This window comes from Phodopus roborovskii, unplaced genomic scaffold, assembly GCF_943737965.1.
Source record: "Phodopus roborovskii unplaced genomic scaffold, PHOROB, whole genome shotgun sequence".
Taxonomy (NCBI): Eukaryota; Metazoa; Chordata; class Mammalia; order Rodentia; family Cricetidae; genus Phodopus; species Phodopus roborovskii.
Genome location: NW_026126443.1, coordinates 4,449,472 through 4,593,650, shown reverse-complemented (window position 1 = coordinate 4,593,650; position 144,179 = coordinate 4,449,472).

Sequence of the window (144,179 nt, the reverse complement as noted above, 5' to 3'; positions counted from 1 at the left end):
GAGGAAACATAAATCTAGGTTTAATATATACTGGAATCACTACATAAATTAAAGAAATAAATAAGGTGTCTTGGTTGGGAGATTAAAAACATTTGAAAATAGAAACACTATAAAATATTGCCAATGTTTGTCATCCTTAACAGGTTGTTTTATAATTTTAAAGAAGTGTTAAGGTAAAAGGTTTTGATTAGAAGTTGATCAACCCGAGTTCACAAGGAACACATACTATTATATATCCAATTTTAGTCGAAGTGCTATTTTTTTGTTATAAATGTGTTATAGGTCAATTTTTTTTCTTACAGAAAGTAAAAGAAATATTACCATTATAATAAAGAAAATAAATCATTCTTTATTTAAATGAATGTTAAGGCTGAAATGTTCTCAGTTTTTTGGGCAGTATACATATGGGTATATTTTTAAAAAGTTTATATAATATGTAAATATGGTTTAGGTTTAATTAGTTTTATTTAACTATGTACTATAAATATTTTCCTATAATGTTCAATAATTCTCAAACACAAAGAGAAAGAGAGAGAGAGAGAGAGAGAGAGAGAGAGAGAGATTGTAATTTTTTTATGTGGCTTTATTTATTTATTTATTTATTTATTTATTTATTTATTTATTTGGCTTTTAAAGATAGGGTTTCTATGTGGCTTTTTGAAGGTTGTCCTGAAAGTGGCTTTTGTAGATCAGGCTGGCCTCAAATTCACAGAGATCCATCTACCTTTGCCTCCCGAGTACTGGGAGTAAAGGCGTGTGCCACCAACACCCAGTGACTACATTGGTTTATAAACATTTCTTGTTATAGGTTTAGTGCAAGTATCTAGTAAGACAGACTTTACAATATGGTGGGTGGTCCTGGTGCTGTTCTATACATGTCTTTATTAGCATTTATTATCTCACTTAGCCTTCACAGTAAACATGTGACATACATATTTATATCTTTTTTATTTAAGTAAATGAAGCAAGATATCAATAAGTTAAATATGCTAAGAGCTGTAAAAATATCTGAGTCACTTTATCTTCAAGTAGATATACTGGTGGTATACTTACTGGTAAATCCACTGGTGGCACTTGCTTTATTATAAAACTGACTTCAGTAGTGCATTCCTAATTTGTTTTACATAATTGCATATGTAAAACACAAATTTTATAGATCCCTAGACTGTGTCAGCTATGCTATGAAAATATCTATGTGAGAAATTGGTATATTTCATAACTAACCTAGCTATATACTACTTTTATAACAAAATGAGACTCAGAGAACAAAATTTGCCTCAAGTCTCTTTCTTGTAATCACTTGCATAATTGAATTTGTTATTTCTATATGAAATAAGATCTTAGATTCACTTGAGTCTGATTAGATATAACAATCTCATTTGTGTGTGGTAGTATCAGATTTGGTTTTAGACTTTTGATACTTAAGGTCTGTTGGGAGACAATCCTCCATGACTTGTATTTAATATACATTTTCTAAACTGATTCTTTTAGTAGTTTTGTATCAGATAATTTTCACAGGTTTTACAGCAGATGGTCTCACAGAATAGAGACTATGTAAAACCTCAAAACATTGGCCAAGAATATTGACTGTCTATCATGAATAGTTAAGTTCAAGATTCTCCCTTTTAGTTTAACTTTTCGAGTGCATATACCATGCCACTCTTTCATTCTTGAAATTATGGCTTGACAAGCTGTCACAAGAAATTAAACATAATGTGGCTATGAGTATTTCACATCTTATGCTAATCTTCACAGATATGCTATATCTTAATAGTTTAGCTTGCAAGCATGCTAAAAATCAGAATATAGCACAACTGTTGACAGAATCAAATTTACTGTATCACCAACTTCCCTCTCATCATACCAGTGATTACTGTAAAACTAGAGTCTATATGACCAACTTTGTTAACTCATGATTTAACAAAGATTATATCTTTGAATACATTCCTTTTTACAGTCACTAAAGAAGCATGGCCTAGTATTGTGATTTTCTACAAGGACACGTCTAATGTTTTTCTCTATTTCTCCAAGCCTAAGTTAGTGCTCAGTAGCTACTCAAATACCCAGTTCATTGACTGAAGTAGATGGGTAGCTTTGGAGTGTTAGTCGTTTTGGTTTTATCATATTGACACAAGCTAGAGTTTTCTAGGAAGAGGAAACTTCAGTTGAAACAATGTTTCCTTCACATGGTCCTATAGAACATTTCTTGAGTAATTATTGATGTAGAGGGACTCATCCCACTGTGGGTGATGCCACCCTTGGACAGGTGGTCCTGGGCTGAATAAAAAGAGAAAATTGAAGAAGCTATAGGAAGAAATTCAGTAAGTAGCCTTTCTCTAAGGCCTCTGCTTCAGTTCCTGCCTTTAGATCCCTGCTCTGCTTGAGTTCCTGCCCTGGCTTTCTTCAGTGATTGAGGGGAGAGTAATTGGTGACAGAACCTTTTCCTCTCAAGTTGGCTTTGGTCAATGTTTTATCCCAGCAATAAAAAACAAACTAATACGTGGTGCTTCAGCTTCCTTCTCTGGTTCTGATATTTCAGTATCTTGATGAATTCTTCCTTTGTGATGTGATTTTCTTGAGGACACCTTCAAAACTGTGATCTTTTGAAAGTCAATTTCCCTTACAAATTTGATTCTCTCTGCAGTACTTCCTCTTTGACTATCAGACAAACTATATCTCCATTTCTTACTGTACAGAAAGGAAACTGGATCATTTGCAATCCATTCTGATACTCCCAATAAAATAACCATGTTATCTAGCCATTTTCTCTAAATCCTAACAGGCATTAATCTTTAGCTGAACACTCTCATCTTCTCATCCAGCACTTGTCTCTTCTATTAGCTTTGTTGCCTTTTGTTTCTTCTGGACCAGTTTAGTTTCTTAGCCTTTACACGAACAAATACTTTTTACATCTGTCTTATTTATTTATTTATTTATTTATTTTTAGAGTATTAATAGTTCCAGTTTTGTTTTTTTTCTTTTTTACATTTCTTTTCTTTTTAAAATTTATTTGTTCTTTTTATTTTACTTATCGATCCTAGTTCCCTCTCCCTCCATCCCTCCCTCTCTCCCACCCTTCCATACCCCCCCAACCACCCTCCTATCCCACCCCCCCACTCCACAGGGAGGGTGATGCCTTCCAGGAAGGGTCAACAAAATCTGTCAAGTCATTTGGAGGAGGGACTAGGCCCTCCCTCCTGCCTCTAGGTTAAGGGAGTATCCCTCTATGGGGAATGTACTCCCAAAGTCCTTTTGTGCACCAGGGATATATCCTGGTTCAAAAACAGTCAATTTTTTTCATTGTACTGTGGTTGCAGTGACTCATTTGATATTCTCATTTGTATGCATCAGATTGTGTAGTCTTTAAAATCTCATAATATAAAAATAAGTACTGCAAATTCCTTAAAATTATACACATATGACTATATTTTAATATATATATATATACATATATATATATGTAATAAACAATGAATTCAGGGCAACAAATTAGCCACTATAAATTAAAAGTCTTAAAAAAATACATTATTTGAAATGTAGGGAAAAAACAAAGTATTTTGTTCATTTCACCATTACTTCTAAAAGTACAGTTCCCAGAGCTCTTTAAACACTAACATTAAGGGAAGTGAATAATTTAAAAGTAATGTTTAGAGAAATCTTAGTTAACATTGAAAACAAATATGTGAATATATTTAACAAAAAGGCATGTTTTGTAGAAGTTACTTTGAAATAATATCAATGGTTATATTAGGAACATAAAGCTATCTTGATTTTTAAAGACATCAATATATTTTTAAAGGAAATTTAGTTCTCTGTGTAATTGACATAGTAAAAGTTGTTTTCTGTTTTCCCTAAGACTTAGTCCTGCTAATAATGTCTAGCACTAATTAAAAAGGCTACATTGTACTTGGTAGAATAACAGTTCTTACTCCCATAAGCATCACTTCCAAAAATCCAGATAAATCAACTAGGGGCAATTTATTCTTGCCTTTCTTAGAAGTTGAGATTTAAGTGTAAGTCTGACTAATGGAGCCTGAGGAAATAACTCAGTCAAAAATGCATTCCTGAAGTAGATTGCTAGCACTCATGTTAAAAGTTGGGCATTGAAATGTTCCTCTGGGACCTGCTACTTTAGTATTGAGTCTCTTTTGTTCATATTTTAGTACTAGTAAATATAGAACATATAACAATAGAAATAAAACACCATTACTATAACCAAAGTGAACAGCAACATTGTGGTCAGAAAAGCTGGAACAAATCCCTCTCAGAATAGTTTCAAATTCACAGCAAAATTGAGCAGAGCGTGTGCAGTGCTAATCTGTGCCTCTCCTCATTCTCATCCACATTCACACACTGCTCTCTGATATCAGTATCACCAGGGCAGCAACTATTCCAGCAGATGAACTTGCAGGAACACATCACCATCACCCAGAGGGCATGGTTCATTTAGGAATCACTGTTTGTTTTGTACATTCTATGAATACAAGTACAGACAAATGGGCAATGTAATGTTTCTACTTATGGTATATGGATGGTTTTATGATTCTCCAAATCCTCTTTCTACTATGTAATCATCTTTCCCATTCCTGACCCTCAAAGTTATTGGTTTCCTGAAACCTTTATACAAATCTGAAACACCTAAATGGGAAACATGTATATAATAATTGCTTAAAAACTAAAACTAAAACAATAATAACAAACATACTGGTCATCTTACTATTTGGTTGGTTGGGTTGGTTGATTTCTTTTGTTTGTTTGTTGTTTTTTTTTTTTTTGTTTGCCACAAGGAACTTCAGTCCCTTAGAAATGTGTTATTAATTTATATTTATATGAACTGAGTACCAATGATTTTTTTTACTTATCTATGACGTTTTTGTTTGATGATTTTAGTTCTAATGAGCAACTATTACTTGCTATGGAAATGTTTTGAATTTACTTAATCATTTAATGGAAATTTTGGCTGTGGTAACAATGTTTACATGAAAAAGTCAACATTCCAAATATTTCCTAGTGATTATTCTGCATTTATCTATATGCAAACATCATAACTATTTGAGATCAGGTAATTAATGACTGATAGTTTAACACCATGCATGGAAATATATGCAGTTTTGAAAGTTTGAAAGTTGTATTATTTTAACAGTCATCTAAAATTTTCCTTGGTAATTGTGCTAAACTAATTGATCTGTTTATCAGAATTATTCATAATATTTCATACTTTAGTACATTCTCAACTGACTACAGTAAATTATCATTTTGGAACTATGAATTTAACATTATCATATGTTATGAAGTGGGCAGTAGCTGGTATTCACATTTTCTTAATCACGGGTGTTATGTTTTCATTGTTCCACTAAAGACCTGGCCTAAAGACATGGCTCTGAGAATAAAGATTGAGCTGACTGGCTCAGTAATGCAGGATAGATTTAGTATTTAAAGTTCAGGCAAATACCAAAAGGCCCAGAGGTTTTCTTCTACACTGAAATAGCAAATCTGATTACTTTGAAGACTGGAGGAGAAGGAAAACCTCATCAACTTTCTTACCCACCTAATTCCTTGAGGCATTCACCAACATCACCATGGACAGGACAATACCATCTCTCACACTGAGTTTACAGGGTACTTCAATCTACAGTCAACTCTTAACTATACTCAATAATATTGCATTGATAATGTCCTGCTGGTCAAAGCAGATTCATTTCTATTGATCTGAGGGTGATTTCTAAATGCATCTTTGTAAACAAACACTCATAAAATTTAGCGTGAACTACATCCTTCTGAAAGTATATGGATTTTATAATCAACTTAGTCAGGAAATACATTCATTGTCCAAAAATAAGTTGTGGGTTGTCTTGAGGGAACAGAAAACATTGTTATTCCAGAAAGTTTTCTTTGGTCTAACCAGGATTAATTTTCTTTTTCCATGTTTCTTGGAGACTGGTGGCAGAACTGACCTTAAATTTTATTTTCCTCATGTTTCCTAATACCTTCAGTACATATTTGTATGGATGAATAAACACTTGAAGCTACTGAATGTGGTTTTCCAGAAATTAGCTCTTTGCATGGATAATTAATAATTATGAATATAAAACCTTAGTAAGCTAAATTAACAACCTCACAGAATTCTCTGCCCCAATTAATATGTTTACATTCTTAACATATATGTGATTAACAGCAAGCATAGAATTAAAGGTTAAAATGTTGACTTAAGATTAAAATGAGTTTTTATTTAATTTCATGCATCAAATCACACAAATACACCTGTAATCATCAAGTACTGCAAGTTAGAAGCTGTAACTTGAATGATAAGTTCCTTACTTATTTATCCTTTGACTATATATAATTGGATAATAGGATATCAATTATTAAAATGCTAGATTAAAAACTAAAACATTCATTATGTATCTTCATATTAAGTTATATCTAAAACAATTTGTGGTTTTTTTAAAGTGCATTTTCCCTTTTCACATCACTATTGGCTCACTATGGTGCTTTAACCTCATGGAAGCACTGAATGGAATTTGTACTTAAAAATGTCATTCTCATTTATTATGTATCTCTCTGTCATTCTTCTTAACTACTTATTAAACTTAACTACTAATTGTAATTATTTTGTAATGTGGAATTTAGATTATCAAGTAAAGTCCCCCTTTTTGACTCTTTCTTGATATTAGTGAAGAGACCGTTTTGTTCAGGGATATGGTGAGTCAGAGCCAGTACAGTGCATTATGGATGGCAATGAAATAAAAGTCTCCATCCTCAGCATATCATGTGTGCCACATGACACATACCCCTGGTCATGAACTGTCAGTGTTCCTGCATTTTATAACACAGATGAGCTTTGCACTTTACGACAGTGAACACTTAGTGAACATGTACTCAATAGATAAGATGTGAGACTTGGAAATAAAAAGTCTTGAAGGTGAAGAAGTACTCAATGTACACAGTAGAACTTACAGGTATCTACAAAGTGATGAACATGATTTTGACTCTAGACAATTACATAACTTGAACTACTATTAATACGACATAGTATCAATTAGCTACAGACCTTTTCAGTGTTTTTTTTTTTGTTTGTTTGTTTTGTTTTTTGGAGGGGGATGAATCTTTTTTGGAAGAGAAGTTACACAAAAATTCTCTTATAAATATTCAAAGAAGACATATTGTATATTCTGATGAGAGCATTCTCAATAATTACTGATGAATACATGTTGTATTAGCAAATGTAGACTACTTTATAAAGTTCTTTCAATGTAGATCTATGTCTGTGTTTTAGATTATTTCAAAGCACCATGTCAGTACACACCTATACGGCCAGTACATGGGAGGTGGATGCAGAAAACTAAGGAATGAGTTTCACAGTGAGTTCTAGGCCAGCATGAACTACATAAGAACCTGTCTCAAACAAAATAAAACAGAAATTTAAGTAAAGGATGAACTGTTTTATAACTGTTGAGAACAGATGAGCAATCCATTCTGGCAAAGGTAGAAATAGAAGAAAAGACCTAATCTGAAGTTTAATAACAATAACATTTAATTCTATATTTTATTTGATTTGCAGAAATTCTCTCACAGTACCCTTTGTTTTCTGTATTTGTTCATAATCATGACTAAATGATGAAAACATAAATGCAAGATTAAATAAACCTAGGCACATTTAAAGGACAGCTCTTTGTATTGCACATGTCTAATAAAGAATAAAGGTAAAGAAACAGGTGCAATTAACCAGATACAGAATTTTCTAAGCATTTTGTTGTTTTTAAATAACTTTGACTTTAGTTCCAAGGAATATAATGTTAATGGTGATGAGTTATCTAGAGTACAAAGCTCTCAGTAATAAGTCTGTCAATTATAAGATAATACAAATAATAACAAAAATGTTAAAATGTCTAAAGCAAGGGTGTGTGTTTTTATAAATCTTGCATCCGAGGAGCAGTTTGGCCTGTAGGACAAGGCACTGAAGCAAATTGTTATCTCCCTTCATCCCTTAACAACACCAACATCCCCTAACAGTGTTAAAGATGGAGTATTTTGAGGTTCTGTAGCGTTAGGTTGTTAGGAATGATGTAGGCTACACCAGGATTGCAATATTTAGAAAAAAAAAAAAAAAAGAGGTGTCAAGGAAAAAGGAGCAAAGGATTTTCTGGTATTTGAAAGCAACTAGTTTCTTATCAATTATTAATTCACATAAGGAAAACAACTGTGTTGGCAAAGGCCAGATACTTATACATAGGCTATAAATATAGATGAATAATTCATTTTTCTATTAATTTTGAATTTGTAGGCTAACTGGTAAGACTCTACTTTTTTTTTCTTTTTAGGAGGTTATGCCTGGGACAAAATTCTGTGCTGCCAGTAGTGCGGGCAGAAAGTGCTGACTATGGAAGTAAAATTTACACATGCATATTTCTAATGTGTGAGTTATCTCTCATTTATAGATGTTATGTCACCGTTTATGAGGTTTTGAAGAAATCACTATTTTTTTTTTAATTTTAAATTGTTCAGTGCTTGTGATTCCAAGCATTAAACATGGAACATGAGGCTCACTAGTGAAACACTACCCACTCAGCTCCATCCACAGCTTTGGGTCACCCCTTTCCCTGGGGTAACCTAAATGTGAATGTTGTCTAAGAAGACTGCTAGTCATTTGAAAGATTCTCAAAGCCTAATTCTTGGTGCTAACAAACATTGTTTTCCTTTCTGTGTTATCAAGTTCTTAATTTAGTGGTTTTTCTCTGACATTCCTTCATTTGAATTCAAATGTATTTTGCTGTAACTCTCAACTTTCTACCCAAGTCAGGCAAAAAAACCTCATGATCAAAACTTGACATTCATTCAAGGGCATCCTTTAATGACTTTTCTGAGATAAATACCTAAACTGGGAGGAACTCATTCTGATGTAAAGGTTATTTATGTAATACAATTGTTGAAGAATTGCTTTAATTCAACAGGATGAAGAGGTCAGGCAATTTGAAGCTGACTCTTGTCCATGGGGTGTATACATGTGTAGATGATAGAAAAGAATCCATTATCCACACTCAGCCTGCCTGAGGCAGATCCAATCTCCTGTGAAAATCTACCTAAAAATAAAAAAAACAAAAAACACTTTCCTTGCTATGGCTTAGTGTGCAAGTATATCATTTTTGACATAGGATAGATGTGACAAAACTGATTTAGAAATGACAAGGTTTAGCCAGGACATATACCTAAAGCAAAATTCTTGACTCCATGTTCCTGTCATACAGAACAGAGAAAGAACATTCTTCCAGCCATGTAAGGTATATATGCTGAAAATTAGTAGAGTATTGTGTGGGGCTAATGAAGTTTTTTTCCCCTTGTTCCAAAGTGGAAAACAAGTGCTTCCTATAGTACTGAAGTCTTCTCTCTCCTGGAATGAATGCTCATTTGCTGGACAGATGACACTGTCAGAGGCTACAACACTAATTATGGGCATCTTTATTTACTGTGAGATAAATAGTAGAATATAAATAGAAATTAAAGCCTTTTGTGAAAGAATCACAAGGATAATGTTGAAATCAAGTTAATTGTTTTATGTGTACATATCATTCTAAGGGGAATTACACCTTTCAAAAACTACAAGAGCATTCTTTCCATTCACATGAAGTATGGGATATTCCCCTGCAGTTCAAAAATTAAGTGTAGTTGAGATATAATAAATGCTTCTTTTTCCCCTAGGTGGAAGTCTATGTTTGGTTCATTGAAAAAGATAAAGATGATAATTTTAAAGTGTTTAGTAAAGGCTAATTACATCTTAAGTTTTCTTTCTTATCACCTATGACTATTCAGGAAAATTCAATGCAGATATAGTAGAAAGAGTCAGCAAAAGCCCTTTCTCATTCAGATGAGATGAGTATTATTTCATCAAAAGAGTTCAGAGAAGCAAGATATCTATAAGAAAAGTAGAGATCCTAAATAGTTACAAAGTATCAGAGGTTCTTGAAACTCTTCTCTTGATTATGAAAACCTCCACAAACATTGATAAAGCTGGGTAGAGTTCACTTCTTTATATTGAAAATAGATTCTTCTCTCATACAATAATCTTGACCATAGTTTCTTTTCCTTCCACTCCCCCTATTTTTCCCACACCTCCCATCTCACTCAAAGCCTTTCCTCATCCATTTCCCTTCAAAAAGGAGCAGACCAGGCCTCCAAGAGACAGCAACAAAACACAATAAACAAGATACAGTAAGTCAAGGCAAAAGCCTTCATTTTAAGGCTTTATAAGGCAACTCAACAGGAGGAAAAGAGTCCCAAAAACAGTCAACAGATTAAGAGAAACACCTGCTTCTACCCATAGGAGTTCTATGAAAACACCAAGCAACCATAACATATAGGAGAGGACCTGGTGCAGAAACATGTATTCCCCGAGCTTGCCACTTCAGTCTCTATGAGAACATATGAGTCCTGCTTAGTTGACACAGTAGACTTTGTTCTCTTGGTGTCTCCCATCCCTTTTGACTCCTCTAATCTTTCCTCCCCCTCTTCTGTGGAGGAAAGGGCAGGGATCTGATGGAGACTTCCAATTTAGATTCTCTCTCTGAACAATGTCTGGTGTGGGTCTCCACACCCTATGCCATCTGCTGATGGAGGAAGCCACTCTGATGATGACAGGGCAAAGTACTGATCTATGATATAGCAGAATATCATTAGGAATAGTTTCTTGACATTTTTTTAAGACTTGTAACGTTTGATTCTACTTTATGTCTTTGTGCTGTCCAGTTGTCCAGTTTCTGGCCATCCAGGCAGTATAGGGTATGAACTACCTCTCTTTACGAGGGACTGAACTTATACCACACATTTGTTTTGTGCCACCATTACACCAGCACTTCTTGTAGGCAAGACAGAGTGTAGGCAGAATATATTGTGGCTCAGTCTGTGTCCAGGTTTCTCTTTCTGTAGCCTGGACAATAAGTATCTTCTTGCCCCAAAGAGACTAAAACATATATGTGAGGCTCTATGCAGGCACCAGCTACATTCAATGAGTTGTGTAGATGTAGTCCTCAACAATGAGGCCCCTCTGTCAGTTTTTGGAGAGTTAACCTCTGCCTAACATCAGCCTAAATTGTTTGGAGATCTCCATGGAACCCTCTTAACCAACAAATTGACTGAATGCAACCCTGGTCAACTACTGGAAGCTTTGCTTGATTATATGAGATGGACAGCTCATACTCTGTCTCCTCTATTACTAGGAATCCTCACTAGAGTCACTTTCATAGATTCCAGGTAGTTTCCACTGTAATATGTTTTAACACTCTCCCCACCTCAAGTTCCCCCAAAATTCCAGCCATCTCTTTCTGCACTCTCTTTCCATTCCCTCTCTCAAACCTGATCCCTCTTGCTCACATTCCTAACCACTCCCATCCCACTCATAAAATATATTCTATCTCCCCTTCTAGGGAGATCCATGAGTCCTACCTAGAGCCCTCTTTACCTAACCTCTCTGTGTCTGTGGACTGTAGTTTGATTATCATTTGCTTAATAGGTCATACCCACTTATAAGTAAATACATACTATATTTGTCTTTATTTGTCTTTCTATAGCTGGGTTACCTACTTAGGATGCTCTTTTTTTCTTTCTTTCTTTCTATTTCTACTCATTTGTCTGAAAATTTAAAAAGAAAAGAAAAACAAAAACAAACAAACAAAGAAACAAAAAACCAAAAACAAAACATTGCTTGTGTAATAATACTCCATTGTGTAAATGTACCAGATTTTTTTTATCCATTCCTTGACTAGGATGTTGCCAGTTTCTGAGGATTATAAATAAAGCCAAAATGAACACAGATGAGCAAATGTCCTTGTGGTATGATTGAGCATTCTTTGGGTATATGCCCAAGAGTGGTATAGCTGGGTCTTGAGGTAGATTGATTCCCAATTTCCAGAGGCACTGGCATATTGATTTCCACATTGGTTGTACAGGTTTGCACTCCTATCAGAAATGGAGGAGTGTTCTTGCTCTGCATCCTCTCCAGTATGAGCTGCCACTTATGTTATTGATCTTAGCCACTCTTAGAGGTTTAAGATGGAATCTTAAAGTAGTCTTGATTTGCATTTCCCTGATGGCAAAAGATATGGAACATTTCAAGTGTTTCTCAGCCATTTGCAATTCCTGTATTGAGAATTCTGTGTTTAGATCTGTACCCCATTTTTAATTTGGATTATTTGGTTTGTTGATGTCTAGTTTTTTAAGTTCTTTACATATTAGATGTTGGCCCTCTGTTAGATGTGGAGTTGGTGATCTTTTCCTGTTATAAAATATGCCATTTTGTCCTATTTACTGTGTCCTTTGCCTTATAGAAGATTTTCGGTTTCATGAGGCCACATTTATTAATTGTCAATCTTAATGCCTGTGCTATTGGTGTTCTATTCAGAAAGTTGTCTCCTGTACCAATGAGTTCAAGGCTTTCCCCCACTTTCTCTTCTATCAGATTCAGTGCATCTGGTTTTATGTTGAGGTCTTTGATCTATCTACCTGGATTTGAGTTTTATGCAGAGTGATAAATATGGATTTATTTGCATTCTTCTACATACCAACATCCAGTTAGACCAGCACTATTTGTTGAAGATGTTTTCTTTCTCCAGTGTAAATTTCTTGTTTCTTTATAAAAAGTCTGGTGTCCATCTGTGTGTGGACTTATGCCTGGGTCTTCAGTTTGATTCCACTGATCAACCCATATGTAACATGGTATAATCATGTTAGAAGTGTTTCAAATCTATTTTTTAATATTACAGAACATTTAAAAGTAACAGTAGGAAAGCAACATAATGAAACATAAGTGGGTAAAATGAACCTTGGACATACCCAATGCAGTAGTCTAAATATGTGGTACAATGTTTCTAGCAAATTGGTGTTTTGGTAAAATTCTATACTAATTGTGTGATACATCATGCTAATGGGCACAGTTATCCTTAGCCAGTGCTAAAATTGTGCCTTTACAGATAGAAGAGCTTCATATTCTAACATATAAATGCTACCTACTAAAGACACTCTGGTTGATAATGGGGTTACTTCTCCAGATGCTGTAGTAAAATGAAAATACCAAAAATTAAGAACACATTTAATATAGTTAACATATTGGACATCATATCTTAATGGCATCATAGATACTGATTGGAAATCTATCTTGAATCCAAGGATCATTAGAGAATAGTGTACCACATGTCATCCCCTGAGAAATAGCCAACATTCAAATTTAAATTAAGGTTTCTACTGAATACATGTTATTTCTGAACCACTGCAGAGCTGAGAAATTATAAGAAGAGGCATCAAAGTCTAAGACTCTGTATTTTATGTTGAGGATCTTAAAAGCTTAACCAAGTAATTTCACTTAAAATTTTTGTTTCTCTTGAGTGGATGGAGCATGATGTCCTTGGAATGGAATCTTCTGGTGATCCTTGCCTGTGGATACCATAGGTCTATCAGCTGTTCTCATACAAGAATACCTTTACAGAAACTAAGGAGGCTGAAGACAGTCCAAAAAACCTGATTTTATTATATATATCTTCCAACTCCGAGTAGCCAAGTATGGAAAAACATACTGCCTTCTTAGTGGAAAGAAGGAATTAAGTCCATACCTTGTACTGCAAATCCAATACCAGACCAAACACAATTCAACCCAGTGCTAAGAAAAGGCCTAAAGGCCCTGTTCCTATGAATCTCTGAGCCTTCCTTAGGCCAGGAGATTGGTGCACCCGCCACCCCTCCTCCAGTCTTTCACTTCAAAGCAGAAGAGCAAATATTCCCTCTAGGAAGAAGGGCATTAAATCTGTCTTGGATTTCAGTGCCAAATCTACTGCTACACTTAATAGTCTGAGGCAGGGGATCTTTCTTTGGGGGTAGGACAGGATAATAAACATACGACTTTGCCTTAGACTCCCAGTGCTAGTATGGTGAAACCTAATCCTTGCTAGATCCCAAGGGCTCCCTTCTTCAGGTTTGCCTGTGGGCACAGCCTGTAGAGTAGCTTCAGTGTCAGAGAGATATAGTTTCAACCTATGTGATTTCCATTCCAGTTAGCATCACCTTTGTGGCTGGTTGCACAGTCAGTCACAGGCTATAATCCACATCAGTGGCAGGATGTTCCATAGCAGTGTGGGTCTTGGTGTTTTGCAGGTTGTGAGCCCAGGGTTTGACCCATCTCAGAAGCACTAGTGTCTGTAGGTTTGTCGAATGGCCAGGGAGCTGGTTTATCTACAGTGAGAATTCACAGAGCTACAAAAAAACCAAACCAAAACAACAACAAACATATTGTTTTGACATGCATTTTCTTTTTCTTGTGGTTTCTCTTCAGCATTTCTTATTTTGCAACCATATCAAGTTGCTATTATTTCAAAACAACTTGTTATAATCAAAAAGACTATTTCAAGCTTCATAGTAATTAAAAAGTGAAATCTGTAACAGACATCCAGAATCTCAGCCAAAATATCACAAGATATTATGAGAATAAACCATTTAAACAAAAAGAGGAAGTGTAGCAAAGAAAGGAAATGCAATAAAAGTAGAAAGTAAGATATACACCAAATATAATAAGATCTTCATTATTAATAATTGGAGTATTAGTGAATAAATTCTTTATTTTAGCGATATGTAGATATTGAATAGATTTAAAATTTTTCCAATTACAAGTTGCTTCTAAAAATACTTTACCACTAAGGCACGTATAGGCTGAAATTGAAGGGATATAATGAAATATTCTAATGTAAATTGAATCCATAAGAAAGCAGGAATAGAACAGGGAATGTAAGCAGAGGAGAGAAAAGAATTAAGATATCCATATGTCCATACATATCTGTACACACACTTATACATACATGTGCATAATATGTCATCCTTTTGCATTCTCTACCTAATAATGTTTGCCTGTAGGATATTAAATATTCTAAATATCTCCCAGTTGCAGGATGCATTTGGGGACAATTATTTTTATACTAAGCTCATACTTGTACAGAGTTATTTCAAATGTCAAGGGAGAGCTATGTTTATTATTTGTTGTGATAATAAAAGTATATATATATATAATAAAAAAAGAAAGCAGGAATACTAAGCTTATATTAGGTAAAGCAGACTTTAAAGACAGCGAAAAGAGACAAAGAGCAGCTAGAGAAACAGTTCAGTCAGTAAAGTGATTGGCTTGTGAGAATAAGGACCTGGGTTCAATCTCCAGAACCCATAAGAAAGCAGGTCATGCCAGTGTGCTGTTTGTAGTTCCAGTTCTGGGAAGCAAAGGCTGGTGCATTTCTCAGCTTCTGGGCTGCCAGTTTATCCTACTTGGTAATTTGCAGAACAGTGAAAGAGCCTGTGTAAAAAAAAAAAAAAAAAAAAAAAAAAAAAAAAAAAAAAAGAAAGAAAGAAAGAAAGAAAGGGTAAGTGGTTTCTGAAAAACAACACTCAGGTTGACTTTCTGACCTATGTTCATACATTTACACAAGTACATGCAGACATACAGACACATGAACATAAATACACACAAAGAAACAAGGAAAATCCCTAGGTAATAGTGAAGAGATTGATTTAGTATGAGGATATAATAATCCTTAATCTTTGTATAGCCAGGAACAAAACACTCAATATCACAATGCTGAGTTTACAGCCATGCCTTATAAGGGAGTCTGGCTTATTAGATGAGGTATGAACTAGGTTAAGAGCTAGGTGAAATTGCTTATAAAGCTTCTTTACAATTGCTATTTGATTTTTTCCTCCACATTTCCCATAATTTCTATACTTAAAGTGAGCAAAGAATGGACTCCGTGTCTTAGAGGATAAGATTTTAGGAGGTTACAGAGTTGAACCTTGGGAAAGAAATGGACCAAATCAACCCAGACATTTATTTCCTTTTCTTACTAAGTGCCGGGAAGCTGGTCAGCATACAGTGGGTCTGTGCATATCTCTTCTGGCATAAAGGTCTTAGAGGAGATCTTCCAGGGCCTTTTTCTCATCTTTGCCATAGGAGCATCTCACATCTAGGAGGCCGGAGGGGTGGCTGAGTGGTTAAGAGCACTGCTACTCTTTCAGAGGACCTGGATTTGATTCTTACCAACCACATGGCTGCACACACAACCACTAGTACTACAGTTCCAGAGATTCAACACTCTCTTTTGGCCTCTGTCGGCCCCAGGTAATTATATGGTACACAGACATAAATGCAGTGAAAACACTCACTGAAAATTATTAATTAAAAGTGACATATTTAAACACACACACACACACACACACACACACACACACACACACACACACACAATTTGACTGGTCCTGTTACATGCCAGAGGGTTCATTTAGTCAGATACAACACTGGAACACCAGGTGAGGTTGGGAGTCTGAGTCTCATTGCATTTTAAATTTCTGAGGGAAGGACTTCTAAAGTGTAGGGATGGAAGGTTAGCTGCTGTTTTACGTTTCAAAACAAGAAATTCTTTATTTTGTGGGACCTTTGCTGAGGGTGGAAAGGGGGCAGCAATTTAGCAAAAAGAAAGTGTTTCTTGTTTCTTCACTGTCTTCTGTGCAGTTCAAGATTGTGTTGTTCTTGAAGGTTCCAAAACTTTTACCCTTTCTCTCTTTTTTTTCATTTTATTATTATTTTTTCTTATTTTACATATCGATCCTAGTTTTCTCTTCCTCCCATCCTCCCATGCCCCTGGTACTCCTCCTATCCCATTCCCCACCCACAAGTCTGTCTTTGAGTAAAATGCTACAGTATCAGGTTGGGCAATTAGCACTTACTTTGAGTGAGAAAATAAATCGCTATGATAATTTTTAAAGGCTGACAAATGATATAGCCACCACAAAATGAAAAGAACCCAGATATTTTTATTATATAACTGCCTTGCACTTTCATAACATTTTTCTGAACTTTGAAATAATTTTAAATTTTGACAATTTTAACATATTATTCTTTTTAAATAAAAGGAAACATAATATCTCCAACGATGTTTCAAATTTTTTTCTATTATAAGTTAAGTTTTGAAATGTTTCAGCTTCAAACACACTATTAGTTATGTAAAGATTTTAGAATTATTGGCACAGTCTGGAAAAGGTGTACTGAGTTTCAGATAATGGTTTGAAGCTCTCACTATTCCTTTATTACTGCAGAGAAATATTTATGAACATGGGAAGTCTAAATATTGAAATTCACCTGATTCCTATTGATGAATACAAAATCATAGAGTAGAATTATAATTGTACAAGACAAACTAGCCAAATTATTCATGGCAAATGAAGACTTGTGTTTGAGTTCAACTTTGATGTGAAATTGGTCCTCTGTTTTAATTCTGTGCAAATATTGTTTGGAGAAGGTTTTGTTTTGTAAAGTCTAACTCTATGTATTTCATTTTCCCTCTACTCATATATTTTTCTGTTAATGGATGTGACAGGATATATTCATATTGCAGTAGTCTCTGGTCCTGGATCTTCACAGTACAAGTTGGCTGATATAGCATGGTGGAAATTAGAAATAATTTAGCTCTTTACTATACCTTTCTGTGGCATTAATAGCTTAAGTATAAGTAGTTGTGGCTGTGGCTATATTACAATATTACAAACACACATACACGTCCATATTACCTCTCTCTCTCTCTCTCTCTCTCTCTCTATATATATATATATATATATATATATATATATTAATCTCCTTGTAGCCAGAATCCAATTTTGTTTGTAGAAAGTTTGTAGGAGAAATGACACTTAAAATAAAATGCTTCTCTATAGCTTGAATGCCTTAAATCTGTAAACTTTGTAGATCTCATATCACCTTGTGATCCTAGTATTAGATTCCCACCAGTGGCTTTGGCTTGGGCCCCTTAAATAGAGTGGAACTTAGGCTCAAGGATGGTGAGTTTTTGGCAAATAAATTCCTATGTCTTGAAATTACATTGCAGGTAATGGAAGGTCAAGAAATTCTGATGAAAAGTGTGGCAAGGACAAAGGCACATCTCCAGTCTTTAAATATGAATCTCACTCTGCTGTGAAGGGTGTAAAACACAAAAGAGGCATGTAATATGATGGCAGTAATAATGAAAACTGTTAATGAAATACTGAGAATGGAAATCTACAACTGTTCTCAAATATATAGCTTCATGAGATCATTAAACGTTTCTTAAATCAATTCAACTCATTTAGGACTTCATTCATTTTCATTGCAATGTCTTTTAAAAAACATAAAGACTTTCCAAAAATGATTTATACTGTTACTAAATAATAAAAGTATCAGCTTATATATTATATGGTCCTCTTTTGCCCTCCTAAAAGAGGAGATTTAATCAATTCTTCTTAATCCATTAGGAGAAAGTAACTGTTAAATGACTTCACTAATTGTTTAATCAGATTGACTTAAACTTTTCTCATGCATACCTTTCTTTGTAGTCTCACTGTATTGATGTGTAACTTGCTACTGAAAGTATTGCCAATCTCAAAGCTATTGTGTATTCACAGGATTCAAGTTTTTCTGGGATAGGCAAAAATAAAAAATAAAAAAAAAAATAAAAAAATCATCATATTAAAACATAGGCAGGATCTTACACAGTTCATTAATCATTCTATTCTGCCTTAAATCACATCTCACTTCCTTCAAAGAAAATCTACACTAATCACTGCCTGGAATGAGGGCTCCATCTTTTTCGTATTTCCTTTATTGCTCTTTATCAAGATCTTACTGTGTGCCAATTACTGTGGCAAGCAAACACAAACAGACCCCTGCTGGATTTGTAGGTCCCTGTGTGCAGCACTGTTTTATTCAGCACTATAGTCAGTGCATCTAGCTCAGGCCTGATAATCAAACACTAGTCACATGTGTTGTTGAGTCTCGAAGATGGTTTGTAATAGAAGTTGTTTTCAGAATTAACGATGTTTAGTAAAACACCATGCAGTGAAATCATGACAGAGAGCTAGAGCCAGGAAAGAGGCAAACGGGTTACATCTTATCAGTGCTTTGCATATAAGTGAACAAAAATCTGGATGATGTCTTAGTTAGGGTTTTTATTATAAAGAGGAAAAACACATTCAGAAAATGTGTCTTACATTTTCTGAAATTTAGTTCATTATCATTTCTGTGCAACATGGTGTTGTGCAGGCAGACATGGTGCTGGAGAAGTAGATGAGTGTCTTACACCTTGACTTTCAGGAAAAAGGAAGTGGTCTGAGACACTGGGCATGGCTCGCACATGTATGGGACCTCAAAATTTAGCTCCATAGTGACACACTTCATCCAACAAGACCACACCAACAAGGCCACACTTCCTAATAGTGCCACCCTCTTTGGGGCCATTTTCTTTCAAACCTCCTCAGATGGTATGCTCAAACTAGGGAGGAGAAATAAATGAATGAAGAGGGAACATTTAGTAACAAAGTAAGCAGATTGACTTAAATCAGAAAAGGGGATGAATAGAATGGCCATGGAAGTAGTGGGAATGTTCCACTATATTTTGAGGGATTGCCTATTTATTTATTTTTTGTATTTTTATTATTTTAAAATTAAGTGTATATGCATGTCTATGTGTGGTTATATAACTGAGTATAAGTACCCTCAGAAGCCATAGGCTTCATGTCCCTTAGAGCTGGAATGACAGGTGGTCGTCAGCCACCTGACATGGGTACTGGGAACTGAACTCAGAGCTATCTCACCATACCTCTGAAGAATTATTATATAAAGCACTTATGTGTTGATATTGTAAGTAAAGATATACAACATTCCCTATCCTCAATTGGCAGAGGCTATATAGCACTTGAAAGTGCATTTTGGATGACAAAGATATAAAAATATTTCTGTTAAGTTGTACTTGTTGAGTATGTACTATATAGAATGCTTTGAAATAGAGAAATTATGGATATAGGACTTTTTAGATTTTCAAATATTTGAATAGACATATAATGTATCTTGCAGTTGGGTCTTAAGCCTAAATACAAAATTCACTTAGATTCATATACTCTGTGTATATACATTTTGAGTGTGTGCACAGGTGTGTGTTTGTGTGTGTGTGTGTGTGTGTTTATGTGTGCATGTGTCTGTATTTGTGTGTATGTGCACATGTGTGTGGGTGCTGGAGGCTGATGTTTCATGCCCCCTTTTTATAGATTTCTGTCTTAATTTTTGAGACAGAACTTTCCATTGAATCCAGAAGTAACTCGCTGGCTATACTGGCCGCCCACTGAGTTTTGGGAATGCATCTGTCTTTGTTTTCACCACCAGCACTAGGCTTTTCGATGTGTGCTACAATGCCTGGCTTTTATGTGGGTGCTGATGGTCCTAACTCAGGTCTTCATGTATGCTCAGCAGGCATTTAACCAACTAAGCTATCCTCAGGCTTCATGTACCCTTTATCGTATTTTATTTTATTTAGATTTATTGTTTTTTATTTTATGCACATTTATGTTTTGTACAAATTATTGTAACTCATTAGTGGTACCTGTGGAGGTCAGAAGAGGGCAGTGGACCCCCTGGAACTGTAATTACAGACAGTTGTTAGTTGTGCTGTGGATGCTGGGAATCTAACTTGGGTCCTGTGGAAGAATAGTGCTTATAACTGTTGAGCTACCTCCCCACCATCTCCTTTCGTTAACAACAGAAGTGACACACATCTCAGTCTATATTTTCTCTTTCTAAAATATTTCTAAGACTTTCCTTTGGGGATAACATTCAGAAAACAAGATGTTAAATATGAAGAATAAATCTTTAGAGATATGACTGTAATTGTCAGCCCTCAGCATGAAGGGTGAAGTTCCTGTTATTTCTATTTGTTATTTTTGATTCCTTTCCTGAGAAGGCATTGGATGTACCTCTTGCAGTACATCTTTGTAATTTGACTCAATTTGCACATTTCTTTTCAGGGTTGGCCTGTTTTATATCAAAGATTCATTCACAAAAAGACACAATGACAGGTTATTTTCACTTGTCCATCCATCTACTCTGGAGCTACAGACAGATCTATATTTCACTTTCTGCTCCAGCAAATGAAATAAAGATATAGTGAAAATAGCATAAGTGGAGAATATTACAGGAAATCTATAATGTAGATAAAACCTCCAGGTTTAGCAGAAAAAAAGAAAAAAAAAAAAAAAACCCCAGCCAATTGCAAGTTTTTACTTTGTATTTTTTTCTCAGGCAAAACATCACTTATTATTGTAAAAATAGGGCAACATCTAGTAAAGTAAATGAAATAATGTAGAAAATTTTATTGGATTTTGTCCAAGTTTCTAGGTTTTAAGATATGTGTGATTCTGAGACATGGTACTGGATTGTACATGTTCTTAATCTTATTTAGGTTTTAAAAAAATCACAGATTTCTTTGTGTGTGTGTGTGTGTGTGTACAAAAAAATCAAGTTCATTCTTTATGGCTCATCTCCAAGAATATCCTCTGACAGCTCTATCCATTCTACTCCGTGCTTCTGGGTGGCCAAATTGGCAACCCATCTGTGAGGAACTACATAGAAATTTCAGGAATGTTTAAGGGAAAGGCAAAAGCCTTTGTAAGACACAACTAATTCTCAATAAGAGAGACTGAAGGCATGGTCTTTGAACTGTGTCACTGGGCCAGTGGGAGAAATTGGTAATGGAAATTGGATGGGAGAAATTGGTAATGATTCAGAATATAATACAACTTGTTTGGATTTACAACTGACAATTTTAGTGAAGAGAAGAAAGAATTCTCAATGATAACATTTTAAAAAGTTGATAGTTAGGAAGCAAGAGCCTAGTGTTTAGCAGTAATAACATTAGAGCTCCAATAATGCATAGAAAAGCCAGGAAATTTGAAAGGGCAGACTTTCCACGTTAGTGTGATCTATATGTCTGAATGAACCAGGGGCTTAGAGTCAATATACTACAAAAATTACCTTCAGACATCAGTACAAAGAGAGCCCTTCCTGCTGTCTTCGAATGAAAGTGGGAGCTACTCCATTCCAATTATTTTAAGCAAAAGTAGGAAGATTCCTACAGTACATTAGTGTAGAGTTCAGTAACTGATGAGGGGGCAGTAGTGAAGCTTGATATCAGATGCTAACTCTATAAAAGAAAGTTAATAAGATCAAGACTCTAGGTCTTTTCTGTCTTCATTTTTCTATGCCTTAGGTCAATTCTCTTGTTCACAAACTGGGAGTCCTCCTCATGATTCACAGCACTATTGGTAAAACATCAAGTCCTGATGGCTTATTTCTCTGGAAAAAAATATAACCTTGCCTAACCCAGAGTGACACTGAAGACCCATCAAAGGAAAACTGATCAACAAGAAAAATAATCCCTGGCCTAACAGTCCAGCTGGGCAAGGTCAGTGACATGGTTAAGGGATTTAGAGGAGGAGGAGGTGGAAGAGGAGAAGAGGAGCTTCTTAAAGCATGCTTAAGACATCAGTCTAAGGGACCTCAGATGGTGGAACCAGAATGTATTCCTGGTACACAAAAGGACCTTGTGAACACATCCCCCATGGAGGGATACTCCTTTAACCTAGAGACAGGAGATAAGTTCTAGTTCCTACTTCAAATGACTTGACAGATTTACATGACCCCACCTGGATGGCATTGCCGTACATGTGGAATTGGGGTGGGGGGGATAGAAAGGGATGGTGGTGGTCAGGGTGCAAGTGAGGGGGGAGAGAGAGTAAGAGGGATGGAGAGTGAGGGAACTGGGATCGACATGTAAAAAAAAAAAAAAAAAAAAAAAAAAAGACATTAGTGGGGTAATTAGTGAGCTCATGAACATCTCCTTCCCAGAACTCCCATCCCTGAGCAGTCTTACAGGAATGCAGACATGCAAATACCTCCTTTTCTTCTTCTGTCTCTTTTCTTATTGCTCCTCCCCCCTCCCACCCCAGTGGGTTTCCTTAGCACTTGAGACTGCCTTCTTTCTTTCTCCCTGCCATAGAACTTCCTGCTTTCATGTGTCTGTCCTCTATCCTAGCTCTATGTAAATAACATGGCCTTTTCCAATCTTCATTCTCCTCCTCAGGGTATCGGCTAAGATTTTTATCTTGCTTGCTTTCCTTCTTTTCCCCTCCAAAAAATTGCCCTCAAGAATTGCCCTGACCAGTGGGGCAACAACGAAAGCCGGAACCCCAAAAGGACCAGGAATGAAGGACAAGGGACACAAGAAACCGGCAGCAAGGTAGGCCTTGTGGTCAAGCTGCAAATTTTATTTTTCTGAAGCGTGTTATATAGTGGTCAGGGCAGGAAGCTAGGTAAGGCAGAGATTCAGATGGGGTAAGGCGGGCATTCAGATGAGGTAAGGGGAAGTCATTGCCTGGTAACCAGACTGCCTGGTGTTCTTAATCATGGGTCACTGAAGGGGAGCAGGATATTGGCTAAGAGGAAATGCGGGTAGAGATAAGCAGGTTGGTAGTAGGGAAAGAGGTCTGGAGAGTTGCTAAATACCCTAACTGCATAAGGAGGGGTTAGCAAGTAACTTAACTGCATTCCTGTAAACCCTAAATTCTACTTCTCAGTAAATCCAGGAGGGGGAAAAGGTAGATTGGGACGAAGGTAGCAATCTTCTTACTTAATAGGCTATTCTAAGAAAAAGGCTGGCAATCTCTAAGGCTTATGCCACTACCACTCCCAGCAAAGAATAAAAAGTAATTTACAGGTATCTAACAGTTTAGATTTCGTGTTTAGTGCTAGTGTAGATTTTCTTATTTTTTTATTTGTTCATCTATTTTTGTATGCTCAACACAGTGTTTCAAAGAAAAATGAAAGGCCCAGTAGGCATGCTTCTAAACTAAACACATAACCAACTGAGCTGCTGTTAGGGCCAGTGCAGATATTCTTAATCTTTTTAACTGGCTGTCTTACTATCTAGGAATTTTGATGACACGGGCATGAGTAGTCAAAAAAGTCATGTTTTTAAAATTATTGTTGATAGGCCAAAGCATTGAACTAAGCTTCAGTGGAAGAGAAGGGAGACAATACATGCCACTTTGTAAACTAGAATGAGCTAGTTCATTTTTGTCACATGACACAGACTTTATACCTGGGTAGAGGGACTCCCAATAGAGGAATTACTTCTATTAGCTTGGGTTGTGAGCATGTTTTGAGGCATTTTCTTTTTCCTTTTTTTTTTAAATTTAAATTTGAAACAAGCTTATTTTACATGTCAATTGCAGTTCCTGCATCCTCCTGTCCTCCCCTGTTCCCCCAGCAACTCCCATCACATCTCCTTTCTGCTCCCCAGGGAGCAGACCTAGAAGTCTTCAAAGTCTGTCATGTCAGGGTCTTTTCTCATTTGTCTAGGCTGAGAGAGTATCCCTCTATGTGGAATGGGCTCCCAAAGTCCATTCATATACTAGGGATAAATACTGATCCACTACCAGAGGCCCCATAGACTGCCAGTCCTCCTAACTAACAACACATTCAGGGGGTCTGGGTCAGTCCTATGCTGGTTTCCCAGCTGTCAGACTGGAGTCCATGAGCTCCCACTTGTTCAGGACAGCTGTTTCTGTGTGTTTCTCCAGTTGAGGTATTTTCTTAATTGCTAATTAATGTAGAAGTTAAGGGGTACATTTACCTTGAAAATAAATATTTTTGACTTATTCATTTTCTGCACACAACTTTTATTTGTATATTTATGATGAGCTTTGAGATTAGAGTTTAATTACAACATTTTCCCCTTCTCTTTCCTCCCTCCAAGTCCTCTCATATGCCCTTTCTACTCTCCTTCAAACTCATGGCCTCTTTTTATTGTATACACATAGGTATTTATATATATGAATATATTTCTAAATGTAAACTTTTGAATCCATATATATATGTATATATATACATATATATATATATATATGGCAGACCATTTGTCACTGGACAAGCAATTGGTGGGTTCTTCCCAGTAGAGGGTCACCTATCTCTTTTGGATTTACTCAGTTGCTTGTGTTATTTGTGTGGAGTTGAGGCCTTGGGGCTTTTTCATGTTAATTGATTCCTCTTTGCTCAATTCATATTTAGACAGTCATGCTGGTGAGACTTTATAGTTGTAGCTTCTGATGTTACTAAGAGACATAATCTCATACCAAAGTCCCTAATTCTATAATCTTTCTGCCCCCACTTTCTGCAAAGTTCCCTGAGCTTTAGGTTCAGCAATATTTTTTAAATGTATCCATTGGGAGTGGGCTGAAAAATTTGCATTTTGATTGGTTGTAGTTTTCTGAAGTATTATTTGTGTATTGGGAAGAGAATTACCCTTGATGAAGGCTGAAGACTACACTCATCTGTGGGTAGGAGAACAAATGTTTATAGGTTGAAGTTAGGGATTATACTGGTTATACTGGTTTAGTGAATCATTGGTTGTAAATTTTCCTTTAATAACCATGCTTTCAACAGAACCGAATAGTTTTCTAGGTTTCAAGTACCAGACATGGTATCCCTCTTATTGAGCATTTCTTACATCTATTTAGAGAGTTGTGGTCACCTCCAAGGTATATGTAACACTATTATAACTGCAGGGTTAGTGTGCCATGCTGGTCATTGTTGTGCATCATTTGTTCTCTTCCTCTTTTGGAAACTTGTATGGAACTTTCTGGTATCATGAAAGTTTTCCCTCAGAGAGAGAGGCTTTCAGGTCAGTTCCGCTTCAGGAGTCTGTGGGTACTATTTCTAAAGTGTATGCTATCTTCATTAGTATTTTCTTCTTCCTATTGTGGCCTGGTAACAAAAGCACAAGTAATAGACTCTATGGTTTGAGAGTCTCTTGGGCAGTCCCAGCCTACAGCTCAAAGGAGAGTTTTTCATGTCTAATATTGGGGTGGTAATTGGCTCTTATAGGGGGCACTATTAGCCCAGATGAGAAAAGTGTATAGATCAAGTGTATAGAACTCTATATATGTTCTACACACTTTTAGTACTCTCATTATTCATCTGTGAAGGATTTGAGTCCATCTAAAACATGCATGAAGAACAATATTGGAATAGGGAATTGAGGAATTGCTTATGTGATTCAGTGTGTTAAAAATATAAATTTCTATGTATAAGTTCAGTAAAACCTGTGACTGAATTTTAAGATGTTTATGTGCAAGACTCTAAGTCACCATGACTACTGAAAGATGGCCAAAGGTTTGGCCAGTACTTTTGAGTAGAATATGTCTGTGTAAGGCAGTCATCAAAGAAGAAGAAAAGCATGGGGTTATAACTCCCTGGGGGTCCATGGGCTAGACCTGTACAGAATTTTGCTTTGTACTGAGGAAAAATGAAGAGAGTTTTAGACTAGAAAACAATCAAGATATCAAAAGTAGGAAATTAATATAAATTGTTTTGTTAGTGGAGTTATCTCAGAGCAATGTGCTAAACGACAAATTTGGCTCACATGGTATATCCTGACTCTCCATGGGTGATATAGTAAGCTGCATACGACTTCAGAAAGGGTTGCAAAAACCGATCTATATTGTGGATCTATTGGGATTAACTCTGAAACTTCAGTGCAAGAGAGTCTCTAGGCAAGATGAATACTATATGAACGATCTATAACAGACTAACACAGATGCAGAGAAAAAAGAGACTGATAGCTAACCTTTTGAATTCAAAGGAATCTGACATTTGATGCTCTATTCTCCTTACAGTTTTCAGAGCTTAGTTGGAATGAATCAAAATGTTGCTCAGCATTCACTTGGTTTGATTAAATTTCAGAGCTGGGATAATATCAAGTTTTGCAGGGATATATGAGTATGATATTTGTAGAAAGGAGTTTTGATCAATGACTTTTACTCACTGGAGTTCTCAAAGATGAAACTTTATTTTCCCCTTGGAGTAACAGGCTGCTGGTTTGAGAACTGCAAGGCTGTCTTGAAGAATGTGACCACAGCACTGAGAAATATATAGGGCCCTTTGTGGCCATCTCCCATTGGTAGGATGCAAGCATTGTATTTAATCACACTGTCAAAACAATGACAGCTGGGAGAAAGGGCCCATAAAGCTATCCATCAAGCTCTGAAATAGCTAGTACTTTACTTGTCTGGAGTTATTTACTAGTGGTTGATGATGACACAGTTGAGTGAGGCAGGAGCTTATGAAATGTCTTGACTTTCTGTTTTGGTGAGAAGGTCACTTTGAAAGGCAATATGGTTAGTGTTAGGCATATGCAAATCTAGCCTTTTGCTAATACAGCAAAACAGGACTAAAATGTGAATTTTTGTGTGAAGGGGTCTGGCTATATTATGAAAATCAAATTTTGTATTGGTGTTAGAGCAGAAAAATGGAGTCATTGGAAAATATAAATAAATCATTTTTAGCACTGACAAGGACTCATGAAAACATGTACTGAAAAATTCTTCCTAATTAGATTTAAATCTTTGAGTAAAAAAATTAAAATTTTCATTCTCAGTCATCATCTGTAAATATGATAAGGTTTCAGTATTAATACATTTGTCATCTTTCTGACATCTGAAAATCAACCAATAAACAGAAAATGCTTATTTTGTTATACTTTTGAACTCTTCAGTCCTTGTCAATTAGACCCATTGTTTTTGGGCCTATGCTGAGGTAGTATATGATGGTGGGGGCATGTGATGGGAGAAAACTTCTCAGGGTGTCACGACCGGCTGATAGAACATAGGCGTCTGAGAGAACTCTCATCAGGCCCTTATCCCTAACACTTTAAATCCTCCCCAACAGCTCCTGCATGGGGTGATTTGGAGGATAACTAAGATTCAAAGATCTAGATGTTCTCAGTTGTCTGGATTGTTTGCATCAGTATAAGTCAGTCCTCAGATGGGAATTATTAGGGGCTTCATCTTAATATTAATGGGCTAGGGCAATGTAGAAGTTTGTTTTATAAAGTAAAGAAACGAAATGAAGACAGCATTGAACTACAGGACAAATGGACTCTCTGTCATAAATCTTGGTCAACTCCTTTTAATCTACAGGATACAGAATTCAACAAAGATTTGCTATATACTTAAAAAAGAGTTCCTTGATTAAAATCTTTGAAAGATTAACTGATAGATGATCCAGTTTTCAGATACTTGATCATGCCATCATCACATTGAACTTTAAAAATAATAATCAGATAAGATAATCCTCAAATACACTCTGTCTAATGAGTAGGTAGCTTGCAGAAACTTTCATATGATTTTCAAAGTCACAGAAACATTTAAATCCAAGGTAGTTTGCTTTTTCTTCCTCATAAGTGTCTTAAATGTATGGCCCAAGTGTCTGAGAGTTTAATTTACAAAAATCTATCATAGATTTCACATTTAGTTTCAGCTAGTAAGAATAAAATATTGTGTACTTCTTTTAGCTGATAGCCATCTGCTACAGAAACATTCAAATGTCAGCTCATCAGAATTTAGAAGGACTTCCTGAACAGAAGTTTACTGAAATTCAAGAAACTTTAATGGAACTTCTGTTGTAAAAATGATGCTGTCTTGGCTTTAGGCTAATCCTCAAAACACACCTACAAATCCATCTCCCAAAATGTCTGCTACAGAGAAGGAGCTGGGTTGGTTTTACAATTTTTATGGCAAAGGTTAAAATAAGTAATTTCCACAGCAGCTGTCGACATCCAGTATGTCTTTGGAGGCTGCATCCCCTAGAGGATTTTATTTCTTCAAATGTCATAATTAGAATTTCATCCTCAGTGACTACTCAAGGGAATCTGGCAGCATAAGACAGCATGGGTCACATTTTAATTACGGAAGCATCCTTTTTTTCTGAAGGGCCAGAAGCTGGTTGGTAGTCATGTCACAGGAAGCCTGATGCACTGTGAATAATTAAGTATCCTTTTCAGTGGAAAGCAGTTGTTTCCTTAAAATTCAGCAAGATTTATCAGAGCCTTAGCAGACTTCTCTGTCCCAGTGAAAACCGATGGGCTGAAAAGAAGCAGATTTCCAGGCAATTAGAACAGTGAGTTGTGCTCACATTCATGCATTATCCAAGACAAATGCACATCAACGGGAGGGCACTTTTGTGCATGCATTTATTTATTTTCTTTCTTTTGTTAAACAAACATTCATTGAATACATACTTTGATGCTGAGAGCTGAACTTACTCTTGGGGGAGCAAAGTTGAACAGCATTGTCTTTTTTCATAAGAGAGGCATACCTGGGTTTGGTCATGAATTATTATTAAGTGAATAATTTAGTGGAGTTATATACCTGGTGCTTTGGGGACACCAAGAAAGAAGTAACTGATTTTACTTGAAGAGACAGGAAAGATGTGACATGGAAAGTGGAGTATTAGCTGATCTGTAAAGGATAATATACAGGGGAGAATTTGATTGACAAGGATTGGCAAATAAAATTGTCTCTATAGAAACAAGGGTGGTTGGAGGCACCTGTCATTGTTGTACTGAGGATAGAACACACATTCTTTCAGGTAAATAGAGGGAACACATACATTCCAGAGCAGAGTTCTTTTAGTAGAGGCAGAAATGTAGATGTCATGGGCAAGAAATTTGTCTTTGCAAAAGGGCTAAAGTTGTGAAATGACATTGATTTTCTCTGACCTTAAAATAATCAAACAACACTTTTGAGAAGTTTTATCTTTTATTTCAATTTTCCTGAGAACATGAATTATTCTCCCCTTTTTCCCCACGAAGTGAAAAAGATTAGTTCATCCATACAATGAAATATTACTTAATAATAAAAAGAAATGGACTATTGAGACATGCAGGAAAAGGGATGAATCTCAAATGTATTTTGCTAAGGGAAAGTAGCCTGAGAGAAAAGACTGGTTGATGTATGTTTCCATTTATATGAAATTTCAGAAAATGCAAAGCTGTATTTATAAAAAAATAATTTGGTAGTTGTCAGGACCTGGGGGTTGGATTGATGATATTAGCTGAAGTGGAGCATGGATGAATTTTTGGGAGAGACAGAAATGTTTTAATATAACTGTGATATGATTACAAAACTATACTTCTCAGAACTCATCAAACTATGTGTTTAGAATTAGCAAATGTATTGGTTATAAATTATAGCTCAAATAAGGTTATGGCAATGTTGAGGGCAGAATGGGTTAACCACATTCTAAAGGAACAATAGAATTTGCATAAAAACATCTAGTGAGAAGCCATTGAACTGTCCTTCACCACTGGGAGCAAAGGAGTATTTGAGACTTTTAAAAATGTTAAAGTTAAAACATAAGCATAGTAGTGAGAAATAATAGAGTAACTCCACAATGTCATTGCAAGCTTTATGTATATTAATCATTAGTTTCCCACAGCAACAATATGTCTCATTGCTACTCTGGTTTATCAGATTAGATTACTGAGGGTTAGATAATTAAGTTTTCCCTGATTACAAACCTACACAGTTTAAGAGCTAAGGTTGAAATTAGGCAGTGTGGACTTGTTACATTTATATGAACCACATGCTATATTTATTATAGTATATAATATTCAATTTATATTTACATTGCATATGACCACAGACATATTGTATTTGACTCTTAGAAATTTAATAAAGGGAAGAGTATACAGCCATGGACATTTTGATATTTTTATGTTTTCTTGCTTGAGTTTATTACTGTTGTCATTTATATCATTGTAGAGCCCTGATGTAGCTAGATATAATCAGAGGGAATGAGTTTTCAATATATATTTAAAAATATAGTGTTATGTTAGAATTTATTAGCTAAGCACATTGCTTTTCATTCATTTTCATCCTTTTTGGCAGCAAAAGTCTATGTTGTTATGGTGTAAATGATATCCATAAAGGAAAGATCATTAACACTGGAGGAGTGAGCAAATAAAGATGTAAAGGAGACTGCCTACCACTGACAAAGAGCATGGCTACAATCATGTATGAGTACAAGTGAATCAGTGGGTGTTAGGGAGATCCACTAAAGTGGACCTCACATAGTCATGCATAGGGAAATCGCTTAAGGACCTCTTCCGGATAAGGTATTAGACTGCTGAGTAAACTGCAGATTTAATAAGACTTGTTTCTGAATTACACTAGGATAATCTATTAAAACACTCACAAGTGCCAGGAATCTGGACTCTGCATCTATTTTGTTTTTCTTTTGTACAAGTAAGAGAAAAGTTTTCAGCAGTTATCTGACATTTAACCCTTTTTTTTCTGGCAGAATTTCCCACACTCTAGACTGGAATGATGGCACCCGAGAGCACTGGTAAACTTCAGACATAACCATTAGATTCTGTCAGTAGTAAAGCTCTTATTTGATACACATGTCATCGGTTGGACTCTTCCTCTTGGATCAGAACTTTGATGGTATAGATGGACTCGAACAAAAACTGTAATGCTGATAACCTTATAAAACATTTGCATTAATATTGGCAGATTTGTATGTAACATTGGACATTGTATGTAATAAGGACAATCTGAGGATCAGTAGATGCCAAGAAAGAAAAAATGGAGTAAAACTAAAATCTTCCTTCCCCCAAATATGGCTCCATTGTAAAGTGTTAGCATTAAATATGACTGTAGTAACAATATGACCACAAAATTTGTCTTTCAACACATTTTCCACAATATTTTTAGTCTTGTTAAAAGCTAGTGCCAAAGACAACAAAGAACATACTTGTATTTTATTTTCATTAGCATACTGCAGTGAGAAAACGTGTATCCTCTGTGGAAAAGAACAAAATGATACAAAACAGGAATTTCCCCTTCTAGGGACTAAGTAACACTGAAAGATTTGCCTGTCTTTTCTTGGTTGCCTTGTCAGAAGCTGGCACCACAGTTAATTAAGTATACTAATTATATTTAAATTCAGACCATAGGACTAATAAAGCTGGGCTGTCAGTTGAAAGGATTAGCAACTCATTACACCTGAGAGAGAAATGTGATTGAACTGTGTCTGGTCTCTTTCTTTCTTTCTTTCTTTCTTTCTTTCTTCCTTTCTCTTCCTTCCTTTCTTTCTTTCTTTCTTTCTTTCTTTTCTTTCTTTCTTTTTTCTTTCTCTTTCTTTTTTCCTTCCTTCCTCCCTCCCTCCCTTTCTTTCTGTTTTCCTTCCTTCCTTCTTCTCCTTTCCTCCCTCCCTCCCTCCCTCCCTTTTTTCTTTCTTTCTTTCTGTCTTTCTTTCTTCTTTCATGAGTTTTGTCAATGTAGTTTACACTTTATAGAAAGATCAAGAGTGTTACATGTTCTCATCAAAAGGAATGTAGAACTGACAAAGTTTTGGGTTTGGGTCTAAAATATCTCAAACATGCTCAAGTATTTGTTCTCTTAGTCTTCAGATAGTGGAAGTGGAATTGCTTTGGGGGCATGTTGTGAGTAGAGAGGGCTTATTGGGACATTCTGCTGGAGTTCAGAAGACCCTTCTTAGTCAATGGAGAAGTGAAGAGTAGAGATTGACTTCACAAGCCTTAAGAGGGCAATGAGGAACATATTAGATTTGGACTAGAGGCCATTTGTGTAACATTCTGGTGAAGAATCTGACTATGTTTTGCCATAACCTGAAAAGTTACAGATTATTAAATGAAAAGTAATTAGCTAACTTCTTTTATGGAGAAAATTTCAGTATACTGTAGCATCTAGGTTATGGTAATGTTGGTTTATTCTGAGAGTCCAGTACAATATGCAGAGCAGAAAGCTATAAAACATGGGTAGTGTGGTGAAGAAAGGAGAATATATGCACTAAAAGTTGGAGACAAGCTGTTGACAAAGTGATTGTAATTGCTAATGCAATTAAAATCATGAAGGGAAGAACTTACACACAACAGAAAAGGTTAGACCCATGCCATAAAATGTTCCAGAGGGTAAACAAGAAAATTAGTTTAAAAACAAAATAAAACAAAACAAACCCGCCTTTAAAAAGAGTACCTCAATGTAAGAGAGCTGCCAAGTGCTGTGCCTTAAAGATGGCGCTGGCTTCCGCCTTCCACCTTCCCGATGGTGAGCACTCTCTGTCATAAACAAGTCCTTATTTGGCTAAGCCTGTTCAGCTTGCTTGCTTCCCTGTAAGATCAGCCTATCTGCAGGGTCCACGTGGCTCACTAGGGTTGGTCAGCTCAAGGGGATTTAAGCCTGTGCGGGCATTTCCCTGGAGTTAGAAGAAAAACCTTGTTCAAGGATCCTGATTAAATTGCTAGAAAAAGATCTCCCCTGAGTTGTATCTTCCTTGCTGGTTGAGGTTGGGCATGACACCTCGATGGATGGTCTTTGGTGTGCCTTGATTCAACATGACTTCTATGGAGCTGTCTTTTCAGCTAATATAGTAGAATGCTATGAAGTTCTGGAGATGAGGACATGGGAGGTTTTGATCCAAGTTCTCTCTCCCTCCCTCCCCCTTCTCTTTCCCTCTCTTCTACCCTCTCATGCAACCCCCTGACCACCCTCCCCTCCCACCCCCCCCACTCCACATGTAGGGTGATGCTTTCCAGGAGAGGTCATCTAAATCTGTCAAGTCATTTGTAGAAGGGACTAGGACTTCTCTCCTGTCTTTAGATTAAGGCAGTATCCCTCCATGGAGGATGTGTCCCCAAAGTCCTTCTGTGCATAAGGAATACATCTTGGTTCCACTGTCTGAGGTCCCTTAGACAGCTCAGGCCTTCTAACTGAGAACCATGTTCAGAGGGTCTGAGTCAGTCCCAGCTTTCAGTCTTGGGACCCATTAACTCCTCCTTGTTCAGGTTAGCTGTCTCTATGTGTTTCTGCAGCTTGGTCTTATCCTCTCTCTCTGCATCTGGATTCCAGTTTGGCTCAGTGTTTAGTTGTGGGTGTTTGCTTCTGTTTCCATTAGCTACTAGATAAGGACTCCATGATGGTGGATAAGTTAGTTGTCAATCTCATTATGAAGGAAGGGCATTTAGGGTGGCCTTTCCACTGTTGTTCAGATTGTTAGTTGGAGTTGGTCTTGTAGGTCTCTGGGCATTTCTCTAGGTTCAGTTTTCTCTTCGAACCTACAATGGCTCCCTCTTTTATGCTCTCTCTCTCTCTCTCTCTCTCTCTCTCTCTCTCTCGCTTTCTCTCTCTCTCTCTCTCTCTCTCTCTCTCTCTCTCTCTCTCTCTCTCTCTTCTCTGGTCTATTCCTCCCCTGACTCAATCTTCCTAGTCCCCCATGGTTTACAATCCTCCCCTTCTCTTTCTCCTAGTTCTCTCTCCACTTACTGCCTCCCCCCACTCCCCATGTGCTCTGGAGATCTTGTCCCTTTCCTCTTCTGTGAGGGACCTTATATGAATCTCTTAGAATCCTCCTTGTATCCTAGTTTCTCTGGCAGTGTGAATTATAGGCTGGTGATCCTTTCCTCTATGTCTAAAATCCATATATGAGTGAGTACATACCATGTTCCTCTTTTTGTGACTGGGTTACCTCATTCAGGATGGTTTCTTCAAGTTCCACCCACTTGCTTGTCAATGGCAAGATTCTCTTCTGTTTTTCTGAAGAATAGTATTCCATTGTGTAAATGTGCCACATCTTCTTTATCCATTCTTCAGTTGAGGGGCATCTAAGTTGCTTCCAGGTTCTTGATATTACAAATAATGCTGCTATGAACATAGTGGAGCACATGTCTTTGTTGCATGGATGTGGATCATTTGGGTATATGCCTAAGAGGGGGATTGCTTGGTCCTGTGGTAGACTGACTCCCATTTTCCTGAGGAACCGCCATATTGATCTCCAAAATGGTTGTACAAGTTTGTACTCCCACTAGCAGTGGAGGAGTGTTCCCCTTTCTCTACATCCTCTCCAGCATAAGTTTTCATTCGTGTTTCTAATTTTAGCCATTCTGGCATGAGTAAGATGGTATCTCAAAGTTGTTTTGATCTGCATTACAATGATAGATAAGGATGTTGAGCACTTTTTCTTAAGTGTCTTTCAGTCTTTTTGATTTCCTATATTGAGCGTCCTCTATTCAGTTCTGTATCCCATTTTTAATAGGGTTATTTGGTGTTTTGTTGACTAGTTTCTTGAGTTCTTTGTATATTTTGGAGACCAGCCCTCTGTCAGATGTAGGAGTTGTGAAGATCTTTTCTCAGCTTGTGGGATGGCGTTTGGTCTTGTCAAAAGCTTTTAAGTTTGAGGAGGCCCTATTTATTAATTGTCGATCTCAGTGTCTGTGCTACTAGAATTATGTTCAGGAAGCAGTCTCCTGTACCAATTTGTTCAAGTGTATCTCCCACTTTTCTTCTATAAGAGGTTCAGTGTGGCTGGATTGATGTTGAGATCTTTGATCCATTTGGACTTGAGTTTTGTGCATGGTGACAGACATGGGTCTATCTGCAGTCTTCTACACACCATCCTCGAGTTGTGCCAGCACCATTTGTTGAAGATGTTTTCCTCCTCCCATTGTATACTTTTAGCTGTTGTGTCAATAATCTGGTGTTCGTAGGTGTGTGGGTTAATGTCAGGATTTTCAATTCGATTCTATTGGTCTACCTGCCTATTTTTGTGACAATACCAGCCTGTTTTCAGGACTATAGCTCTGTAGTAGAGCTTAAAGTAGGGGATGGTGATGCCTCTTAAAGTTCATTTATTGTACAGTGTTGTTTTGGCTATCCTGGATCTTTTGTTTTTCCATTTAATGTTGATTATTATCCTTTCAATGTCAGTGAAGAATTGTGCTGGGATTTTAGTGGGGATTGCATTGAATCTGTAGATTGCTTTTGGCAAGATTGCCATTTTTACTATGTTTATCCTACCTTGGGAGATCTTTCCATTTTTTTGGTATCTTCTTTAATTTCTTTCTTTAAAGACACAAAGTTCTTACTATATAGGTCTTTTACTTGTTTGGTAAGCATTACACCAAGATACTTTATGTTGCTTGTGGCTATTGTAAAGGGTGATGTTTCTTTGATTTCTTTCTCTGTCTCTGTGTCGTTTGAAAAAAGTAGGGCTACTGATTTTTTTTTTTGAGTTTATCTTGTATCCTGCTAGTTTGCTGAAGGTGTTTATCAGCTGTAGGAGTTCCCTGGTAGAGTTTTTTTGGGTTGCTTATGTAAACTATCATATGATCTGCAAATAGAGAAAGTTTGACTTTTTTCTTTCCAATTTGGATTCCCTTTGATCTCCTTTTGTTGTCTTCTAGCTTTAGCTAGAACTTCAAGTACAATATTGAAGAGATATGGAGAGAGAGGGCAGACTTGTCTTGTTCCTGATTTTAGAGGAATTGGCTTAAGCTTCTCTCCATTCAGTTTGATGTTGGCTGTTGGTTTACTGTATATTGCTCTTATTATCTTTAGGTAGTATGTTCCTGTTATCCCTTATGTCTCCAAGATCTTTATCCTGAAAGGGTGTAGAATTTTGTCAAGACTTTTTCAGCATCTAGGGAGATGACCATGTGGTTTTTCTTTTTTAGTTTGTTTATATGGTGGATTATGATAGATTTTTGTATGTTAAACCATCCCAGCAACCTAGGGATGAGGCCTACTTGGTCATGGTGGATGATTTCTCTGATGTATTTTTGGATTCGGTTTGCCAGTATTTTATTGAATATTTTGCATCAATGTTCATCAGGGATAGTGGTATGTAATTTTCTTTCTTATTTATGTCTTTGTGTGGCTTGGGTACCAAGGTGATTGTGGCCTCGCAAAAAGAGTTTGGTAATGAACCTTCTGTTTCTAATGTGCAGAACAATTTGAGGAGTATTGGCATTAGTTCTTCCTAGAATTCTGGTAGAATTCTGCACTAAAGCCATCTGGCTCTGGGCTTTTTTTGGTTGGAAGGCTTTTGATGACTGGTCTATTTCAGTAGGGGTTATGGTCTATTTATGTTGTTTGTCTGTTCTATATTTAATTTTGGTAAGTGATAGTTATCCAGCAATTTGTCCATTTCCTTTGAATTTTCAAATTTTATGGAGTACAGGTTTCAAAGTATGACCTGAAAATTGTCTGAATTTCCTCTGTGTCTGTTGTTATGTCCCCCTTTTTGTTTCTGATTTTGTTATTTTGCATGTTCTCTCTGCTTTTTCATTAGTTTGGATAAAGATTTGTCTATCTTGTTAATTTTAGTTAAAAACCAACTCTTTGTTGCATTGATTTTTTGTATTGTTTTCCTGGTTTCCATTTTATTGATTACAGCTCTCAAATTGATTACTTCCTGACATCTACCCCTCTGGGGTGAGGTTGCTTCTTTTTGTTCTAAGGCTTTCAATTGTGCTGTTAATTCTCTTATGTGACTACCCTCTGTTTTCCTCATATGGGCATGTAGTGCAATGAAATTCCCATATAGCACTGCTTTCAAGGTGTCCCATAAGTTCAGCTATGTTATGTCCTCATTCTTGTTTTATTTTAGGAAGTCCTTAATTTCTTTTTTTATTTCTTCTTTGACCCAGGTGTGGTACAATTGCTCATTGTTCAGTTTCCATGAGTTTTTAGGGTTTCTGGGATTTGTGTTGTTGTTGAATTCCAACTTTAAAGCATGGTGGTCTGATAAGATATAGGAACCTATTCCCATTTTGTTGTATCTCTTGAGGTTTGTTATGTCACCTAGTATGTGGTGGATTTTAGAGAAGGTTCCATGTGGACCAGAGAAGAAGGTATATATTCTTTTGTGTTTGAATGGAATGTTCTATAGATGTCTGTTAAGCCTAATTGAGACATAACTTCTGTTAGTTCTTTTGTTTATTTGTTAAGTTTCTGACTGGTGGTCCTGTCTAGCGGTGAGAGTGGGGTGTTGAAGTCACCCAATGTAAGTGTGTGAGGTTTTATGTAGGCTTTGAGTTTTAATAGCATTTCTTTTATGAATGTGGGTGCCTTTGTATTTGGGACATAGATGTTCTGAATTGAGACTTTGTGCTGATGGATTTCTCCTGTGATAAATATGAAATGACCATCTTCATCTCTTTTGATTGATTTTGGTTTGAAGTCTAAATTGTTAGATATTAGAATAGCCACACCTGCTTGCTTCTTGGGTCCATTTGATTGGAAGATCTTTTCCCAGCCTTTACCTTGAGGTAATGTCTGTCTTTGAAGCTTAGATGTGTTTCTTGTATGCAGCAGAAGGATGGATTCTTTCTTCGTATCCATTCAGTTAGCCTGTGTTAAGGCTATTAATGTTGAGCAAAAGTTTGGACCATTGATTGTTAATGCTTGTTTGTTTTGGATTTGTTGTTGGCAGTGGTATTGTGAATATATTTGTCCTGCTTTACCCTTGGGTTCTGGTGAAGAGGGATTATCTCTTGCCTATGTCTTTGTGAGTGTAGTTAACTTCCTTGGGTTGGAGTTTTCCTTCCAGAACTTTCTGTAGGGCTGGATTTGTAGATCAGTATTGTAAAAATCTGACTTTGTTATTAAATATTTTGTTTTCTCCATCTACAGTGATTGAGAGTTTTGCTTGTTATAGTAGCCTGTGCTGGCATTTGTGGACTCTTAGTACTTGTAGAACATCTATCCAGGAATTTCTGGCCCTGAAATTTTCCATGGAGAAGTCAGGTGTAATTTTTGACAGGTCTGCCTTTATATGCTACATGGCCTTTTTCCTTCGCTGTTAGGTGTTTTGATTATTATGTATCCAGGGTCTTTTTTCTTTGTTCCAGTGTATTTGGTGTTTGGTATGCTATTTGTACTTTCATGGGCATGTTTTCTTCAATGATTTTGTTGAATATGTTTTCTCACCTTTGAGCTTGGAGTCTTCTCCTTTCTCTATGCCTTTTATTCTTAGGTTTGCCCTTTCCATGGTGTCCCACATATCCTGGATGTTTTGTGCTAAGGATTTGTTGGATTTATAATTTTCTTTGTTCACTGAATCTATTTCCTCTAGTTTATCTTCAGCACCTGAGATTCTCTCTTCCATCTCTTGCATTCTGTTGGTTATGCTTGCATCTGTAGTTCTTGATCGTTTGCCCAGTTTTTCTATTCCAGCATTCCTTCAGTTTGTGTTTTCTTTATTTTCTCTATTTCAGTTTTCAAGTTTTGAACCGTTTCCTTTACCTGTTTAATTGTTTTTTCTTTGCTTTCCATACTTTCTCTAAGACATTTGTTCATTTCTTCCAATTTTTTGTTTGTTTTTTTTTTATTTCTTGAAGGGATTTTTCTCACATCGTCTTTGAGAGCCTCTATCATTTTTATGAAGATTTTTTTTCTTAAATTGTTCTCTTCTGCTTCATCTCCTATAGGTGTTCAGGTATAGTTGGTGTAGAGTCCCTAGATTCTGGTAGTGTCATGCTAGTCTTTCTATTGTTAGGTGTTTTCTTGTATTGCTTTCCTCCCATGGCTTCTTACAGTAGGTGCAGGGGGGGGGTGTGGATCTCTCTCTCTATGGTACTCCCTCAGTGGGCTTATGTTTGTCAGAAGTTCGATGTCTGTAGCTCTGAGTGGTCCAAGCTCTCTAGGAGGTCTCTCCTCAGGCAGGGGCCAGGTGATGGGTATCAAAGGTCCAGCAGGCAGGGACTCAGGATAGTCCCAAGGGGATAGGCGGATCTCTGGGAGGGACCCCTGAACTCCAGTAGAGGACCATTGGTGGGTGTCAGAGATCAGGCTTGCAGGGATTCCGGGTGGTCCCTCATGGATAGACAGGTCCAATATGCTCAGAGCAGCTCCAGGAATTTCCCCGTAGGTGAAGATGGAAGTATTGTTGGAGCTGCACTCTATCCAGTGGTCAACCTGAATGGTGGGACAGTGGGCAGGGTAAGGCACAGAATATGGGGTGGGTGGGTGTGTATCAGAGCATCAGGAGTGCTCTACCTGGGGACAGGACAAAGGGGGGAGTATTCGGGGCCAATCCAGGGAGTTCCCGGGGAAGGGTTGGGGGGGGGGATTCAATCTGAATTAGTCCCAGACTCACCTCTAGCAGAGGCCCTGCAATGGGGGTCAAGGATCAGGCAGGCAGGGACTAAGGATGTCCCAGAGCAGATACATCAATCTAGCTGGGGCCTGGCACTCTCCACCTGAGGCCTCTAGCAGAGGCCAGGCGATGGGGGTCGACACTTTCTTTTATATCTGTATTCCATCTGAGTTTAATAGGTTAATTTTCTCAAGGGTCTGTTTGAGAAGGGCATTTAAGCCACACCTCCTTCATCTTTTTCAAGGTGTGCATTTCAGTAGCAGGAAACTATGTATTTTTGTACACTGATTTTTTTTCTTTTTAAAGAACTGTCATCATTTAAAAAGTGAATGTAAAGATTCTAAAGTATTTTAGAATTACTTAGACATAATCCAGTTATATTCAATTGGCCTTCTTAAATTAGTCACTCCATAGGAAGCCATTGACTTATGGAACCTACCATGATGTATGGAATTATTCTAAGTTTTACACACTCAGAAAACTTAGACTAAAAGAGAATAAAGAGAATTCAGGGAAATCCCTATTACAGAATTCAATCTTACTATGCCCTTCTGTAGAAACCAATACAGGAACTTGCAGTTCCAAAGAAGTGGTTAATTTTTGCATCAGATTGATTGGACTGTTGGGTGTCCAGATATTTGGTCAATGTTGACTTCTGTCTATAAGGATGCTCTGGAAAGAAACTAACATAGAGATTAGTTAATTGAGTAGAGATAATTTCTTTTTTAAAATATGTATGATTTTCTGTAATCTATTAAAGATCTAATAGAGTAGAAACTCTGAGTAGGAAGAAATTTCAGGTGCCCAACCAATGACCTGGAACATCATTCCTCCTCTGCTCTTGAAATGGAACTTACACCATTGGCTTTCTTAATGCCCAGGCTTCAATATATGGAGTGGAGTTCATACCTTCAACTCTTGTGTCTCTGCCTTTCTGCTGCAGATCTTAGGACTTTCCAGCCTTTCTAGTTATGTGAGCCAAATCTGCCAAATTCCAATTTATATTCTCTCTCTCTCTCTCTCTCTCTCTCTCTCTCTCTCTCTCTCTCTGTCTCTCCCTATTTTTTTTTTCTGATTTGAGAATCTTGTCATATGGGAAAGCATAAGATCTAAATTGTGAAAACAAGGTAAGTAGATTAAGTTACATGCAAGCAATATTTATTACAGTATAAATGAAGTAAACTCATCATGGGTGGCACTTGTCTTTCCTACATATAGAAAGGAGCCATACCTATGTTTCCCTTTATTCATGTAATATCTTCCTTCTGAGATGATGATACTAGCCTTTATCTATCACAACACATATTGAATATTCATGTGCCTGCAATATTTTAAATTTGATTTAATAGTTAAAAGAACACAAATATCTGTCTTACTGTAAATAATATGCTAAAAAATAAACATGGAAAAGCAAAAAATAAAGACTGATATTAAGATACAGTAACTAAAAGATTATTTCCCTTTTAGTTTTAAAGGTGTTAATTTGATACAGCACCAATTAGACACTGACACTGCTTTTTAGAAATGGCTATGGATATGGTTTTTTTTTTTTGGTTGAATCATAAAGTGAAATTACAAATATCACACTGGTAAGTGACCTTCACAAAAGTCTTTGAAGTTAAACTATGTATTTTTATTTGTTCAATTATTTATCTGATCTATGTATTTATATATTTATATTTGTTTAAATATATATGCTTAGGCATATAAACATGCTAAAATTCAGACAAAACAACCATTCTTTTGGTATTTGTTTCCCATATAGGGAGGTAGAGCTATCATTAGATGATAGACTACCTGATGAAGAGCCCTTATTCTATGATGCATTATCATTGCATAGTAAATGTGGCACCATACCAATGCATTTGAAGTCTTCTTTACTAAGAGGATAGGTAATATGTTTAGTTGGCCTGAGATGTTCAAGAAACTCAAGGGGTTCCTACAAAATGTGATTAGGAGAATAAAATTAGTCCTACCAATCACAGTTGTTTTTTGTTTGTTTGTTTTGTTTTTGTTTCAAACATTGTGAGAATTAAAGTCAAGATCTATTTCTTTATCTATCTTATATAGTGGTCTGTTTTTAATTTTAAGTAAGGCTTCCTTTTGCCCTATTGCAATACATTCCCCACTTCCCTAATTCTGGATCTTTGTGGACTTGACATTATAAATAAAGTAAATTATCAGTCAGGCTGAAAAATAATCAAAACTATGTTCATATTAAGATTGGTGAACTATGACTTACCTGGGTAGTTGTTTGAACAGCTGTTGTTATTTGCATATGAGGAATTTTCTACAGCTACCTCAAAATACCTTTGATTCTTTCAATTCTGAAATAAGTATGCAATAAGATCTCCAGTACCTGGATTCATTATGGTGACTGGTTTTACATGAGATTAGTTATTACAAATAACTGTCAGGACTGCATGATGGTATGCTAGCAGTGGTATTTTCATTTTAAATTTTAGTTTAACTATTTAAATAGAATAAGTTAATAATAACCTGTGAGAGTAATTGGAAAACATTATATGTGTGTGTGTGTGTGTGTGTGTGTGTGTGTGTATGTGTATGTAATTGTCAGAAGCACATTTAATTAATAAAATGTAATTACACACTATATTTTAAATACATAAAAACCAATTGATCATATATGTTATATAATTTTATATTATTTATCATTGAAAGTATGTATTATAATGCCAGGTTTATATTGTCTAGATATGTGCAACCTGTAACAAAGGGATAAAAGGTATATTTTATAAATTTCCATATATGTTTTAGAATGTAGTTGTCAAATTCTTCAAAAAGCTTGCTGAAGATTTGCTTGGCACAGATCCCTTTTCTTTTTTTCTTTTTTCTTTTTTTTTTATTAATTTAATTTATTTTATTTTATATAACAAAGTCCAATTAAATGAAAACAAACATTTATACACAATATTTGGGAATTTGGGCATTGTTCTTTGCAAACTACTTCCTGCTGGTAAGGGGAGCTGTCATGGGGGATTCGAAGAAGATTCAGAAATTCTGGCTGTAGTCTGTAAGGCTGCTTTGTCCAGCTGTTTTGAATGTAGGATCACCTCGTACTCTGTTTCAGGTGGTCTGGCGTGATCAAACCACATTAGTCTGGAAGGAATCCACATCTTTTCATGTTCTGTGGAATCAAAAATAGAAATCCTTTTCCCCAGTAACTTGTACTTCAACATAAATTTTGGAGTCAAAGCTTATTTTTTTTAATTTAATTTATTATTTTACATGTCGATCCCAGTTCCCTCTCCCTCCCTCTCTCTCTCTCTCCATCCCTCCCTCCCTCCTTCCCTCCCTTTTACCCTCTCTGCCCTCTCACATGCACTCTAAACACCCTCCCCTCCAATCCCCCCACTCCAATTCCATATGTAGGGGAATGCCATCCAGTTGGGTCATGTAGGTCTGACAGGTCATGTGAAGTAGGGACTAGGGCTTCTCTCTTGTCTCTAGATTAAGGCAGTTATCCCTCCATGGGGGATGGGTTTCCAAGGTCCTTTTGTGCACCAGGGTTACATCCTGGCTCCACTGTCTGAGGTCCCTTAGACTGCTCAGTCCTTCTGGCTGAGACCCATATTCAGGGGGGCCTGAGTCAGTCCCATGCTGGCTTCCCAGCTATCAGTCTGGTGGCCTGTTAGCTCCTCCTTGTTCAGGTAAGCTGTCTCTATATGTTTCTGCCGCCTGGTCTTGTCCTCTCCATCTGCATCTGGGCTCTAGTTCGACTCGTGTTTATGTATGGGTGTTTGATCCTGTTTCCAACAGTCATTAGTTGAGGGCTCCATGGAGAAGTTAGTTGTTGATCTCACTCTCTGGGAAGGTTATTTATGATAGCCTTTCCATAGAAGCTCAAATTGTTAGTTGGGAGCAGTCTTGTAGTTCTCTAGACCTTTCTTTGTGTTCAATTTTATCTTCAACCCAATATTGGCTCCCTCTTTTATGTTCTCTCTCTCTCTCCCCCTTTCCTGTCTTCTATTCCTAACCAGGCTCAATCTTCCTGGTCGCACATGTTTTCCTTTCCTCCCCCTTGCTTTCTCCTCCTTCTCTCTCCATTCGCTGCCCCCCCCCAACTTCCCCTGAGCTCTGGGGGACTTGTCTCTTACCAGTTCTATCAGGGACTTTATATGAATCTCTTAGAATACACCTTGTATCCTAGTTCCTCTGGTGGTGTGAATTATAGGCTGGTGATCCTATGATCTAGGTCTAAAATCCATATATGAGTGAGTACATACTGTGTTCCTCTTTTTGTGACTGGGTTACCTCATTCAGGATGGTTTCTTCAAGTGCCATCCACTTGCCTGCGAATTTCAAGATACCATTATTTTTTTCTGCAGAGTAGTATTCCATTGTGTAGATGTGCCACATCTTCATTAACCATTCTTCAATTGAGGGGCATCTAGGTTTCTTCCAGGTTCTTGCTATTACAATAGTGCTGCTATGAACATAGTTGAACAGATGTCTTTGTTGCATGGATTTGAATCCTTTGGGTATATGCCTAAGAGGGGGATTGCTGGGTCCTGTGGTAAAGTAATTCCCATTTTCCTGAGGAACCGCCATATTGATCTCCAAAATGGCTGTATGAGTTTTTACTCCCACCAGCAGTGGAGGAGTGTTCCACTTTCTCCACATCCTCTCCAACATAAGTCATCACTGTTGTTTCTAATTTTAGCCATTCTGGCAGGTGTAAGATGGTATCTCAAAGTTGTTTTGATTTACATTTCCCTGATAGCTAAGGATGTGGGGCATTTTCTCCAGTGTCTTTCAGCTTTTTTGATTTCCTCTATTGAGAATTCTTTCTTCAGTTCTGTACCCCATTTTTAATAGGGTTATTTGGTGTTTTGTCGACTAGTTTCTTGAGTTCTTTGTATATTTTGGAGATCAGCCCTTTGTGGTACATAGGATTGGTGAAAATCTTTTCCCAGTTTGTGGGCTGCCGTTTGGTCTTGTCCACTGTGTTCTTTGCCTCACAGAAGCTTCTAAGTTTGAAGAGGTCCCATTTATTATTTTTTTCTTTCAGTGTCTGTGCCCCTGGAGTTATGTTCAAGAAGCGGTCTCCTATACCAATTTGTTCAAGGGTACCTCCTACTTTCTCTTCTAAGAGGTTCAGTGTGGCTGGATTGATGTTGAGGTCTTTGATCCATTTGGACTTGAGTTTTGTGCATGGCGACAGACATGGGTCTATCTGCATTCTTCTACACACCCTCATCCAATTGTGCCAGCACCATTTGTTGAAGATGCTGTCCTCGCTCCATTGTATAATTTTAGCTGTTTTGTCAAAAATCAGGTGTCCATAGGTCCATGGGTTAATATCAGGATTTTCAATTCGATTCCATTGGTCTACCTGTCTATTTTTATGCCAATACCAGGCTGTTTTCAGAACTATAGCTCTGTAGTAGAGCTTAAAGTCAGGAATGGTGATGCCTCCTGAAGTTCTTTTATTGTATAGGGTTGTTTTGGCTATCCTGGGTCTTTTGTTTTTCCATATAAAGTTGATTATTATCCTTTCAAGGTCGGTGAAGAATTGTGGTGGGATTTTAATGGGGATTGCATTAAATCTGTAGATTGCTTTTGGCAAGATTGCCATACAACAAAAGGAGATCAAGGGGATCCAAATTGGAAAGGAAAAAGTCAAAGTTTCTCTATTTGCAGATCACATGATAGTTTACATAAGCAACCCAAAAAAACTCTACCAGGGAACTCCTACAGCTGATAAACACCTTCAGCAAACTAGCAGGATACAAGATAAACTCAAAAAAATCAGTAGCCCTACTTTTTTCAAATGACACAGAGACAGAGAAAGAAATCAGAGAAACATCACCCTTTACAATAGCCACAAGCAACATAAAGTATCTTGGTGTAATGCTTACCAAACAAGTAAAAGACCTATATAGTAAGAACTTTGTGTCTTTAAAGAAAGAAATTAAAGAAGATACCAAAAAATGGAAAGATCTCCCAAGGTAGGATAAACATAGTAAAAGTAAAAGACCTATATAATAAGAACTTTGTGACTCTAAAGAAAGAAATTAAAGAAGATACCAGAAAATGGAAAGATCTCCTATGCTCTTGGATAGGTAGGATAAACATAGTAAAAATCCCTTTTATTTTTTTTTATCCTGGAAGGATTTCTGAATTAACTGATGTCTCTAGCTTTGGTCTTCAAATATGGAAAATGCCTTGCTAGGATGGTCTCCTAACTCAGATTTATATTGCATTTTTTTGTGGTGTGGATTTTTAAAGCTCTAGTGTTTCAAATATAGAAATGCATTGAATTCTATATGTTACAATGCATCTCTGGGCCTTTTAAAGTTTATTTCTTTTGAAGACTCTTATTTTAGATTCTTCAAAAATTTCAGGGAAAAATACACAATCTGCTAAAACTGACAATTTCATGTCTTTTGAAAGTAACAATCTTAAGTTATATAACAAGTAATATTTAAACAATTTTTAAATTTTTTCCTTCATGATACAAGGTTTCAAAACTAAATTCTATTCAAATTAACTAAAGATATCTTAAGACTTATCTATGTGCCCCTACCAGAAGTGTTTCAGTGAGTTTTCTACCACATTGGGAAAGTAAAAGAATATGAAGGGTAGTAATAGATATGCAACCAGCCTAATCAAGCATAAAGTAGAAACTCAATTCAGGTCAAGTCTAAAAGGTTCTATTCTTAGGAAAGGAAAATAACATAAATTTGGTCACATTGTAATGAAAACTTGGAAGCAAATTAAACTTCTTTTGCATGCAACCGTTAAATTTGAAAGGCAGCTTTGGGACATGAATATTTTATAATGTCATATTTGAAATTTAATTTCCACTTTCAGAGAGAATAGAGCATCCTGGTGTGAAACATCCATCACCACATAGTGTCAGATGGGCCATCAGAATGAGAGAACTCTCAGCACAACAGGGTCCTTTATCCCCTCAACCCCCATGAAAAATACTTTGAGATCTGTGTTAGCTTTTGCTCTGGTGCTACAGAGGTTCATTATATAGCTAAGAAAACAAAGATATCCTTTCCCCTTCACACTGGAGCTGTTGTTTGTATATTAGCAGGAGAAAGGCCTCTGTCTGTGCTTTATGCTGATTTATTTGAACCTTCAGGGACATTGCATGACAAAGTGATTGCTGGAGGGGTTTATCTAGAGTGAGAAACAAGGCCTCTTCAACCCAAGCAGGAGGAAAAATGACAGATAACTGGAGTTACAGCTCTCTGACCAAGCACTTTGTCAATCTTAGGGCACCAAACACACCAGAGATGTTGGTTAATTAAATTATAACACCTCCTGGCCTGGAGAAAGTGCAGGAAGCTTGGCAGAGTGAAATAATTATGTAAAGCAGCCAAGAAGAAAACCCAGATCCTAAGGCTTATAGGATATATTCAAACTGTGTGGTTGAGTAGTTTCTTGTAGGTCATGCAGGCAAAATGTTACTACATACAAATTAAATTCTTTTTTTGTGATTTATTTTCTTTGACTCATAGATTTCGTAACTGTACCATGTCACTTTTTTGTTGTTTGTATTTTTATTGTTGCTCTTCCCTGCTTGAATTCTAGTTTGTTTTCAAAGGGTCAGAGAACATCTCTGATGTTATTTTAAAAATTATTTTGTATTTTAAATTATTTTGTATTTACCAAATTTATTTATGCCATATCATGTTCAATGCACATCTTAAAAAACTGCGCTGATGTGAAGATAAGAATAATGGTTGTCAATGGCTGACAGTGGAGGAAGTACCAATCAAAGAATGCACAACTTTCATGGTCATTTTGGGAGCTTAATCAACAACATGGGAATTATAGTTAATACTATACTGCTTACTTGATACTTGAGTAAAAAAGACAATGCCTGTAATTTCATAAATAGCCTTAGAATGAAAAGAAGTTAGCTACTTAGTTCTCTGGTTATACTCAGTTTAAACAATATTAATGATAAGTTATGAAAAAGAAAAAGGAAACATCAAATTTTACAAAATTAATGATCATCTTCTAGGTTGGGTGTGATGAGGACAAAAGAAAGGGACAGAATAGATGTAAATTACAGCTTAGGGTTATTACTTTTTAGGATTTTTGTTATTTATTATTATTATTGTGTGTGTGTGTGTTTGTGTGTCCGCGCATGTGTGTGTGTGTGTGTGTGTGCACACAGATGTGGGTAGGTACCTGTGAAGGACACAAGAAGGTGTAAGATCCCTTGAAGCTGGAGTTACATACAGCTATTTGTGAGCTACCAGATGCGAATACTAGAATTTGAACTCTGGTCCTCATGATGGAGTAATAAATAAATGCCCTTAACTCTGGAGCCATCTCTTCAGCTCCATGCTTGGAGTTGTTATGAAAGACAAAAAAAAAAAAAAAAAAAAAAAAAAAAAAAAGTGTTAATTAAGAGAAAGTAAAGTAAAAGAATGGAGAGGAAATCAGAGGAAGGGACACATAAAGTTGAAGTATCGGGGAAATCTATGTAACTGTACTTGGCCCTTCACCCATATAACCTGCTCTTTTTCATATTTTCCCTAAAATTTAGTTACTTATTATTTCCCATTACAACTTGGATTTTTGCCTGGCCCATTACTCTTAGATCCGTAAGTGAAATCTATTGATTCTTTTAACCTGCCACAGTGGCTACATTTTACAAAATGGTGCTTCAAAAACCTCCCCTCCCAGGAGAGTCGGTGACATATGAAAATTGTCCCAAGGGATTTAGATTACTAGTTTATTTTACAGTGACATTTAGCCATTCTGACAAGTGCTTAATTATTCTATGTTCCTCCATAAAGGTTGTCTCTGACAATATGTGTAAATCAAATAAATGGAAGTACCATAAGCCATTTGTCTTTCATCCTAGTTGGCATCTGTGATACCCATTAATAATTTAGTACATTTGTTGACAATGATGAAGTCAACATCATTATTGCTGGAACTGTTTTCTCCCTAAGGATGGATTACACAGATGTTTATCACTAATAAAGTTAAGTCTAATGTCACAGGGCTGCACATTGTCCTATAATAAAATACCATAAATAGCTCCAGTTAGTTCACCCTCCCATCACACATGATATACCTTTCTGTGTTATGATGTAAAGGATGGATCATTATAGCCGTACAAGTTACATCTTCAAGGTTCCAGCTTTGTTAATGCTAGCCTCTTACACACTGTTGATTATTTGTCTTGTCTGGATCTCAATTTTCTCATTTATAAAGCAAATGCTTTAGTCTAGACAGCAAAGGTCTTTTTAGTACTAACATGAAGGTATTTTAAGCTTTCATCAAATCTTTACCCAAACTCAACCAATAGATAGAAACTGTTATTTCTCTTTTCGTTAGTACCAATACTCTAATAACTCTATCTGCTCTCCATACTGTACACCAGGTACAGAGAGGACTGAAATACGGGCATGAGACTATACAGAGGCTTCTTGAAATACATAGAGCACATCTGCCTGGGATTGACTCCTATGCTATTAACAATGAACAAAGTCCAAGTCTGTTACCTGAAGACGAATTTTTGTGACAAGGTTAAATACAATGTCGTAAAAAGGAAAAATGAGGACAATGATGTGTAGCAGGCTTTTTTGGACTGCCAGCCCCCAAATCATGACATAGAAACTTGTTATTAATTATGAATGCCTGACCTTAGCTTAGGCTAGTTTCTAGCTAGCTCCATTTTATTTTTTTTTCTTTGTAACTTAAATTAGCTCATTTCTATTAATCTATGTGCTGCCCTGAGGCTCATTTATCTCAGCTAAGTACTGCTTTCCTGCCTCCTCTATGTCTATCTGGCTGGCCACTGGCAGGCTTGCTGACTCCCTTTTCTTTTTACCCAACAGCCCCATCTACCTTTTGTCTGCCTAGGCTATTGACCATTTGTATGGAGTATGGGTTTTTCCTCCCGCTGCCTGGTCTGGTCCCGCCGCCGCGCCAGCCCCAAACAATACACTGAGACTCTGTATTTGATATAATGCTGTTAGCCAGGTACTAGTTTCTTATCGGCTAGTTCTGTCTTAATTATTAACCCATTTCTATGTATTTCCACGTGGTCTTACCGAGAGAGGGGGAATGGCAGTTCTGTTCTCTCCAGGCTTTCCATCCTGACTCTCCTTCATACTACTTCCTCTTCCCTCCTTGTCTCCTAGTCCCGTCTGTCTTGCTGTCTGTCTTGCTTTCCTATTGGCCAACAGTGCTTTATTCATTAACCAGTATGAGAAACATTTACAGAATGACATCTCCCATCAACCATTCAGCTTTTTATTAGACCAATCAGGTGCCTCAGGGAGGAGAGGTAAAAATCAATACATCTTTACATAGTTAAAAAAAAAATGCAGCATAAACAAAAGCAACACATCTTTACATAGTTAACACATATTCTTTTCCATAGCAGTGGTGATGGGAGAAAGTTAATGCTTACTTCATCTCATACCATTTACTGAATTAACTGCAATGTGCTAAGCACTCTGCTTGTTGCTATGCCAGTTCTTTCATTAATTATTGAAAGAAGAAAGTCTTTGTCCCCTGCACTTATGAAGCTATGTCCTAGGGTAGAAGCAGATAGTAAAACAAATGTTATACTTTGTGTTAGTGCTTAGAGTATTCTAGAGTTCCTTTGGTAAGACTTCCATTGGAAGGGTTAGTATCAAAACAGAATCATCATAAAGTGATCTTCCTTTCCCTTCCCTTCTCTTCCTTTCCCTTCCCTTCCCTTCCCTTTTTCCTTTCCTTCTCTCCCCTCCCCTCCCCTCCCCTCCCCTTCCCTTTCCTTTCCTTTTCTTATCACAGTAATGAAGAAACAAGTAGAAAGGGCAGGCTAGAAAGGAGTTTTTAAAACTGCCTCTCACCCTGGAGTCTGACGGCCTCTCAGGCTTTCCCTGCCTTTGTCAGCTTCGGTTTCACTGTTCTCTTCCATTTGTGTTTCACATTCACAGTCCAGAAAAAGAAGCACACTTGACGATTTTCACATCATCACCCTTTGAAAGGAGTTTTGTTTCGGGTCGTTCCTGCTTTCAGATTTTGTTCAAAGTGTAGATTGATGACTCCAGAGCCAGCCTCCTTGTGAAACTATATTTGTCAGGGAAAGACATGCTAGACAAACGCCTTCTTCCTCAAGGGTGAGCAATACCACAGAAGCTTGTTTGGAGACTTAGTTCTCAGGATAACGGTGGGTTTTGAATTATGGGCTACATAAACGTGGGTGGAAGGATAATAAAGAAAGGCGAAGTTGGTTCCCTTTCGGTCCTGCCAAGGTATGCCACTAAGCAAACATGCCACATTGTCATAGAGTCAGTGCAAGAGGTTTATTGGAAGATGGGAGAACGAAAGAGTGAAAGGCATTTGGAGTGGGTACACGACAGAGGCAAGCAGAAGACAGACACAGAGAGAACAGGGAAAGGGAAAGAGGCAAGAAAGGCAGGACAGGCAAGAGAGACAAGAGAGGTAACAGAGAAGCAACAGGCAGGAGATGGAGCTGTTCCTTCAGGTACTTTCAAGGTGTGCATATCGAACAGCTGATGGTGGAAAGGCGCCTGGCAACAGGTGATGCCACTACCGCTTCTGTAAGTAGAGGCAGGCAGCTACCATGGCAGAAATTTGCAATGGATACAGTTAGAAATTGATAGATCATATTAAGAACCAATTCAGCACAGTTTTAAATGGAAACATAACACTCAAATCAGGAAACACTTTATGGAATCTAAAAGAAGGTAAGTGCTGAGAAAATTATATGAAATAATTATTAGTCTAGAACTATTTGTGGTACAAAATGGATCTCTTATTTTTAGGTTGTGATGGACATGCATATCTTTTAGAGGCATTTATATATTCTGCATAGTTTTGGTTATATTCCTAGTATTTCTTCCATGCGAGACTGTGCTATTTGTGTGGGGATAATATAATTTTGTCATTTTAGAAATGTGAAAAAGAATAAGACAAGGGATGTATATATAGAACTTTTGGTCATAGCCTACCCAACACCTAGTCTCAGAGTGAAGAGTTTTAGGATCATGCCATGCTTCTGTTTCTCTTCATGTTTATGATTAAGGAATCATGAGAAATAATTGGTATGGGTTGACCTTCTGTTTGTTGTGAATGTATTGCTTTTATTGGTTGATGAATAAAGCTGATTTAGCCCATGTACAAACCTGGTATGTGGACTAGCTTACTGGAGCCCACTCACTATGGTGGGATGCCAAGCTCACTCAGCCTTAATGCACCGGTGAGGAGCTTGGCACTGCAGCAACCTATTTTGCCAGATCCAGATTTTGTTGACTCCTCATGGCAAACCTAACACATTAGGAGGAATGGACCTGGGGGGGGGGGAGGTTGGGGACAGTAGGAGGGGTGGGAAGGAGAATTGTTGTTGAAATGTAAAATAAAATTAAATTTAAAACAATAAATAAATTTCAATAAAATAAAAAGCTAAAAACTTAAAAATATATATATTTAAAAAGCTGCTTTCCGCTTGTGGCAGGGCAGAATATATGTAGGTGGGAAATCCAAGCAAAGATACAGGAGAAGGATAGAGTCAGGTATCACCAGCCAGCCACAGAGAAAACAAGATGAGAATGCTCTTCTATGAAAAGGTACCAAGCCACATGGCTAAACATAGATAAGAATTACAGGTTAATTGAAGTGTAAGAGCTAGTTAGTAATAAGCCCAAACTGTAGGCCAAGCAGTTAGCAATTAATATTAAGCCTCTGAATAATTACTTTATAAGGAGCTGTGAGATATGGTGGGAGACACACACACACACACACACACACACACACACACACACACACACACACAAAGCTTACAACTACAGACAATGTTTTGGGAAATAATTGTTTTCTTAAAGGAATTCTATAACTTCCATAGCAGGCAAGTATTCAATTTTTTGCAGTTATGCCATCAAGTTGAGGTACTTCAAAGATACAGGGTAAGTTTTTGTAGTAGGTATAGAGAAGTATTTTAGGCTAGAGAAACAAATATACAGAGTTTACATGTAAATTTATGAGAGATTATACACATGTATATATTGATTTTCTCCTTTTGGATCTAGTTCTATGCATCTATATTTTTATGTATTTATTTATTACTGTTGTAACCATGGGAGTTTTTTATTTTTTATGTTATTTATTTATATTATTATATAATTGTTTAATTTAAATTGGGAAACAGTCTTCTTTTACATATCAGTCCCAGTTCCCACACCCTCTAGTCCTCCCCTGTTTCCCCCACTAACCTCCATCCCATCCCCTTTCTACCCCCCAAGGAGAGTGAGGCCTTTGATAGGGAGTCTTCAAAGTCTGTCATATCATTTGGAGCAGGGTCCAGAACCTCCCCCATGTGTCTAGGCTGAGGAAGTATCCCTCTATGTGGAATGGGCTCCAAACGTCCATTTGTAAACTAGGGATAAATACTGATCCACTACCAGGGGCCCCATAGACTACCCAGTCCTCTCAACTAACACCACATTCAGGGAATCTGGATTGGTCCTATGTTTACAACTGAATTACAAGAGTTTAGCTGTGGGTGTCTGCTTCTGCTTCCATCAGCTACTAGATGTTAGTTCTAGGATGGCATATAAGGTAGTCATCAATCTCAGTATCGGGGAAGGGCATTTAAGGTAGCCTTTCCACTATTGCTTAGATTGTTAGTTGAGGTCATCCTTGTAGATCTCTGAAGATTTCCCTGGTGCCAGATTTCTCTTAAAACTTATAACGGCTCCCTCTATTATGTTATCTCTTTTCTTGATCTCCTCTATTATTTCCCTGACTCAATCTTCCTGCTTCATGCTCACCTCTGTTCTCCTCTTCTCCCTAACTCCCTCCCCTTGCATGCTCTCAATTTGCTTGGGAGATCTTGTCCCTTTCTCCTCCTCCAGGGTCCTCCTTGTTTCCTAGCTTTCCTGGCAGTGTGGATTGTTGGCTGGTAATCCTTTGCTCTATGTTTAAAAGTCATATATGAGTGAGTACATACTGTGTTTGTCTTTTTGTGACTGGGTTACCTCACTTAGGATGGTTTCATCTAGTTCCATCCATTTGCCAGTGAATTTGAATTTCAATATCCCATTATTTTTTGTTTGTTTGTTTTTTCATTTCTGTTTTTATTTGTTTTTTTTTTTCCCTCTCTGAGTAGTACTCCATTCTTCAGTTGAGTAGCATATAGGTTGCTTCTAAGTTCTGACTATTATAAACAATGCTGCTATGAACATAGTTGAACAGTCCTTATTGTATGAATGTGCATCTTTTGGATATATATCTAAGAGTGAAATTACTGGATCTTGAGGTAGACTAATTCCCATTTTTCCTGAGGAAGTGCCATACTGACTTCCAAAGTGGCTGTATGAGTTTGCACTCCCACCAACAGTGAAGGAGTGTTTCTCTCTCTCCGCATCCTCTTCAGAATAAACTGTCATTGGTGTTTTCGATTTTAGCCATTCTGACAGGAAGGAAGATGGTAACTCAGAGTTGTTTTGATTTGCATTTCCCTGATAGCTAAGGATGTTAAGCACTTTCTTAAATTTCTTTCAGCCATTTTAGACTCTTCTATTGAGACTTCTCTGTTTATTTCTGTACCCCACTTTTTAACTGGATTATTTGGTGTTTGGGTAAATAGCTTCTTGAGTTCTTTGTATATTTTGAAAATCAGCCCTCTGTCAGACATGGGGTTGGTGAATACCGTTTTCCATTATGTAGACTGCTGTGTTGTTTTGTTGACTGTGCCTTATAGAAGCTTGTTGATTTCAGGAGGTCGCATTTATTAATTGTTGATCTCATTGTCTGTGCTACTGGTATTTTGTTCAGGAAGCAGTCTCCTGTACCAATTCGTTCAAGGGTACTTCCCACTTACCCTTTTAAGAGGTTCATTGTGGCTGGATTTATGTTGAGGTCTTTGATTCATTTGTACTGAAGTTTTGTGCATGGCGATGACCTTTCTGCTTCTATTGTGTGAAACACTTTGAGGAGTATTGTTATTAGCTCTTCTTTGAATTTCTGGTAGAATTCTTCAATGAAACCATCTGGCCCTGCTGGTTTTTTTTGGGAGGGGCAGTCTTCTGATGATTGCTTCCATTTCTTTAGGGCTTATAAGTCTATTTAAATTACTTATTTGTTCTTTATTTAATTTAGGTAAGTGATATCTATCCAGAAAACTATCCATTTCCCTTGCATTTTAGAATTTTGTGACGTATAAGTTTTCAAAGTATGACCAGAAGATTTTCTGTATTTCCTCAGTGTCAGTTGTTATGTTCCCCTTTTCATTTCTGATTTTGTTAATTTGCATGTTCACTGTCTGTTTCTATGCTAGTTTGGATAGAGTTTTAGCTATTTTGTTGATTTTCTTGAAGAACCAACTCTCTGTTAGGTTCTTTGTATTGTTTTCCTAGTTTCTACTTTATTGATTTCAGCCCTCAAATTGATTATTTCCTGGTGTCTACTTCTCTGGGCTGAGTTTGTTTCTTTTTGTTCTAGAGCTTTTAGTTGTGCTGTTAATTCTCTAATGTGACTATCCTCCATTTTCTTCATGTGTGTACTTAGTGAAATGAACTTTCTTACTACTGCTTTCAAAGTATCCCATACCTTTAGGTATGCTGTGTTTTCATTCTCATTGAATTCTAGGAAGTCTTTAATTTCTTTCTCTGTATTTGTTCATTTGCCCAGGTATGGTGCAATAGCTCATTATTCAATTTCCTTGTGTTTCTAGGCTTTCTGCAGTTTGGTTTGTTGTTGAATTCAAACTTTATAGCATGTTGGTCTGACAAGATATAGGAGGTTATTCCATTTTTTTTTTGTACCAAATATGGTTTACTATATTGCCAAGTATGTGGTCAATTTTAGAGAAGGTTCGACGTGGAGCTAAGAAGAAGGTATATTCTTTTGTGTTTGGAAGGGATGTTCTATAATTGTCTGTTAAACCCAATTAACTCATAACTTCTGTTAGTTCCTTTGTTCTTTTGTTAAGTTTTTGTCTGGTGGACCTATCTGGTGGTGAGAGTAGGGTGTTGAAATCTCTCACTATAATTGTGTGAGATTTTATGTGTGATTTGAGGTTTTGTAGTGTTTCTTTTATGAATGTATGTGCTTTTGTATTTGGGATATAGATGTTCAGAATTGAGACTTCAACTTGATGGATTTCTCCTTTGATGAATAAGAAATGACCTTCTTCATATATTTTGATTGATTTTAGTTTAAAGTCTAATTTGTTAGATATTAGGATTGCTACATCTGCTCGTTTCTTGGGTCCATTTGATTGGAAAATCTTTTCCCAACCATTAACTCTCAGGAGTCATCTGTCTTTGAAGTTGAAGTGTATTTCTTTTAAGCAGGAGAAGGATGGATTCTGTCTTCACATCCATTCTGTTAGCCTGCGGCGTCTTTTTATAGGGAAGTCAAGACCATTAATATTAAAGGATTAATATTAAAGACCATTAATTGTTAATTATTGTTTGTTTTGGATTTGTTGTTGTTGTTGTTATATGTGGGTTTTTCCCCATCTTTCTTTTGGCTGTTGATAAAGTGGGATTATCTATTCCCTATATTTTTGTGGGTGCATTTGAATTCCTTGGGTTGAAGTTTTCCTTCCATAACTCACTGTAGTTCTGGATTAGTTGATATATATTGTTTAAATCTGGTTTTGTCATAGACTATTTTGGTTTTTCCATCTATAGTGATTGAAAGCTTGCTTGGTATAGTAGTCTGGGTGGCATCCATGGTCTCTTAGTGTTGGTAAGACATCTATCCAGGACCTTCTGGCCTTCTGGTTTCCATGGAGAAGTCACGTATAATTCTGATAGGTTTGCCATTATATGTCACTTGGCCTATTTCCCTTTGGTGCTTTTAATAATATTTCTTTATTCTTTATGTTTGGTGGTTTGATTATTATGTGGTGAGGGGACGTTTTTTTGTGGTCCACTCCATTTTGTGTTCTATAAGCTTCTTGTACTTTCATTGGCATATTTTTCATTAGGTTGGAAAAGTTTTCTTCTATGATTTTGTCGAATATATTTTCTGTACCTTTGAGTTGGGTTTCTTCACCTTCTTCTATACCTATTATTCTTAGGTTTGCACTTTTCATAGTGTCTCATATTTCCAGGATATGTTGTGTAAGGGATTTGTTAGACTTAAGGTTTTCTTGCTCAATGAATCTATTTCTCCTAGTATATTTTCAATGTCTAAGATTCTCTTTTCCATTTCTTGCATTCTGTTGGTTATGTTTGTATCTGTAGTTCCTGATCATTTATCCAGCTTTTCTATTTTCAGCATTCCCCCCAGTTTGTGTTTTCTTTATTGTCTCTCAGTTTTCAGGTCATGGACTGTTTGTTTGATTATTTTTTCCTTAGCTTTGCTTACGAGATTTGTTGATTTGTTTCTTGCATTTTTTTGATTTGTTTTTTCTTTCATTTCTTAAAATTTTTAATTTTCATTTCCTCTTTTAGAGTCTCTATCATCTTCATGAAGTTGTTTTTAGGATTGTTCTCTTCTGCTTCATCTGTGTTGGGATGTTCAAGTCTTGCTGCTATGGACTCCCTATAGACTCCATGGGTGTCATTTTGATCTTTCTGTTTTTGACTGCGTTCTTATACTGCTGTCTACACATTCCTTCTTCCAATGTGTACCAGTGGGGTCTCTGCATCTCCTGGTGAGTATGGGACCAAGGTTCTCTCCTGGTAGTGCAAGAAGGTCAAATACTCCGATGGCTCTCCTCATCCAGTGGGTGGAGGTGGTTCTTGGGTGCTGGCCAACTGAGGATGGGTTGGTCTGCTGGATGGGTTACCCTGTGCACAGACCCAGGTCCTCTGGAAGCACCAGAGAGGGCATGAGAATGTGGGCTCCTTCCCTTAGTAAAGGTAGAACCAGGACACTGGCTTCCTCTGGGCAGACCAGCCCTACTGGATGGTCTCTGCCATGTGCATGCAGGCTCCAGGCTTCAGGAGGCTCCAAGCAGGGCCCTGGATGGTAGGTCAGAACAGCTTCTATATTTTTAATAGCAAATGAATTAGTAGGTTTCTATTACTGTGACAAAATGTCAGAGTTAGTCAATTTCTAGGAAAAGAGAATTAAATTGACCCATGTTTTCAGATGTTCAGTACATGATGGGCCAGTGTCATTGATATAAGTCATTTGAGAAGACAGAAACATCATGGTGAGAGGGACAGATGGGTGAAGAACACTGGTCACTTTGTGGAAGCTGGAAAAGAAAGACAGGAAGAGAAGGAGGGAAAATATACAGAGAGAAAGAAGGAATATATGTATGTGTAGATATGTAGATGAATAGAAAGATGATAGAGAGACGTGCCATGAACAAGATATACTGTCTATATATCTTCAATGATGTTCTTCCTTTACTCCCACATATATTAGTAAGATAGTAACAATTAAAATGGTTGTATCTTCTCATTCCAAGGGGACCTTATCTCTGCAGATTTTTTTTTTGGTTCTCTGTCTCTTACAATCTTCCTGACTCCTCTTCCTCAATGCTCTCTGAGCCTTAGGTACAGGTGTAGGACTTGTGTTATAAATACCCTTGGGCTGGTTGCCCCCAAATCTGTTGATCTCCACATTGTCATTTTGTCTACTTCTGTTTTTTTGTAATGCTGTCACACTGAAGTTTCTTCAATGTGAGGTGATAGCTAGCCTATCTTTGGACATAAGAATAAATTTTAGAGTGCAATTAGGAATTATTCGGGTATTAAAATGGAGAAGTAGGTTTTCCTTTAAGATATGTGAACTTACTAGTCCTGGGTAGTTCGCTAGATTTACAGTACCAGGCATGATTCTCTTCTATTGAGCAGATCCTAGGCAATGCTAAAGTGATTCAGACAATTGAATTTACATATTTATGCAGATGTACTACCACCACAGCCACCACCACCACTACTACAAATAATAATGTGGTAATTTGATGGTGAACCAGAGACAGGTAGGAGAGAGGAAAGGGAAGGAGAGAAGTAAACTGTATTTTGTTGAGAAATATTTCTTTACATTGTGTGGAGATGTGTCACTTTGATAGGTTTAATAAAGAGCTAAATGGCCATTAAATAGGCAGGAAGAGGTTAGGTGGGACTTCTGAGGAGAAAGAGAGGACTTGGAGAAGAAGAAAGACAGAATCACCAGCCAGGCACGGAGGAAGCATGATGAGCAGTATAGAGTAAAGGTAACTGAGCCATGTAAGAGAACATAGATAAAAAACCATGGGTTAAGTTACAAGAATTATTTAGGAACAAGCCTAAGCTAAGGCCATGCTTTCATAATTAACAATAACAAGTCTCCATGTAATTATTTGTTTGCCTGTGGCCCAAAGGTGGAGTCTAACTGCCATATTTTATTTGAAACAATTATATTTTAATTAACATTTTAAAGAAATAAAGACAGCAGTAAAGGATTTGTTTTGAGTTGTATTTTGAAGAATTTTTATAGTTTTGTGTCAACTGAGATTAATTTTCAACCATATGCATCTTGGTGTTGTAGTCTTCTCCATCTCTTTGTCCCAATTTTCCAAGTAAGTTAGATATTGTCTCTCCAGTGAGGTCTCAGGGTTCTCATGGTCAATGGTCCCACTGGCAGGTAGCTCAAAATCTTAACAGTTTTTTTTCCTGGATTCTCATTCCCTAAATTTCAATTAGAAAAGAGAACAGTTTTTCAACTCTCCACTTGTCCACTATTATACCATTTGTATCATGTTTGCTTGCTTCTCAACACATAGGTAACATTTCTCTTACTTTCTGTGGGATATTTGGTTTACCATTTTTTTACAGATAAGAAAACACCTAATCTGATATTTACTATTCTGCGATACAATGCTCGTTTATGTATCTGTAAGGGTAAGTTTATTCTATTTCATTGTGTACTTAATTCTTATGTTTTATATCTATATGTATAACTTGAATGCTAAAAATTAAACTGAATTTTATTTAATAGAGTTTTAATATACTATATAATTACTATATAATTTTTATTTTGTTTGCTTTATATTCATTCAAAAATATTTATTTCATATCTTGACTATGTTGCTGTGGAGAAAAGTCAGTTTATTGTCTATTTGGGGATGCATTTATGATCACAAAGGAAACTATAATACATAACTGAAAGTGCCTTGAGAAAAGTATGGCCAAAATGCTTTAGGACATGAGCCAATGAATTTTTTGTTTGAGGAACTGATAAAATCCAATAGTTTACTGTGGAAGAAATCATATTAGCCTGACAATATTATTTTTCAAAGATATGTTTTTGTGAAGGAACCCTAAAAATCATGTCTTCAAAAAATAAGAAAGCTGACATCATTAGACATGGGACATGTCCTCCACCAATGTTACCATTAACAGTAATGGATAGCTCAAAATTCAATCCTTTTCACTTCAACTCATTACTATTAATGAGACAAAATGAAAGAAAATGCCAGATTGTCCTCCTGGAAAAATAGAAAAGGTGAAAATGAGAAATATGAGCAGAGGTTTTAATTTGTAATTCTGAATATAATAAGGAATCACACAACCTCTGTAATTTATCAAAAAGTTAGTTTTTAGCTTCCATATTGCTGTTTTGTTCTTGGTCTACTTAGGTTGTGCTTTCCACAGTTTTCAGTTAAAATCTTCCTACCAATAGATTCTAAATAGGAAATTTTAAGAACAAGTAATATGAGGCTACTAAAAAATAGTGTTCTATATTACTCTTTTCATTTGCTCTGTCAATTAGCTTTCTTTTAAAACCAACATGAGCATAAAATTAAAAAATAAAAGTTATGAATATTTATTCTAAAAAAGGGAATATATGATGCCATCAGAATGTGAATTATCTTCTGCCTGTACCAAGGTCTAGGCGACTATGTGTTTTTCTGTGTTGCTTTCTTCTTCTACTTGATTTCTCTATTACTAGGGTGAGTAGAAGGAAAGGGACAGCATAATATTGAATCACATATTACTGTGTTCATAACTTGGCTGTGCTCTTTTAATTGTTTGTGTTGGAGGAAATCTTTCATTTTCTAAAACAAATGGGGCTACATCACTATGCCCTTTTCTGCCAGAATGCCTAGAAAAATATTTTATGAAAAGCTCTTTAGCTATTCTCTTAAGTACTTCTATGCAAGCTTAATGGGACCCAATGGAGAAATATTAATTAAATGTCTATTGGGGCTGGGTATATCATTCTGTGTTTGAGCTCTTGCCAAGCATATGCAAGGCCCTAGGTTAGATATCCAGCTTAGCTACAATTCATTATTACTATAAATGTTGTGTTTTGTCCCTTTATATTTTTAAACCTTTGTCTCTGGATCAGTTACTTCTTTTCCCTTTCACCTTAAGCCCACAACAGATGTCTGCTACCTAGAAACCTTTTGCATTTCTCATTCAATCTCACTAGAGCACCATATTCAGCAGTCTAGTTTGTCCATGGATTCAATACTGCTGTCATCAAGAAGAAAAGCATATTACTTCAGTGATGGAGTGCACAAAAGCACATATTTAAGACAGGAGCACAAATTGTATTTTCTGTGGAAAGTCAAAATCCTAAGTTGTCAACATCAAAAAATAGTATCTATCTCAGGCATTAAAACTCCTGTTAGTCAATTTGAAATCATATTCATTAAACCGGCTTCAGACACAATTACCAACCTTTAATTTTTCCTTCAGTTTTTACATTAACTATCCAGTTATGTAGATCCCCAAGTACTCCTTGAAAAGAACCAGAAGTCCAACTAAAATTGATCAGTCTGTGAAGCAATACTTTTTCCAGATTAGTTTTGTCTCACAAAGCCAAAAGATAGAAATAGCACCCTAAGGAATTATTAGAAAGAATTCCTGTCTATTCTCTTAAAACAGTAGAGTTCTATTGTTTTCCTAGTACAATGGCATTTGCCTTATGTGCAAAACAAGAAAAGTGAGACAATTAGAATTTACCTTGCTTCTTGGCAGCACAGTTTAAAACTCTCATGTGAGCTAGCAAAACACTACCTAGAATATGATTACCCAACAATAAAATCTTCTGCTCATTCTCATTAAGGCTGAGTAAATGAATTATTGAGTGGAAAAATGAATCTTAATTATATATAATATGCTTGTTCAACATATAGTTGCTAACTTTATTGTGTGTGCCTCAGCTTTCTTTTAACTTTGCAATGCCTACTCGTTTAAGATAAATATTTTTTTCTGAGTAAATTAATAATACAAAATTTATATATAGCAAGTGTCTAGCTCTTTACCCTTTGTTTCATGTACCTCCACTGATTATACTTATACTTAAGCTTTTCTGAATTTTTATCTTCAATATATCATTATTGATATATTAAATCCTTTAATTAACTTAAATGTATGTAAACTAATGAACACATACAGGAATATATCAACATTTTTTTGTGATGGACTCCAGAGAATAATGCATGTGTGTGTGTGCTTGCATACACATACACACACAAACACCACATACACAGGCACACCACACAACCAACCACACACTTATACATGCATGCTCACATGCATGTATGCACGCACACACGCATGTGCACACACACAGACGCACCACATACACAGAGTGACACACTCACAAACACAGATACACCACACACATGCACATCTGCATGCACACACATTGATATAAACCTAGCAATAACTTTATGACAAAATTTACTCTTTCCCGGAAGTTTTTTTTTTTTTAGGTCATTAAATGTTTTGGTAAATCTAAGAAAAATGTGCTCATAAAAAATTATTCTACTTTGACAGACCCTTTTAGTGATTAAACTCTTATTTGTTACATTTTTCTCAGGATAAGCTAAATTTTAATAATTCACTTCCTAATTACATTGTGCACTTGAAATGATTGTGTTTCACAGAAAGTTGAGGCCATTTATTAGCCCCCTCTTCTCTATAAATTAATGTAGGTAATGATAAGGTAAAGCTGCAGGACCTTGATGGTAAGTGAATTTCCTATTTTTGTAAGCATTTAAGATGTTCCATAGACTATGACCCTCATAATGAATAAATCACACATAATAAGGTCCAAAAAAGGTGCCACCTACAATATTTGTGAAGAAATAAATTTTAATATTTCAGCCTTTGTCTAGAACTAGATGGACAATGGAAAATACAGAAAAAATCATATAAAATATTTTGAAATAAATGTTGTTTAAGCTAGTATACATAATGAAAAAAATACTAAAACAATTGATTCTATTTGTCCACATCTGTGAGGTATCGCTTAACTAAACTTCCCCCAAATTTATCCAGGATAGATAGAACTGTGTGATGAATTAAATGTATACTTTTAGTAGGAATAGATGGTTATATTATACTATTTGTTCCATAGGTTCATGTTACATATACATATAAAAAGAGAGAATACAAGTCATGTGTTCAAGCTCCATGTCCATCTCAAGAATCTGAGTTTCCTAATCAAAAGGGTTTATAAGTAGCTTAGAGTCTCAGAGGCTAGGATTATAACAGTTCTGTCCTTAGAATATGGATCTTTGTCATTTGCAGGGTGTGTAGATAGTTACCTGTGAAATCTTGGAATCAGTTCACCAGGTTGGAACAGTATCAGTTTTGTGGATCCCACACCAGGCATTTCTGCTAAGCTGAGGAGGCATTGAGAGGTAAACTTGACAGTAATCACCTTAAAGGAACTCTCTATAGTAGGAAAGCTGTAACAGCAAAGGGCAGAAGGAGATGCAACTTGGACATGATATGATGTGTAAAGGACTATATAGGCTAAAATCAGAAGGGATTATATTGGCGTATCAAGTAAACAACTATGAGATTTGAACCCCAGTAAGAGATGAGTTTTGATGAATGAATATAATTCAGACTGATGTATGTAAACATTAAAGAATAAACAGTATTTGAATGAAAAAATCAAAACAACAACAAAAAAGAATCTGAGTTTCCTTCAGTCATTCCACACAATCTATTCTTTATCTTTTTCCAGTGGGACCTGCCAAGCACTTAAGAGTTTAACTTACACCTTAATATATTAATGTGTCCACAAAATATATTTAATATTTGCTTCATGTTTATTTTATTTTATTTTTAAAACAATCTTATTTTATATACCAATCCCAGTTCCTTCTCCCTCCTAACCTCCACTCCCCGCACCGTCTCCCCATCCCCTATCCACTTCTTATAGAGGGTGAGGCCTCCCATGGGGAGTCATCAAAGTCTGTCATATCATTGGGGCAGGACCGAGACCCTCCCCACTCTATCTAGGTTGAGAAAATATCCCTCCATAGAGAATGGCTCCAAAAAGCTAGTTCATGCACTAGGGATAATTACTGGATCCACTGCTAGAGGTCTGAAAAACTGCCCAAGCCCCCTTACTGTCACCCATATTCAGGGGGTCTAGTTTGGTCTTATGCAGTGTCTCCAGCTGTCATTCTGGAGTCAGTGAGTTCCCACTTGCTCAGGTCAACTGTTTCTGTGCATTTCCGGACATGGACTTGACGTCTTTGCTCATATTATCACTCCTCCCTCTCTACAACTGGACTTCAGGAGTTCGGCTTTAGCTGTGAATTTCTGCTTCTGCTTCCATTAGTTATTGGATGAAGGCTCTATGGTGGCAATTAAGGTAGTCATCAATCTCATTATAGAGGATATAAGTTAACGTACCCTCTCCACCATTGCTTAGATTCTTGGTTGGGGTCAACCTTGTGGATTCCTGGGAACTGCCCTAGTCCTATGTTTCTTGTTGGCTCCATCTATCAAAGTGTCTCTTTCCTTGATCTTCCTCTCTGTCCTTCCCCCCCCCCCAAGTTGAACCTTCTTGATTCCTCATATTCTCCTATCTTCTCCTCTTCTTGCCTCCATGCTCAAAACCCATCAATACCACTATTGGGTGCATACCCAAAGGATGAATACTCACATTTATTTTTTTAAGCTCTTTAGTTTTTGTTAGAACCTACTGATGAGACAGAAAAAAAAATCACAGTTATTCTAGGTTCTGAGGCAGACTACACTGGCTTTTCCTGTGACAATGGCACAATGTCATTGACTTATATCTAGTCTTTTTGGGAAAAGTGTTTTTTTTTCTATCTCTCTCTAAGGCTAGAAATCACTCATGAAATAATCTAGAGGCTATATGTTTTGAGAAACTTTACTATGCTACCTCCTGGTCCCACCCAATGTTGTCACTTTCACCTGAAGTTAAGGAATTTATTTTGAAATTCTCCTCTATAACCATGAAAAAAATGTATTATGTTACTAATCAATTTTCTAACCCATTGATTTTTAGTGTTTAGGTTTCCATTCATGCATCCCCACAAAATGTGGTAGTCTGACTCCTGTAGCTAACTTTAGACATTTTTAGTTAAGCATAAAATTCCCAATAAACTGCAAACATTCTTATGTGTTGACTTATTAGAGCTTTTCACATTTACAGAATAAAACATGCAAGAACACATTTACTATAAACTTAGAGCTCAATCATTGCCCTTCCCGCAAACATGGTACTTTTAAAAGGACTATACTGTAGCAGTTGAAGTATATTATAGTTAATATATTATGGCATTAAACATCTGTTTCATTTTATATTTCTCTGGTAATTACTGTTGTTGACTCTTTTCACATGTTTGGGACTGTGGTAATGGGTAACTAGTTAAACACACATATTGCTCTTGTAGAAGATCTGAGTTCAGTTACTAATAGCTGTCAAATGCTGGTTAGTCACTGTAGCACTAGGGGATCCATAGCCTTGTACCAGCTTCCATGGGCACCTATATTCATGTCTGCATACTTCTCCTGCACAGATTCAAATGTATTCTCATAATTAAAACCAAGTCTTTGAAAATCTTTTCACATAGGATTATTGACATATAATAATCATACCTGAATCATTTTATTATTTTTTAAAATAATAGTGATATGTTTAGTTGATGGCATATATGTATATGTAGTATTTATTAATTAGTAATTATGCATGCAAATATTTTATTGTTTCTGAATGGCCAGTATATTTCTGTTTCCCACATATTAACTTTATTGTTACTTTATGTTGTTGCATTTGTAGACTTCCCTCAGGGATTGTTGCTCTTTGGCTTTAAATTGTGTTTTATATGTTTTATTTATGGTGTTTCTGCTTCCATACCTATTCATCCATGTTTCTTTTTGCCTTGGAAAATGTGGATTTTGCTTTTGTTTTAAAAGGATTTGTTACAATGTTGGCAGTTATTTTTCTCTAAGAACATTAAAGATTGCATTTCAGTGAGTTGTAGATTCTATAGACATTCTGGCTGCTTTTAACCTTCTCTTTTATTTCACAATGCTTCTTAAAATCATTGCTTTGTGCAGTTAATCAGTTCTGGAGAGTGCATGCTAATTAAAATCTTACATTTTGATCCTCTCTCATTTTCTCTCTTGGCCTTCAATTTCACAGTCTCATGAGAGTGATTTACTTTTTAAAGATTTCCTTCTGATATCTGTCTGAGTCCTGAAGTCCAACTTTTATCCACTTACCTGTGAAAACTCTTCTTCAGTATCTCACATTCTCTGCTGTTTTTGTGGGACTTTATACACACACAGTCACTACAGGTTAGTAGGCAGCTACTTCTTAGGGGAAAGTAGTCCCAGTGGAGGGATCCAAGTCTGAGGCTCTTTATACTTGGACATTTGTTTTTTCACTCTTTCATGATGTGTTAACTTCTCACCATTTTCAAGTGTTGTTTGATCTGATGTTGTTAACCTAACTTCTATGTAGTCTAAATGTTATTGTAACTTGCTTTGGCCATATGGAGACTGTGGAGATTACTCAATTAATTTCACATTTTTGATGATAGAGAGAATGTGGTGTTTGTGTGTACCTCATGTCTTATATGCTGTATTCAATACTTTTCTTTATCGTTTTCTACAAATCTATAAGAGACATTGATCCATATCTTTTTAGTGAAGCATACATTTCTAAGATAGAAGAAGAAGAAGAAGAAGAAAAAGAAGAAGAAGAAGAAAATCTCACTTTTATGAATCATTGACTTTTGCTTTGGCACCTTCGTTTAAACAATTCACCAGGTACAATTTAAATATTTAATAGTTTCACAAGTCTCTGGTGTATACACATATTATATTAAAATTATCCTGTAGACTATTTACTTTCTCCAATCATTCATTTAGGCTGCTACTTGCCAAATGTTAATGTGACATCTGGTATACCTAATTCCAGTAAACATCAAGAACTTTTATGCATTTGCAGTTTATCACACATATGCCATCAATTTGTTTTTAGACATGTCACTTGTGCAAATAGCCTACAGTTCTTATTTACTGAGATTTGCATCAAGTGAATCTAATCACTTTGATTCAGAGACTTAGATTTCCAATCCAGATGTTTGTAATCTCTCTTGCCATTTACTGACCTCCCCAATTTAAGGCTGTGAATTAATTAGCTACATTTACATAGTCATAGTAAAGAGAATGTATTATCAAAGTCTGATAATATACTATGTTCCTAAAACAAGGAAACAATTTCTATTGAACAGAGAGGAAGGAAAATGTAATTAAATATGATTTCTGACAGAAATGATAGTGTAAAATAAAGATTAACTAGTTTTTATGTTCCACACAATTACATTTTTATTTCTACAAACAAAAAGTCATGTTACACCTATAGAAAATTTGGTTGTAGAATTTTAAAGTTTCTTTCTTTTAGTTTTACTTTACAGAATCTTTTTTCTTGTGTTAAATCAGTTGTCTAATCACATGCCAGTTAATCCAGCTTTTTTTCAAACCTCTCATGCTCTATTTGCAGAAAATATTGGAATATGTTAAATCTAAATAAAGAATTTATGTACAAAAATGCTGTATATTGTCTGAACTTAATTACTGGTATTAACTCTTACTGTAATTATGGTATCAATACTTTAGAGATAAAATATTTTTTAGATTCAATAAAAGTTCCCATTGCAAATAACTATTCCTTTTATGAGTATAAACCACAGTACTATATGATCATAAACTACAAATTTGTTATGGACCTTGAAGCCTTTAGGAATTTCTCACAGTAACTGCTAGACTTGAAACATTCATAATGATAACATTTTTGTTCATTCATTTGTAACTGGGAGAAAGCTAAGAATTTCTCTTGCACAATAACTCTCCCAGTGCAGCTCTTACAATAATAAAATATACAAAACTAATTATAACCAACACCCCTCTTTTTATAAAGTGAAAAGAGAGCTAACCATTAGTGATTTTTCTGGAGCTCTGTGAGAAATTGCAAAAATGTATAATCTTTGCTTGTAACATATACGCTGAAATCTTTCTCTCATATAATTAGAGTTTTATTCTGGGAGGTAAAATTAGATCCATTTCCTCATATTTCTTCACTTGACTAATTTAGAATTGTGGGTGACAGGAAAGCTGAACACGAAGGTGATGAGGGTGTGAATATATAGGTAAGTGATGTATGTGGGTGTGAATGTTGAGGCAGGTGATGTGGGTGTGAATGTCCAAGTGCTGTGTTTGCTTTAAATCATTTTAGGTCATTTCTGTTTTCAGTGTATAAAACTCACCCTATAATCAGTCTACTACCTGGATGTGAACTTTGGAGATTTACACCACTAAAAGGTGGAATTTTTTTTTATGGACAACCTTATGCATTGTGCTTGTTCAAATTTCATATTTATTTTACTCTTTGGCACAGTGCCAAGAAGCAAATAAGTGGCCATCCCATTGACACACCTCACCTGTGATTTCTTTCTTTTCTTTGCCTTACTGAACAATGATAGAAATCATCACACCTAGCAAGAATAGGCTTGCAACTTTGTGTCTATCCAGGATCAGCACATTGAAACTATTACAACTATTACTTGCTTTTACTCCCCCCCCCCCCAGGGAACTTTGAGTGGAAGAACAGTTACATGCTAATCTAATTTCAGGAACAGTGCACTTTTGCTAATGAATACATTAAAATCTATGAGCACCTGCTGACCTATACCCCTTGCTCTTTGATGCTAACTCAATATTTTCAGGAAAAGTGGCACAAAATTCATATTTTAATAATAGGTACAGATAATTTATTTCAGAACCTGTTTTTATTTCTTTATTGTTTAGTTCTTTGAGGATGGTGTACAGTGTGTTTTGACCATAATTCACCACAATCTAAGTCCTCCCAGACCCACCCCTTTTCTACCTACCCTACTTGAGTCTTCTTATTTTTAATTTTTAAACACCTATCAAGTCCAGTTTGAGATGCCTGTATATTTTGGATGTGTAGCTTTCCACTGGAATGTGGTTGATTTACCAAGGAATACATTCTTAGAGAAAGTTGATTCTCCCTCTTCTACAGCTGTAACTTACTAAGAGCTTTTATACTAGGGATGGGATTATATGCCCACCTCCATTCTCCATGCAGGAATTATGTATGGATTGAGCTTGCACAAAATGTGTGCATGCTGTTATAATCACGTGATTTTATATAGTTGCCCTGCAAGTATCTTAAATACACTGTTTACTTGTAGTCACCTACCACTTATGGCTCTGATAGTCTTTCCCCTCTTTGTTTTGAATGATCCTTGAGTCTTTTGAGAAAGGGATGCAATATAGATGTCCCATTTAGGGCTGAGAATTCTGCGATTCATTATCACTGCACTTTGACCAGTTGTGAGTCTCTGTATAAATTACAATCTACTGCTTCTATGATAAATGTTGAGAAATGCATTAATCTATGGGGCTAACCATTAAGTCATTAGTATTCAGTTTAATATTATGTTAATTTAGTACAATAATAATAGTGGGTCCTTTCCCATGGTCGATCGTCTGCCTTATTTTTTACTGAAAATATACTTGTATTAAAAAAAATAGTAATTCATTCATAGAAAGTATATTGTTAGACAATTGCACAACTTGATGAGTTTGTAAACTTGGTGAATCTTTCACAACAAGCAAAGGCCAGCATGAAGAGTTCTCTTTTTTTCTTCCTTCTATACACCTACATACCTTAGTTTATCTTAGGTTATACATAGGAGTTTCTGAGAATGTGAACTGGTCAAAACAAATGAAACATATAATCACGGTAATGTGACAATATTTTAATAACTTACTGATTCCTATAGTTAATATCATAGATTTGCTTGGGGGTAAAGGGAACTGTATAGTATACTCTGACCTTCCTGTGTTGAAGGATAGAATGAATACTCCTCCTCAGACCCTACTCTTTGCTGGGTTGTTTACTCTATTTTATTTACTTACCCTGAATTAATTGCTATAACAGATTGATAGATTTGAACTTAAATCCACTGTAGTGCCCTATTATCTAACATAAATAGTTTGCCTCCTGGAGACCTGCAGAATATTTACACTCAACTGCGTTCTCATACTTTTTCTGTATGAGCAGTACTACTCTATTTGTGTGTGTGTGTGTGTGTGTGTGTGTATGTGTGTGTGTGTGTGTGTGTGTATGCATCATTTTTTCATACAATATATCATTATTATGGTTGTCTCTCTCCTCCCACCCAAATTCACCTTTCTTTCTCTTTCGCATTAGGAAAGAAACAGACATATAAAATTATATATACATACATACATATATATATATATGTAGATATAAAATACAAACAAACAAACATGGACAGGACAAGACAAACAAACAAACACCCAAAGAACTAGAGGAAAATCACAAGAAACACACAGAAATGCAGAGACACAAATTGGCCAACACAGAAATCCCATAAAAACACAAAATCAAAAACACATTGTATATAAACAAATGATCTGTAGGGTATGAAAAATAAGGGAAAAGTGTGCCCTGAAAAAAACATTATAAGATCAAAAACAGAAACACACAACCATCTAAAATACCATTGAATTTGTTTTATGTTGACCATCTGCTGCTGTGCATGTTCCTGACTTTAAGAGTAGTTTGTATACCCAGTGAAACTCAGTTGGAGAAAACTAGTTTTTCATTTTCTGATGGTTATGAATTAGAAATAGCTCCTAGTTAGGGATGGGGATATGTGTCTATTTCTCATTGTGGCATCATCAGAAAAGTTTCCCTTGAAGTAAATGGGAAAAATACAGAGGTCCATAGTAGCACAATGTGCAGATAGTAAGAGACCTAGGCATAGGTCTTCATAAATTCCCTCCATCTCTACCCTCACAGCTCAGGAAACCCTGAGGAAGTGAAAGCAATGATAGTGTAAGAACCAGGATGGATAGAGAATGCCAAGAAACTTGTGTTTTCTAAACACAATAGGACCAACAAACATATGAACTCACAAAGATAGTAACAGGGTGCACAGGGCCTGCACAGGACTGTACCATAGAGAGTCCTACTGCCACAATGAAAACTTTGGAGTCCAGCCAAATTACAAGTATAGTAACTTTATCCATCTCACAGATGTATCCCTAGAGGAATTCAATCTCCACATATGACTCATATATGTGTGAAGAAAAATATGGCTAAACAAACAGAGGCCATTTCTCTAAAAGGAATGGAAAAAACACAACACCCAGATTGACTTCAGGCTAAATATAATGGCATGCAACTATGAATCACTGTGAAAATGAAACATGTAATTATGTGTCATATTCCTCTGTAAGAACAACAATAATAGGAAAGAGAAACTGTAAGATTCTCACTCACTTGTGCAAGTTGACCAGAGTTGAAGTTGTCATTGAATCTAGAACTCACATGTAACAGCCTACACATACAGTACCAGCAGAGGGATTTCTCCATCATGACATTTAATAGAGCTGGTAAAAAAATTTAAGAATCCAAATATGTCTGAAAAGTAGGAAAACCCTGAAGAAAAAGTGAACCTTATTAGTTAGGATTCAAACAATGTTTTGTACTTCAAAAATGTGGTAGAGTGAAAACATAATCTACATGCTAATTTAACATAATTTTTATGAGAAATTATTTATTTTAGCATTAATATGTTAAAGAAGAGCTCTCAAATTATTAACATATTAATAAAGATCTATTAAATGAGTAAGAAATAGAAATCTCATGGTAATATAGGTCAGAGGTGTGGATTATTATTTTATAACAGATGACACTAAATGACTTATACTTACGTGAAAAGATGTTCCATATCTTACTTGTAGACCAGTTAGCTTCCTCCATAACTTCAGTTCTATGCATAGTATCTTTCCTTTGAGGATAATCAGAATTTTTGACTTTAACTGAGCAATAAAATTTTACAAAGGCGATGGGCTGCATAGTGTATGAGATCTGCATAAAACTTTATTACTAGTAAGGTTTCCCCTGGCTAATACTGATTTTAGCTATATGAAAATGTAAGCATATGACACAGTAGAGCCTGACTTCTTCTCTCTCTGTCTCTGTCTCTCTCTGTGAGGAGAAAGAGAGAGAGATAAAGAGAGAGAAACTAATATCTAGGTCATCAATGAAATATATATTGAAATTACAGTACTGTGGCACCACTTTACCATAACTCAATAACTAATCAAAGTTCTGGATAATAACAACATGGCAAAGGTAAAGAGAAATGAGAAGCCTCACACACTGCTCATTCAGATATTAGGATAATACTTTGGAATCGTTTTGGAAAACATTTTGGGAGTCTAAAAAGTAAAATCTAGCCTCTTATATAAAGTAATTATATTTATATAAGGGTTGCAATTAACACCATTACTTGTACTATGAAGAGAACTAATCCAAATTTTTCAGCATTTAAATGGATAATAAAATGGTTTATTTTATAATGAAGTTACTAAACCCTGAAAGAAGCAAATGACTGATGCAAGCTACAACATGGACTGACCTTAAAGAATTCTGTCCATACTATAGTTTACAAAATTGGTTTATTTAGAAAAAATCTAAGGGCTGTATTTTGAACATATTTACTTTTGGAACACGTTTTCTATACTCTTTTTAATAGTCATTTCAGAGTCGTAAGCCATCCACACTTTATTGGAGCATAACAATTCTCCTCTTTTCTTATTAGTCTTACTCCAGTGCTTTGAAGCAGTCTCACAGCTTATTTGTGTGTGTGAGAGTGTTGTTTCTCTCCACCAGGGTCTTGGGTTTCAATTCCCTTTTAAAAATCCAATTTCTAAATGTGCAAGCTTACTGAAATTAGTCACATATTCTTTTCTGACATGATAGATTTGTCTTCATTTAATAACATGATGTTTAATTGAGTACTGAGTTGATTGTGCATGACTGGCTTTAGTATTGTGAGTTTGACATTTTTATTTCTTTGTGACTTATTTTACACACTGACTACTTGTTGGTATCTAATTTATAAACTTTGAGGGCAGTCTCATGCCCAGCTCTGGAGTAGAATACACGCTGAACCCTCCCTTAACCCCTGCCCCCATCTCCAATGGATTATACAGATCTCCACATCCTAATTCTCTCACTTACCCATTGTTTTATCATAACCTCTAATTCCAACAGGCACTCCCTGGGAACCAAAGGTCATCCTGACCAGGGAAGCAAGTAGGGTTACTGCTCATCTTCCCCTCTCCCTATGTTCCTCTAAGTTAATACTCTAAAACTCATCCCCAGCTCTGTAGCAGGCCACATGCTTCCCTCTTGTCTCACTAAGCAGATCCTGGTGTAATAAATATCCTGTCCTCCTTTGTAACCTCTCAGCATGGCCTACCCATCCACATTCCTAAGCCACATTCTAATAGCCACAAACATATTTTACCTGGAACACCTATTTGTCACATCTATCAGGATTCCAGGAAAATTTCCTATCATGAAATGCATAGTCACTACACTCTCCTAAGAACCAAGGAGAGCAAAGGAAAAATACTTTCCCCATACAAAGAGAAGACCAGATATCAACACCTATAATTATAATCTTCCCCAAGACAGATGCCTAGACATCAGTGTAAAAATACTATCAATAACACCCAGGACAACATATCTTCACTAGAGCCCAGCAATCCTACCTCAGCAGGCTCTAAGAATTCCAACATAGCTAAAACACAGAAAAAAAAAAAAACTGTAAAATAACTGTAAGGAATATGGTAGTGTAAGACCCTCAGAATGAGAAGTCTCCCAGTTTCTGTTGGTACCCCCAAGAGCTCAATGTCCAGTCCAGTTGCTGCAACACCCAAGAGGCTTTAATGAACAGGAATCATTTGCTCAAACGGGTTCCCTCAGTGCACAGGCCAGAGAGAAGCCCCATTTCTCGTGTACAGGTGTTTTTAAAGGCAAAACCCACAAGCTTAGTATGACCTTCTGTCCATTGAGTATATGACCTTTTGAAGCCGGATGGTCTCGCTCTTAGCTCTTAGGGTCAACAGACCTTAGAGCCTCAGGGTTTGCTAATTAATCTTGTCTGGGCAAACCAAACCAGAAGTGCAGCTATCTCTTTGTTTCTTAAGGACCCTATTTACTACCTCCTGACTCAGGGAAAGGAGGGGCAGTGTAAATTCTTGGTATCCTGCTATCTCAGGGCCTTGTGAGGGGAAGTTAGCAAATTCCAGGGAACTGATACTGGTCTGGGTTAGCTTTCCAGGTCAGACTCTCCTTTATTTCAAGTGTGTGTGTGGGGTTTCCTTAACTTTACTTTTTTGTCTTTCAGTAGAGGTAATTAAAGAGGAAATGAACAAATCCATTAAAGGTATCTATAAAAACACAACAGAGTGGAAGAAAATGAATACAATAGTTCAAGATCTGAAATTGAAAATAGAATAAAGAAAATCAAATTGAGGAAAATCTGGAATTGGAAAATTTATGAAGTTACTCTGCAGATGACCAAAAGAGAAAAGGAAACAAAAAGCTGCTTATAAACCCTTTGATCTACAATGGTTTTCTGCTATAAGATATAGTAGTTGAATGGTGTCACAAAGCTTGTGGGAATAACCAGCCAATATCTAATTTGACTTAAGTCCCATTCTACTAGACGGATCCATACTGGACACTAGTTGTGTGACCAAGAATGTGAGCCTACCAAGAACTTAGGGACGTAGGATAAAACTAAATTCTACTTTTCTAAAAGAAAAAAAAAAAAAAAAAAAAAAAAAAACTAAATCATCAACAAAACAACAAAATCCCCAACCAAGCCAAAAAAAAAAAAAAGAAAAGTTACTCCTAATGATTTCTGCTCTACTCATCCATCAATGCCTTGTGCAGCCATCACCAGAGAAGCTTCCCCCTGCTGCTAGTTGGAACAAATACAGAGATACTCAGCCAGATGTTATACAGTGAGTGAGAGACCTGGGAACACTCAGCTTTCAATGGAGTGTCTTCATCAAATCCTTTTCCTCAGGGTTCAAGGAACACAACAAAAGTGGAGGCAGAAGAAGTTTAAGAGCCAGAGGGGATAGATATCACCAAGAAAGCAATGCCCTTCAAATCAACACAATCAAAGCTCATGCCAATCAAAAAGACTGAGGATGAATGTACAGGGCCTGCACAGACATACACCATGTTCTCAGTGAATATTGTGTGGCTTTCAGTTAAGTGCTTTTATGGTATTACTGAGTGTGTAAACAGTGGATCTCTGATTCTTGTGTCTTCTCTTGGGTGCTTTTCCTTCTGTCTTTTCCAATTCTGATGTATTAGATTTTGTTTTATCTTAATATATTTTATTTTATTATTTTCCCTTAGAAGCCTGTTTTCTAATAAAACAAGGAAATGAATGGGTTCTGACTGGAGAATGGGAAGGAATTAGAGGTAGTAGATGGAGGGAAAACCACAATCAGAATATAGTATATGAGGAAAAAAATTCTACTTTTAATAAAAGGAAAAAATTTCTTCAATCCAAAGAAAAAATAGAAGGATTCTCTAAGTTTTGTATGATTGGCTTTTATTTTAATTCTGTTTTTGTCAGAAAACATATTTCCTATGGTTCAAATTATTTTAAATTTCATGAGGTTGCTTTCTGGCCTGGGGTTTGGTACATTTTGGTGTGCTCTTATGGTTACATAAAGATGATAATACATGTCTTTTGCTCTGGAGAAAAAGCTATAAATATCAGTTTGGTCAAATCTGGTCTTGTTCATGTTGATGGTCTTTCACTTCTACTTGGTCTCTGGATGATGGGGAGGAGTGCTGCCATCTTTAATTTTAATTGTGCATTTTTACTTTTCAGTTGCATTACTTTAGTTTTGTGTTTATTGGTATTCTATTGTTATGAACATACACATTTATGATATTATGTTACCGTAAGATTTTAAAAAACATTCCTTAAACTTCGTGTAATTTTCCTTTATTCTTGTAATTCTTTTTACCCTAAAGGACTTTGATAGTCGGATAGCTACTCTATCTTAAGCATAGAGCTATGGAGATGGAATGATCAATTAGTCATGCTAAGAGACAGGTTAGGGACACAAAAGATATTTTCCAACACTACCACCATGCATTTTTTTTCAATTATGCAATGATATCCCTTTTAAAAGCCTGCTTCACTTTATTGTGCATAATTTACCTTTAAAATGATGATTCTGCGGAAGAACAGGTAATTGCTTCAATTCTACAAAATAATTCACTGCTCTCTTCCATATGAGCAAAAATCTCTCTACTCTGAATACATAATTTCAAAACTTGCTGAATTGACACAGGTATGATGGAAGTAGCCAACATGAATGCTTTTTAAAAATTGATGGGGAGAAAAGGAAAGTGAAGGCATGATTTGTCCAAAACAGAACCCAGGAGGGCTAATGAAAACCCTATGATCCCAGCAGGGTTACCAAAGCTCAGGTCAGTGTGTAATGAGTCTGTTTGGTCCTTTAGTGTAGTCTGAGTAACAAACATCTGAGGGTTCACACTTATCTATGCACAGCACCTCTATGCTGTCATAAGAAAAATGCCCAGTGTGACTTGCTGCCCTATCTTTGGGAGAAACTCTGGGAAATAATATTTTTTTTTTCCCAGTGGCTTCAGTCTCATTATGAGGTTCTGAGGAGGTAGAATCTCCATGCAGTGTTCTGGCCTGAGTCTTGTTTCCTGGAAATACTTGCTCACTGGAGTCCTACTGTGTCCTCCCCTCTCTTCTCACAGTTTCTCAGAAAGCCCTGGGATGCTGCACAGGTAGTGGGATTCAGTTTTTCTTTAAAATCTTATTCTTACACTTTGTCTTAGTTGGAATTACCATTGCCGTGGTGAAACACCGTAATCAAAGCAACTTGGGGAAAAGAGGGTTTATTCAGCATATAGTTCCCTATCTCTCTTCATCATTAAAGGACGTCAGGATAGAAACTCAAGCAGGTCTCGATCCTGGAGGCGGGGGCCACTGCAGAGGCCATGGAAATGTGCTGCTTATGCATAGCTTGCTCGGACTTGGGCCTACAGGAGTTTCCACTCACAATAGGCTGGGTACTCCCCCAACAATCCATAATTATGCAAATGGCCTATGGGCTTGTCTACAGTCTGATTTTGTGGAGGCTTTTCCCACATAATTGAAGCTGGCTCCTTACTGATGATTCTAGCCTGTATCAATTTGACCTAAAATTAGGCAGTACAACCTCTAATAAAAAGTGTTCTCATTATGTTGTCAAAAATTCATCCTTCAGTTATACTTTTGTTTTTTTCCCTTTCTAACTAATGCATTAAAAAACAATGTATTACATGTCTTTGTGAATTGCATATTGTACATATTTACCTGTGGTTGCTAAAGGACAACAAGAAATTTTAAGAATTAAAGAAATAGAAAATTCTTGTATTTGGAATTTTTAAATACCCACATATTTTGTCCTGTCCTCCAACTCATCCCAGATTCCCATCCCCCATACCCACCCAACTTCAAGTTCTTCTCCTTTCAAAAAAGAAAAGAAAAGAAGAGAAAAAAATTCACTAAAATAGGGAGTCCAATTTCTGTTGGCCAGGTGATACTGAGCATGAGGCCTGACCTGAAGTTTGGTTGGTATACTCAATGTCATCCCATTGGAGAAAAAAGTCACTTTTCCGCTCCTAATAACTATTATATGCCAAACTTTTCTTGGCTGTGGGTAGGACTTTGTGCCTACTTCCTCTTTGCAATGCTGGGATTTTGTGTGGCTTGAGTTTGCGCAGGTCTCATGCAAGCATCACATAGTCTCTGGAAGTTCCTGTGTACATCTGCCCCACTGTACCTGGAAAACAATTTTTCCTTGGAGATGTCCACCACATCTATTTTTACAATGTTTCCACTCTCTTCTGCATCGAATACTGAGCCTTGAGGGTGGAAGACATTCAATTCAGTGCTGAACATTTCAGAATCTCTCCCTTTTCCAATATTCTCCAGCTTGGGTCTCTGATTAGGATTGAGTGACACACTGATCTCTGTGTATAGTTATAAAATATCTATGTTATGTCTGATCTTAAAGGCTATAAAAGAGAGTTAAATTGGTTTTTCTGGAGGGCATGTAGTTATCCCTACAATTGCCCTTGTTTTAGAAATGATGGTCTTATGCCACTCTCAGAACTGGGGTAATTCTTCTGATGCTGTGTGTTATGTAATCACAAGGTCATTGTTCCACATGTGAAGCAAGTTAGAATACATGTGGCAAGAGGAAAGTCATATTCATAGTTTCACCTTATTAACAGGAAGTATTTACATTTGTTGCATGTTACTTCTCATGAAATTTAACAGAGAATATGATGTGAATAACTTACTACATTTTATTAATGACTTCACACTTTAGAGTATCTGAAATGGAAAGTTCAAGCTTTTTGACCTGAAGCAATACCATAGCACAAAGCTCAGCTAACTGCTTTTACTCAGGGATCAAAACCTAAGAGACATCTTTGATATTGGCTTATTCACTGAGGTATACAGAATATTGCTCATAGCAATTTTTATATCTCAGGATGTGTTATTGAGGTCCACACTTCAGATTGCCAAAATAATTTGCTAAATACCTTTGACCATTTTTATATAGTCACAATTTGAGAGAAATCATATCTTTCCATCATTTCTCCCAGCATGGATGAAGATCTTTCTACTCAACTTCATAAATGATTCTTGATTTTTCAAACTACTTTTTCTAACTATTAAGGAAACTTTCAATGCCCTTACTATTTAATGCCTTGGGGATTTCAGTTGTTGAAATGAGAAAACAAAGTTCTTCAGTTTGTCATGGAAGGCTTAAAAAACATATTTGTGAAAAGTCGGTTCTTACATTTATATACTAACCAGCTATTTTTGGACTTCACACAAAATATTAAATTTATCTTCTCTCAGTTATAAGTTCTAAAACTTCTTATGGTTTCGTGATTTTAGTGCTAATATAAGAATAATGAGAAGTAATAAATAGCCTAGATTTATTGAAATAAAGAGATATTTTTGAAACTTGTTTTCAGTAAGGGAGAAATAAAATTTATATTTTTGTTAGAAAGAGAATGTTTAAGATTATCAGTGTTCCTCCTAGGGTCCTCATTGTCTAGCCTCTCTGGAGCTGTGGATTGTAGTCTTGTTATCCTTTGCTTTACATCTAATATCCACTTATGAGTGAGTACATACAGTGTTTGTCTTTCTGGGTCTGGGTTACCCGCTCAGGATGTTTTTTTTGTTTTGTTTTGTAGTTCAATTAAATTTCATGATGTCATTGATTTTACAGGTGAGTAATATTCTGTTGTATAAATGTATCACAATGTCTTTATCCATTCTTCAGTTGAGATCCAAACATCTAGTTTGTTTCCAGGTTCTGGATATTAAGAATAATGCTGCTATGGATACTGTTGAGCAAGTGTCCTTGTGGTGTGATTGAGTATCCTTTGGGTATGTGTCCAAGAGAGGTATTACTAGGTCTTGAGGTAGAATGACTCCGTACTGCTGTCCTCAGTTTTTTGATCTTAGCCATTCTCACAGGTATAAGATGGTATCTGAGTAATTTTGATTTTCATTTTCCTGATGATTAAGGAAGTTGTCTTTTGACCTTTGAGAGTCTTCTGATGAGAATTCTCTGTTTAGGTCTGTACTCCATTTAAAATTTGATAATTTTTTATTTAGATGAGATCTTCTGGGTAAACTGGACATAAGGGGGTTGGTAAAGTAGAGGGCATGGGGGTTAAAAACAGGATGAAACATGGTAGTTGAGGGGGGAGGGGGGAGTGGGAGAGCAAGGAAAGAGACACCTTGATATAGAGAACCACTATTGAGCTAGGGAAATTACCAAGAATCTACAAGGAAGGCCATTACATTCACCCTCTCCACTATTGCTAGGAGTCTTAGCTGGTGTCCGGACCTAAACAGAGAATACCCCAACTATCATCATAGAACCTTCATGCAGTAATTGATGGAACCAGATGCAGAGATCCACAGCCATACACTAGGCCAAACTCTGGAAATCAAGTTGAAGAAAGGCAGGACAGAATACAGGAGCAAGGGATGTCAAGATCATGATGGAGAACTCTACAGAGAAAGCTGAACCAAGTTTATGAAAACTCATGACTTCTGGACTGACAGCTGTGGAGCCTCCATGCGACTGAACTAGGCCCTCTGCAAGTGGGAGGTAGTTATGAATCTTGGGTTATCTGAGGGGCTCCTGCAGTAGGACCAGAATCTATCACTGGTGCATGAGCTAGTTTGTTAGAGCCCATTCCCTATGAGAGGATGCCATGCTCAGCCTTAACGCCAGGGGAGGGGGGCAGGGGTTGGACCTGCCCTGACTTAATGTAGACTCCCCATGGGAGCCATTACCTGTTGGGAGGAGTAGATGGGGAGAGAGCTTGGGGAAAGGTGGGAAAGAGGTCAGGAGGAAGAGTGGGAGGGAGAACTTTAGTTGGAATGTAAAATGCAATTTCAAAAATAGATTATTTAGCATTAATTCATCTGCCTAGTAATGTCCTTGATCAATATCAGATACATAAATTATTGTAAAATAAAATTTTATTTAATAATACCTGCTAAATTAAAACAACTTACTCAAATAATAAACACTCTAATTTTTCTTTCTGAAATTATTCATATAGACAAACATCTGTCAACTTGTTGAGAGATAATGAAGTCTGAACAGAATTTGGAGGTAGTATCAATACTTAAAATTCACAATACTCTCTTGCTTTTAAATGCTGAGTTTTGAAGTGCTTATTGACAACTAAATGATTGGGCCCTAGATCCAGTTGGTTTGTTAATATAGGTAAATATCACTAGAATATAGATACATGGTGTTTTCTAAAATATATTTTGTTAGTTTTTTATTAAGCTTTTGTATAATGGATTTTAATTTTATTTACCTTCCCTCCCGCAACTCTTCCCAGATTCACTCCACTTCCCTTCCTACCTAGTATTTTTTCGTTTTTTCTCCCCCTGACCAAGGCCTATTTGTGCTGCTCAAATATTCTTGGATGTGTGGTTTTCCTCTGGAGTATGGTCAACTAATCACGGGCTATAATATTAGAGAAACATCCTTTCATCACCTAGCTGCTAACAATTGCCAATATCTCTTCAGGAGTGGAATTTAATGTCTACCTTCCCTTGGTATGCTGCAATTTATTCTGGTTTGGGATTGCACAGATCTTGGGCACATTGTCAATAAGCTGTGAGATTTATGTCCAGTTGTCCTAGTGTGTCCAGCTGGCACTGCTTCTTTTTCATAATCTACCACTTCTGGCTCTTTATGTCCCTCTTTTGCAGCAGTATGTGAGGTTTATATGTTCCATTTAGGGATGAAATTCTACTCTTTTATTCTCTGCACCTTAACCAGTTCTGTGTTGATCCCCATCTACTGCGAAGCAAAGCTTCTGTGGGGAAAGTTGAGAGATACCTTAATCTGTTTATGTGGTAGTAAGTCATTAGGAGTCAGTTTAATATTATATCCATTTATCAGATTAATTTCTGAAAGTGAAATTAGGGGATAATGTCCATAAAATAGATGAGATAACCTTGCTGAGGAGATGAAGCAGTACAGGCACTGCTCCTAATTTTGTTCTCAAGGACTTAAAAAATATAAAAACTTTATTAAGGGCCCTTTGCCTGCACACTCTAGAGCACATGACTTGAATGCCATCTTAATTAAATAAAAATTAGTAATAACAGGATGGAGGTCTACAACACATTCGTAAACAGTATTCAAAGACTAGAAAATAAATCACAGCAAGTTTGTGTGACTCTGCCTATATGAGACTTCCAACCCACATTTATCTTGGAACTCTCCTCAGGGAAGTTTGGTGAGTCCAATTAAAATTCCTTGATGCTACAGAGAATTGAAATCATCATCCAACTTATATGTCTTTCTCTGCTTCCATGCTAACAAGATGAATTCCTGTTTCAATTGTGAGTTGAGCTGGTTTGGCCTGTCTGATTCTAAGGGGAAACACGATGCTTATCTAGCATGTGGTTAAATTTACTTAAAAGTGATAAAAATATGAGACATGTTGATAAGATGGCAATGAAAAAAATCTATCAAAATATGTAACATAAAAAGCATATGCCTTGTAGAATTGTCTTTCTTAAAAAACACTACATTTTCTCATAACTATTTAAACACACATGCACACACACCCTCACAAGCAGACACACACACACACACACCACAAAGATAAAAAAGGACAATGAGAGAGATGAGAAAGCCTAAAAGCAATGCTAGCTATTTTTTTTTTAAAGAATATAAACAGTATGTAACTCTCCTACTGCTAAGTTCTTGTGAAATGAAGATTCAATATAAAACATTCATTGGAAAGGAAAGATGCAAGGGCGTCTCAAAGAAACTCCACAGCATAGTGTGTATCCCACTGTGTGTTTATTCTTCTGTGAGTTTATTTCACTCTGTGTTTATTCCACTGTGTGTTTACTCTACTGTGTGTTTGTTCCACTGTGGTTTGCTCCATGTCTTTTATAAACCAGGTGCAGGTCTAGTTTGGATGTGAAGACTGAAGAAAACTGGGAGAGTACTGGCTCTGAATTTCTTCACGGTTTCAGTAAGAACATCGGAAGAGATACAGTAACTTTATTTTTTTGTTGTTGTTTCTTTCTTTTTTTATTTAATTTATTATTTTACATGTTGATCCCAGTTCCCTCTCCCTCCCTCCATCTGGCCCTCCCTCCCTTCTTCTTTCCCTCCCTCCCTTTTACCCTCTCTGCCCTCTCACATGCACCCTAACCACCCTCCCCTCCCATCTTCCCACCCCAATTCCATATGTAGGGGAATGCCATCCAGTTGGGGTCATGTAGATCTGACAGGTCATGTGAAGTAGGGACTAGGGCTTCTTTCCTGTCTCTAGGTTAAGGCAATTATCCCTCCATGGGGCATATGTTAGCAAGGTCCTTTGTGCACCAGGGATACATCCTGGCACCACTGTCTGAGGTCCCTTAGACTTTATTTTTAAAGCTTATTTAAAATATATTCATTGAGAGAAACAAAGAAATGGAATATTTCTTGTTTTTACTCAATAATAATTCAATAATTGATTAGACTTTAGATTTATTAAATTAATCCTTTATGATTTCTGCTATAAACAGGGTGGTATTAGCCTGCAGTTTCAGTTTGTTCCAGCTTTTAAAATGTCAATATGTGATTGAATAATTGTGAATATATCTATTGGCCTGGAGTCCAAGGCAGAGGCTCAAGGGGCCTTTCATTCTCTTATGTAAGATAGCTTACAGGGAGGATCAGTCAACTCAGATCATTCTCCAAATGGAAAATTAATACAAGGCCAGCAAGCAAAGGTGGCAATTTCCGTTATAGCTGTAGGTATAAAACAGCCAGAACTGAGGGAAAAGGGAGATTTAGGGAAGCTGGTGGGCACCGTGTCATTCCAGTGTTCAGTCTTATACCTGCCAAGGACAGCCTTAAGTCTTCCATTGTTTTGGTAAGAGATTGTCATCTGTCATCCATTCAAACTCTGCCGCAGCAGAGGACATGGATACCTCACTGACAGTCTTCTTTACCCTTCCTAAATATGGTGATTTTAAGGAGAGAAACAAGTTAGTTGTAATACCTTATTTATGCTACGTTGTCAAATCAGACCCTGTGCAGGGGTTTCTTTAGTTTATTTTACCATTTATGCCGGTACTTTTATAACTAGAATGGGTATTCTCTGAGTCATTTCCAAGTAAAACCTCTAGCCATGTTGTATTCCTCATTGTGTCGCCTTGCCTATGTCTCATAGGAAACTGATATATAAAATCTGAGGCTCAACATTATTTTCTTCGTTGTTTGTTTTAAATTATATTATGTTTTTTCTGCTCTTTAATTTTGAAGATTATTTTATTATATGGCTGTTTTGCCTGCATGTATGTCTATGCACTACAGTTATATTTGATGTCTACTGAGACTGGTAGAGGGCATAACATCCTCTGGGACTAGAGTCATAGACAGTTTTGAGCCATCATGTGGGTGCTGGAAGTCAAACCTGGATCCTCTGGAAAAGCAGCTATTTTTCTTGATCTCTGATCCATTGTTTTAGGCTCTCTTTTATTTTATTTTTTAAAAGTTGTCACCCATCTATGTATTTCAAATCAATATATTGTTTAGTTTTGCTTCAATTTCTAACTTTATAAAAGGGTCTTAGGTGTGTGTAGTTTTCTGAACTTGAATTTTGAGATTCATCCTGAGACTGGACTGCAGTTTTGCATTGAGAACACAAGTGTATCCCACTCTGATGCCCACTTAAATTCTGTGGTTTCCTCAGCATCTGTGAAGCCATCACTGGCTGATACTTGTGGAGCTTCCTGCAGCTCTTGCATCAGTGCCTGCCCTTGATGGAGAAGACCCACTTGTTTCACATTTCCTGGGATTCCAGTATCTGCAACAATCCCTGAGACTGGATGACAAAAATGATAGCTGAAAATAGACCATCTGTCTCAGAGGTCACTGGGTCTTTGAAATCTCTCAAATATTAGCGAACAGTTGATCTTATTGTGGTCCTAGTCCCGTCTCTCTTGTAACATGAAGCTGATTCAGCTAGAATTTGCCTGAAAAATCTCTGGAAAGACAAAAGCAACTTCTTGATATTCAAATTGGGAGACCCAAATCTTACTTACCTGCAGGATTTCCCTGGGTTCTCTTAGTGACAGAGAAGGATGTTAATGTTTCTTAGTCTGTGGGAAAACTAGGTTCAGCTTCCTTTTTGCAAGAATTCCCTATATTTTTTATAGCTTTCTGTATTTTACTATTGACACAGGGAAGAAACTGTTTTCAACCCCTTTCCAAGTGGAGGGGAAACATGTCACAGCACTGTCTCAAAACTCATTCTTAAGAACTATTATACTCCCTTAACCTAGAGGCAGGAGGGAGGTCCTAGTCCCTACTCCAAATGACTTGACTGATTTTATTGATCCCTCCTGGAAGGCATCATCATCCCTGTGGAGTGGGGGGGGGAATGGGAGGGTGGTCTAGGGGCATGGGAGGGAGGGAAAAAGGGAGGGAGAGAGAACTGGGATTGATATGTAAATTAAAAAAATAATTATTTCTATAAGGTAAGCATCAAACCAAGCGGCTAATACAATTATGCAGTTTCATTTGTGTCTTCTATGTTTAGCTTAGGGACCTAAACAAATGTTTTAGAGGAAACTGGAAAAATGTCAAATGCTGGGGTAGGTATTGATTATCTTAGTAGTAGAGTTAAATGCAGGTAGGATGAGATCATTGTTTTCTATTTAGTGCAACTCAATTGCATCACTCTGATTATTATGTATTGCTTCCAGTAAGTTGAAAAGCTATTTTGGGAAAAATGAAAGTCAAATAGAATTACTGGGGGAATTTTTAACAGAGGGGTAGCTAACCTTCCAACAGACTGTTTTAAGGGTCTGTTTCCAGAGCATCTGTCTATCTATTGGCATCATTTTTATCTATGGAACCATTGGTATGCTTTCAAATTTTGATCAAAGAACTCAAAAGAAGAAAGCACTTTGCCTTTTATCAAGGTTTAAAAGGGTATTCTTCAACAATTACTGAATGAGCAAAAAATTTCATTATAATCAGAGATTCTAAAGTATTTTCAGAGAATTCAACACCAGTGCTGTATAAAGCTGAAAAGCTAAAAATATTCATTGTTGGTGTGTGCTTCACATCTGTCTATGTGGATTGAGTGATAAATTTTGAATATTATTTAACTAAATGTAAAGAAGATGAATTTTGACTTTAGAAATTCAAATGAAAATATTAAAGTGCATATGGCTCTACTGATTTAAACGTTTTATTATGTGTTTAGGGATTGAAATGGGATGATATTCTCCCTAAATTTAAACTTAGTTTTCTTCATCCTCACATACTATAAAAATAAAATCTATAGGACACTATTTAGCTTAAATATACTTAATTTTTGACATGCAACACTAAGAAAGATGGTATAGGAGAGGGTATTTTTTGTTAAGAAAGTCCAAAGCAATTTTCAAAGACATTCCTTTTGGAGATTTTAATAGGTAGCTGTAAAGTGATGAAGCAAAAGCCCCAGGAGATGATACTGACTGAGAAGTGAGCATTTTAAGTGAGGAAATCAGCAAAGCCACTTAAGTATCCATCCATCATTCAGGAGGTACTCACCAACAGGAAGTACAGAGGGCCAACATGAAAAGTGAAAACCCTGAGGGGTGGGAAGAGATGTAGAACTGCCAAATATGTAAGGTAGCTTAGCTTCTGGTAGGAAATTAAAATTAAAAATGAATGCTAAGACAACATAAAACTATGAGAACTCACTGTACAAGGCCATGTGTCACATCACAAAGCTTCTCTTGGTAGCCCAAGGCAACTATTACTCCATTTTCTTGTAATTATTGGCTCATGTCAGTTGCTTCCTACTATGGTGGCAATTTTTTATTCCATTCTATATCCCAAACTCCTGAGTTCTTAGAATAAGTACATACCTAATAAATATTTATCAACTTCAATGTATAAATTAAATATTATGTGCTAGTTTCAACCGAATAACCTAGAAAGGTTCATGACTCAATGTTTCTGTTTACTTTGCTGGGAGAAACTGATCATTCTGAATTCAACCTACCTCCATAGTAAGGTCTATTGCAACAGCTAATTGCATGGCAAAAGCATTCAATAGCCTGAATCCATGTGTTAGAATTTTTATGCAAAGCTGCCAAAAAAAAAAAAAAAAAAAAAAAAAAAAGAAGCTAAAACCTGACTTTCATCAAAACTAATTTTTTTGTTTGTTTGTTTGTTTTTCAAGACAGGGTTTCTCTGTACTGCTTTGGAGCCTGTCCTGGAACTAGCTCTGTAGACCAGGCTGGATTCGGAATCACAAAGATCTGCCTGCCTCTGCCTCCCAAGTGCTGGGATTAAAAGCATGCGCCACTAACACCTGGCTATTTTAATTGTTTATTTTGGAATGTTATGATCACACTCTCTCGTGATAAAACAGTACCAGATTCCCTTAAAAGATAAAGTAAATGTGAAGATTAAATATGCTTTTCTCTTTTAAAAAGTAATATCAACTCTTTGCTCTATTTCAGGACTTTCACAGCTTCCTTATTTCTTGAATGTTCATTATTTTCAAGTATGGGATGAGCTGTTTTCATTCAAGTAAGGGCTGCACTTCCTTCAAAGCTCTGGAATCAATCTTGCCTCACTCTGCGATTGGCTGCCTCAGCTGGCTATGATTATTAGTGATCATAGCTCCCTGCAAAAGTTCTAGCAGGTTGGACAAGTATTTACTGTTCCAGGTTGAGCCTACAACTTTATAACTATTTCATTAAGTACATTTCTCCAAGCTTTCATTTTTCTTTAGCAGGGAGGTGTCTCTTGCTCCTGTAGTTTTTCTGTGTGCAATGAGGAAGCTGTCACACTGACTCAGGTTGGGCAGCACATTCTACCACCTAATCAAGAGAACACTGGTAGCACAGGGCTTCCGATAAGCCACTGAAGAAGGCTGAGGAGGCCATTGCATTTTCAGCTCTCTGAAGTTGTCATCTGTGGCTTTCTATGGCATCTGTGAGCCCTAGCTGGCTGCTAGTGCAGATGTTAATGAGGAGGCAGCCTGTCTGTCTCTCTCTTCAGTAGGCCTCCTGCTTACGCACAGTTGTCCTGATAGGATATATAAATCTCAGGAATAAATGTTGTTCAGGAAGTGTTTCTGTGAAAGATCATGGAGTACTGAATGACAGCAAACAAATGTAAATATAACTGGAGTCATGAGAATCTTAAATAAAAAAAAATCTTTACTCATTCTAAAATTATGGAATAACACTAAAATTGTTTTGATGGCCAAGACAAACAGAAGGCATACCCCTGAAGATAAGGCCATTTTTCTTTCCTAAGCAATTTATGTTTCCTGAAACTAATGGAATATCTCTAAGCAAATTTGGGATATTTCCATCTTTGACCCTAATCCTTAATAATGATGCAAAAACAAGAGATTGTTCTAATAAGAGAAATTTCTCTGAGGAAGAAAAGAGACAAAGGCAAGGCTAGACCCCCCCAAAATTTGGGAAGCACTATACTCCATAAGGAGTCATTGTGAAAGTTGAGCACCAGCAGAAGTGATAATAGAACAGAGGCCAATGCATATAGAGTCACTAAATTCTTTTCCCTCTTAGTTTTAAAAAGTTATTATACTGGGCTCCATAAGGACATTTTGCACAAGTAGTTAATGAGCTTAGAGCAAATTCCCCTCCTACCCTTCAGCTCTTCTCTTTTATTCCCTTTATCCCTTGTGTCTCCTTTGTTTCAAGACTTCACTTTTACTTTAATGTCATCTATAAATACATGATTTTATGCATTTATAAAATGTCTAGGACCTAAAAATGAGAGAACACTTGCATATTTCTTTTTGAAATTTTAATTCTTTTAATCTGATTATCCCGAATGCAGCTATTTTTCTTTCTTTTTTTTTAATTGAAATTTTTTTTTTTTGCCAATATGGTATATTCTAGTGATAGTTTCTCCTCTGTCATCTCCTCCCATATTCTCTCCACTGCTCCACAATCCAATTCCATGCCTTTTTTTCCTGTCTTTAGAAACCAAATAGGCTAATGAAGAAACAACCTGAATAAAACAAACAGAAAAAAGCAAAACAAAATAAGATGAATCTTGAAAAACACCTATGTGCACACTTACAATAAAAATAAAAAATCAAATAATATTCAATAAACAAGAGATAAATAATGTAAAAAATGTCCAAACACAGCATTATTAGACAAAATATCTCCAAATATACCATTGAGTTTGTTCGTGTTGGCCATTTACTGCTGGGTACAGAGCCTTGCTTAAATGTGGTTTGTATGCCCAGTGAGAGTCCAGTGTCTGTCCTCTCACTTCCTCTTAGACTAATAGCATTTCTTTCTTTGATTGCTATTGATACATATAGATATATGTATATCTGTATAAATGATTGAGTCTATCTAGTGTTGTATGTATATAATCCAGAGACTATAACTTGTTATTGGATAACAAATTAGAGGACTCTTCTGTGGGGAAGAGTACTTTTTCCTCACTGAGCAGTCATTAGTTGCTTATAGTTCTTTGTGCAAAGGTAGGGCCCTGTGCAATTCACCCCTCCCACATTAGAATGTCTATTAGTGTGTTAATTCTTATTTTGTTTGGGCAGCCATATTGAAGTATCAAGGGTGTAGCTTCCCTAAGAAACACAATCTCAGAGTAGACTCCAATGTTCAATGGTTCTTACAATATTTCTGGCCAATTTTCTTGATGATCTTTGAGCCTTAAATTCATAGTTGTAAAATATATGTATCTCCTGGATTTGTTTTTCTCAGCATTTTGGCCAGTTGTGGATTTCTGTGATGGTCTGCATCTGCTGCAAAGAGAAGTTTCTTGATGAGTGGTTGAAAGTAAGTTTATCTGTGGGTATAAAATACTTAGAATGCTGTAAAAAAACAGCCCTATAGACTACAGCCAGGATATCTGAATCTTCTTTGAATCCCCCATGACAGCGCCCCTTACCAGCAGGAAGTAGTTTCGAAAGAACGACGCCCAAATTCCCAAATATTGTGTATAAATGTTTTGTTTTCATTTAATTGGACTTTGTTATATAAAATTAAATAAAATAATAATAAAAAATACTTAGAATGCAGTTAGGAAATATTCTGGTCTAATAAAGTGTTGGTAGTAGGTTCTCTTCTATGAAGAGTCTTGAACTTACTAACCCTAGGTCATTAGCCAGGTTTCCAGTAACAGCCATAATTTCCCTCCTTTTGAGGTTGCTTTTCTTCCTTGGTAGCCTGCAGAGAGCACTCTTCCTTCTCTTCTGTATTAATCTCCATCTATCATGCCCAATTGAAGTTCCCCTCACCCATTTCCCCCTTTATATCATTTCTATCCTGCTAGTCCTTTCTAGTGTTCCTTTTGCCTTCATCCTTTCATGGTTCCTTTTTACTTTTTTGTTTGCTTTCTGCTGCTATTCTAGGTTATGTATTCATGTTTGAAGATTTGGAGCTCAAGTGAAAAAAAAAATACACTGTTTGTCTTCCTGGGTCTCCATCACTTCATTCTATATAATATGTTCTAGTTCCATTCATTTATCTGCAGAGTTCATGAATTCATTTTTTTCATTATATAGTCTGTATGCACCACATTTTTATTATCCATTCATTGGTTGAAGGATATTTAAATTGTTTTCTAGCTATTGTGAGGAGGGCAGCCATCAATCTCTGAAGAGTAGAATGTTGAGTCCTTTGTGCATATGACAAGGAGTGGGACAGTTGAATCACATAGTAAATTTATTTATTTATTTATTTATTGCTCTTTTGAGTATTCTCTGCACTAATTTCAGAGTTGCTGTTTTGGTAGATAATGGTTCCTCATCCCCTTTGACAGTATTTGTCAGTCATTTTGTTGATATTTGTTAATTCTGACAGTGTTGAGATGAAATTTGAAATTTGTTTTAATTTACATTTTCCTAATTTGCATTGCTCTGGGTGTTATTAAAGTTGAGCATTGGTTTGTTTGTTTGATAATTTTTGACTATTTGTGTTTATCTTTGGAGAACATTCTGATCATTCCATTTATCTAATTTTATTGAGTTGTTTGGGTTTTACTTTTTGAATTGTTCTTTGTTATATACACTAAATATTAATTATCTGTTAACTGTATAGCTAGCAAAGATTTTCTCCTATTCTATCCACCATCTCCTTACTTGTTTGTTACTTTTTATTGTGGAGAATTGTTTTAATTTTGAGAAACCAATTTGTTGATTATTGGCACTACATTCTCAGTGACTGAAGTTCTTTCTGGAGAACATTTGCCAATGTTGATGGCTTGAAATGATTTTCTTTATTTTTTTTAAACCAGTTACAGTGTTTAAGGTCTTACATTAAGATCTTTGATCTACTTGGAGTTGATTTTCATACAGTTTGAGAAGCACAGGTCTTGTTGATAAATCTACATGTGTTTTCCATGTTTGCCAACACTCTTTATTGAAGATACAGTTACTTTTTCAAAATAGCTTTTTGCCACCTTTGTCATCATCAGGCAGCTGAAGCTATGTCACTTTTTATCTGAGATCCTTATTCTGTTCCATTAATATTCATGTCATTTTTGTTGCCAGAACCATTATGTTTTTGTCCTCGTGTATCTGAAGGATAACTTATAATCAAGTTTGTTGATACCTAAAAAATTACTCCTTTTGCTCAGGACTGAATCTCTCTGGGGTTCTTTTTGTATCTGTATGTATTTTAATATTATTTCTTCTATTTATGTGAGAAATGCCATCTCAGGTTTCATAGAGATTGAATTTGATAAATCAGTAGACAGTTTTTGAATATTATCATTTTATAATATCAAATCAATTTATGAAGATAGGCAGTCCTTTCAACCTCAAATATAATTACCTTCTTTATTCAGTTCTTTAAATTTTAAATTATAGAGATCTTTAAATTACTGGCTTGTTCATTCCCTTATATTTTATTTTATGCTTGATGTATTATGAATTAGATTTCCTCCCTGATTTATTTATCACTGTGTTTGCTATCGAGATATAGATAGGTTATTGATTTTGATTTTAAACCTGTAACTATTTAGAAGTGCTTATTAGCACTAAGAGTTTCCTAGTAGAATCTTTAAGGCCTCTCTCTTATTAGAAACATATCTACAAATAGGAATACTTTGACTTTTTACTTTCCTTTTTATAATCATTTCATTTTCTTCTCATATTTCATTGTACTAAGTAATATTTCAGGCACTGTGTTGAATAAGAATAGAGAGAATGGACATCCTTGTCTTATTCCTGATTTTAGTATAATGGTGGCCATAGGTTTGTCATATATACCCTTTGTTATGTTGAGATTTTTACCTTTCATCTCAGTTTTTTCAAAAAAAATTTTTTTTATCATGAAAGGCTATTAATTTTGGCAAAAGCTTTTTCTGCACTCTATTCTTGAGTTTCTTTTGTGATGTATTACATTAGTTGATTTGTGTGTGTTGAACCATCTAAGCTTCTCAGGAATAAAGCCAGTTTCACATTGGTGAATAGTTTTTTGATGTGCTTTTAAATCTTTTCATGATATTTTATTGTATATTTTAGCATCTATTTTTTTCAGGAGATAGTTCTATAATTTTTTTGTTTTGTCTTTATATGAGTTTAATAAAAGGGTAATCTGGTTTCATATGAAACTCTGGAAGCATTCTTTGCATTTCTGATTTATAAAATAATTCAGGAAGGGTGTTTCCTGTTTCTTCTCTAAAGGTCTGTTAGAATTCAGCAGCAACTCATTTTGGACCTGGATTAATTTTAGTTGGTGTATTATTTTTATTACCACTCAGTCTCATTGCTTGTTAGAATTTATTTTGTTTATCTCATCAGAATTTAATATTAATGGATTGTATGAAGATAGAAACTAATCCCATTGCTTAGATTTTTTTCAATTTAGTGTAATATTTAGTATAATATAATTAAAATGCATCCTCTTGAGTCCTTGTTTTCATTGTCATTTGTTTGGATCTTGTTTTCTTTATTATTTTAGCTTGGAATAGTTTGTCATTATTGTTTATCTTTAGACAATGAACTATTTCATTGATTCGTTATATCTTTTATTTTAGTTTCACTAATTTCTGCTCTGTTATTGATTGTTTTTCATATACTGATTTAGGAATTGGCTTGTTTACTATTTGAAGGCCAGAAGGTATATTATTAAGCTATTTATTTGATTGCTGTGTGGTTTTCTAAAGTATGTAAATGTGAATGTACATATTGGTACTGTTTTCATTCCATGTTGGTATTGCTTTCATTTTATCGCATTGGTTTTGATATGCTAGAATTGATATGTGGATAGCTTTGGATTAGGTGAGTATATTTAGGCCACAGCATAATTCTTTCTCAAGCATTTGTTTTAGAAAGATTTCTAATAAAGAAGATATGTTATGTTTCTTTGGAATGCCAGATTAAGATTCTTGTTTTTCAATAAAAAATTAATATTTATGAGTGTTATCATACATCTATGAATGTGTGCAACATGCATAACTGGTGCCCATGAAGGCCAAAAAAAAGACCCCCTTGAATTAGGCTTATGGATGGTTGTGGACTATCATGTGAGTACTGGGAACCAAACCCAGGTCCTCTACAAGAGTAGCAAGTGCCCTTAACCAATAAGTCATCTTTCCAGCACTGAGAATCTTTTAAAACAGAAATTTTCTGTTTTTTAAATTTAGGAGATACTGCACCTTCTCTCTGTTAACCTGTTCAGTTTTTTTCTTAAACATGTTAGAAAATACAATAACATTTGCTAAACTGGAGTGCAGTCCTGAATATTCTGTAATTACCAGCTGTGTTATTTCTGTATTCATGTTTCTCTCTGTGTGTTTTAAAGGAAATTAGAGTCATGGGATGATATACCAAAAGATTACACCATTTTAACTAGAGAATTAATTTCTGTTACTATCACATGAATGCTTGTGCGAGAAATGGAAATTCTTAGCCTCAACCCTTTGTAAAAGCCATTTACATTATGTTTTCTGTTGTATTGTAAAATATATTGAAATGTGTGCTTGTAAAAATATTTGATTATTTGATTTTCATATCACATTTGACACATCTCATCTGCTCAGATGTTCCTATGATCCTTTGTCTTCAAAATGTAACTTTAAAAAGCAGAAATCCTCTTAATTGGTTTTCATTTTGAGTGCCTGTCACAAATAGTTTTATACTTTGACATTCATTTTCTTTCAAAATTTGTGTTCTTATGTCAATTTTTAATTAGTTTTTTGATATATTTGTTTTCCTCCAGTGACCCCAATTATTAGTCTGAGGATGTATAAAACATTATATGATAACTTTTATTTATTTAAATGTTCTTTTTTCATGTGTGTACTGAACCATTTTCTTTCAAACACATTCCCTGTCAACTACTGACTTCAGCAGTCTCAAGTATTGCTGAGTATAATTTACTTTCAGGCTACATATTTGTATTCTTTACCCTTTTATGCTCTTTTTTGACACATTCAATAAAATTTTTTAAGTCTCATTTCTTAAAAAATAATCAGACTATTTTAGCCTTTCTTACATAGAACAAATGCTTCAGATTCTGGAAGTTTACAGTTGGATTGATGTTCAAATTTGCTGTTCTTTCTCTCTGAGATGTCTCACATAAGTTTTTAAAGTTCTCTTTAAAAATTTTATGTTTTTGTCAAGAAAATATATAGACAATAATATCAGTGCAGTATCTTGTGTTAACAAGTTTCCTATTTCATTGTCTACTATCAAAAGTGTCATTTAAAACGTAAAGCTAGATTTCTGAGTACTTAATACAAAATTTCTACCAATGAGGTAAAAAATAAAAAATAATTTTATCTCAATATTGTTTTTCCTTACGCCATAAAATAAGATAGATGAGTCTACATGGCCTAGCCACCTCATCAAAGCATTTTCTTTTAATAATATCATGTTTACATTATATTTTAACTTGTAAGTGTTAGAGGGATAAAAATATTGAGGCTCCACCTCTCATAATTCTGTTTTTCTTTGCTCCATCCTGATATGCCAAGTCCTGAGAATTTTCTTTGATGAGCTACTAGTAACTTATCCTGCCCAGCTTCTATTACCTACTACCAAGGGACATTATCATAGTTTTCCAGTAGAAATTTATGTTTATTCTATATTTAGACTATGTCATTGGTTATGAATTGGTCTATGTGTAAGTTTTAGGGATGAGGCTCATGACTATTACTTGGCCAGTCCATGCACTCTGTAATACTAGCAGTGGTTAGCTGTCAGAATTTGAAAAATATTATAAAATATTGATTTTAATTTTCTACAAAATTAAATAAGAAAATAACTTTAGTCCTGAAACAGTTCAGACTTCTACTGAAAAAAAATATTACACAGTTGAGAAAGTCTTACTGAACTTCTTTCTGAACGGTTTACACTTGTCAAATTAGATAAAATTTAAAAGTACAGAACACTTATGAAGCATTTTACTTATGTTAGCCTTTTATTGGCATAGTCATCTTTCATTTGATGTGACAATGTGTTTCATATAACCTAATGGAGGACTGGCTTATTTTGATTCACAATTTCAGCAGCTTCAGTTTATGAGTACTTGGCCTCATGCCTAAGAATTTGTGTTGAGAAAGAATATAATAGTGACAAGCATATGACTATGCTACAACTTGGTAAGAGGGTGTGGAATGAAGCATGGAGTGGGATTTGTCCACAAAGCATGCCTCTGTGGACAATTTTCTTTCAGCTCAGTGTCATCTCCTAAATTCTCATGACTCTCAGTTGTACATCATGAACAATGGATCAATATGTTGATGAGATCAAAGTTGTTGTATTCCAAGCACTTCTCTGGAGCTCTATTTTGGTTCAAGACTTCAACACATGAACCTTTAGGGGACATTATGATCCAAGTTATAGCAACTGTTTAAATAAGTTTAGCTTTGTTTTACCTTTGAGCAGAAAACAGTAACAGAATTGAAGTAATATATTTACTAAGAATTTTATAGTTTATGTTTTAAAAATGAAGACTTTTGTTTCAGTCTCTTTGTATGTAATATACTACAGAATAAAATGATTTGGCAAAGAATCATCTTTTAGTTTCCCCCATAAGTTTTTGATGTGATTCTTAGATGAAAACATTATTTATGTGAATATATGAATATATTTTATTGGATATGTGAACATTTATGTAGAATTTATTTTAAAAGTCCATTTTGTTTTCATTAATAAAATCTTTATATTGTGTATATAAAATAAAATTTTATTTACCAACCACTAACCTACCTCTTTTAGAACACAACTGAAATGGAGGATGGAATCAAATTGATTCATTATCTGCACAAAAATTATTGATCAAAAAGTTGAGTTTGTCTGTATTGATTTTACTTTTTCTTGAAGACATGCATCACAATGAAAATAAACACAATTGACAATAGTGAAAATAAAAGCTTTCTGGTATAATCTTTTTCTCTTTTAGACTATGTATTCTCAGATAAGCTATGGTAATTATAGCAAAACTTAATTTTATATGAATTTGTTTTCAGTGAGAGCATCAAAGATTTTTTTATAGAAACTAGCATAGTGTGTGTGAAATATACAGTAAAATAGATAATCTTTTGTCCTTGACTTTGTAGGAGAATATTGACATGCTACTTATTTTTGCAGTTTGAATGTTATGAGAATGATATTGTCATTTTTATAATTTAAGCTTTTCCAATATGAATATTGATCTTTAGAACTTTAGTTATTTACAAAATTGAATGTGGGTGTTAGGAGGATTGGGCAGTCTATGGGGTCTCTGGTAGTGGATCAGTATTTATCCCTAGTATACAAATGGACTTAGGGAGCCCATTCCACACAGAGTGACATTCTGTCAGCCTAGACACACGTGGGAGGGGCTAGGCCCAGCTCCAAATGATATGATGGACTTTGAAAATTCCCCCATGGAAGGCTTAACCTTCCCTAGGGATCAGCAAGGGGTTTGGATGGGGGTAGGGAGAAAGACAGGAGGAGGGGAGGATAAGGGGACTGGGATTGACATATAAAACAAGCTTGTTGCAAATTTAAATAAAAACATTTAAAAAATTAGATAATGCCTCTAGAATGTGTGTAGGTAACCTTAAGTAAGAGTAGTGAAGATTGCAGTAAATCCTTTTTCTTTTCTATGATTTCTATTTCAAAGTCCCATTCTTCATGCTACTGTCTGAAAAAGGAATCATTACTCACCTGTCCATTAATTAGAGAGCTCTAGATGTTTAGAAGACTGGGACACTTGCATTTTGGATTGCTTCTGATGAAACTGCTAGATTTCTGCTTTGTTTCTTGTCAGTCAGCGTAAAGTATGGGTTATTGTGACTTATATTTTCAGCTACATATTTATTGACAGATGGATGTCAGTAGAGCTTCTCTTTGAACTCCCAGATGCTGCTTCCTTTGTACTCATTGTCAGTGTTTATGTAGCTCAGTGAGTGTTCCTCATCATGTTTTAATGGCCTATACACTTTTGTTTTTCTTTCTCTGACTAGATATATTTCCCTCCCAATTTGAAAGATATAATATTGGCTCAAAATAGTTGTTATGAGGACTGCTTATTTGATCCTTAAGCCTGCCAGGGTAGTACTGCTTGGTAGTGTTAGCCGGGAATTGGTAGCTCAGGCCTTTAATCCCAGAATTTGAAGGCAGAGGTAGGGAAATCTCTGTGAGTTCGAGGCCAGCTTGTCTACAGAACTAGTTCTAAGGCAGGCTCCAAAGCAATACAGAGAAACCCTGTCTCTCTCTCTCTCTCTCTCACACACACACACACACACACACACACACACACACACACACACAGAGAGAGAGAGAGAGAGAGAGAGAGCACAAACAAAAAAACAAAAACAAAAACAAAAAACAAAATAAAACAGAAAAAGCCACCACAACAAAAAGAAAACAAAAGATAGTAAATAGTATTGCCTCTGATTTGGACTGTGAACATAATTTCAGGATTAGTATACATGACATAATAGTTTAAAGATACTCTTAATCCTATAGCCCTTTGTGTCCTTCACTGTTAATCAGTCATATTACCCCAGTTGCTTTTTAGTGTATGCTGAATTTTTAAATTAATATTTGTATTTATTATTTGATGATTTTTAGACAATTTATTTTGGTCATACCACCCTCAGCTTCTCCCAGATCTACCCCCCCCCCCAAGTCCCTAATCACGCAATTTCTTATCTTTTAAGTTTTCTAAAGTGCCTCCAATCCTATCTGTGCTGCTCAAACAGGATATAAGGCCTGTTCCACAAGACAGAAGCCATTCCTGGCTAGATAGGTCATAGACCCTAGGGGAGAACCTACCGTTATTATTTTGCTAAATGAGCATAGTATTACTTAAGCTCTAAATGATGTAATTCTGTGTTGATATATTAGCCCATCTCCCAACTTTCAACTTTCATTAGAAATTTCTTTTTTTTCAGTAAATGGTAATTAATACAAAGTCTCATAACTGGCCAACATGTAGTGAGAAAGAGACTGTGAAGTGTGTAGCTCCAAATGGCACATCTATATTATCTTAAGATTCAGGAATCATTGAGGAAGAGGGGGACATAAAGTGGCAAGAACCAGAGTTTCTCGATGACTACAAGGACACAGTATTCAGTATTATGCTACCACAACTGGGTAGCTGCATATATAAAGCCCAGTTGTTTTCTATTTGCAGTGTTTATTCATTCATATATGTGCTTATATTTTGAGAACATTTGAATTAACATCCCCTGATGCAGGCTTTAAAACTAAATTATCATTATTATGTAAAACCTAACCTATCTTTTCTAAACAGTAACTTTAGAGTTTATGCAAATTATTTCCGTCTAATCAGAAGTTATACTATCAGATCATGTGCTATTTAATGTTTAATATAATGGAAACTGTTCAGTTTTATTTTGTGTTTGCCATAAAAAACTAAAGTGATAAAAAGGTAATAATGGATAAGATTTGAGCTTCACAATGACCCTGAGAAGGAATTCTAATCACTCCTTTAATATGTGAAAAATCTCATTTTAATAAAACATTTATAAGATAATTTTGTTCATCAGCAGCAAGAATTTCTCAAACCTGCAATATGAACTACATTATCTATAGAGTTTTTTTGTGCTTGATGTTTTATCTTTGGCTAAAAGTTTTTGAAGTTATTCTTTGAGATTTTCTTTTTGTTACAAAGAAACAATAATCAAGCTGTGTATTCCTTCAAGAGAAATCACTATGTGCATGGGAAGAAATCTGATGCTGCCTGAAGCCTCATTTTTAAAGATATATACACTTATTGGGATAAATAATTAAATTTCAATACAGGCAATGTCTCACAACTTGTGTTTTGCATAAATGTGGGGAATGAGAAAATTAATTTTGCATCTCTGTGTATAGTTATTGCACCAGAATACTTTGTATTGATTTGATTTGGAGGCTGATACAATAAGGGACTGCCATTGAAATCAAATTTATCTTATTACTAATGCTAGATTGCTTTTCTTTTGCTTTTTATATACAGCACATTTTCAGCATCTATCCTCTTGCTTTTAGTCTTGGATGAAGGCATATGATCAAATTTAAATGTACCAAATGGCTTTGAACGTAGCGTTTAGTCTCTGGTAAGGCATATGATCATTTTTAAATGCACCAGATGACTTTGAACAAGATCACAGAGTTGTGGAAGCCTCACTTAATTTGGGAACACTGCATCATGACTCTCCGCAGAGTTGCAGTGTGTGAAGTCAGTTGAAGTGAGAACTCTCTAAGCAGCCTTCCAGATCAGTCATTCTGTAACTGTCAAACTGTTCTCTGCTTCTTTGGAAAGTGGGCCTTAGTTTAGTATCTTATAACTGCATTGATTTCCTTCTATTGCCTAGATGTTTGCTTTTGAGATTCTACTGCAAATAGTGGTCTTAAATCCAATGGTCCTAAAAATAAAATTCTTGTATTACCATTATTTTGATATCTTAGAACCTGCTTTTTTTTAGTGAATTATATTTCAGATTATCATTATTTACCTAATTGAATTATTATTCATAACTGTGAATCTATTCATCATTTGTTGGTAATGGAATCATCCTGATTTTCTGTCTGATTTTTTTATATGAGTTTTTTCATTTAAATTTGAAACAAGCTTGTTTTACATATCAATTCCAGTTCCCATACCCTCCTATCCTCCCCTCTGATTTGCTTTTTAAAACTCAAGCTATGGGACTCATATACACACATACACACACATGCATGCACACATATACACATGAGCACACCCCAAATAATAATAATAATAATAATAATAATAATAATAATAATAATAAAAGGAGGTATCAGTTTGAAAATGTGGAATTTGGAAAGTAGTGGGGGGAGGGGTCACAGGAGAGGGGAAAAGGAAGAAAGGGATGTGATTGTATTTTAATTAAAATGCTTTAAAAAATTAAAGATCGAAACAAACAAAAATCCCCTCAAGGAATGGCTGCTACTTGTCTTGCTTCAGGGTTATTCTTTTAAGATCTGTGGAACCTATCATCTTGCAGAAAAAACAATATAAAAATGATCATAACGTACACATTAATGAAAGCATGTGCTCACTTAGATTTACTTTTCTACCCAACAATGTGATTTAACTTTATATACTACTATTGGCCTAAATGGGAAAACTTCTGATTCTTACATCTGATCCATTTTGAGATTCATCTTCCCATTGATATAATAGACAATATATATCCCAGATGTGAGGTCTTCTTTCCCATGGCCCTGAGTGTTGGAATGCTATTTCTGGACTGATTTTGAGTGAGCGATTTTCTTTACAGGCCTTCTAATTTCTTTGCAAAGAATTGCTTTGCATAAGATTATTATGGGTTATTGCTATAGCCATCAGTGTAGAAAGGAGCCAATATGAACATGGGGAATCAGACTCACACATCTCAAGATGCCTGGAGGATAATGGCAAATTAGGTTTGGCAGAAACTAAACATTATCTTAAAGATCTCTGAAGTGTTGACAGCATCATGTAGATGCTGCAGAAACCATAGCCAGTTCAGAGGCTTCCTTTTATCTTAGGCAATTTCAGTGAAGCAGAATTGTAGCAAGAGAAATACCAGTTCATCTCACTTGACCTGGTTTCTTCGGGCATTTTCTTTTGATTGACAATCATAATATTTTTCCAAATGAAAACCTTAAAGGCAAATATATTGAAATTCTTTTCTCAAGGGTCTGACATTTACCACATTACTATTTTGGCTGTAATTTCTCAACAATCTATTTTGAACTTTGTTTTTTTCAAATATAGTTTGTTTAATTTCTTAGGGCAAATCTTTTTTGGCACTTTCTAATGAACCCTGTTAAGAGAGAATGCTTTTTAAGATATTATCCTGGAAAAGTAGAGCTTCTGTGCTGGATGTTTTAACCCAAGAGTTTTACAAAGATTTTATTAAATAAGCTGCTTGTTGTCTCAACCTTCATTGTACCTATTTAATTGCATTAATTGATGTCAAGGCTTCTCAGCAAGACAAAAGGGAAGACATTTTACTGTAAGATGTTAGCAAAGACTAACTACTAAATTTAATACTTATAAATGTTGAAAGAGAGGGTGGAACATGCTGAAGTTTATACAGAGTGAACATTGTAAGCAGGTTAAGAAGACTTGCTGCTGAGCATCATGGCTCCTTTAGTGTTTTTAAAATAAATTTTGAATAAAGGAAAGGATCAAGAAAAGTCTATAAAAATTACTTTAGATGCACAGATAGACAAGTTCAAGTTTAGAGGCTTTTTTGGGGGATATGTTTTGCTTGCAATTCTAGTTCCTGGTTGACTCAGTTCAAGAATTACAAGCCTCCAACTTGCCTAGTTAGCCTTAGACAGAGGAAATTTGGATATCAGTTCTATGCACAAATTTGGTATTTTGTGACTGAAAAAGAATTCCTATCCAGGAGCTGCCATGAATATTTTGAAGTATGATAAAGCCACGAGAACCTAGAGCGAGTGTACTCCTCTGACTGTGAACTATGAAACCATGAACTGGTGAGTACATGAGAAAACATCCAGGATTTCTCTAGCTAAAACTTTTTACATAATGACAAAAATGTATTAGTCAGTCACACAGGAATACATTGAGCTTCTTATTTTTTTTAAATAGTCTCAATAGATTCATATAATATCTTATTCATAGAAAAGTTAATATTACTTTTAAATTTTTGGATAATAAATTTCTACCTTTATGTGCTTTCCTTGTATACCTATCAATGATACCTAAAAAGAAATTATTTATCGCAGTCTGATTATTATCTCATTGACTCAACAAATATTTTGATGATGAATATATTGAGAAAATTCAAACCGTTTCTATATATCAAAAAAATTACTAGGGAAAACATTGAAGTGGATTGCCTATAGCTCATTACTTACTATAGTACATTATTTACTATTGTATTTCAGTTATTTTAGCTATATTTCTTTGAAGAACTAGAAAGCTTGAATATTTAGTTTTCCACACTCTCCCAATGTATATTCCACACTACAATTTATTTTAAGAAATGTGTGAGGTGTGTTAAAATGTAAATTTTAGGCTTTCTTGTGAGCCCTGTGAATCACTAAGCAACCCTTGAGTCTTTTTAGTCAAAAGGACCTATCAAAGACACACACATGCACACACACACATACATACACACACACACACACACACACACACACACACACCCAGACACACACACAACATACACACATAGAGAGAGAGAGAGAGAAGGCCCACAGTATCTAAAATGAGGAGTCATTTACAAATAAAATCAACTAAAATAAGTCTTAGAAGTTACAGGAGATGTAATCGGTGCATGGCTCGCCATGATTGTATAGTGGTTAGTACACTGTGTTGTGTAGAGGTTACAGTAGAAACTAAAGCTGGTACCCATGAGCAGCCACAGCAGATTCAAACCACAGAGAGTCTCCATATAGGGGGATTAAAACATAAATACAGTCAGTCTTTTGCTTGTTAGTAATGCCTCTTTGGATAATGTTTAGTCAAGATGGCGAAGCCCAAATATTACCCGTCTTCTAACATATGATTGTTATTTCTTAAACACACATACAGATATGGCTGTACTGAAAATCATGAAAGTAAATCATCAGGTAACTGAAATGGAATTTACAAAAGAGTTCATATAGGTTCAGGTTGGTGGGAAAAGCCAGGTTTAGGACAGGAAACTTCTCTGAATTGAGGTTTGAGCTGGACTCAGCGTGCAAAACATTAAAACTTTGGATGAGGTCTTAGGTACTTCTCTCTTTCTCTTTGCATAAATGCTGGAAATAAGCCAAGCCTGTGTGTGCACTACATGTGTTCCTGGTATCCAAGGTGCTTGGAAGAAAGCATCAGCTGCCCTGGAACTAGACATAATACTTGTAGGTGCTAGGAACAGATACAGGGTCTCTGAAAGAGCAGCAATTTTTCTTAATTGCTTAGCATTTTCTCCTGCATCATCATATTTTAATATCTAGCCTTCTAGAAATTATTCTTCTTAAATCAACGAACAATAATTCTTTTCTTAAACTGTTTGTGAACTTTGTATTAGTGCTTAAGGATTAATATGGATTTACCTGTCAATACACACTAGTATAGTTTGAGACTCAGTCATTGTATCAATCATTTTGATTATTGTCAACTCTGTATTTATAGTGAAACCTCTCTTACAATAGTATTGCTCAGACCTATTTTATCCCATACTTGCTACATTCTCATAATTTCAAAATTACAGAGTTATACTCAGGGTGCAAGACCTTACCTATCATGAAGAAATCATGTTATTTTCTTATCTGTGAAAAACCAAGTTTCACATCAAGTTATGTCCTAAAATGCTTTAGTCTTTAACATCCATACTAATCATTCCCCAATTTTTGGAATTGAAGGCATTTTGTCATCTTTCAATAATGCACATTTTCCTTATGTTTATATTTTACATTCCTTTAGCCAATGAAGTAGAAAAGTCCAGTTAAAACTGAAAGCCATATTTATACCATTAAAATTTTTAAACAACACATGAAGTTACATGACTTTCCATAAGTCCTTTTTGCACTGTGATAACTACAGTTGCATAGAAGTCTCAAACTATAGTAACTATTTGAAACATTTTGATGCATAATGAAAATTAGTCTTATGTCAGAAATTTTTTACTTAAATTACTTCCTTCTCTTTGTGGTAATGTTATGCAGTTTTGACCTGGTGATGATATGACACATAAAGTTGCATGTTTGGTTGGGATGTTCTCTATTGTTGCTTTTCTATTGCTGTGATGAACATAATGAACTAAAACAGCTCAAGGAGCAAATTATTGTTTCTTACAGTTTCAGAGGTCTACAGATGGAGGAAAAGGCAGCAGGAACAGAAAGATGAACTATTACATTTCAGTCACAATCTAAAAGCAGAGAGAGAGAGAGAGAGAGAGAGAGAGAGAGAGAGAGAGAGAGAGAGAGAGAAAAGAAGGAAAGAGAGAGAGGGGTTAAGGTTATAAAAATTCAAAGCCATCCCACAGTGATGTACTTCCTCCTACAAAGCTCAACCTCCTGATGATTACAAACCATTCTAATTAGAACCACAAACTTGGGAACATGTTACCAAGTATATGCTTATGGGGGATATTTATATATTTTAAAATATCATATTCTCCCTCTATCCCTGTCACAGAATTTTGTGATGTGGTATAAAGAAATTACTATAATACAAGTATTATAGAACATGAAAACTTAAAAGCCAGTTTGGGAATTACCAACTGCGTTTTGTTTTAGCCATTAAGGTTGTAATGTTCCACAGTTAGGTTGATACAATGAATTGCATCCAAAAATTAAAATGACAAAAAAAACAACAACAACAAAACAAAATCAAATGTAAAAACAGCTATAGTAGTTAAAAAAGATACACATAACATGAAGAATAAATGATTTTACATCTCCAAGATAATAGCTCATAACCTAAGCTAAGGTGATGTATACAATTCTCAAAGGGGCTTATATCAATTTTATTCTAAAAAGTCACATATAAGTGTGATGACAAAATTTCTCAAGTTGAGGGTCAGGTGAGATGACTCAGTAGGTATTGGCACTTTCTTCCAACTGAGGTGATCTGAGTTTGATCACTGGGACACACGTGGCAGATAAAAATTATTTTTGTTTTGCAAATTGACCTCTGACCTCCACATGCATGCTGTGGTACCTGCATCCATGTGTAAACAAACAACTAAATAAAGAAATCCAAAAAATGAGTAATTTTGACTAGTGTATAGTATCCAATATTCTGACTGGTCTGTAACAACAAAATCCCACATGAGTTTCCATTCAACAGACTGAACAATATATCAGTCTTTATTTTTACAGTTGTATAGACTTAAAGTAAATATCTTAGCATACCTACCCTAACATGTGTCTCACTTGTTATTTATCTTTGAGAACTCTGATTAACACAGTATGTGTGGTAAAGCATTTATTTTCCTGCACAATTCTATTCTTAATTGACTTAAAGAAATGTAGAGAACAGATATAGAAAAACACACCAAGGAAATTTTGGGGTTAGCACCATACAATTGTCTAACATAATGTATTCATTTAAAATTTCTCTTCTGATATAATATTTTCCATAATATAATTTCCCTTTGAGCCAATGAAGAAATGCAGTAAACCATCTACATCTAGTGATTTTTATGATGATAGTGCAAACCTGAGGGAGAAGTATGGAAAAGAAGAGATGTCATTATTAAACTAGTGATATTTGTCAATTAGGAAAGTGAAAGTAAATGGAAAAAATAAACCAATAAGAAATCACACTTAAAAATATATCAAAACATTTTATAAACCAATGGCAGTTTGCCCAAGGAATGAAAAATTAAGTTTAAAAATACATTTTTTTCCTGGCTATTACAAATAATGCTGCTATGAACATAGTTTAGCAAATGTCTTTGTGGTATAAGTGTGCATCTTTGGGTATATGCCTAAAAGTGATATTGCCAGGTCTTGAGATAGATTGATACCCAGTTTTCTGAGAAACCACCATACTGATTTCCAGAACAGCTGTTCAATTTGCGCTCCCACCAGCAGTGGAGTAGTGTTCCCTTTACTCAACATCTTCTTCAGCATAAGCTGTCATTAGAGCAAGGTAACCCACAACAAGAAAGACAAATACGAGTTGATATTAGACATAAGGCAAAGGACAAGGAGCCTACAGACCACACTCCCAGAGAATATAGGTAACAAAGAGGACCCTAAGAGAGACATACGCAAATCTGCTTAGGAAGGAGAAAAAGACAAGATCTCCTGAGTAGAGCATGGGTGGCTGGGGGAAAGCTGGAAGGGGAGAGGGGAGGGTGGAAGGGAGTGGGAAAAATGTATAGCTTAATGAAAGCATAAAAAAGCATTTATCTTTTCAATTGTCTTTTTTTTATTTCTAATACTCCAGATATTATTCTGTGTGTTTTATTATTTCCTGTATGATATTCTTGTTTTCTCAATGTACTGGGTCAGTGCCACTCACCAAGGCCTGTGCATATGACTACTTGCCACATAGTGAATGTGCTATAATGTCACATAGACTTTTCCATATCCAAGCAACAAAACACTAACAGTGCATGACCCTTATTATCCACTCATGCTTACTGCCTAATTGCTGGATTAATTGCCTTATATTTAACTGCTTTTCCATAAACAATTGTTGTACATTGCACAGAAAATAAGTTAAGGCAACTGTTTTAGTGACTTACTCATAGGGCCTTTGTTAGAGAGTCACAAAATTATAATATAAATATGTATATAATGACAATTAATGAAAAAAGAGACTATGAATTTGAAAGAGGGAGGTTGATATGTGGGAGGGTTTTGAAGGAGGAAAGAGAAGAGGGAAGTGATGTAATTACATTATAATCTCAAAAATTATTTTAAAAAGAATATATGAGCTGGGCAATGGTGACACACGTCTTTAGTCCTAGCACTCGGGAGGCAGAGGCAGGCGATCTCTATGAGTTTGAGACCAGCTAGTTCCAGGACAGCCTCCAAAACCACAGAGAAACCCTGTCAACAAACAAACAAAACAAAACAAACACACAAACAGAAAAAGAATATATATGAATGCATATTAGCTTCCCCCAAAGATTTAATGTCTCCTGTTTCCTAGGTGCAAACCTAAACTTGAATGATTACAATATAAATATTATTAGAGAAGTTAGTTCAATTATTTCTTTGATTATGCACCCTACTTGGGAGATTTCTTGCTGTATGACTTACTTCTTTCATTCCTATAAAAAAAAAAAAGACCCCTGCCAAAAGCAACTTAACAGAGTACAGTTGATGGTTCAGTCTATTGTGGTGAGGAATGTCTGGTGGTATGAGTGTGAAGCACCTGGTTCTAGTGCATCCATAGTAACCAAACAGAAGTAATGAATGTGCTCAACTTGATTTCTCCTTATTCCACTTTGATTCAGTCAGGAAACACATTCCACATATGGCATAATCCACAAACAATGCATGTCTTTGTTCCCCAGTGAAATCCATTTGCAAAAAACATTAAGAAATACTCAGTGGTATGTCTCCCAGATGATAAACTGTTGGCTTACTTTTAGGAATAATGGCAGCTTCTGGGTGTGTTAGTAATAACTATGGTGCTAATATCACAAAATGGCACTTAGTTTTCATTTGAAGGGTCCTGTGAGACTACCATTGCTTTACACAGATATTTGTAGTTAATGTGAAAAATGACATGATGTATGGGGAAAGTACTGTATTATTTCCATCTTGCATATTGAAGAAAATGAGACACAAAAATATCAGACAACATTCCTGTAGTCACATGGTGCTTATCACTGAAGACTACGTGTTTCTGTGTCTACTACTTTTGCAAATAAGACATTTTTCTTTTTGTGATGAGAATTATAATATTTGGATGGATCTGTATAATAAAATATTTTCCACTCGCAATTTGCTTGCATATATTTTACCATGAATGTTACATATATACTATGCAGTCATTACATTTGCTTTCTTTCCTACATTCCTTAATTATATAATGATCATAAATGCATTCTATTTTCATTAAAATTAGAGTAATCTGAAGGGAGAAAAGGAAGCTTTGTATCCAGTGCAGATAAGCAATTAATTCCCTTTTTCTCTTACCAATATTTTTCCTTTAATTCTGTCCATTTCACACATTTTAACAATGCCACGAAATTTAGAAGGAATGCACTCTGCTTTCTGAATAACCTGTTTGTTTTTGTTACTTTCCTTTTTAGCTTTGTGAATATTCTGACTTGAACAGGTCCACTGCTAATATGAAGATAGATTTGGAAATACAAGTTGGACAAAGCCCGCATGAAATGACCCAGTTCATGTTTTGTTTCTCTCTTCAAAGAGGTTAAGTGCTGTCTATGGCTAGTTATAGTGACCACATGTCCTGGGGTAAAATTGCTACTAATGGTCTGACAAAAAAAAAGCTTTAGCATCAGCTAATTTTAAAAACCATGCTGAGTTTAATATAATTGCTTCAAAACTTAAGCTTAGCAATGGTTTTAATAAGTAACCTTCATTAAAATGTAAAACACTTTATGATACTAAGATAACTTGTAGAAATAGAGGGAATGAAAGACTGGATAGCCCAGAGGCCAAAGTTAGAACCATACATGATGACTAGCACAACACAAATCAATGAAATGATTTCTAATGATATTCTGCTGCACTCATATCTATTTCTTTTCCAGACATTATCAGAGAGGCTTTATACAGCAGCAGACGGGAACAGATCCAGAGACCCATAGCCCGACATGAAGAGAGAGTATAAACTAGAGGTCTCCATTAGGTTCTCCCCGTGGAGATCAGGGAAACCTTCAGAAGAGACGGGAGGGGAAGACTATAGGAGTCAGGGGGGATGGAGGATATGAGGGGAACAAGGGCCACTGAGTCAAATAAGCAGGTCTCACATGGGTTCCCAGAAATTGAAGTGGCAAGCATGCCTGCATGGGTCTACACCAGGTCCTCTGCATATGTATGTGTTGTGGGTGGTAGCTTGATGTATTTGTGGAACTCCTAATAATGGTAGTGTGTTTCTCTGACTCTTTTGCCTGATTTGGGGACTCTTTTTCTCTTGTGTGGTTACCTTGTCCAGCCTTGATATAAGGGCTTTTACCTTGTCTTATTGAATCTTGTTTTGTCCTGTTTGGCTATCAACTCTTGGAGGCCTGCTACTTTCTGAAGAGGAAACAGAGAGGGAGTGGATCTGCGAGAAAGGCAACATGTGGGAGAAGCTGAGAGGAGTGGAGGAGAATCTATTTTCCATGAAAATAACAAATAATAAAACAAAGGCTCTTTCAAACCCTCACTTGAGCTTACTGGCAAAGTAAAACACTTTCCAGTCAAAACACCAACAGTACAGGCACTAAGTTCAGCAATTGACAAATGATACCTCATGAAACTGAAGAGCTCCTGTATGGTACAGAATACCATGATTATTACATAGTTGTAGGCCAAAGAATGGGAAAATATTTTTATCAAGTATACATCAGATAGAGGGATAATATCTAAAATATATAATGACAATATAAAACTGGATACCAATAAAACAAATAACCCACAAAAAATGGGGTGCATATGTAACAGAATTCTCAGAATTCTCTCTTAAAGAAAAGTTCAACATATTTTTTAATTAATTATTTTTATTTTACATGTCGATCCTAGTTTCTTCTCCCTTCCTCCCTCCCTTCTTCTTTCTTAGCCCCTCTCCCCCTCACATGCACCCTGACCACCCTCCCCTCCCTCCCCCCCACATTCCACATGTAGGGCTATGCCATTCAGGTGGGGTCATGTAAATCTGACAAGTCATTTGACTTAGGGACTAGGACTTTTCTCCTGTCTCTAGCTTAAAGCAGTATCCCTCCATGGGGGATGTATTTGCAAGGTCCTTTTGTGCATTAGGAATACATCCTGGTTCCACTGTCTGAGGCCCCTTAGACTACTCAGGCTTTCTAGCTGAGACCCATGTTCAGGGGGTCTGAGTCAGTCCCATGCTGGATTCCCAGCTATCAGTCTGGGGGCCCGTCAGCTCCTCCTTGTTCAGCTGTCTCTATGTGTTTCTGCAACCTGGTCTTCTCGTCTCCCTCTGCATCTGGATTCCAGTTTGACTCAGTGATTAGTTATGGGTGTTTGCTTCTGTTTCCAACAGGTACTAGATGAGGGCTCTGTGATGGTGGATAAGTTAGTTGTTGATCTCACTATCCGGGAAGGGCATTTATGGTAGCCTTTCCACTGTTGCTCAAATTGTTACTTGGAATTCAACATCTTTTGTCAATAGAAAAATGAGATTCAAAATGACTTGGAGCTTTCATCTTACTCTAATCAGAATGGCCATGTTCAATTACGCAAACAACAGCTCACACTGGACAGGGATGTAGAAGAAGGGGACATTTCTCCATTGTTGAAGAGAATACAGACTTGAAAAACCAATGACAAAATGAGTGTAATCAATCATTAGGAATCTGACAATAGATCCACCTCCAGGTACGGCTATATTAATCTTTGCCAATACCCAAAAGACTCTACTTCCTACTATACAGAGATTTGTTCAACAGTGTTCATGGTTGTTCTACTCACAATAGACAGAAACTCGAAACAGCCTAGATGCACATCAGCTGATGAATGGATAAAGAAAGTGTGATGTATTTTCTTTAAATTTACAGGATGGAATGTTGCTCAGTTGTTAAAAATGAAATCACAAAATTCACAGGAAAATGGAAGAAGCTATTAAAAAAAATAACAAACATACTGAATGAGATAACAAAGACTCCAACAGACAAATATGTATTTGCTTATCAGTGACTGTTAGCTGTTAAGTCTTCAATAAGCACACTACACATAACAATAGAGGTCAATAATAGAGTAAGGGACAAGAGGGGAAGAAAGGATCTCCTTAGAAAGGGGAAATGGACCAAATACAGGAGCTGGAGGTAGGGAGGCTGGAATTAGAGGATAAAATGAAGGATTGGGGGAATAAGGTAGGAGAATGATGAAACTAAGGGACATTTAAGGGGTCAAATGGAAACCTAATAGTGTAGAATCTTCCTAAAATATATACATATATGAAAGAGGTTTAAATGGATTTGCCAAATAACTGGGGAGACTGGACATCATTTCTAATCATCAAATGAAGCCATCAGGTCTGGAAATCTGTTATATCTAACCACATTGGTGGCCATAGGGCTCCCATTGATACCCCAAAACAATCCAAGATATTGCCAATGCTATTGGTTACTCTCCACACACTTATGATAAGGCCTGTTGTTGAATATAATACTGACAATTCATTTACACAACCCATTGAACATGGAGAAGTCAAGCTGGAAGCTACCTAGAATCTTGACTCCTACAGACTAGTGTTCATGGTACTGGAAGATACTCTTTATACCACCAGGAGAGAGAGATAAACATCAGACTGGCTACGAACCCTTTGATCTTCAATGACTACTTGCCTGAAAAATATATTGGTGCAAGAGCAGTGCAATAGTTGGGAGAGTAACCAATGACTATGCGATTAGATGAAAGGCCCACTCCATGAAATGGTACTTGTCTCGACACTGCTTGGATGACCAAGGACCTGAGACTAAATAGGACACCTAGAGGAAAACCAAACACTACTCCTGCATCAAATCCCTTTCCTTAGAGCTCAGGGAACCCTGTAGAAGAGGAGGTAGAAAGATTGTAAGAGCAAGAGATGATAGAGAATACCAAGGAAACATGGTCTTCTAATTCTTTTGGGCTGATGACCATATGAATTAAAGTACTGTGAGACAGGGGCAGCATATAAACAGCCTTCAGTAGTTTCTTTGTAGTTTTTACTCTGTGATCATATTTTATCTAATACACTTCCATGTGGAATAGAAAGGAGATAGAAACAATTTAATCCACCATGTTGCTTGTTCCAAAATTCAAGGGGAGAGTTGGAAAGATGGCTTGTTAGGTAAATGTACTTGCTATGCCAGCCCAAGGAACTGAGTTCAGATTGACAGCATCCATAAAATCTTTGTTGTGCATGGATGCTTGGACACCTGCAGTCTCAGTACTATTAGGGGAAGAGACTAGAGATTTACTGGGCTTTGCCAGTCAGCCAGCATAGACAAAAAGGTGAGGGCTAGGTTCAATAAGAGGCCCCTGTCTAAAGAGACTAGGGAGGAGAACAGTAAGGAAGGACATATGATATTTCCCACTGGTCTTTCATGCTTTAATAAGGGTACCTTACACACACACACACAAACACACACACACACACCCACACACACACACACACACACCACATCACACCAAAATAAAATTCAGGGGAATGTTTATAGTGGACTTAAGCCTTTAATGTAATTAACCAATGGAAGAAATTAATAATAATAAAGGTGGACAGCAGTTCATAGAGTCAAAACAGCTGGAGAAGTCCCATTATAGGCACTAATTACTCTCAGAATATTTCTTTGTATATATTTCTTGCTAAATAAAGGAGATAGTATCATTGTACATTCTAATTGCAAGAAAGATTTCATATAAAATATTTATGACCTTTTTTGTTTAAAATTTTAGGAGAAATGAAAAAAAAGGTGGTAAGATAATCGTTCCTTCTTCTACCCGTAACTCCTAATTAGTATGATGTAGAATTCCCTATTGCTCACTTTATTACTTATTTTTAATTGCATGCATTAATCATACAAACTATTTCAATTCATCATGACACTTTTATAAACATATACAATATACATTGATAATATTTGCTTCCCCTTACCTTCTCTTGTTCTTTGTCCCTCTCCTACTGGTGTCATTCCCTTTCCTAAATAATATCCTTTCTACTTCCTTTTTTAACTTTTGTATTACATTTATTTACTGATTAGTATTATGTGTAGGTTCATAGGCACATGTGGGTACACTGACACATAATGTGTTCCACAATGCATGTGTGGACTCACCTTAATGGATGCATTCTCTCTTGCTTTTATGTGGGTTTCAAGGATGTGACTCAGTGATCATGTTTGGCAGCAAGTGCCTGCAGTGCTGATTCAAGTCACCAGGCTCCTGCTGACTTCATCCCTTTTCCTTCTGTAGATACTGTGTGTGAGCCAAACCATATAATATTTGCCTTTCTGAGTCTGGCTTATTTCTTTTAACAAAATGATAGCCAGTTGCATCTTACAAACTAAATTATTTCATTTTTTCTCGTAGTCAAATAATACTTTAAGCACATTTTCTATTCCCATTTTGAAATCTAGAACAGAAACACTATACTACACTACACTACACACACACACACACACACACACACACACACACACACACACACACACTCCATGTGTCTGAATTCAGGTAATTTTCATTATTTATGTATTTTTAATAAATCCTTTCTTCTTATTACATAATGCCATGACTAGCATAGAGAGCATATTACTGAGGTTACTGCTTTTATAAACGTTAGTTTTACATCTTTGGTCCAAGTATCTGACATATAGTATATGACATTTAGGACAGGCATCTAACATGGCTTTAATTAGAGCAACACAGAGCTTTAGCTGTGTGAAATAGGCAACTGGGTATTGATATTAAAATATGCCTTAATGAGAGGGATGGTGAAGTCCTTTTGAGGACTTGGGATGTAAATCAAACAAAGAGAAGATTAGGTAGACTCCTTTACTGAATAGTAATTTTTAGTAGTATGAAACAAAGCTTTCCAAAAGCCAGTACTTTAATGAAACAAAAACAAACAAAAAACTGACAACACTGTCATCTCATATTTCTTGTGGATCAGGACCTTAGAAAGGAAACACTGTCTAGCTGTCCTGTGCTCTACAGTTAGAGCTGAAGGCCTGCAGGGGGTGGGAGTTTCTGGGGAGGGAGGTTATCTTCTTATGAACACTTCATTAAGACAATATAATATCGATTTTCTAGTTTTCTCACAGAACAGGCAGATCATAACAGCACAGGATATTTCTAGGGGGCCCTCTTCACGGAAAATCTTCAAAGCATAGGGATCCAAGGTTATGGTTAAAAGGGACAGCAAGGCAGAAACTGCTATACAAACAAATGTATATACCATAGCATAACTTCTTTAATATTACAATATGGAATATTATTTTCAATAGCATGGAAATTAACTTCATATATTGAAAAGAGATAAAGCAACGAATGTATATGCACATTGACTATCATACGTGAGAATGTATTAAAAACTGTGAAGCTGTAGCTTGTGCACAAAATTGACATTTTCTGACTATAATGCATTTAATAAAAATAAAAACTATTTGTTCATAGATTTTAGTATCTACACTTTCTATAGGAAATGCAAAGGTGTATCAAATCTTGTATGATGGTAGGTTGATGCCTCAAGAGTCAGTTAAACACTGATTTTATTATGCAATTGTTTTTTTATTTATTCATTTTTGACAGTAGTGTTATGTTACAATAAACAAACAAATAACAACTAAAACCAGATAGCTTTTCCCCTAAAGAATTTACCAATGACATCAGAGAAGGATGGGGACAATGTCCTTAAAAATCCACCAGGAGGAACCCAATAGGCTGGTACTCACCCTGAGGGCTGCCTGCTAGTAAGCACACAAGAATGTGCTTTCACTTGCTTTATTCCAGTAAGCAGATAGTGTGCACATTGTCTTTCAATTGAATCTTTCATATGAGAAGGTAGGGATGGAGGAAAATTTTAATCAGGTGACATTCTCTTCTAGCTAACTATATCTCTTATCTATTGCCACTGTTATCAGAGATAGTAATCGTATATCTGTAACCATTCCTTCCTGTCAATTCTGACATGGTGTTTTGCAGGTGATTAATTGAGGAATGCTCACAATATTGCTTGAAAGTTATGAGGAAAGTAAAAACAGGGCAAATTTATTTTCCCCAGCCAGTGGGTAGGTAGATCAATGACTGCTTTTGTCTCTATTGGTGTATGTTGCTGCAGCACCATAGTAACTAATGTGGCTTCCATGCCATCATCAGTATGGATTACTTGTATCTCCATATAACATTGTGCATTCCCTAAGATAGAACCCTTAAATTTTGTCCAGATAGATTGTTCAACACTTGTGTCAAGAGGCTAGCAATTTCCTGTAACTCTAGTTCCAGGGTATCTGATACCCACTCTGGCCTACAATGACACCCACACATATGTGTACATATACACACTTAAACATAAATAATAAAACAAAGCTTTTTAGCTAAAAAAATCATTAAACTATTTTTATTTGCTTGGCTTAATGGATTTAATTTTAAATGGTTCATGGACCATTCTTTGCTTCTACACCAAACATGTATATGAATTGCACTTTACAACTATTTCTTGGATGAAAGAACATTGAATTAATATTGGATCTGGAATTGTGAGACGAACAGGAAAATTTTACCAATGTGAAAACTTGCTTGACCCAAGCAAGTTACACCCAAGGCAGCAAAACAACTCAGAAAACTGAGACTGGTCATTGAGAAATGAGGGACCAGCACACCAGACTGAAAAGATTGAGAGGGTCATGACATAAGCAGCCTTGTAAAGTAGAAGAAGGCTTTATATTTTTCCTGCAGAATCTCCACTGAAAATAGCTTTTAGAAAAAGTGAGTATAGTCAGATCTTCATGAATAATGAAACCAGGCTTATATTTGTCCTATTTACCTATGTATTTGTTCTATGGTCTTGGGGTGTTTAATATGCAGAGCCAACACTCTTCTGTTTTACCGGCAGGCACACATGACAATACAGCCCATATTTTTCATGGTTTTTAGTGGAATGACTTAGGTCTATTCACACTGACATATGAACTTGTTATTTCAACTAAATGTCAATGTAGATTGGAATGCTAATTCGTTTAAGCAGACATGTGTCAATGTCACCCTAAAACAAAGTATCCCTGTTATGGTGCCAACAACAACTGTTAAAACAAGCAGAACAATAGCTATAATTCCAAATGTGCTTCAGCATAAAAATTCTTTGGCAGATGTTTATTTGTATGAGGTGCTGGAAATACGTCAATTGGCTGAATGTCATTTTAGTCAAACACAATTTTTTTTAAAAAAGGAAAACTATTTAATAGAGTATTAGATTTCTGTCCCCAGAGTATCTATTTGTGTTACAGTAATCACTATATTCACATAAAAATTCACATAGACATATGTTCTATGTGTCATTTCTTTGAGGAAAAAATGCAAACTTTCCAAGAGAAATAAATCAAGGAATGGAATAGCTATTAGCCTATTGTTGAATGTTAAAATGTAATCTCAGCAGTCACTCAAGGTCAAGATGTTTTAGGTATGTAGGAAACCTAAAAAAGATTCTAATCTAATATTTATTTTGAAGATACAGAAATCAAGGCGTTGCCACTTAAAATGCCCCAGCTAAGACCAAGAAATTTTACAGTACACTAAATCACAGGCTCTGAATTCTGACTCTGAATCCATTGGATTTTATATTTCCCAGCATTATTTTCTTGCCTGAGTGTATAGCTTTAGGTAAGTTAAAAACTCATATCCAGGAAGGGGTTGCCATTTCAGTTGGGTTAGTTTGGCTGCAACATATTTTAAAATAAAATTGTGGCAATTAGGCATTTCCCACTAGCTATGTAATCAGTGAAGCAGGACTGCTAATCCACAGTTTACATAGGTCAATGTCAATTAGAATTATGCCAATTTTAAATATGACACATTTCATCCTGTGCCATAAAGAAAGCACATTGACAATGCTAAGCATGCACGCTGGTTTTACAGGCATCTGATTTAATTAAATCAGGGTGCAGAAGCCATGAGGCCCATGTTTATGTGTAAGATTTGGAGTCTTCCTTCTTTCAAGGGAACTTCAAATCATTCTCTAACAGTTGTGCTTGCTCAAGAAGTGAATATCTTTTATGACAGGTCAAATTCACCTGATTCTGAAAATTTGTATTTTTCATTTTATATATAATTACAACTATTTCACTTCAAATCAATTAGCCACCCAGGAGTCAATTGAACATGGTTGATGTTAATTGTGAATAGAAGATATCTGAAGCTGGCACAAGTATTTACCTTAATTAGAATAATCAGAAGAATATCTTGCATCATTCCTAGATTTGTGAAAGACTGCAGATCTATAAATGACACATAACTTTGTGAATTCAAGGTAAGGATTAAGACAGTTTCTAGGAGTACACAATAGTTTAATAAAATCACATGTATAGTATTAGCAATTACTAGACATGTGAAATATAGTATAGCTGTCTTATTACTGTCATAGCATAATAACAGACAATAAAGAGTGGGTCATCTAACATGAATATGAGGACTATCCAAGAAAAATTTAATTTCCTAGATCTGGAGAAAGAAGGACTCTAAAAGGCCCAAAGGTATAGAAGAATATGGTCCATTTTAAGAAAGAAGTCACAGTATTTACAGGATAGGGATGATAAAGGCCCAGAGACACACGGGGGCCATTTATATCAATCAGTTTGAGCTATTTCACAGTTTACAGTAGACAATTGCTTAATCAGACTGTGATTTATAAAACAAAACCATTCTTTGGCAATATTAGTGGATGTAAATGGGAATAAAATTAAGTTTATATAGAATGAACCATGATAAATGCAACATATTAGGTAAAAGATAGGAGCAGTTTATATGTTCACTAATAGATGCAACAATATGCATGTCCATTATGAAAGAGCAAAAGAGGACACCTGGACACATTAGAATATTATTTTATCTTAAAATGAATTATTTTCATACATTACTACAAGGAGAAAATTTTGGGATATTTGGCCACTGAAATAACTGAGAAAAAAAGACAAATGACATGGTTCCATGTGCAAGAGCTACATAGAACACAAAACTCACATATTTATGAAATAGATATTTCTGAAGCCTGAAGGATAGAGGAATGGAGAGTTATTATTTACTGAGTGCAGAGCTTAAGCAGATGAAAAATTCTTCAAATGAGTAACAATGATGTTTTCAAGGTAAGAAAAATTCAGTTAACATTACTGAAATTTATACTTAACAAAGTTAAATGTGAAATTTTGAGTTAAGGTAACATTACCATAACAATACATATAAGCAAATTTTAAGGGATGTTTATTGGACCACACAATAAAAGACAGGTCTCCAACAATAAAGGGATAAAGACATTTTTGTGTGGATAGACAATGGGACCTTTACAGCCATAAAGAAGAATGAAGTTAACGTATTTGCTGGAAAATGGTTCTACTAGAGATAGTCATAGTAAACAAATTAAATCAGTTTCTGAAAGGCAATATTGTCTAGTAAAAAAATTTCATTTGTGGTTGCCAGATTGATTCATAAAACCAAGTATGTATTTAAGACAAGAAAGTAGGAGCAAAACTGTCTAGGGAAATAAAGGAGACTTATTGTAGATAGGAAGCAGATAAGGTTGGGGAGGGCAGAGAGAACAAAAGGGAGTAAGATTAGTTAGTGTACAATAAATAACTCTTTGAAAAATTTAAAAAAAATGTCTCAAACTTCAATATGGGCTGAAGAAATCTGGAGAGTGACTTAACAGAGCATGCCCATGGTGGTTTGAACATGAAATGTCTCCCATAGACCCATGTATTTCAGCACTTGTCCCCTAGCTGCTGGTGATGTTTTTGAAGGTTGTGGAACATTTTGGACCTAGAGGTTTAACAGAACAGCCTCACTTTTTGTCATCTGCTTCCTGGCTGTGAACACAATGTGACCCTATATTACTACCACCCATGCCTTGATCCCTATCATGAACTATATTCCCTGTTAAATGTTAGTTCAAATTGCACAAGTATTCCCTGAGGCATTCAAATCAAAGATAAAAGTATGAAACCTTTCCTCGATTGTTAGCTGCTCAGTACTATATCTTGTAGTGTTCTTTAATTCAATCTTTTTGAGTGATGTACTTGGTAGGTTTTCTTAGCCATTTTGGTCCTTGGCTGACTACCTTCTGCAGGTGGCCATTGACCACTAGCTTTAACCTGTGAAGGTTATTCAAATTTCTAGTGGCTCCAACACTTTCTACCAATATCTCACTGAATTAAGTTCCAAAGACAAATCTTAATCAGTTTTCTTAGTCTGGTTGCATATTTGTCCCTTTTAGCAATTGCTTTCACAGATTCTACACTTTCCTTATCCATGACTCTGTGCTGGGTATATTTCAGAAAAATTTGTCGATACTTCCTACTGTAATCACATTGGTTTTAGGAGAACTTTGAAATGTACTTTCTCCATGAATATTTTCTGCACCTCCTTGATTTGGTTTGCTTATCATTAAGTAAATATTTTTCATTTGTGAAATTACCTTTAAATTATTTAAATTATGTTCATCACAAACATAGGGATTTAACTCAGTAATAGAATGATTTCCTAGCATGTCAAGACCTAGATTTGACCCCTCAGTATCCAGTACAGCATTGGTGTTCACACACACACACACACACACACACACACACACACACACACACACATACACACACAGACACCACCACCACTACCACCACCAACAACAACAACCCCACCACAACACCACACCACACCACATTTAGATCTTGGAACTCATAATTCTTCAAAATGTATTTGAGAGCTCAAGGTATATAGGATGATAAATACTTTCTTTAAATTATAGCATTATAGCATAATTCTCCATTTTATCCCATTTTTCTCACTGATACATTGTAGGCTGTAGCTGTAGTTGAAGGGGTGTGAAAAGGTTGTACTATTTTAAACATTCATTGTCCTAATTCCTCATGAGTATCTCTGCCCTTTTTTGCCAACTCCCTGAAGATTATATTTCTTTTTTCTCCTTGAGGTACTTACTATGCACTCCCAGATACTAATCTCACATATACTTGGATTTATGGGGGCTTTATATAGTAAAGAGAACCCAACTCACATTTAAGAGACTCCAATTTTAAGGCTGTTTTATATTCAGACAAGGCTGGAACAAGTCTGAAAAAACATATAATTCATCTAAGTTACATGTCGCTCATGAATACAAATCATCTTACCCATGGATGTGAATCTGTTTAAAAATGAATGCTTCTGATTCCCAAATGATTCAATTGATTGATCCAAAGATACTATGCTCATTGGCATATTCTTATCGGTAAATACCATTAAATAAATTTACTTTTTGAATGATGTTACCAAATATAAGGCTTTTGTTTTGGGCAAAGCTTCTTCTTATTTTGCATGCATGTAATATATGGATAACTTCTAGATCCCCTTCTGATTCTCCTGACTTTAGAAATAGCTAAAGGGAGATGTCCTCAGCTAGAGTGGCACAGCCTGTGACTGAGCAATCTTGACAGAAATTCCTGCCCAAAAGCTAATGTTTTCTATAGCTAATTCCATTTCATCCACAAGATTGACTGATAAAATTTCTCTCTAGACAGAGTTCATAACCATTGTTATCACCAATTCATACTTAAATATTGTCTTAGTGAACATTTTTAAAATCCAAAATGTGTCTAGATACCCCCATCTCTCTCTCTTTCTCTGTGCATGCATGGTTGTAATAAAAAAATACAGATGTTTCAAGTGGACCATGCTCACATTCTCTCTTGTTTGATTAATACTTAGAAGACATTTTACATTTGACACTTCTCTTTCTGATGCATAATTCCATTGAGGTGCCAAATGAGCAAATCCATAGTGCAAAATGCAGAGTCAGAGCTTAAAGACAAAGTATCTCAAAGTCATATTATATCAATGAGTCTTCACATGTACTTTAAAACCATATAATCATAGGAATACATTGTCTACTTCATGAATGAAATGAATAGTAACATAGTTTAAAAATTAATGTCTTGTTTTATTAATCTGAGTAGGACTAAATTAATTAGTTCCTATCATATATAATACAAGAAGGTACTTAGGGCCTTACCTTTATCTATAACAAATTCGTTTCTCTTGTCAATTCAAATCTTTTCTGAAAATATTCAAGTGTTTATTATTTTATTACAGTTGAGAAGAGTTTTTGAGGTATTTAATAGCATGTCTTACCTAAAAATAACAATAAAAAATAAGATGTGGTGGTTTGAATGGTCAAAAGGGAATGACATTATCTGAAAATATTAAAAGGATTAGGAGATTTGGCCTTGTTGGAGGAAGTTTGTAATACAAGTAGGTTTTGAGAGTCCAAAAGCCAATGACAGGCCTGATGTGGTGTCTTTCTTACTCTGCCTATGAATCAGAATATTGTTCTCATACTATACCAGGGTCTCCCTGCATGCAGCCATGCTTCCTACCATGATGATAATAAACTAAATCTCTGATACTGCAAGTAAGACCCCAATTAAATGCTTTCTCTTTTAATGTTGCCGTTGTCATGGTGTATCTACATAGAAATAGAACATGGACTAAGAGAGAAGTTAGAGTTAGGTATTGCTTGGACAGTCTTGATGATGTTGCTTGTTGGAGGAATGTGGAAGATTTGGGGACTTTGAACTATAAAAGTGGTTGGATACTTCAAACAGGGCTTAATGGGCTATCCTAGTAAGAGCCTGAAAGACAGTACTGAGGGTGTTTTGAGACTGTAATGGCCCATCTCTGTAATGAGTACGGTTTTTCCGCCTGCCGCCGCTGGTCTTGTCCCGCCACCACGCCGCCAGCCCCAAATAATACACAGAGACTCTGTATTTGATACAATACTGTTGGCCCAGTTACTTGTTTCTTATCGGCTAGCCCTGCCTTTAATTATTAACCCATTTCTGCTGATCTATGTTTTTCTCTTACCGGGGAGCCGGCGGCATACTGCTTTCTTCAGACTCTCCATCTTGACTCCTCCTTACTACTTCCTATTTCCTCCTTGTCTCCTAGTCCCTCCTATCTTCCTTTCCTATTGGCCAACAGTGCTTTATTATTAACCAGTATGAGAAACGTATATACATAATGGCATCTCCCATCATCTCCTCTTTTCTGTTTAAATAAAAAGAAGGGTTTTAACCTTAACATAGCAAAATATATCACATAACAGTTATCAAATAAGAATCACAGTTAACATTATTTAGTCCATTAACATTTAGCAAGATTTAAGAAAACATTCCATCATCTATCCCATCTTTGTGTCTAAAGTCTAACTTATCTTTAATAAAACTATAACCTTAACTATCTGTCTTCAACTCCCTCAAAGACCACAGAAGGATAATATTTAAACTCTAGAAATGACAGAGACAACTCACTGCCTGGTCACCCAAAGTTGTTTTGTAATCTTCCATCTTCAGCCCATAGGCCATAGTGTGTCTGGCAGACTCTTCAGCAATGCAGGAAACTTTAAACTGTCTTCTTGTATTGGCAGTTTATCAGTCATTTTTCTCTATATCCTGCAGACTGTCTGGCAGATTCTTCCATGAAGCAGGAACTCTGTAGCAATGTCCATCTTGAGACAGCAGTCAATTGTCTGTGGGTCCTGCATGTCCAGTTTATACAGCACAAAGTCAAACAGTCCAGACAAGAGCAGTATCTTGTCCACATGGCTAGTCTTGCCATATTGAAAGCAAACTCCAAAACGAGTTTCTTCAATGTCCATCTTCTTTTCTGGTGCAGGTGGTATTGCCAAGAGCAATTATGTCTCACTGTCACGAAAACCCTAAACCATTTTAAATGCCATATTCTGTAGGTCTTTGAAAGGTTTGAAGAATGCCTATCTATCTCAAATACATCTCTGTGTATCTTGAAAACCTAACTAAGTTAACTCTAAGCTTTGACTATCATAGGTAATTATCTATAATCTGTACTACATTATACAATGTTTCTGAATGAACTATATAAACACAATGCCTAAACAAAAGGAGAAATATACACATCACAAAATTGACCTTAAATTGTATCAATAAATGAAAATCCATTCCAAAACAAAATAATCATATCAATACCATAATTCCCTTTTTACCTTTAAAAATAATCGGCTGTGATCATTACCCATTTATAACCAACCATTTAAATGAAAACAAACATTTATAAACGATATTTGGGAATTTGGGCGTCGTTCTTTCCAAACTACTTCCTGCTGATAGGGGGCGCTGTCATGGGGGATCCTAAGAAGATGCAGAAATCTTGGCTGTAGTCTGCGAGGCTGCTTTGTCCAAGCTGTTTTGAATGTTGGATCACCAGCGACTCTGTTTCAGGGGGCCTGGCTTGATCAAACCACATTAGTCTGGAAGGAATCCACAGCTTTTCAATTTCTGGGGAAACAAAAATAGAAATCCTTTTCCCCAGTAACTTGTCCTTGAACTTAAATGTTGGAGTCAAAGCATTTTTAAAATATATAAATTGAATTAATCCAGCAGTATTTCCTTCAACAGTTGTTGTTTCCTCAGCAGTCAAGTGATATAAAGACAATGTAATGCCATATAGTAACCAGATTCTGTTTGAGCTTTTCATCTTTATGTGGCTTTATTATTACTCTGTTTCTTTTACTTTTTATTTTTTGAGACAGAGCTTCTCCTTGTAACTCTTATCTGCCCTGGAATTCACTTTGCATACCAGGTTTACTTTGCAAATCACAAGAGATCTGCTTGCCTCTGTCTCCCAATTGCTGGGATTAAAGGTGTGTGCCACCACACCCAGTTCCTCTTTGTCTATTTAAAACCATTTTTTTTTTCATGTCTACGTATATTTTAAAACACACTGTAAACCTTTAGAGGTTTTTCTTAATATGAATCTGTCTTTACTGTAAATTTTTATCTTTATCTGGCCACAAGTCTTTATCTGTTAAACAACAACATTGTTAAAATGAAAGTCTTTGTTGTTTCTGCCGAGGTTTATAAAAGTTGGCGGCTGCTATTTTACCGCCAGCACTGAAAGCTGCGCTCACTGCCTTGGTCTGCATGCTGCCGGCTTGAAGATGTGGTCACTGCCATTGCCATCTCTCATACACACCAATAAATTGTTAGCAGAGTTTCTTAAAAGATGTGTGGTTTTTTGTTCCTTATGATGAGTCAGGAACCTTCCCTTAAAGGAGTCCTGCGAATATCTGCTTGTCTCTCGCAAAACAGAGTCCAACCGAGAAAAATGCTGTTACCAAGAAACCTTGCTTATCTCTGTTCTTTTGTTTCTAAAACCCTTTTTTAAGCTTTTGTTAAATTTTAAGTGAAAGTTCTTATTAACCACGTGGGCGCCATTTGTAATGAGTACAGGTTTTTCTGCCTGCCGCCGCCCGGTCTTGTCCTGCTGCTGCGCCAGCCCCAAATAATACACAGAGACTCTGTATTAGATATAATTCTGTTGGCCCTGTTACTTGTTTCTTATCGGCTAGCTCTGCCTTAATTATTAACCCATTTCTGCTGCTCTATGTATTTCTCTTACCGGGGAGCCGGCGGCATACTGCTTTCTTCAGACTCTCCATCTTGGCTCCTCCTTCCTACTTCCTATTTCCTCCTTGTCTCCTGGTCCCTCCTATCTTCCTTTCCTATTGGCCAACAGTGCTTTATTATTAACCAGTATGAGAAACATATACAGAATGACATCTCCCATCACATCTCAAGATATTTCATTAAAAAAGTATATTGGTAAGTAGTCAGAGACTTTTCTTATGATAGCATTGCAAAGACAATGGCTACTTTCATCCCTTGTCCAAAAAAAAAAAAAAAAATATATGTCTGAGGTATAATTGAAGAGTTTGTGATTAATGGTGTTCACAGAGATTTCAAAACAACTTAGTGTTGACTTTGTCATTGGTTGAGGTTACTTTTTCTTTTTTCCATTTTAAAAATTGAAACGTTTGTTTTACATGTCAATCCCAGTTCCCTCTCTTTCCCCTTCTCCTCTATTGCCCCCCCCCCACCGCTGCAACCCCACATCCCACCCCTTTCTTCTCCCAGGGAGGGTGAGGCTTTCCATGGGGTATCTTCAAAATCTGTCATATCATTTTAGGAGAGTCTAGGCCCTGTGTCTAGGCTGAGATGGTATCCATCCCTCTGTGTGGAATGGGCTCCCAAAGTCCATTCGATTTCTAGGGGATAAACACTGATTGACTACCAGAGACCCCATAGACTGCCCAGTATTCCTAACTAACACCCACTTTCAGGGAGTCTGGGTTTGTCCCATGCTGCTTTCTCAGCTATCAGACTGGGTGCGTAAGCTCCCCCTTTGTTCAGGCCAACTGTTTCTGTGGGTTTCTCCAGCCTGGTCTTGACCCCTTTGCTCATCACTCCTCCCTTTCTGCAACTGGATTCCAGGAGTTCAGCTCAGTGTCTAGCTGTGGGTGTCTGCTTCTGCTTCTATCAGCTACTGGATGAATGCTCTAGGATGCCATATAAGGTAGTCATCAACCTCATTATGAGGGAAAGGCATTTAAGGTAGCCTCTTCACTATTGCTTAATTTGTTAGTTGAGGTCATCCTTGTAGATCTCTGGACATTTCCCTAGTGCAAGATTTTTCTTAAAGCCTATAATGGCTCCCTCTATTATGATATCTCTTCTCTTGCTCTCCTCTATTCTTAACATGACTCAGTCTTCCTGCTCTTTCAAGTCCTCCTCTCCCCTCCTTACCTTCTCTTTCTCCTAACTCCCTCTCCCCACCCCCATGCTCCCAATTTGCTCAAGAGACCTTGTCCATTTCCCCTTCTCTGGGGCACCATGTATGTCTCTCTTAGCGTCCTCCTTATTTCCTAGCTTTTCTGGTGGTGTGGATTGTAGGCTGGAAATCCTTTGCTCTATGTCTAAAATCCATATATGAGTGAATGAATACATACCATGTTTCCTTTTTGTGACTGGATTACCTCACTCAGGATATTATAGTCTTATAGCCTTCAAAATTTATTGACAAATTACTCAGTATGTGAGTTCAAATGCACATTTTCAGGATTTACTCTTACATATTCAATTATTTTAGATCTATATTTAGAAATATGTGTGATAATATGTTGTTTCAGCTGCTGATCATTCCAAGTGTTGAGTCGTTGCAATAAAGATTCATATCGTAAAAGGGAGTTGAGGTTTCTACCTTCTTTTTTTAATAATATTTTAAAATTTAAATTTGAAACAAGTTTGTTTTATATGTTAATCCCAGGTCCTGCACCCTCATGTCCTCCACTGTTCACCAACCCCCATTTCATCTCCTTTCTGTTCCCCAGGGAGTACGAGGCCTTCCATGAGGGGTCTTCAAAGTCAGTCATGTCATTTGGAGCATGGCCTAGGTCTTCCCCCTTGTTCTAGGCTGAGAGAATATCCCTCTATGTGGAATGGGCTCCCAAAATCTATTCATATACTAGGGATAAATACTAATTCATTACTGGAAGCCTCATAGACTGCCCAGTCCTCCTAACTAACACCCACGTTCAGGGGGTCTGGGTCGGTCCTGTGCTGGTTTAGGGAGTTTATTATTTGTGGATTTTCTGAGTTGTGATCCTGTATTCAACTATATATGTCATGCATTTTACTGGCACATTCTTAAAGGATGCAGCCAATGAGTTATAAGTATTTTTTATTAGGATTTTGATGAAATTTCATATCTTATTGTGTCCCCATTTGTACTTTCATGGGAATTCTAGAAAGGATGAGTCAAAGATGGCTAATCAGTTGTTATTTTAATCATATTCTGATCTCTGCCCTAAAGGTCTTTTCAAGATCACTTCGATAAAATACAACACATAAGCTGAGTAGACTATTAATGAAGGTCTCTTTGCACTTCTGTACGAAACTGCAGCAAATCATTTCAACCTCTTTTCTGAAGGTCAAGCTTCATGCCGAGAAAATGATTGATTTCCATTGCTTCATCAAGGATATTTGAAGCCTGAAATAAAGAATTTCTCAAGTGTTTTGAGTCAGACTCATATTTATTCCTATAACTTTCCCTTATGCCACATCATCACTCAGAGATGCCAGCATACTTTAAAGCATTTCTATTATGGTTTCTGAGAGCATGTGTCTCATGGTTAGGAAATTTGAATGGACTTTGAGTACAACTCCAAAGTTGGGTGGCTGCTTCTGACACTGGTCAGACATGTGGTTAGATATGAGGTAATCAAAGAAACTCTGGTTGTATCGTTGTATCTGTGTCTCATGATAGAATATTCCATTGTGATTAAATGCCCTTAGATTATGAACAGGTGGTTTCTAATAGAGCAAAATGTAAGGCCATGATGTGTCCTTACAAGTGTATATTAATGGAAGGTCTGAATTTTCAAAGACCTTGATTTGCTATAATATTATTTACATTGTGGTTTTGAGATCCTCATACCATTGTGTGGTCTTCTAGAGAATTATGGGGGGGACCTTAACCCAAACCAAAAGGAAAACCAAAAGGATATCCTAAAAAGGAGGGCTATTCCATGAATTGATAGGGGAAACGATGACCTTACCCTATGAATATTTCATCCACAATACAAATACTTAGACAAATGTCTATAATCCACAACGTAGAACCCTCTGTATTACCACCCTCTTTTTTGGGACAACCCACTCCAACTTTTCTTTGAAATGTATGCTTTGCTACATTATTTTTGGTTGAAACCATCTGTCATTTGCTATCAAACAGCCTCCTTTTAGATGAAAACTAAGAAGCCTTCACCCAACAACACATTTCAATATAGTCACTTTGATGAAGAGAATGAGCAAACTGTAGACCCCTACTCTTTGTTATGTGTTGTCTGAACTTCAATTTGTATTTCCATGCTGAGACACTCTGATAGCTTTTATCTGGGATTTTTCAGGGGCCCAGCTTCATTTAAACAGAAATCTTTAGGCCAGTGATTCTCAATCTGTGTGGTTGAGATATTTATATTAAGATTCATTAAAGTAGCAAAATTATAGTTATGAAGTAGTAAAGAACTAATATTACTGTGAGGGGGGTCACTGCTATGTGAGGTGTATTAAAGGGTCTCACCTTTAGAAAGCTTGAGAACCATTGCTTTAGGCTATGAGTACCAATGTTAGATGGTATCTTTCTGAAACTTGAATGTGCTTATCTATTTACCTTTAAAGTTTTTGACTTGTGTTTCTTTGGTTTCTTCTGTGTTTACTGGCAAAGATTCAACAAGTATTAATGAGGTATTGAAGATATGGAATACATTACAGATTTTCACACCATATACCTGGCTTAGATGGAACAGTAAAGGCTTTCCTAGGAAAACAAAATTATGAGTTGGGCTGATATCCTAAGACACTCTCCTCTGATAATCGAAAGAGATAACAGACACCCTGGAGATGAAGTGAGTCTAGAGTGACACCTGAAGAAGCTCATGTCATTAACAAGAATCAGCATATCTTTTGGTCTAAAATGTAATATGCTGGCCACTCCTTCATTCCAGGGAAATCCATTTTCATTTTTTTTCTCTTCTTGCATCCAGTATCTGCTGCTGCTCATAACCATGTTTAATCTCTGTGCTCCCAACCAGCATGCCTGTCTTTGATTGGTGTAGGAAGGGGACCTAAGACCTGCCATATGACTAGCTGATTGTTGTAGTTTTCACTGTTGCTGTCATCTGTGTGATAAATACTAAATATACAAGCTATTCCAGGACACCACTCAGGTGCCAAACAGTTGGATTTATGTCTCCATACAACATACATACAACATACAATGTGATGTTCTGACTATTGTAACAACATGAGAAACTTTCTCTCTAAAGATAAATTTAAAGTTTAAATTCTATAAATGTGGTCTCAATCTAAAGCTTCTATATTTTTAATCAAGACTTCATTGATCAATTTGTCTACTACTTATGTTATTTTAAATTGAAAACTATATTTTTTTGCCATGGAAGATGATTATTGATTAAGTATGTTATATAATGTATGTTTATATGTGACAGAAATATTTCTGCTAGTTCTTTAATGATTTGACCATATGCTGATTCATAATAAATTTTACTTAAGGAAATAATACTTCAAATCTAATATTTCAAAAGAACAGCTATACATGTATTAGTATTGTACAAATTTTATAAAAAAATTTTCATGAGTTTGCCTGTTCAAATCATTATAGCCAATCAGATAGACATGCTGTAATTATCCCTGCAACTAGAGACATAATCACTTAAAAATTAACATGAGATTAATTTCTTTTCCCTGTCAACATGTTTAGAATCTTAGAGAATTATGGAATACTTCATAAAATTCTCTGAAGCAGTGTTCTCAAAATAATTAGCTAGGGTTTTGATGTCTTGAAGCCATCCTTCTCTTCTTTTCAGTGACAATGCAATTAACAAGAAGTTTTAATGGAAAAGTCATCTCATCAGGGGTGATGAATTGTTCATGAAAATAGCATACATGTTATAAACTACCTCCATAAATCTCTGAATTCTTTTATGTAGAAAAAATCTAAACAAGATAGGTTGACATGACCTTCCTGACAATTTTAGCTCTCTATTTCCTCATTAAAGATTTGTGGAAACTAATGCCTTCTGGAATTTTAAAAGGTAATACACATGTACTATTCTAGTTTCAGATTATATATATATATATATATATATATATATATATATATATGGGGGATTATTTTTCAGCCTTGATTTATTCAAATACTCTGTTTCTTGTTATTTTCTTAAGTGTTTATGGCATTAAGTTATTTACAACATGCAGCTTTTTGTATCATGTACAATATTTTAACTTAAAGCCTTGTTATATGAGTTATAATTTTTTATTCCCAGAATATTATTCATATAAATATAAACAATCTAATTAAATAGTCTACACTTATGTATATACAATTAATATAAGTAATTTATATATTATTTAGATATAATTCATGCAAATAAATATAAATAAAATATACAACCATAGCTTCTTTTTCCCCTTTAACATTAATTTTTGTATTTTCATCATCCAGGTCCATTCTTACATGCTAAAGTGTCATAATATGTTGATAAATTTTTGTTTGAGATTAAATTATAAGAAAAGTATACATTATTAGGGAAGAGATCGTATAGCTTATAATGTTTGCATTTAATGAACAGTATATGAAGTACCAAACATACATTAGTAGGATGTCTGCATCAACAGCAAAGGGGTTGGGACGATTTATACCAACATCTTCAGAGGTATGGAAATAGATGACCTTTACTTTTGTGATTTGTTTTTCTTACATGTCTTCTAAATTCCACCCATGAATATATGTGGACAGACTTTCTTCTTGGAATTTACATCAACAAACTTAGAAGATCGAGAAGTTCAGTATTTCAAAGGATTCTTAATAAAAAATAAAACCCACAAAGGCTCTGTATAGGATAAATTGGTACTTTGGTGATTTCTAAAACTCTATGAAACACACATTCAATCTTTTTTGAATTGAAAAATTTGTGAAAAAAATTTTCTTCTAACTATTCAAAATTGTCCTCACATCACTACCTACCTAACTTTGTGCTCTCATTCGCTTTCAAAAAATTTCCACAAAACACATAAAAAAGAAAATCAAAACAAACTATAAGACAAAAAAAATTTCCACAACAACAACAACAAAAAAAAATGTGTATAGGACCTGGTTGATATATTCATATATTCAGTGACTATTTGAGAAAACTGTTTTTTTATTCTTGCCACTTGAAATGGCTTTTTTTTTTTTTTGGTTAAGGTTGGGACCTTGTGACCACTTCCCATCTTGGTACTGAGGTCTTGTCTATCTTGTCTCCTAAGAACTTTTGAAGATCTTGCGCAGTCTGCCAGTCTCTTACTTCATATGTTCCCAGTTTTGTTGTTTTGGAAGACATTGTTTGTCTAGAGTCAGTCATCACTTCTGGCTCTTACAATCTTTCTGATTCATTTTCTGCAATATTCTGGAGCCTTCACGGAAGGGATCTGATGAAGACATCTCATTAAGGCCTGAGTGCTCCATAGCCTCTCATTCCATGGACAATGTCCACTTGTGTTCTTTGTGTTAATTTCTATCTGCTGCAAGAAAACGCTGCTCTGATGGGGGTTGAGCAAAGATTGTTCTTGGCAATTGTGAGCTTTTCAGTTTCAGTTTTACTTCATTTTGGGTTTTTAATAGTGATTCTATTTCTTTGTTAAATCCTATTTTCATTTCTTAATCATTTTTAATATTTCAACTGTGTTTTCACAGTCTTCATTAAGGTCTTTATCCATATCCTTGAACATATTAAGTGTTACTTTGAAATCCTTGTCTCTGTTTCAGCATACTATTTTTCTCACACCCTATTAAAATAGGGTCTGATGGCTTCTGGGGAAGTTTGTCTTGGCATTTCAGGTTTTTGTTTTTGTGATGGGAAATGGCACCCATAGTTACATTGTCTGAAGTGTTTCTTGGCACAGATAGTTCATTTCTTCTTTTTTGGAGGGTGTTCTGTCCTTTGGTTGCTGTTGCCCTCTTTGGATTTTAGCATAGTGTGGTGGTTGTGGGGTTTCTCCTAGAGAATTCTGTGGGTTGGCCTGTGACACAAATGAATAATAATGAGATAAAAGGAAAAGCTTAGAAGGGCATCAGGAAAAAGCTGGGTAGGGATGCCAATGGTTGGATCCTCAGCAAATGGAAGTGGGGCGGAAAATGAGGAGACCCAGTAGGCAGGTTTAAGAGTAAGTTTAGAAGGGCTAGCATGATGGGCCACCCATCTGAATCCCAGCTTGGTATAGACACCTGGAGGTCCTGGTCCTGGTATAGATTTACTTTCTTCATTTATAAATATATTTTTTTTAATTTCCATTTTTTTAATATTTATTTTTATTGTATGTGCATGTTTGAGTATCTATATGTATGCATATGTGACAAATAGTTGTTAGTTTCTAAATAGTTGTTAGTTTCTAGGAAGGCTAAAAATGGCTATCTGTTTCATGGAAATGAAGATACAATCACTTAATGTAGGTTCTAGAAGGCCAAGTAAGAACAGCTAATGTAAGAAGAGCAAATGCTGTTGACAAGTGAACCAATTCTCCAGCCTATGAACCTACATCTTTATATTGACTTATCTCTTGAAAAAGTTTCTTTTCCAATGTTTTTACTTACATCATGAATAGCTAAAAGATTTCAAGAACTTTACGGAAGAAACAACCATATAACTGAGTTTCTAAATAAAAATCTACTTCCGGTAAATTCATGTCATAGCAAGTCAACATTAAAACTAACAGAAATTTCAGAGTGATGTAGCAACTGTCTTTCTCATGCATGCTGACATTATTGAAATTATCTTTTTGGATAGGCATTTGTAATTATGATTTTTTCTTTTTTTTTTTACTAAATGACATTTTTTTATTTAATTTATTATTTTACATATTGATCCCAGTTCCCTCTCCCTCCCTTCCTCCCTACCTCACTTTTACCCTCTCTGCCCTCTCACATGCAACCTAACAACCCTCCCCTCCCATCCCCCACCCCAATTCCATATGTAGGGGAATGCCATCCAGTTGGGGTCATGTAGATCTGACAGGTTATTTGAAGTAGGGACTAGGGCTTCTATCCTGTCTCTAGGTTAAGGCAATTATTCCTCCATGGGGGATGTGTTTGCAAGGTCCTTTTGTGCAACAGGGATACATCCTGGCTCCACTGTCTGAAGTCCCTTAGACTGCTCAGTCCTTCTGACTGAGCAGGGGGGCCTGAGTCAGTCCCATGCTGGCTTCCCAGCTATCAGTCTGGGGGGGCCCGATAGCTCCTCCTTGTTCAGGTAAGCTGTCTCTATGTGCTTCTGCAGCCCATTCTTGTCCTCTCCATCTGCATCTGGGTTCAAGTTCGACTCAGTGTTTATGTATGGATGTTTGCTCCTGTTTCCAACAGGTATTAGATGAGGGCTCCATGACTAATTTAGTGGTTGATTTCAATATCCGGGAAGGGCATTTATGGTAGCCTTTCCAGGGATGCTCAAATTGTTAGTTGGCGGCAGTCTTATAGTTCTCTAGACATTTCTTTGTGTGCAATTTTATCTTCAAGCCAATATTGGCTCCCTCTTTTATGTTCTCTCTCTCTCTCTCTCTCTCTCTCTCTCTCTCTCTCTCTCTCTCTCTCTCTCTCTCTCTCTCTCTCTCTCTCTCTCTCTCTCTGTCTTCAATTCCTATCCGGACTCAATCTTCCTAGTGGCAAGTGTTTTCCTCTCCTCCCCCTTGCATTCTGCTATTTCTCTCTCCATTCACTATCCCACCACACACTTCCCCTGTGCTCTAGGGGACTTGTCCCTTCCTGGTTCTGTGAGGGACTTTACATGAATCTCTTAGAATACACCTGTATCCTAGTTCCTCTGGTGGTGTGAATTATAGGCTGATGATCCTTTGATCTAGGTCTAAAATCCATATATGAGTGAGTACATACTGTGTTCCTCTTTTTGTGACTGGGTTACCTCATTCAGGATGGTTTGTTCAAGTGCCATTCACTTGCCTGCGAATTTCAAGATATTATTTTTTTCTGCATAATAGTATTCTATTGTGCAGATGTGCCACATCTTCATTAACCATTCTTCAATTGAGGGGCTTCTAGGTTGCTTCCAGGTTCTTGCTATTACAAATAGTGTTGCTATGAACATAGTTGAACAGATGTCTTTGTTGCATGGATGTGGATCATTTGGGTATATGCCTAAGAGGGGGATTGCTGGGTTCTGTGGTAAAGTAATTCCCATTTTCCTGAGGAACTGCCATATTGATCTCTAAAATGGCTGTATGAGTTTGTACTCCCACCAGCAGTGGAGGAGTGTTCCACTTTCTCCACATCCTCTCCAGCATGAGTCCTCATTGGCATTTCTAATTTTAGCCATTCTGGCAGGAGTAAGATGGTATCTCAAAGTTGTTTTGATTTGCATTTCCCTGCCTGCTAAGGATGTTGAGCACTTTCTGAAGTGTCTTTCAGCCTTTTTGATTTCCTCTATTGAGAATTCTTTCTTTAGTTCTGTACCTCATTTTTTAATAGGGTTATTTGGTGTTTTGTTGACTAGTTTCTTGAGTTCTTTGTATATTTTGGAGATCAGCCCTTTGTGGGATATAGGATTGGTGAAAATTTTTTCCCAGTCTGCGGGCTGCCGTTTGGTCTTTTCCACTGTGTCCTTTGCCTTACAGAAGCTTCTAAGTTTGAAGAGGTTCCATTTATTAATTGTTGCTCTCAGTGTCTGTGCCTCTGGAGTTATGTTCAGGAAGCAATCTCTATACCAATTTGTTCAAGGGTACCTCCTACTTTCTCTTCTAAGAGGTTCAATGTGGCTGGATTGATGTTGAGGTCTTTGATCCATTTGGACTTGAGTTTTGTGCATGGCGACAGACATAGGTCTATCTGCATTCTTCTACACACCCTCATCCAATTGTGCCAGCACCATTTGTTGAAGATGCTGTCCTCACCCCATTGTATAATTTTAGCTGTCTTGTCAAAAATTAGTTGTTCATAGGTGTGTGTGTTAATGTCAGGATTTTCAATTTGATTCCATTGGTCTACTTGTGTATTTTTGTGCCAATACCAGACTGTTTTCAGAACTACTGTAGTAGAGCTTAAAGTCAGGAATGGTGATGCCTCAGGAAGTTCTTTTATTGTATAGGGTTGTTTTGGCTATCCTGGGTCTTTTGTTTTTCCATATAAAGTTGATTATTATCCTTTCAATGCCAGTGAAGAATTGTGCTGGGATTTTAGTGTGGATTGCATTGAATCTGTAGATTGCTTTTGGCAAGATTGCCATTTTTACTATGTTTATCCTACCTATCCAAGAGCATGGGATATCTTTCCATTTTCTGGTATCTTCTTTAATTTCTTTCTTTAGAGCCACAAAGTTCTTATTATATAGGTCTTTCAATTGTTTGGTAAGTGTTACACCAAGATACTTTATGTGGCTATTGTAAAGGGTGATTTTTCTTTGATTTCTTTCTCTGTCTCTTTGTCTTCTGAAAAAAGTAGGGCTACTGATTTTTTTGAGTTTATCTTGTATCCTGCTAGTTTGCTAAAGGTGTTTATCAGCTGTAGGAGTTCCCTGGTAGAGTTTATTGGGTCACTTATGTAAATACCATATCATATGCAAATAGAGACACTTTGACTTCTTCCTTCCAATTTGGATCCCGTTGATCTCTTTTTGTTGTCTTACAGCTGTAGCTAGAACTTCCAGTACGATATTGAAGAGATATGGAGAGAGAAGACAGCCTTGTCTTGTTCCTGATTTTAGAGGAATTGGCTTAAGTTTCTCTCCATTCAGTTTGATGTTGGCAGTTGGTTTGCTGTACATTGCTCCTATTATGTTTAAGTAGTATGTTCCTGTTATCCGTGATCTCTCCAAGAATTTTATCATGAAAGGGTGTCGAATTTTGTCAAAGGATTTTTCAGCATCTAGGGAGATAATCATAGGGTTTTTCTTTTACAGTTTGTTTATATGGTGGATCATGTTGATAGATTTGCATATGTTAAATCATCCCTGCAATCCAGGGATGAAGTCTACTTGGTCAAGGTGAATGGTTTCTCTGATGTATTCTTGAAATGGTTTGCCAGTATTTTATTGAGTATTTTTGCATCCATGTTCACCAGGGCTTTGGTCTGTTGTTTTCTTTCTTAGTTGTGTCTTTGTGAGGCTTGAGTACTAAGGTTATTGCGGCCCCATAAAAAGAGTTTGGCAATGATCCTTCTGTTTCTATCTTGTGGAACAGTTTGAGGAGTAGTGGTATTAGTTCTTCCTTGAATGTCTGGTAGAATTCTGCACTGAATCCATCTGGCCCTGGACTTTTTTTGGTTGGAAGGCTTTCGATGACTGCTTCTATTTCATTGTGGGTTATAGGTCTATTTAAGTTGTTTGTCTGTTCTTGATTTAATTTTGGTAAGTGATAGTTATCCAGAAATTTGTCCATTTCCTTTGATTTTTCAATTTTTGTGGTTTACAAAATGTTTCTTGAAAATTGTCTGGATTTCCTCGTTGTCCGTTGTTATGTTCCCCTTTTCATTTCTGATTTTGTTAATTTGCATGTTCTCTCTCTGCTTTTTCATTAGTTTGTATAAAGGTTTGTCTGTCTTGTTGATTTTCTCAAAAAAAAAAAAAAAAAAAAACAACAAAAAAAAAAAAAAACAACTCTTCATTGTATTGATCTTTTGTATTGTTTTCCTGGATTCTATTTTGTTGATTTCAGCCCTCAAATTGATTATTTCCTGGCATCTACTCCTACAGTGTGAGTTTGCTTCTCTCTGTTCTAAGGCTTTAAGTTGTGCTGTCAATTCTCTTATGTGAGTATCCTCTGTTTTCTTCATGTGGGTACTTAGTGCAATGAACTTCCAACATAGCACTGCTTTCAAGGTATCCCATAAGTTAAGGTATGTTGTGTCCCCATTCTCGTCGAATATTAGAAAGCCTTCAATTTATTTCTTTATTTCTTCTTTGACCCAGGAGTGGTGCAATTGCACATCGTTCAGTTTCCATGAGTTTGCAGGTTTTTTGCTATTTGCGTTGTTGTTGAGTTCCAATTTTAAAGCATGGTGGTCCGATAAGATACAGGGGACTATTCCTATTCTCTTGTATCTATTGAGGTTTGTTATGCCTCCTAGTATGTGGTCGATTTTAAAAAAGGTTCCATGTGGAGCAGAGAAGAAGGTATATTCTTTTGTGTTTGGATGGAATGTTCTATAGACGTCTGTTAACCCCACTTGAGACATAACTTCTGTTAATTCTTTTGTTTCTTTGTTGAGTTTCTGATTTGTGGTCCTGTCTAGTGTTGAGAGTGGTGTATTGAAGTCTCCTACTATAAGTGTGTGAGGTTTTATATGAGCTTTGAGTTTTAATAGTGTTTCTTTTATGAATGTGGGTGCCTTTGTATTGGGGGCATAGATGTTCAGAACTGAGACTTTGTGTTGATGGATTTCTCCTGCGATGAATATGAAATGACCGTCTTCATCTCTTTTGATTAATTTTCGTTTGAAATCTAACTTGTTAGATATTAGGATAGCCACACCTGTTTGCTTCTTGCTTCCATTTGATTGGAAAATCTTTTCCCAACCCTTTACCCTTAGGTAATATCTATCTTTGAAGCTTAGATGTGTTTCTTGTGTGCAGCAGAAAGATGGATTCTGTCTTGGTATCCATTCTGTTAGCCTGTATCTTTTTATAGGTGAGATAAGACCATTAATGTTTAGGGTGAGTAAGCACCATTGATTGTTGATGCTTGTTTGTTTTAGGTTTGTTGTTGGCAGTGGTATTGTGAATATATTTGTCCTGCTTTACCCTTGCTTTCTGGTGTAGTTAGGTTATCTGTTGCCTACATTTTTGTGGGTGTAGTTACGTTACTTGGGTTGGAGTTTTCCTTCCAATACTTTATATAGGGCTGGATTTGTAGATATGTATTTGGAATATCTTGTTTTGTCATTAAATATCTTGTTTTCTCCATCTATGGTGATTGAGAGTTTTGCTGGGTATAGTAGCCTAGGCTGGCATCTGTGGTCTCTTAATACTTGTAGAACATCTATCCAGGACCTTCTAGCCTTGAGGGTTTCCATGGAGAAGTCAGGTGTAATTTTGATAGGTCTGCCTGTATATGTTACCTGTCCTTTTTCCTTTGCTGCTCTTAATAATCTTTCTTTATTCTGTATGCTAGGTGTTTTGATTATTATATGTCGAGGGGTCTTTTTTCTTTGGTCCAGCCTATTTGGGGTTCGGTATGCTTCTTGTACTTTCATGGGCATGTCCTTCTTCAGATTGGGAAATTTTTCCTCGATGATTTTGTTGAATATGTGTTTGGGCACTTTGAGCTGGGCTTCCTTACCTTCCTCTATGCCTATTATTCTTAGGTTTGGCCTTTTCACGGTGTCCCCCATTTCCTGGATGTTTTGTGTTAAGGATTTGTTGGATTTATGATTTTCTTTGGTCGATGGATCTATTTCTTCTAATTTATCTTCTGCACCTGAGATTCTCTCTTCCATCTCTTGAATTCTGTTGGTTATGCTTATGTCTGTAGTTCCCAATGTTTTTCCCAGTGTTTCTATTTCCAGCATTCCTTTGGTTTGTGTTGCCTTTATTTTCTCTATTTCAGTGTTCAAGTCTTGAACCATTTCCTTCACCAGCTTAATTGTTTTTTCTTGGCTTCCTGTACTTTCTTTACTTACCTTAAAGAAATTGTTCATTTCTTCACTTTTTTTGTTTGTTTTTCCTTCCATTTCTTTAAGGGATTTTCTTACATTGTCTTTGAGGTCCCCTATCATTTTTATGACAGTAATTTTTAAGTCGTTCTGTTCTGCTTCCTCTGCTTTGTTGTGTTCTGTTCTAGTTGGGGTTGATTCCCTAGATTGTGGTGTTGTCATGCTTTTCTTTCTGTTGTTAGGTGTTTTCTTGTGTTGCTATCTTCCCATAGCTTCTTCTAGTAGGTTTTGGATGGGTCTGCCCCTCTCTCTATGGCACTTCCCTGGTGGGCTTATGTGGGTCAGAGGTTCAATATCTGTAGCTCTGTGTGGTCCAAGCTCTATAGGAGGTCTCTCCACAGACAGGACCCAGGGATGGGGTCAGGGATGAGGATCCAGTAGAAGATGCCTACAGAAACTCAGAGTGGTCCTGCAGAGATAGGCAGGTCTCTGGGAGGAGCCCGGGACTCCATCAGAGGACTGGCGGTGGGGGTCAGAGACCAAGCAGGTGGGAATTCCGGGTGGTCACACGTGGATAGGCATGTCTCCTGTGTTCAGATTCACTCCGAGAAGTCCCCCGAAATAGTGTGGACTCCAGCCAATGGCTCTAGCCAATGGCTATCAGAAGAGGACAATGGCTCGGCTGATACTTGGGATGTTTCTGCACAGATAGTCTGATCTCATTGGGAACTGGCACTCCCCAGCTGAGGCCTCTTTCTTTAGCAGAGGCCCTGCTTTGGGATATAAGGATCTTGCTGGTGGGAACTCAGAGTGGACCTGCAGAGACAGGCAGATCTCTGGGAGGGGCCCGGGACTCCAGCAGAGGACTGTAGTTGGGGGTCAGAGACCAAGCAGGTAGAAATTACAGGTGGTCCCACTATTGCGGTAAATAAGGATCAGGATAAACAAATAGGCCGAATAGATGTTTATTCAGGGAGAAATAACTTACAACCTAGACAGATGAACACCAGGAAATTCAACCCGATCCTCTCCTGTCCGAGTCACGCCAGAAAGAGAGCGCCTTCCTGGCCCCCTCCGACCTCCTTCCTCAGGTCACCTCCGCCCATCGCTCCACCCCCCAATGGGCGTGGTCAGTGCTACAGAAGGACTACCTCACTACAATTCCCCTTTTAGTCTAAAGAAAAGATTTAGGCTTAATACAAAACTATATACAAAACAGTGAATAACAAGTGTGCTCTAAGAAAAGGAAAATCAAGAACAAAATGACCTACATATCTAGTCCTAGGGTGAGGGCATAATGGAGTTTACAATAGAGTTGTCCTAAGCTGGAAAACGTAAGTCTAGTACATAATATATCTAACTAGGAAGAGAGAATAATAGTTGTGATAGTTTAATCTTCAACCTCATCAAGACCTGAGAAGGAAAATAACAATACTAGAGTAGACAGGAAATGCGGATGGACAACTTCCAAAAGGTACAGCAAGGACAGAAACAGCAAGCCACCTGAACAGTCACCCTAGGTCTCACAGCGACGTTGGTACACCCAGATTTGGCTAAGGCCAAGAGAACTTGACAGACCACAACAACAGCAGGGAAATAGAATGGCTGTCTTACCCTGACTTGGCAAGGTCAAGCAGTCTTCTATATTTGTCTCCTGCAAGCACATAGGACTGCATGTCCAAATCAGTGGTCAAGGTGGGGGCAATTCTATGCCCAACAGGCCATTAGCTGAGGCGAGATTGAACTCCAGCAGGAGCAACAACAGTGTCCAACATATTTTCGGGAAAGTGCACGGTGCTGTCAGGAGCAACAGTGTCTCATGTCAATGGAGTACTAATATTAAAACATTTAAATGCCATGTTCTGCATGTCTAAGAAGTGATTGAAGATTAAGCATCTATATCTGACTAATCTCATAGGTACAGGAAATGTGAGTGAAGATAATCTGTAATACTCGGGAACTTAGCTAAAAGACTGATTAAAACTTTCCTGAGTAAAGCAGGAACAAATACTTAAACAATATAACTATTTACATATACCTACATGTAAATCCCTAAAATAGAGGTAGAGTATAAGTGTCAAGACAAGAGGTAGAACTATAAAGGGCAGCAAGATAAATATCCCAAATTGTATCAATATACAAAATGTCTTGAATACAGGAAAAGTATACATACATAGAATATGGTAAAAAATAATGTGCATAAATATTATAAGTGGAAACATTTAACACAATATAACAAAATATAAACTTAATTTTACATAGCTTACCACATAGGAATACATAACAATGTAAGCTGTAAAATACTATCTCATTCATACTCAAATTCTCAAGGAAATAGGCTAATCTACTTATATCCCATCTAAACCATACCTTTACCCACCATTCCCTATTCCTGTCTAAAAGATAAACCCGAGTGTAAGCATCACCCAATCCCAAATAACTAAAACCAACCCAAAGACGATGACCATTATCCCAAAATTCCAAGGGTAGGGAAAGGGGGCATAGTCATATTAAGATTACTTCCTGCTGAAATGGGACGATGATTGCTCCAATGGATCCTGTAGGAAGAAAATTTTTAGCAACCAAATTTCTCAACAGAACTGGCTGTGACATATGTAGTTAGTCACTGTGTGGCAGAAAATTCTTGACTGTAGTTCTATTTGAAACTGGCCAGGGTGTAATAAAAAGGTGCACCATTACAGCTAGCTAGTCATGAGTTGTCTCGAGCAAAACAGTCTCAAACCGGTTTTAGGGTGATGTTTGTAGTTCCGATGCATCAGGTTGAGTCAAGTGGAAATGATGATGTGGGGCCCCATCTTCTTTCTGGAAAGTTCAAAGACTACTGTTAGGAATCGTTATTATTCCTTGTGGAAAAGTTACACATCAATATTAAAGTAAAATTTTCAAGTTTTAAGGTATGCATTAGGGAAAGACAACAATAAGCATTAAAAGTATGTGAGAAAATTAGGATTTCAGAGAGAAAATTGCATAAGATATGAGTCCCCAGATTTTGTTTCTTCTGCCTTACACCAATTGGCTTCTTGATTTAAGGCAGAAACCATGAATTTAATCTTAACAACATGCTTGAATTTAGAGAAGGAAAGCCAAATCCAACTCCAAAGCCAGCATTGGTTTACAAAATTTGGGACTTCAGGAATACTAGATAGTAGAGAGAAATAGATTTCTATATAGAAATAGTTTACTACAATTAAATATTTTTTTTTTTTTTTACCATATATCAGATTCTGCTTCCTTAAGTGATTGTTTCTGAAGAGCTGTCTTCTCTTCTGTAGGCACCTACATGTTCAGTGTCTTTTGGCTGTTTGATGATAGGTTTTCTCTGTTTTCCTGTAAAAACAAGAACAGAACACTTCCCCTACCTTTGAGAGGCCTCCGCACACCTCATAGGACCTAGTTTGTTGGATGACTTGTCATTTCTCTTCATTAAGATGTTTCTCTTGTTCAACTCGGATCTTGATTAACTTAGATGGTATCCATAGTTTTTCTTCTCCTGTAGATACAAATGCAAAACCCCTACCCCAACGTAACACATATCCTGCTTTCCATTCTGAGGTCAGTACATCCTTGAAATACACTGGCTGATTTAGTTCAGAAGTTTTTTCTATTGTCCAGTGTCTTTCTGCAGCTGTTTTTCCTTTTTCATCAGCATTAAGAAAGTTTAATGTTAATAAAGCATTATGTAATCTGTGTTTGGGTGTTTTGGTTCCTCCTGCCTGTTTATGGAGCATTTCTTTTAAAGTACGATTGGATCTCTCAACCACTGCTTGTCCTGTAGGATTGTGTGGTATACCAGTTATGTGCTTTATCTTGTAATACTCAAAAAACTCTTTCAATTTGCTGGAGACATATGCTGGAGCATTATCAGTTTTTATTTGTGCAGGTATGCCCATAATGGCCATTACCTCTAAAAGGTGCGTTATAACAGAATCAGCCTTTTCAAGACAAGGAGGAAATAGGAAGTAGTAAGGAGGAGTCAAGATGGAGAGACTGGGGAGACCAGATGCCTGCCCCACTCCCCGGTAAGGAGGCCACGTGGAAATACATAGATCAACAGAAATGGGTTAATAATTAAAGGCAGAGCTAGCCGATAAGAAACAAGTAACTGGGCCAACAGTATTGTATCAAATACAGAGTCTCTGTGTGTTATTTGGGGCTGGCGCAGTAGCAGGACAAGACCGGGCTGCGGCAGGCAGAAAAACCATACTCGTTACAGTCCCACCACATGGATAGGCAGGTCTCCTTTCTTCAGAGTTGGTCCAAGAAGTCCCCGAAGTAGGGTGGACTGTTGGCTCCACCCTCTGTCTTAGTGCTCAACCAGAGCAGCAGGACAATGGGCAGGGTAGGGCACAGGGTGGGGGGGCAGGCTGGAGGCAGGGATGGGTGGGGGTGTATCAGAGCCCCAAGGGTGCTCTTGATGGGTACAAGACACAGGAGCAAAGGGATTAGGGGCCAACCCAGGGAGTTCGGGGGGGGGGGAAGATTATAGGGGAGAGGCTTCCCCAATTGAGCCCAGACTCACCTCTAGCCAATGGCTGGCTGAAGAGGACAAAGGCTGGGCTGATACTGGGGATGTTTCTGCACAGATAGTGAGTGGCATGTCACTGGAGACTGGCATTCTCCAGCTGAGGCCTCTTTCTTTAGCAGAGGCCTTGCTTTGGGGGTCAAGGATCTTGCAGGCGGGAACTGAGAGTGGATCTGCAGAGATAGGCAGATCTGGGAGGGGCCTGGGATTCCAGCAGAGGACTGGAGGTGGGGGTCAGAGACTAAGCAGGTAGAAATTACAGGTGGTCCCTCGTGGATAGACAGGTCTCCTTTGTTTAGAGTTGCTCTGAGAAGTCCCCAAAGTAGGGTGAACTGTTGGCTCCACCCTCTGTCTCAGTGCTCAACCAGAGTGGCAGGACAGTGGGCAGGGTAGGGCACAGGATAGGGGGGCAGGCTCGTGGAGGGGATGGGTGGTGGTATATCAGAGCTCCAAGGTGCTCTCGATGGGGACAGGACACAGGAGTAGCAGGATCAGGGGCCAACCCAGGGAGTTCTGTAATTATGATTTTTTTTTTTTTTTTGCCTCTTTTACAACAGCAACTTATGTGTTTGTCTAGTCAATGCTCAAGATTGTTTGGACCTCATAAGCCATTTTCCACAGAGTGGGAAGCTTCTTGTTTTAGACTATTCCACCTTTATACTTTCTTTTTCAAAATAAAACTTAATTTAGGAACTGGAGGGATGAATCAGAAGTTCACAGATCTTGTTGCTCTTGCAGAGAATCTAGGTTTGCTTATTAGCACCTATATGATAGTTCACAACCATTTGTAACTCTACTTACATGGGATCTAACACAATCTTCAGACCTTTACAGGTACTAAGCACACACACACACACACACACACACACACACACACAATACATATATGCAGGCAAAGTACTTATGCATAAAAATAAACTAAATTTACCTTTATTATTATATTGACTCCCAAATGGACTATTGGTTGGTCCTGCTACTTTGAAATATATTCTAGGGAGAAAGAGAATTCCAGAACATTTCCAATTTATTTCTTAGTGCCACGTATGTGTTAATAACTAGTCCAAGTCTATCCTTTAGGATATCTTTATCTTGCAGAATTTTTCTTTAAATTGTATTCATTTTCATAAACTCAATTGCAGTTTTCTGGATGCTACGTATAACTAGAGTGGCTTAAGCTATATAACATTGTATCCATGGAACCTGATTTTGTCTGGCCAGAATTTTGTTTTTAACTTTTAATTTGCAATTTGACTGTCTTACTTAAATTGATCCAGAGCTTAGTGCTGTATGATCAACATGCCATGCAGAAAACATAGAAGTCTACCACTTGGTAATGTTGAAGTTACACTTGCAGGAAAATGTGCAATATTATAACTATTGAAGCAAAACAACGGATGATTCTCTTCTATGTTGTACTCCTGGGTTGTGAGTCTGTGTGCATTCACTTGGTCTCTTCTGGCTTGAGATCGATGATTATGTGAAAAAGGCTGTTATGTGTATAAGGAGGTTAGTATAGGTCACATGTTATTGAAAAAAGAAGCTAACTTTTATACTGTAGGATTAAGAGGTTCCTGGTCACCAGCTCTGATAACAATGTGCACCAGGGGTTAATGCAATCTTCTAACAGTTTTAGAGACAGATTGATCTTGATATTTGAAATGTCTCCAGAGGTTTCCAAGCTATGAGGAGAGAAGTGAAGTGCAAAAACATTATGTTCCCATGCTAGAAGCTGAATGCAGCTGATGGCTAGCAAGCAGCAGGTAGAGAAACAAAATGAAGATGGAAGTCGCTCAGGGGCCCTTCTCATTTCATGAGTTTATGTCCTGGGTAAGGCCTCATAGAGTTAACACCTCAGTCTACATCACTTTTATTCTTTGCTCACTTTATTCTAAGGGAAACTCTTACTGCTCTCTGTGTGTGTGTGCGTGCATGTGTGTGTTTGCATGTATTCTGAATTTCTAGTAAGAAGAATCCCATAGTTAGGAAAGGGTTAATATATATTAAAATCTGATAAAATAACAGCCCACAGAATGGCAAAAGATCTTCACTAGCCCCACATCTGCTACATGGTTGATCTCCAAAATATACAAAGAACTCGAGAAGCTAGTTACCAAAACACTAAATAATCCAATTAAAAAGTAGGGTACAGAACTAAATCTAGAATTCTCAATAGAGGAATCTAAAGTGGCTGAAAGACACTTAAGAAAGTGCTCAGCAATCTTAGCCATCAGGAAAATGCAAATCAAAACAACTCTGAGTTACCATCTTCCTCCTGTCAGAATGGGTAAAATTAAAAATACCAATGACATTTCATGCTGGAGAGGATGTGAAGAAAGGGAACAGTCCTCCACTGTTGGTGAGAGTGCAAACTTGTACAGCCTTTTTGGAAATCACTATGGTGTCTCTTCAGGAAAATGGGAACCATTCTACCACAAGATCCAGCAATTCTACTCTTAGGCATATACCCAAATGATCCACATCCATGCAACAAAGCCATCAGCT